The sequence below is a fragment of the Sander vitreus genome, chromosome 23 (assembly GCF_031162955.1).
Source record: "Sander vitreus isolate 19-12246 chromosome 23, sanVit1, whole genome shotgun sequence".
In the NCBI taxonomy this organism is placed as follows: Eukaryota; Metazoa; Chordata; class Actinopteri; order Perciformes; family Percidae; genus Sander; species Sander vitreus.
The window spans coordinates 3293726-3437904 of NC_135877.1; the positions used below are offsets into that span (position 1 = coordinate 3293726).

General features: G+C 41.7%; 4 protein-coding genes and 1 long non-coding RNA gene across 13 annotated transcripts in view; 3 read left to right on the plus strand and 2 right to left on the minus strand.

The window, feature by feature from the left end:
• Positions 1-5550, minus strand: part of ift46 (intraflagellar transport 46 homolog (Chlamydomonas)) — a 7070-nt gene extending 1520 nt beyond the window's left edge. Inside the window, exons 1-5 of one of the 2 annotated variants that reach the window (XR_013503888.1) lie at positions 5053-5550; positions 4098-4405; positions 3778-3871; positions 1989-2120; positions 876-1309 (exon numbers count right to left, since the gene is read on the minus strand). Coding sequence is in view for 1 of the 2 variants with exons in the window: in XM_078281619.1 (XP_078137745.1) it covers positions 956-1309; positions 1989-2120; positions 3778-3871; positions 4098-4405; positions 5053-5181 (1017 nt within the window). In the remaining variant the exon portion in view is untranslated. Of the gene's footprint in view, positions 1310-1988; positions 2121-3777; positions 3872-4097; positions 4406-5052 lie in introns of both variants that reach the window. The other variant, XM_078281619.1, reaches the window with a different exon arrangement.
• Positions 5551-19469: 13919 nt separating this feature from the next.
• On the plus strand, positions 19470-47039 carry podxl (podocalyxin-like). Of its 2 annotated transcripts, none has more exons than XM_078281537.1 (8): positions 19470-19937; positions 36645-37265; positions 37889-38124; positions 38455-38478; positions 39601-39733; positions 39839-39882; positions 42076-42195; positions 42701-47039. In XM_078281537.1, exons 1-8 carry the CDS (start codon positions 19895-19897, stop codon positions 42890-42892), a joined length of 1413 nt encoding a protein of 470 aa, XP_078137663.1. In that variant the 5' UTR covers positions 19470-19894; the 3' UTR covers positions 42893-47039. The 2 variants fall into 2 exon arrangements, with proteins under 2 accessions (XP_078137663.1, XP_078137661.1); XM_078281535.1 differs by having other exon boundaries at positions 19474-19937; positions 42698-47039.
• A 78-nt stretch (positions 47040-47117) lies between these two features.
• mkln1 (muskelin 1, intracellular mediator containing kelch motifs) lies at positions 47118-98919 on the minus strand. Of its 7 annotated transcripts, none has more exons than XM_078281530.1 (19): positions 98814-98919; positions 97189-97258; positions 85342-85484; positions 81626-81714; positions 81387-81496; positions 77842-78034; positions 76081-76197; positions 75780-75845; positions 71884-71996; positions 69576-69788; positions 66803-67024; positions 66229-66358; positions 62465-62612; positions 61768-61882; positions 59787-59926; positions 58691-58793; positions 56325-56379; positions 49311-49559; positions 47118-47350 (listed from the first exon to the last, which is right to left on the minus strand). In XM_078281530.1, exons 1-18 carry the CDS (start codon positions 98891-98893, stop codon positions 49354-49356), a joined length of 2313 nt encoding a protein of 770 aa, XP_078137656.1. In that variant the 5' UTR covers positions 98894-98919; the 3' UTR covers positions 47118-47350; positions 49311-49353. The 7 variants fall into 7 exon arrangements, 6 of the variants coding, with proteins under 6 accessions (XP_078137656.1, XP_078137657.1, XP_078137655.1 ...); XR_013503872.1 differs by lacking the exon at positions 47118-47350 and adding an exon at positions 54242-54545 and having other exon boundaries at positions 49470-49559; XM_078281531.1 differs by having other exon boundaries at positions 47118-49559; positions 76120-76197.
• A 7478-nt stretch (positions 98920-106397) lies between these two features.
• LOC144512017 (uncharacterized) lies at positions 106398-114142 on the plus strand. The gene is made up of 2 exons (XR_013500946.1): positions 106398-106777; positions 108119-114142. It is a non-coding gene; the product is annotated as an uncharacterized LOC144512017 (long non-coding RNA).
• A 27323-nt stretch (positions 114143-141465) lies between these two features.
• The window catches only part of LOC144512248 (uncharacterized), a 45605-nt gene continuing 42891 nt past the window's right edge, over positions 141466-144179 (plus strand). Inside the window, exon 1 of the transcript XR_013500977.1 lies at positions 141466-141667. The gene's annotated coding sequence lies outside the window, so the exon portion shown is untranslated. The remainder of the gene's footprint in view (positions 141668-144179) is intronic.

Consider the following 144179-nt stretch of genomic DNA (forward strand, 5'->3'; position numbering starts at 1 on the left):
AAAATGTGGCCAAAGAATTAAAAGTATACCGTAGGCCAGCATCCAGGCATTGATGGGGCAAAAAACCTTCCCCAGATTACTTCTCACACATTTTTGAGATTGCTAGGTGAAATGTGCTCGTATATTTGCTATGTATTTAAAGATACAGTGGAGTATAATGGTGTCCTGAGCAGAGAATGAAGTCACACTCCCGCTGGGTGTGTAATCCAAGCTTCTCTGTTCTTTGTTTTGGCTAGCCGGTCCGGGCGCGTGTGCACGAATATCAGACGCAGAAGGTTGTGACAAAGCGTTGGTATTTTTAGGAGTTGGGGAACGGTCTGTTGGAGCCGTGTGGAGGCAACCCCAGGACACTTTTTTTCTGAATATCGAGTACAGCCCCTTTACATGGATACTTTGACGACTTAAAACCAGCTCTGTGTGTAGATGAACGGCTTCCCTCCGTTGCACTAGCTATCAGTTCATTGGTCTAACGTGAGTGATAGCTATTGTGCAAAGGAATTAGACGTCATAGCCGTTGTATATGGTTATTATATATATATATATATATAGATAGATATAGATACATTTATTTGAAAGTTTGACAGTATAAAAGGAAAACAGAACACAAACTGAGAATGCTGTCTCACTTATGAGCCCAGAATTTCTGAACCGCTGGGACCAGGGCTCAAAATTAGCACCATTTACCAGCCAAATGCTGCTAAAATATGCAATGGGCTGGAAGACCTGCTTCACTCACCGGCCAATAAAAACAAGGAATCTATTGAGCGGTTGGTAAAATTTGAACATTCACTATCCATTTGGTGGATGAAAAAGTTAATTTTGAACCCTGTCTGTGACACTTTGAGGAATATAAGCAAAGCAGCTGGAATACAGACTTTAAATCAGGATGTCAGCTTTCAGTTCTCCCTGCATCTTCTCAGGTGGGTCCCTCTGATGAAGCTCCTCCAGCCTCTTCCTAAGCTCTGCGTGTGAAGTGCTGCGAGTCTCTGAACTCCAGGTAGAGGCTGAACAGCAGGTGCAGAGACTGGATCCGGCTGCCGTAAACGGGGATGTCCAGCAGGCTGCAGACGGCGTCGGTGTACTCGGCCAGGCTGCAGTTGAGGCGGGCTGGCGGCAGCTGCAGGCGGCCCAGCAGCTCCTCCAGCTCGGCCGGCCACTCCTGCATCAGGCTGTCGATGTCCGGCATCGCGCGGCTGTACTGCACGCTGGCCGGGGGTTTGGAGCGGTGCAGGGCGCTGATGCTCTCCACCCAGCTGTCCACCGCCCGAGGGTTGGACTGGGGACTGGCTACACTCGTCACCTTCTTCAACTGGAAGTGAGAGAGCAGAGAGAGATAATAAATAATACCAAAAAGAGGGGCTTAAAGAGACAGGCGCTCCAACAGAGCGTCTCATACAGAGGGTGAATACAGGAGCAGCAGCCATGGGCAATATGAGAAAGATAAAGTGTTTTTGAACATTACATGATGAAGCATGTAAATGTGTATGTAATATAAGTATGAACCTAAAAATGCTATATAATAGGTCCACTTTGTAGTTAACTGGGCTGAGCCCTCTGTTGTGTTTTGATAAGAATTATTTCAACAGGAGCTTATGCCTTTGAGAGGGGAATACACTGCAGAAACTACTGATTGCCTTGCGGTGGATGTCATTTATTTTGTTGTGTAGATTTGATTTGCAAATAAATGTACAAAACTTCACAAATGCAACTAAAGGACTTTTCTTAGACCTAATGATTGTGGTCGGACTTCTTTAGGAAGTTTGGTCTTTTTAACATTAAGCTTTTTAATGTTATTTATTGATTATCTGCTCTAGCTTTTCCAACGTTTTAGACACAGATACGGTGATAACAACAGTCCAAAATGATGTGAAAAAGAGACACAAAACTACCACAAAGGGACACAAACCGACTACAAAGAGATGCCTTGTGTGTGTGTGTGTGTGTGTGTGTGTGTGTGTGTGTTACAGGTTGATGATGATCATCAGTACCTCGCTGGCTCCGTGCTGCTTGGTCTCCTCTGACAGCCACAGCGACAGCACCGTGGGGTCCGACTGTTTCACGCTGGGCTCGTCCAGACACAGCATACCCAGGTCGTCCGCTTTACCGTCCGGCCTCGGCACCTGAACGCCACACGGGACACAGTCAGGTCACGGGGTCCCAAAGATGAAGGGGGTGTTGTGAAATTGTTTGTTTAAAGCACTTGAATAAGCAATTGGTGTTGATTAGTTTAAAACTAAAGTGTGGTTAAAACTCACTATTTACATTATTTACCGTTCTTGATTTACAGCTGATATGTGAAAAGGTACACAACATTATTCGTTTAACAGTGATTCAGTTTTACTTCTAACCGTCACAGGAAGAGCTTTTATTTTGAAGTAGCCTACACAGAAGTTGTCTGTTGCGTACTTTCGCTAGCTTGTGATGAGATGAACGTGAGACGCTAGATGCAAAACACGTCCGTCATGCTTAAGTTTGTTCACTTTCTTGTGCGTAAAACTGCAGCAAGACACTTGTTTTTGGTCGTCATTCGAAGCCACTACACTATAGTGGGCATTTTCAGGACTACTACCAGTAGAACTTGGTCAGGTGTAATACAATGGGGTTTTTTTTTCACAATGAAAAAGAGACAAACTAAAAAAAAAGAAAGTAACATTTGAAAACTAGAACTGTGACGAATAAAAACTAAAAAGATAATGTAATAATGCAACCTAGGGTCTTTTTGTGAATGTTCCCGAGTCAAACCTTCGTTTAAAAGCATAATTAGGAACGGAAACGCCACTTTTAAGAGTTACCGTATTTCCGTTTTGGGTCAAATGGCCTTTTGAATGGGAGTGCTAGGGACACTACTATGATCGCATCAAAATAGCTGTTTTTAAAACACTAAGAAGACTCGACACAACATGAGACTTTGCTCCAAGTATCACCAGGGGCTCTACACCTTAACGAAAGCATTGACAACATTGGTTGTGCACACAGTTTACTAAAAAGAAAGGTTTTGAGCAACTCACGTTAGCAGTTGTTGTTTACGCTATCCGCCATTTTCCCAGTCCAAAATAGGCGATCTCTGAATGCGAATGAACGGACTCCATAGGAGGAAATGTCATTCCTATATGAGGCTCCTTTTTCAACTACGAGGTCAATATTGTGTTTCACTGACGACAAAACAACAAAATTATCCGTGCCTTTATATGGAACTAAGCTTTAGGAGCTTTCCATCTTTACTCTCCTCCCTGTTACGTTTGCAAAAGGCCATTTGACCGAAAACGAAAATACGGTAAATCTTAAAAGTGGCGCTTCCGTCCTAATTATGCTTTTAAACGAAAGTTTGACTCATGTACATTCACAAAAAGACCCTAGGTTGCATTTTGGCGAGAGTTACGCTTTAACTTTTGTAGGATTCAAATTTGTATTTTTTAGTTTTATTACGAGTTGCCCAATCTCACACACACACACACACACACACACACACTTCAGCTCTTAATTGGTCCAACAGTTTCCTCCAGCAGACAATAATATATCTTGCTCGGAAGCTGATTGATCGGTTCATCCTGCTGCAGTTAATAAAGAAGAATCTTCAGCGACGTTGTGTCTCTCAGTGACATTATCGGATGATTTATGAACAACCCACTGAGACGAACAACAGCCGGGACATGAAAACACGCAGGCGTCACAGAAATGATCAGAAAACATCAAATGAAAACTGCGCTTGCAACAACGAGACTCAAACGGGCTGCTTCTGCAGCTCGAATGAACGAGCTGCACAGTTTGTGTCGGTACCTTCAGGAAGGCATCGATGTCACCGACAGCTGGGATGAATTCTGGGATGAAGGGCTTCAGGCTGTGCTCCAGCTCGATGGGCTGAGGGCTGTAGCTGAGGGGAGACAACAGACAGCAGTCTTTTATTTGGGTGTGTATGGTTTCCCCCAGAAAAGTTGTTTGGCCCGGTGGCAAGTGTCTTTTTTCACACAGATGACCAAAAAGAGACACAACACGATTACAAAGAGACGGAAAATCCCACAAAGTAACAAAATCCCACAGATTTGTTGAAAAAAAACTTGTTTTCCTTCAGCTGTGCGTTTCTATTGCAAAGTGTTTACCGTGTGATGTACTGGAACAGCTCTTTGATCTCGGTGCTGACAGGCAGGTTGGCGTAGTCGGCGGGGTTGTACGCGCCCTCGGGGGCCTCGCCCAGCTCGTCGTCATCGTCTGAGTCATCTTCATCGGAGTCCTCCTCCTCCTCCTCCTCTTCTTCCTCCTCCTCCTCCTCCTCGTCCTCTCCGTTCGGACTGACGCCAGGCAGGCCGCCGGCGGACTCCTTGGGCCTCTGAGGCTTGCGGTCCTCAGAAAACTCGTCACTGTTGGCCGACATCAGGCCACGCCCCTTCCTGCTTCTCCTGGACTCTGGCTGAAAAGACAAGAATCATCTTCATCTGGGGCACGTTCAATCTCAAAACTGTGCACCGGTTTGCTACGGTTTCCGTTGGAACTAGGGCTGCACAATATATCTTTTTAAGATATATTAAAGTATATACTACATCTACACATAGACACACACACACACACACACACACACACACACACACACAGACAAACACAAAGTATATCCTTGTCTACACACACAGAAACACACAGTATATCCTCGGTCTACACATGCACACGGAGACACACACACACACACACACACACACACACACAAAGTATATCCTCCGTCTAAACACAAACACAAAGTATAGCCTCAGTCTACACATGCACACGGAGACACACACACACACACACACACACAGTATATCCTCGTCTACACACACAGAAACACGCAAAGTATATCCTGCGTCTACACACACAGAAACACGCAAAGTATATCCTGCGTCTACACACACACACACACACACACACACACACACACACACACACACACACACACACACACACACACACACACACACACACACACACACACACACACACAACAGGGCGGGCGGTGAGCCTGCCTGAATGCCCTGGAGCCAGGCAGTAGAGCCGTGGACGTTACCGGTGATGGCCGGTGGATGTTACCTGACGCTGGCTGAGGGGAATCGGGCTGTAGACGCTCGCTACCTCATCAGGGTCATTCACCTCCAGGCTTTCGTCGTACGGTTGGTTCTTCAGCAGTCTGGTGTCTTTCCCCCGGCCAGCCCGCTCCATAGGACGCTAACGGATTACCGGGTGAAACCAACTAAGGTTACAGAAATGTGTCTACCCGTTAGATGCACTTAAGAGTGAACCGTTTAACTGCTGCTACAGGTTTTATGACCGACTAGCATTGGCCACCCAGCTAGCATCTAACAACGAATCACACCACCTGATGTTTTAAACCGTCCGAGACAACAAACACACGCTTTAACAGATACAAGCGCCTACAAAGATAAAACTGACTCTCCTTGTTTGTTTTAAATGTCTCTCTAACTGTCTGAGTTCACTCTGAACGCCTTTATCTGCGTCAGTCTGTTAGCGAGCGTAGCTGGCAGATAGCAACCATGGAGCTGGCAACTGGGTGCTGCTGTATCCTGGCAACGGAACACGCAATGCATCGTGGGATTGTAGTTTTCTTAAATAAACTTTATTGAAATCCAATGGCAAATACAAACAAGGCAATAGTGCCATCAAGCGATGAAACTAGACAAAACAGAAACTAGAAAACAGCAAGATATAACAAATAAAGCAAGAAAAAGCTCATCTATAAAAATAAAAATAAAAAAACCTAAATAACAACCACAATAAAATGACACATAACATAACATGAGTCTTTATCCAGATGAGGCAGGTATTACACATTTGAATGGTTTTCACAAAGAATGTCTTTGTTTGTAAATTGAGATTTGTTAACATACCATTTTGCTATAGAAAGAATTGAGGCAAGTGTTAGTGTCTATATCTAATAAACCAAATATAAGCTACATTATTAATATCATCCATTAGGCCTGCACAATAAATTGTTATAAAATCGAGATCTTGATTCACCCGTTCGCAATTCAATTTTTAAATGACTTTAATTTTTTTTTTTTCTCAAGTTCAATTAATTTATTGAAAGCATTTGACAATGACATGTTTTAATTATGTAAAGACATGTTCAAGGAGTTCAGATAGAGCCTGTATCAGGGCCATATTTAGTTCCATGTGTTATATGTCACTATTTCTGGTAGCCTACTGTACTTAAATGGCCAGTATGTACTTTATTTTCTTTATTCATTGAAGCCTCTGTGTTTACAGACTTGTGGTGACGATCAATGTGCTATAGGTGCCAAAAAAAAAGTGTGTTTGGTACTGCCAATTTGTTTTGTTTTTTCATGGTTCATGTGTGCAATAAACATTGCACTTTGTGAGAAAAAAATCGTGGCAGAGAATCAATTCTAAGCTAAAAAATTGTGATTCATATTTTCCCCGAATCGTGCAGGCCTTATCATCCATATAATTAACTGTGAAGATCTACATGTCCCTCCAGACTTTTTCAGTAGGCCCAGAATAAATGAGAGAACGTTTCAGGTTGTAATTCATAGAAACTAAATCATCAACATCAATATTACTTTTGAACTTCTGAATGGAAAACAAATAATATGGGATAAATCTTAGGAATAAACTTTCAACTTATTAGATATGGAAAGCTACTGTATGTAGGGTGTAGACGCCACACGCATTGGAACCGTAACAATGTTGTTTTGGAACATAGTCTTTATTTTGTCTTTATTTCTCTGGGTACCATAAAGCAACACATAATACAACCTAACCCAACCACAATGATGGGTCGAACCTTTTCTCTCTGGATGCACATTCACTCTGTATTATTTTTCTTCTATTTTCATCTTCTAAATCAGAATCAGAATAGGATTCAGGGCCAAGTAAAAACACTTACAAGATAAAGTGCACCATCATTGACTTTGGAGGTGGGATTTCTTCAGCTGGTGCAGTAAGCACAGCCTCTCTGCTGTGCCGTTTCGATGACAGAGCTGATGTTCAGCTTCTACAGGCCCTGTAAAGTTGTATATTTAAAAGATACAACTAAATTGGACCCAGGCAAAGGTATTAATAAAAACTATTACTACTATTATCAGTTTCAGAAACATTTAAAAGTTACATATGACTCCAAAACGTATTTAAAGTGACTACTTTAAATACCATTTTGGAGTCACAGAAAATTGTTACGGGCTGTGAACCATTCACTCCTTGTCATTCGTTGCTTCTGATCTTAGTCAATTTCTGACACTATTGTACTCAGTCATTCTTGATAAGCTAAATACCTCAATGTGCATGTAATGTAAATATAAAATGTCATATTTCCTGTGGGTGGCCCCACCTAAGGGCCCCTGGGCTGGAAATAGTCTCCGTCAGGCCCACGCCCACGTGGCTCATATCCTCCTATAGAACAGCGTGCGATCGCCCCTTGCCTTTTTCCCCGGGAAGCTCCTGTTTCTGCCGTTTCCTGAGCCACCCCCCACTCTGTGAATACACAGCACACTTTGGTGTCCTACATCCCTCGACCGACAGACAAACAGACGCGCACTCTCACAATAAACTGGATGGCATATCGCTCTTTCTGTCTGAGGAGCTACGCCCAACAAAGACACATTCTCACAAACCAGCCTCCTCCCTTTCCTCTTCCTCCTACAGTTTTACCCATTTGTCTGTTCAGCCTCCTTATCCACCCACCCACCCCCTTGGTTGTATTTAAGACACTATAAATAACCGCAAACAATCTTGTAGGTTTAACTGTGGTTGTATTTATAAAGACTACACAATTTGAGAGAAATAAAAGTTTAAAGTCTCAGGACAAGATCCTGAGGGTGGCGCTAGAGGAAAGACGATGGGCTCAGTACATTGAAAAGTTTAGAAGATTACCCCTTTGGAGCCATAGACTGTATAGTCACACATTGGTTTGTGGACCACCGTTTTGAAGCCTTGAGTTTGGCAATTTGGCTGTCGCCATCTTGGCTTTTCTTAAAGACAAGACGATTTTGTGAACGACAGGGTGGAGCTATGGGGACGAGGCAAAGCCAGCGTCCTCTATGATTTCAATGGCACTGCACTAAACCAAACGCCAAAGAGGGAAAGTTGCCGATGTTCAACCGGAGACCAACAGGTTCTCACTCCCATCTCGTAAAATACGGACGCTTGGTCAGGTGCTTTTGTCGTTGTTATTGATGCAAAAAGTCTCCTTTAGCGTCATATAACGTGCTTTAACTAAACATGCTTGGTCGGGGCTATTGGCGTCACTTTTGACGCAGTTATGTTAAGGAAAAGGTTTGGGTGGGCTTACGCTTCCGTGACATGCGGGAATAACGGGACGGTTAAAGAAGAAAGCGACTTTAGGAAACGTGACAAGCGGGACATGATCCCCGGTCTCCTGAGTGAAAGTCCTGTGTTTGACCCATCCACCACCCAAACCAACCTCCCCTACGTGGAATTTTGGGTTTACATACTACTCGCTAAACCCCGTACAGCTGAAGGACGCCATTTTCATCACTTCAGACGCTGACAGCCACTGTCCACACGTCCGTATTTTACGAGTTCGGAGTGAGAACGTATTGCGGAGACTACATGATACTCTTGTAACATCTACACTTGGACAGCAAACACATGTTGACAGCAAAGATGCCTTTAGAATATATATTCATTCTCATCATAGACTCAATGATCAGTGAGGTGGACAGGCGCTTTTCAAACTCTAGCAGCAAGATAATGAGAGGTATAAGCGCTTTAAACCCATCAAACAATGACTTCATTTTCATTTTATTAATATGTTTTTCAATACATTATAGGTACACAATGTTGTATGTATTATACTGTACATTTATATTTGATACATGAAGTATTTTTAGTAACTTTGGAACTTTACAAACTCCAACAACAACTGAATTAGCCACGTGGCTTTAATGTGCCAAATAAATGAAAATAAGATTCATCCTTGGTCCATCCTGTCGTTTTGGAAAGGTGAAATCTGGATTGGTATGATATGGTCCTCTACTGACTAATTCAGTCCTCACCGTGTCAGACAGGGTTGGCCAGTCAGCAGGATCAATAGGTTCTCCCCTGACGGACTCATGGATATCAGAACTTGTTTAGGATAGGGTGTCTGCAGGCTGTAGTGTAGAAGCAGGGCCGGTTGTGTCTGTTGCTCCTCTACCTGAAGGCAAATACGTACAATTGATGTTAATCTTTTAATAAAGATACATGATGGCAATAGAAAGTCGTAGTTTTACAATGAACGGAAGTGTGAGGTCATATTTTGAGTGTATTTACAGAATCTTGAACTATAACAGCTGATTATAGCTGTATTAATATGCATTTATAGCCCACTACTACTTCTACTACTAAAACTAATACTATTACTACCACCAATAATAATTATAATAAATAAACAAACGTACAAGGTTCAGAAAGAGGTGAACCTGGGGGATCAGCTGAGCTTTCTTTAGGAGGTGAGGGTCTCTGCAAACATTTCTGGACATTTTAAAATATAAAATAATATTAGCATAACATAACACCACTCATCACCAACACCATTACATGTACTATGTGTATTCACATGTATCTACTATTTACATGACCGTAAATACAATCCAGGCAATGTATTATATGGAATGCATACGTAGCAGATTCTACATTAAGATAGAACAGAATTTGTCAGCAAAATCTTTCGATAGCCTGACGTCTCCCAAGCATGCCACAGCTTTCCACCTCATAGCACTATGTTTTCTCTTATTACTTTGAATGTTTACCTAGCTGGAAGGCTAGACACATGTTAAATGAGAAGAGAGAAGAAAACACTAGGCTACTCCTTAAAGCAGTTTAGTTAAGGTTTTTATTTCCTTTTTTTAAAACGATTTTGTTGCTTGTGAAATTGTGGATTAAGCTATGTAAACGATAGCCCACAACCATAGTGTTTAGCCAAAGAATCCTATGTGTGACATAGTTAAAATGAACTTAAAGCTACGTGTCAACTTGTGTCAGTCTGTTCAGCTTATTCTGTATGTTTATCACTAGTGATACTGCTTGGAGAAATGGCGACACGTGAGAACGTGCTTCCAAATATTGGTCATCTGTCAAACATTCTTGAATCAGGCTAGCTAGCTCCATTTACCAAGCAAGCTTACTAGCTAGCTTCTATCAGCAATGAAACGTCAACCATTAACAGTCACACAAAACACAATTTTGATTACACTTACAGAACTAATGTCTGAGATGAAAATACATATACTGGGCTTTCTTCTCCTCCTCCTCTTTTCTTCGTTTTCGTCTCTGTGCACCAGTTTGGACCTTTTCATTTTGAGAATTGATAATCTAACTAACGTTAGCTTGACGCAACACGACCATAACGTCGGCATTGTCCGTTAATCAATGTTGTTAAGAGAAAGATATATGCTTAAGGGCACCAATAGAGGGCGCCCCCCCACCAATTTGTCGCCCTAGGCAATCGCCTAGTTCGCCTATAGCAATCGCCAGCCCTGCCAAGACCTCTTGCCCCACCTTTTCCACCCCATGTAAAAGTTTCTAGATCCGCCACTGCACCCCGAACTCCGTCCTATCAACCGCAGTCAATGTGGTGCATACAGCCATGAATACAGGGAATGCATGCAAAATGACAGAAACAGCCAGACTGAAGAGATGTTACACTGCAAGGAAACGGTGAAGGAAAAAACATTCCTCGCCCATAAAGGAGGGAAAACGCAGAGCTTTGACATCAATGCACCTGTTCGACATTATCTATCAGTAACTCATTGTTGCTGATGTTTGCCAGAGAGAAGGTGAGTTTGGAAAGGACCTCCAGAGATTTCCTCTCATAAAAAAAAGACTTAGCCTTGTTCATCAGGGAGCAGCAGACAGTGGGTGTCTGTTGTGGATCTGGCCGACAGTTTGCGGTGTCAGTCAGAGATGTAGCCACATAGTAGCACCTCCAGATAAGTCTGTGCTCTGCGTGTCCTATCCTATCACAGGCAGATAGAGGTATCTGTCTGTCAGCTCGACCCCTGCTGTCACTGATTCTTCCGAGGCTCCTCGGCCCTGATAGCTGCCCCTCATAGCGTCTGGAGAATGTTCCTCTAGGGTGCACACAGACACACACACGCACACACACACACACACACACACACACACACACACACACACACACACACACACACACACACACCATCCTCCATCCCTCCACGTCGCCTCCTTCCCTTTAACCTTTGACCCTTTGCCTCCCCATGCATTCTGAAAGGGGATGGCGATTGTGCAGCAGTGTGAACTGAAGGAAGGAGGGTTAACAACAAAGCTTTTCCACAGTCAAAGCAGAGGAAAGCAAGTGGCTCAGAGCAGAACCTCCTGACACTGAAGCTTTTTCCAAAAAATCTCTTTCAGAAACACACACACACACACACACACACACACACACACACACACACATAGATCCTGTATTACGGCTCCAGATGCAGCTCCACTTGGTACCAGGCTTCTGATAACAAGGGGTGGAGTGCTCTGCATCCTATCATTGCTACATCACTGTCAGGCCTCCTCCCACACTACACATCATGCTGTGCAGAACCAACAGCGAAGACCATTTTCCTGATGAAAGATTTGACATTCTCACTTCAGCCATTACCCAATTAGATGTCACTCATCCCCGCAGCTAAACATCATGCAAATATGCAAATTATTCCTTAAGTACAGAGCTGCAGAGAGAGAAACATGCACATTCTGTGTTCACAACAAGCTGGATGAATGGTGTTTATAGATATTTTGACAGATTGGAACATTTTTGAGTGCAATGGAGTGCATAGCAAGTTATTATAAGTTAGTTGGAAATGTATTCAGTTTATGTAAATAACTGCCTGAAAGTATCCCTTTGATGGGCCGGTCTGTACAAACTCATGATCAGAATTTACAATCAGATTTTTGTGTAATCCAAAGAGCTCTTTTTAATCTTAAATTGACTTGGACTTTGACCAGGCAAAACAAAATATATGATTTTCACAAGAAATGTGTCTACTGTGATAACTAAAAGAGCCATCACCACTTTGGATGGGACACAAATTGATAAAGTTTCTGGGCATTTGGGTGGATGATAAACTGTATTTTAAACCACACATAACTAAAGCCCAAATCAGTATTCTTATATAGAAATAAATCTTGCCTCACCCAAAGTTGTAGGAAATAGATGGTTCAAGCTACGTTTCTATCAGCTTTAGATTACGGGAATATCATTTATATGCATGCAGCTTCCTCTACATTGAAGCCACTTGATGCAGTTCATCACTCTGCCCTTAGATTTATATCTGGTGATGGATTCAGCACCCACCACTATCTCCTTTATCAAAATATAGGCTGGACTTCTTTGGCTGTAAAGGAGCAACACTGCATTTTATTTATCTACCAAGCCTTGCTTTAAAAATTGCCTGTATATTTAACAAGCTTTCCCTAATTATTTGTAGACTACAGTTTCCTCACCCTGTTTATGCTCTGAAAGAAAAAGGAGTGACATGCCCATGCAGCTATTACTCAGCGAGCATTACTAAATCCCAAAATGACAAAGTGAGAGTTCATTATGTGTCACAACTATCTGTCAAATCTGTACGATAAGAAAAGTTTTACCCATGCGCGCAGATGTTAGCCGCAGTAAATCTGCTCTGACTGGCTACAAAAATAATGCACTAAATAATGTCTTATCTTCGTGTGATTGGTACCACGTCTCAAGAGAACGTCTCGGTGATCTGGTCTGGGAGAGAATGCGAGGAGCACTGAGGTGGGCCTGGAGGGGGGGGAGGAGATGTGTAAGAGGCATGCTATGTCAGATGTGGAGGAGTGTGTGTGTGAGGAGGTGGGGAGGTGGTGGTGGGGGGGAGTGAGTGTGTGAAGGAGACTCAGAAGGTGCTGAGAAGGTTACTGGTGGGGAGTTTGGGGGGGGGGTACGAAGAAGAATGCGCGCTCACATTCCTGGCATGCCCGCCTCATTGTCGTGAGCTAATGAGGCGAGGGGGGGGGGGGAGCGATGGCTGCCCCCGGCGCTCAGAGATAGGACAAAACCAGCGGAGCGCCGGCCGGCACGGAGCTGAGCTCACGGCTGAGGAATTCCAAACGCCGGACATGAGAGGGCACGGCTCGGTGCCAGCCGTGTGCTTTCTAACAGCACACGCACATATGCATATCAGTGTGACCGAATCTGGGCTTGTGTGAAAAGTCAGACATCAGACAGTTCAATTCAATTTTACTTACAGTGTCATTGACTGAAATGATCTCAGGACACGTTATAGATAGAGTAGGTGTAGACCACACTCTATCATTTACAAAGACCATTTAGTGGCGAGGAAAAACTTCCTTTTTACAAGCAGAAACCTCGGACATACCCAGGCTCTTGGTGGGCAGCCATCTGCCGCTGTCGGTTGAGACACAGAGACACTGATACAGATATAGATATATAGAGAAATATAAATCAGAATAATTATAGCAGTTGGCATGATGCGCCATGGCAAATTATCGTAACAATACAGATAATGGAACTCTGACTAGAAATACTAATTGTAGCAGTGCAGGGCGTAGCAGGGCGTTGAGCAGGACCAGGATGGAGAGTCCTCCCTATTTTCTTGGTTTATTTTTTGTTTTATTTCTTCATTTAACATCAGTAATGTAGCCAATCTGGAATTTTGTGAGTTTAATGGAAAATTCTAGTGTCAAATGAGGTTTTGGAAGTTTTTCCACCCTGAAAGGAAATACCATTTAGGAAAAACTGAAGACTTGGGTGTGTTGACACAAGGTATTTTTTTAAATTTGTGTACAATAAAGTTGAGTGGAAATGCCAGGAATTTGAAGAAGAGCTCAAATAAATGAAAACCTTATTCTTGGCTGAGGTAGAAGTCATATAAACTCTGCTGACTCACTTGAGCTAAATCATACTGTACTGTATTGCAGTTGCATTTCACAAAGTTAGCAATGAGCCTCATGTTTAGCTTCACAATTTTCCCCATGAATCCCAAATATCCTGATTACTACTCAGATGAATTTGCTCTGGCTAGCTAGTTTCCTCCATTACTTGTTCACAAAGAGATATACAGTTTACTGATGGGACTACAGGACAGTGGATTTTGGGAATGCCACCTGCTGGAGTAAAAGGCATTTAACACCGGCAGGACAATTTTTTTGGAAAACAAGCTGGACACACAATAAAGCATCACTTTTAAGATGAGGAACTTATTAGCAAACACTTGCCTACTTACACATTTAGTAGTCACGGGGCAACATGAGCTTTGATTATGGAGTTGTGTTTGTGTCCACATGCTCTCTTTTAGCTCTGTTTTGGTCTCTACCAACTCCTAAGGGAAATATCTGGCTCTTCAGCTTATAAATGCTCCACTATTGTCTTCTAATGTCTTCAATTCCAAATTAAATAATAAACAGAGATGTGGGCATCAAACCTGGAGACAATGCACTTACATGGTATGTTACTTAACCAGAACCAGAACTCGTGCACAATTTGAATGCAAACAAAACTGCATATTGATTTGTCTAATTTATACAGTATCTCTCAGTGTGGTTACATGATGCATAAAACCATTTTCTCCTGAAAAAAACTGAAACTCCCAGACTGCCCAGACCTTCCACAATCGAGCAGAGGCTGTGGGTTTCATGTTTTCACATGACAAGTGCTGGTCGAGAAACTGATTGGTGTTAAATAATCCATAATCCAGGCCAGGTCATTATATACACAGACAAAATGGTATTTTGTTTTTGGGATAAAAGTGTTGAAATTTAAATTAGTACATTAAGACATTTGCTGAATATTGGCAGAAAAAATATCACCATTGATGTTGGCCTTCAGATACTAAGCATGCATACAACATGCAGTGGCAAAAGCCAACGAGCAGTCTCGGACACAAAGTAGTTGGGATCATCAGTGTATATATATATATATATATATATATGAGTGGCAAAAGTGAACATCAAAGTGGACGAAGAATATCCTTCCTACTTGTGAGTCCCCACTGACAAGCAGACCAATGACAAGAGAAACAAAGTCAGTCACAGTCAGGAAGCTCTGTGACACATCCTTCCCTCCATCCCTCCCTCCCTCCCTTTCTCCCTCCATCTGTCATTTTCTCACTGGTCTTAGATCCAGCTGACCTGATGAGGTGCACCACAGAGGTAATGGAGGGTGAAATCAATGAGGAGCTCTCGAATCAAACCACGCTGCAAGCACCAAAGCTAACATGACATTCCTCTGACCAGCTGCAGGAATTAGGATGGCTGCTGGCAGTCATGCATGCAGGCAGGCACACTCGGTGTGTTCATCAGCGCTAATCTGAGCGTGCAAGTGCAAACACAACTGACAAAACTGCTTCACCTCGCCCCAGCCACAGGAGTACAAAGAGTAATCTCGTATTGCCAGACCTACTGTAACTCCACCGCGCTGCGGAGGAAGGTCTGACCCTTCCACACATACATACTCCTGGATAGGAGAAGAAAAAGCTCTGGGTCATTTGCATTTCTTTAAACCTATCACAATCGCCTTGGACGGCGTTAAGGGCCGGACGCAGCGAAACGCAAAATGTTCTCGGGAAGGAACTGCCATTCGGATTTTATTGTTCTATGGCACAACGTGTTAACGTTAAGGCCCGGACACACCAAGCCGATAATCGGCCGTGGACAGTCTGGCGAGGTCAGTGACTCGAGTCTGTTCGGTGTGTTCTGTGCCGTCGTCCATCCGAGGGGCCGTCGGCCTTCATTTTGGCCAATTTGACATGTGTAATCAGCGGGGCGGGCACTGCCAGCAGTCGGACTCAAATGACCCATCTGAAACAGGGAGCGGAATGAGCGTGACTAGAGTCTCTCAAAATCTGAGGAAAATCTTTTAAACTGACCTTTGTTGATCTGAAATGAAGACAGATTCAGCAACTGCACGGCCTATTTCTCTCTTAAAATGTTTTCAGAAACACGTTTCGGTGAACTATTTTAGTCCAATATGAGATCGTATTCTGAACGAGCCGCCATGACAGTCTGGCTTTGAATTTCCAGAGAAACCAGACCCATGTTACGCGTTTGTCCAATCAGCTGCCGGTTTTCATTTTTGGGCGACAATACAGATTAGCGCCGCCTGCTGTTATGGAGACGTACTACGTCTCGTCTCTTCGGTGTGTTCTGAGGCACTTTTTTGACCAACTCGGGGAGACTGATCAGTCCAACTGCCTTTACTGCCGAGGGTCGGCCGTCTAGTTGGTCTGTAAGCAGCTTTACAGCGCTTTACTTTGTTTAAAATACTTCTATTTAAGTATATACTGGTCTATTGGTGAAGTAGCATTGATCACTTTACATAGTATACATTTTGTCCCCACCAGGGATAACAATAATTCAGAAGAGGCAGGGATATGTAGACCAGAAACGGGGAAATCCTACGCCTCCCCGGAAAATCACACCCTGGATGCATTCAGGGTTCTTCCACGTTTTTTAGGCCAAGGACCCTTTAGCTGAAAATGGGACAGAGCAGGGACCCCTTACTATATATATTGTTTAATATTGATTAATGGTGAAGACCACGATTAAATGTGCAATATTTAGTCAAATGTTTGCTGTAACATTTGGTTTAACATTTTGTATTTCTCTTTTCATTATTATATTTAAAGTTCTGTATAAGATAAATGCTGGAATAACGTTACATATCACAGATTGTTAACTCTCCTGTTGTCCTAGGGTCAAATTTGACCTATTTTCAAAAAGGTTTCTCTATCAGAAATTTGGGTTTCTTTTAAGAAATTATGAAAAATAAATAACGTGGATGGTTCTCAAGAACGCTCTTTATGAGTAAAATAACTGATCAGTTCACTACTTTCAATGAATTTGGGTGTTTTATTCAATTTCATAGCATTTAAGAAAATAATTGATAAAAAGAACATTGAAAAAAGGCGACAAAAATGTTGGAAAAAGCTTCAAAAATGTTGGGAAAAAATGAAGAAAAAAAACGTTAAAAGAAAAACGCAGAACAAAATCTGCAAATATCAGAAAAAGTGACAAAAAAAATTGGTAAAATGCGACAAAAAAGTTTTAATTAAAAAAATTTCACCCATATAGAGAGGTCTACTCCTCGTCCTGAGCCGTAGTACACACTCATAAATGGCACTAGCATGAATGACCCTAATGCGCACACACACACACACACACACACACACACACGCACACACAATTACACAGCCATCCTGAGATCACTTAGTGTGAGTTTTGGAGATCTGCAGTCCGAGCGTGACTCCAGATCTCTTTGAAGCTCGGTCTCTAAAGCTTGTAATTAATGACTCCTAACTGTTCCAGTGGCAGGAAACACCCAGGAAAAACTCCACACCCCTGATGGTATCTCTCTTATTTGTTTCCCAGACTTCCCATCAGCAGCCATTAGAGCTTGCACCACGTGCCCAAAGGCACAATAGCAGTTAAGTAATCACAAAGTCTTTAAAAAAAAAAAAAATAGTTTGTTGTTGTTGCATTTTGCATTCAGAGAAGGATGTGGATTTAATCGAGTAGTGACCCGTCAGTCAAAGGCAGATTTTGGAGCTAAGTGAATGGAGGCATAGTAGAAGAAGTGCCCTCAAAGCAATTCCTGGGACGTTTGTGAATATCCGTCGTCATGGCTACAAGGGACTGAGTCAACTCGTTGGCTCCAGCAGGGGCAACAGTCTGGCCAAACTGCCTGAGTTTAATCCAAAAGGGAAACACAACGCCAGCTGGACCAATGTGCCCGTTTCTGGAGTAAATGAAACTGTCATTGTGGGCTAATGGGAAAGGAATGAATTCATATTCATCATTTAAAAGTCCCAGCACAAGAAAAGACACGGGTCTATTAAGCATTGCTATTTTTTTTTATGTAGTCCCTGGGCAGGTAGGTAGAACAGATAATAGATTTAAGACAACCTGTCAGACTGTCTTACATCTAGTCTCAAGTCCACATCCTCACAAACGATATGCATCCACACTGAAACACCTGAATAGATGGAAAACAGCTCCGATTTCGGTGTCATTCGAACGATGTCTAGTAGGGAGATAAGTTTCACAGCAGTTAAACAAGTCTTCATATTGTGACTGCAGTTAACCAGGTTTGAAGCCCTGCGAGCACCCAGCGGCCACATGTCACACTTTATTTAGCCTGTATGTGTGTGTGTAAAAATGGATAAGTTGACATGAAGACACGCTGACTCTGTGGATCTAAACACTCCTTTCCCGTGATCAAACGACACCAGTGTCGACGTGACTTCACCCCGCATCCTTGGGTCATGGACCATTTTTAGGAATGAATCAGGGAGGGGGGGGTGAGGTTGGGAGACACACATTGTCTAACTGCTTCCTTTGTTATTCAAACTGTCCCAGCAGCGGTGAGTCCAGAGCTCTGGGATTGGAGCGAACTGGCTCTGGTCCTGGTTCCTCATGATAAGGGAGAGCAGCAGCGGTGGATGAAGTATTCAGATCCTTTAACTAAAGACAAAGTACTGATACCACACTGTACAAAAAAAAAAAAATACACTGTTACAAGTAAAAGTCCTGCATTACAAATGTTACTAAAGTAAAAGTATGAAAGTATCAGCAGGAAAAATGTAGTATGAAAAGTAAAAGTGCTCGATGCAGAAAAATCAATCAGTCCAGCTGGACTTGTAGGACGTTGGGTAGTTTGATTTATAACAAATATGGCCTACGGGCCTGCGTTAGTAGGTCTCCCATTGGGCAGGATGCAGCAGTAAAACAGTGTTGAACGATTTATGGAAATGTCAGTGTTTCCATCAATTATAAATGAAATAAGTAGGCTGTAAGTAGGCAGAATCGGCGATTTGGTGAGACAAATGGGAGAGGATCCTTTAATAAGAATCCTCCTCCTTAACATTCTGTCCCCCCTCACTTCTACGCCCCTGCTTTTGACCGACCACAATACAGCATCAAGCCACTGTGGGAGGCAGAGAGAGAGATTTATATTTGCCATATGTGTTAATATTGTGTGTGTGTGTGTGTGTGTGTGTGTGAGAGAGAGAGAGAGGGGTAGAGAGAGGTAGAGAAAGAGAGAGAGAGAGAGGGGTAGAGAGAGGGAGAGAAAGAGAGAGAGAGAGAGGTAGAGAGAGGTAGAGAAAGAGAGAGAGAGAGAGAGGGGTAGAGAGAGGTAGAGAAAGAGAGAGAGAGAGAGAGGTAGAGAGAGGTAGAGAAAGAGAGAGAGAGAGAGAGAGAGAGAGAGAGAGAGAGAGAGAGAGAGAGAGAGAGAGAGAGAGAGAGAGAGAGAGAGAGAGAGAGAGAGAGAGAGAGAGAGAGAGAGAGAGAGAGAGAGGTAGAGAAAGAGAGAGAGAGAGGTAGAGAAAGAGAGAGAGAGAGAGAGAGAGAGAGAGGTAGAGAAAGAGAGAGAGAGAGAGAGAGAGAGAGAGAGAAAGAGAGAGAGAGAGAGAGAGAGAGAGAGAGAGAGAGAGAGAGAGAGAGAGAGAGAGAGAGAGAGAGAGAGAGAGAGAGAGAGAGAGAGAGAGAGAGAGAGAGAGAGAGAGAGAGAGAGGTAGAGAAAGAGCGAGTTAGATAGAGAGAGAGAGCGCGCGCGAGAGAGAGAGCGAGAGAGCATCGACGGTACAGCCAAAGGAGACCGCAGCAGATCCCCCAAATCCATAGAAAGAAGCAGCAGCAGCAGCAGAAGAGGCAAACAAAAGCATTCTTGGCTTTGAGTTTCAAGACAAGAAGAGAGAGAGAGAGAGAGCGAGAGAGAGAGAGAAAAGTTCACAATACGTTGGGGCGAGATCATCCTACTCGAGATACAAATTCAGGGAGAAAGGCGTGACAGGACGGCGTCAGTCAGCGGCCACACTCGGCTCTATCACCCGGCTCCGGTGCACTGAGGGACGGATTGTCGCGCGCGGCGCCGCATGAAGCATACATCCATCGGGTAGACAGGATGAGAGCGACCGGGAGGATGACGGGGCTGCTGCTTTCACTCAGTGAGTACAATTGATTTTAAAGTTCGTAGACACCTGTGGCGGTTCCGTGGGGGGCGGGGGGGGCAAGGACGTAGGTTTAGCTTTAACATTGAGGGGGACGCATTGGAACAGGGGGGTTCTGGGGGGACGTCCAGTCTGAAATATTGAGCATCAAACAATTCATTTCCTGCAGTCTGGTGAACTTGTATGCAACAATTGATGGTGCAAATGTCTTTATTTATGTAAAGGAAATTATTATTCTCCGTTGTGGCCCTAAACCTTTTTCCGTATGTTATACTTGTTTGTTAACGTTACTTATGTATTACAAAAAAACAAAACAAAAAAAAATACAGCAAGGTATAGCTACTTAAACATCACATTATTATATTTTAATTATACTGATGGATGCATTGTATTCTATAGCCTATATTTGAATGTACATCTTATTCTGAAACCCTACTGAAGCTGTTAAATAAATGTAGTGGAAGTAGAAGTATGGAGGAGCGTAAAATTTAAGGGATAGTACTGTGTACTGTGTACTACTTAAGTAGGCTTACAGTACTTGAGTAGCCAGCATGTAGCCTACTTTCCACCACTGCCATTATGTCTGTGAATGGCTCCCCTACTGTGTGATTTCATGATTTTGTTGGACTTAATGGTGCATGAGTATGTGTGAGCATCCTGTTGTAGCTGAGGCAGGTGGATGCCAGTCTCAACTGTTCTTTTGGGGTAGGTGGCTGTCTGCTTGTGACCCGAACAGTTGACCTGAGAGTTTTGTTCTACTCAGACTGTATCCTTCAAAGAGCTCTTAGACTTAGACCCCCCCCCCCCATCTTGACGATATGTGTTGTATGTATAGTCCTAATCACCAGACCCAAACGGAATCGACAGATTTTACAATTTTTAGCCGTGATCCAGAATGAATCACAGACTGTTTCTTAAGCAGACTGGTTTTTTTTTGTGTTTTTTTTCTGTTTAAGGATGGAGATGTGTTACCTTCTGAGTATTATTTTATCTATTTTTGTAATTTGTTTAAAATCAGCGGAAAATTCTGGGGAATCCTGCGCCCGCTGATTCCGTGTGGCCCAGCTGATCAGTATCTAGTAATTATAGCTATGAAATACATGCAGTAAGTAAAGTACAACTACCTCAAAAGGTAGCAAGTTTTTTTGCCTATAGAAAAGTTATGCAAGTATCCTTTACTGTACAATGTAGACTACAATATGTCTATGTCTACGAACACACAGTGCACGCATAGGCCTATAATATAATAATACAATAATATAATAAAAAAGATATAAATATATATATAATATATTATATATATATATATATTATAATATAATAAATATAATATATATAAATAAAAAAACTATATCATAGTTGACTTCCCAATTTTTTTATTACATGTACTGTAGGTATGTCATATACCATAGATAAAACTATTTTGTGTACAGCAGTTGCATCTTAACTTTGAATATCATTTTAAGCATTTGTTTTATAAATGATATATCTTTTTTTGTATGTAAAACTACATATAGGGGTACATATATAACGAGAGGGATGTTAAATGCAGAAAAGTCCGACTACTCAATTAGTGGACACAGTCTGGCTGTAAGAAGCGAGGAGAAGACAGAAAGCGTCAGTGAATGCTGCCTGAGAGCGAGCCAAACTTGAAAGGTGCTGCAGCCAGGGTTGCTGCCAGGGCCGGGCCTTTTTGTCTTCTTTTTGCTTCTGTGTGCCTCTCATTTGTGAACTGAGGAGAGTGAAATCCTCAGCATTGAACAGCTCCCCTAGTTCTTTTTCTTTTCTTTCTATGTGTTGCTGGTAAGAGCTGCACAGATGAATGAATACGTTGTCAACTAGGGCTGAGCGATTTCAAGTCGAAATTTGCGATTTGAAAGAAGGCCAATTAGCCAATGGTGAAGACCGCGATTAATCAAATGTGCAATATTTAGTTGAATGTTTGGAGTAACATTTGGTTTAACATTTTTGATTCCTCTTTTTAGTATCATATTTAATATCATAAAGGGTTTTTACATAAGATAAATGCTGGAATAATGTTACACATGTCAAAGATTGTTAACAGAAACGTCCTATTTTCAGTGGATCTTTCATTTATTTTGTATTGCTTTATTTAACGTGATCGTAGAAGCTGTAGCTATTGCAAATCGTAATCGCAATATCTGGCAGGAAAATCGCAATTCCATTTCCTCCCCAAATCCTTCAGCCCTATTGTCAACTATTACATTAACCACCCACTATTTTAATATTAGATTCATTGGTTAGAGTCTCAAAATTCTCTGATTGCATCTTCTTAAATGTGAATATTGTTCTAGTTTCTTCTCTCCTCTGTGACAGTAAACTGAATATCTTTGAGTTGTGGACAAAACGAGACATTTGAGGACGTCATCTCGGGCTTTGAGATACACTGATCTACTCATAATAATAATAATAATAATAAACTGAATTTGTATAGCGCTTTTCAAGGACTCAAAGTCGCTTGTACACTGTACATTTTAGCCATTTTCTGATATTTTAGAGGCCTAACAACTAATCCATTAATCGAGAAAACAATCAACAGATTAATCGACAGTGAAAATAATGTTGCAGCCCTTGGTTGACCTGCTTGGAAGGACTGTATAAAATCTGTGTAAAGATGGTAATTACAGAGCTGAAACATCTGCCCCTCCACCTCCCACCATCCCAGCAGTAAGGGCTCCCCAATTCCCCCCTCCCACACACACACACACACACACACACATACACACACACTCCTCCAATAGCTGCGGCTGCGGACAGAAGGAGCCTGAATAATGAAGCACACCCCTGACCTCCCTCCCCGGCTGAGAGGCGAGGAAAGTGTTTTTCTTTAATTATGCACCTGCCGCTCTCTCACCATGCACGACAGTAGGTGGACTCAGACGGGAGGCTCTTATTTTTCCAGCGTGTGAAGAAAAACATGTGATACAGGCCCAAAAAACTCAGTCTGAAAGCCGTCAGCTTCTTTCCACAAAATAAAAGGCTGACACATTTTTTTTTGTGTGTGTGTGCGCGTGTGAACGTGCATCTGCGTCTGTGTGTTTAACGGCTATCACAAGTAGGGCCTAACAGCAAAGACACGCACACTGTTGTTTGCATTGTTTTAGTTGTAAAGTAACTTTGAGAATGCAAGTGAGTAGCCTTTTTGTACTCTTTCAGATCTTTCTAAAAAATGAGCACTTGTGGTTGAAATTGTTGTACTTGATAGCTTTCGGAAAGCCAGAACTTCAGAACAGTCTGCTGTTTGCTGTTGTTAGTAAGGGGATTTCATAAGGTGATGTATGATAGAAAAATATGGTCACTATTGAACTGCAATGATGTCAGAATGCAGCGTTGGTCAAGGAAAGTTTCCCAGTCTCCAAAAGAGCCACATTTGCACTTTAACTTCGTTTTTTTCACACAGATGAGAAGATCGATACCACTTTATACGTCTGCAAACTCAATGAGGCGATGTCTGTGAAGTGGACACACTGTATAGCCACTTTCAGGATCATAATGTGATGCACACCTCCCCATAAAGCATTTTCCCATACACTTTATAGTGAAAGAGCAGCTTTAAAAGAGCAGCTTTAAAAAATGTGAATACATTTTCTCTGAGCAGCCTAAACCCCTGAAATGACTCAGGATTACACCTTCTTTGAATGTGGTATCCAGTTGGCCTAGACAGGGCTTTATATCCCGGACTTTTTCTTGGTGGGGTGCAGTAACTTCCTGAAGTCTCAGCTGGTTGTCCCGGTAATGACAAGACTTCAGGAAGTTACTGCACCCTGCCAAGAAAAAAGGTCCTGCACATTACCTCCTGTCAATGTGGAAAAGTGGCAGCACATTTCCCAAAATGTCAATCTATTAGTTTAGCAGAATGTTTGGAAAATTCCAGAACTCAAAAACACATTTCTGTATTAAAGGGGGGAATCGTCACATTTGTTTGGGTTTGTGTGGATATGTTGTTAACCTTTATGTTCCGTGGAGAAAATTGTTCAAAATGGGCATGTTCGGTGTCTTTACAATGGCTATTGCTTCATTGCAGCTTCCTGCAGGCAGAATGAACATGCATTTCTTCTTCTGACTACATATAAACACACCGTTCTAAGTCAACCTCTCTTTGCATTGGCTACTTTGGAACATGCCATTTCACTTTTCTAACCCCCGAGCGTCTACCCACAATGTTCCTGCTAACTGTGGCTACTAGCATCTGAAAGGTTAGAAATAAAGCCAATGCTCGAATCAAAGATTTAAAACGTGCAGTCAAAGGTTCAATAAATCATTTGGACTGGGTTATATGAAGGAGGCAGTATCATCAGTTATCAGTCTTCTCCAGGACTTCCTAACCCCTACGCAGACCATCTTTCTTGTGTGTTTTGCCGGTTCATGACTTGTACGTTTCCTACCAGATAACAGGCGATCGCTGTTCCTGGCTCGTCCGCACACCAGCGGCCGGTGGAGATGCTGCCTGCTTGGCACACTCATCTGGTGTCTGCGCTGGCTTGCTGTCCATGGGAGAGAACAGAGAACAATAGATGGGAGGGGAAAATAAACATTATCAACATCCCAGTTCCCAAGGAGGGCGTGGCGACAGGAGACGGCCTTGAACCACCCTCTCCCACTCAGCCGCATGGCTGGTGATATAGATGCGGGCAGATATAATATTCCAGAGCAAAGCACATACAACATACAACAAAATAGAGTTGTTTGCAGCTACTGACCCCTCATAACCATAATCTTTACACCGTTTGGAAAACATAGTTCTAGCTAAACCCATTTTCATGAATTGGTTCATATGATATCGTACGAAAACAAATTTGTATGATTTTGTATGAAATTACGCCGACCGCCGGCCTGTCCCACGGCAACCGATCACATGACCGGTATTAAGTTTTAGTTTGAGTCTTTTCAGTTAGGTTTAGCCGAGAAAAGGTTACACGATCCAGCTACAGAGCACTGTGAGATCCCGGTCGTTTCAGAAGCCGTTGCAGTTGAGTTAAGCCGACAAAAGATGACCGTTGTACGCCGACAACAGTTTAGGCACCAAAACGACCAATGCCTACCATACACTAGAAGACTTTGAAAAGACTACAGTCTGACACCATCTCACATCTAAAGACAATGATCTCACATCTAACGTTAAAGACTGTCATAATATGTAAAGACTGGGGATCTTGCAGGGTCACACATTGCAAGACTACAACTAGAATTGTTTTGAAAGATTTAACCTAGCTAGCTAGAACGTTTTTTTTCTTCCAACTGTTTTGAAGCGTGTTTGAATGCAACATAGTGATCATTTAGTCAGGCTGGTGCATTCCAGATCCTGGAGCTTTCACAGCTTTTTATCAGCAGATGGAGTTGGCTCAGTCGTTATGGGCATAATGTATCTAGTTGTCGTTCTCAATGATTTGTTTCTTTTTCTTTTGTCACTAAATCATTGTAAATATTAATAATTTAAGGTTTTAAACATTTCATTTAAAAAAAAGATGTTATGGTTACCAGACATATACAGTTAATGCATAGAAAACAGTGTTGAGTTTGGATCTTAAAAAGAGCTACATCTGTAATAGTGTGAATGTCAGGGGGTAACCTGTTGGGTTGTAACAGTCTTGGGGCAGCAACTGCGATATAACATACAATGTTTTTATTATAAATTGAACTACCCAACAATATAACGGCCTACAAGTCCAGCTGAAATAATTAGACCATTAAACACACAACTGTTTGGATCCTCTCCAGTTTCTAAAATGTGAGGATTTTTCTGCATTGAGTACTTTTACTTTGAGTACATTTTCCTGATGATACCTACATACTTTTACTTAACCCTTGTGTTGTCTTCGGGTTAAATTTGACCCGTTTTCAACGTTTTTTACATCAGAAATATGGGTTTCTTTCAACCAAATGCATGCATGGATGTCAAGAACCCATGCAACATTCTTCGCAGGTAAAATGAATGATTACTTACATAGAATTTGGGGTGTTTTATTAAATTGTACAGCATTTCAAAAATGTTTAAATGGTTTTTAAAACAGTATCCTGACTAAAAGTGACAAAAACGTTAGAAACAGCGTCAAAAGCATAGAAAAACGTTGTAAAAAGCACCCAAAAAAGTTTGGAAATGTTTTTTTCTATTTTGACCCGGAACAACACAAAGGTTAAGTAGCATTTTCAATGCGGGACTTTTACTTGTAACAGAGTATTTTTACAGTGTGGTATTAGTACTTTTACTTAAATGAAGGATCTGAATACTTCATCCACCGCATGGTTTTGCAAAATAGTTGGCAATATGTATGATTTGTAGTTGGCTCTTTATGATTTAGAGCAGATATGATGCCACAGAGGAAGAAAACCTTGCAAAGACTAACACCTGCAAAGCAATTCCCCCCGTCATTCGTGATTCTGTTCAAACCCGTTGGAAACGAAATGTGCAACTCACATTCCTGACCTGGCTCGAGGACTCTTGAAGGTCCGAGGCAGACCTTTTTAGGAACCGTGTGTGCGCCGTCCAGATGCAGCGGGTCTTGTTTTTCAAAGGCCAGGCATGGCTGGCATGTGGAAGTTTCCTTCGGGGAGGAACCATTGCTCCCTGTAAAGCCGAGCGTTTCATCACTGTCTGATGCTGCAGATACAGAGCATGCTCGCCTTCACCTTTACCGTAACCTCGCACTCCCTCCCCTCTACCCAGCATGCCACGCTGCACACGCAGGTGTCCATTAATCAGGCCTGTGGCTGGTACCGTCACGGACCTTCACTCGCCTCCTCCTCCTCCTCCTCCTCCTCTCTGTCCCCCCCTAGAACCTCCTCATTCCTCTCCTCCCTTCATCTTTCACTCCTTTACTTTCTCAGCACTCTTTTCATCTGCCTCATCACTTTGTGTGAACTCCCCTCCCTTCTCAGGTTTTAGGAAAACAGAAAACGGCTGCTGCTCCATTAGCGGCGAGCAAAGTGTGCATGTATGTGTGTGTGTGTGTGTGTGTGTGTGTGTGTGTGTGTGTGTGTGTGTGTGTGTGTGTTGGTGTGTAAAAATGAAACATGCCTGCACACTGAACCTCTTTTAATTCTCTTAAAGGATTTGTTCTCCAAAAGTACCACAAAAAAACCCACTTCTTTCACTCACCTTGTATGGTATTTAGCCATATTTAGACAGTTATTGTTTCATTTGAACTCCAAATAAAAGTATAATACGGTCTATTTACATGTGTGATTGTATTTACATGTATCATACAAGCGATTGTATCCCAGCTTATTTTGACCTCACTAAATGATTGAATCATCGGTTACCAGACAGAAAGAAGTGTGTGAAAGCCCCACATCAGCTTGTCCCTACATGATGTTTAAATAAACTGTTATGTAACCATAAATAAAACACGCTTACTGTATTCACTTATGAATAAACATATGGCATACTGTTCATCATTTTACAATCGTTTGTACAGCGTGTATTAGGGCTGTCAAAATGAACGCGATAATAAAGATTTAACGCAAGTTCCTTTTAGCGCCACTTGGGTTTTTTTGACATGCGATTAACCCATGCGTGTTCTGTGATTTGGGCCTCGGGCCGCTCCGTAGTTTGGGGAATCAGGAATGGATGCAGCAGTGACGTTGTGGATGGCTCGCAGAAACAAAGCTCCTCGAGCAGAAATGGATAAAGAAAGGGGTCTTTTGAATGGCAAGTTATTTGCATGTACTGTCGATGTGAACTGAGTCATACCAACGGAGTACGTTGCTGGCCAAGCATACACCCGATGCAGAGAACCCCCCCCCCCGCCAAAGGCAGCAAACGCTGGATAGTTTGCAACAAAGACGCCTGGACAACTCTCTAGCTAAATGAGCGGCTACAGCTCGCAGACCGATTAACATTAGAGGACGAGGGTCTGCTTGAAATAATAAACATTGTAGGCATAGGGCAAGCATATTTGTCCTCTCCCATTGTTGCAGCTGGAAGCAGTCCAAAAAAATGCAAAACACAGAGATTAAAAAGAAAACACTTGAAGATCCAATTTCAATCATGTACTCCTCCACACGTAAAATACGACTAGTACTGCAGTTGCCAAATGCAAAATGACTTGGTGATGCGAATAGGTGCTCGCTCCCAGGCCCCCCCCCCCCCCGCCCCCTCTCTGTCAAAGCCCAAAAACCAGGTGAACAGGTGAAGCTAACAGATATACTGTTATCACTTCCGCCTAAACCCCAGTGACCACGCCCACCACCTACAATATCAGTGCAGAATATAATAATCAGGGAATAATATCAATGAGACCATACACATTTAACATACAGGAGAAACATGCGGCTCCTACACCCACGTTGTTAAAAAAATGTAAAGCTTGAAAAATATCCTTTTTAAAGTACATTTAGAACCGAAAATGTGGGATTCATTTGCGATTGATCGCGAGTTAACTATGGCCAATCAAAGGGATTCATTGCGATTATTGATTGAAAGCCCCAGTGTATAAACTTTAATGTCTCCATAGAGGCTGTTCTCATGAACCATTTGTACGTATAGATATGAAAAGTAATAACATGGGGCTTTCAAGGAGTGGAGCGAGTTGTGTCCTGGAAGAAGTTGAGAGGAAAACACCCAGGAGATGGGTGTTTGTGTCCCGGGAGTACTACTTAAGGGGGCTGGTGTTTTTAATCCAAACCGTGATCTTCCTAACTAGACGTTTTTGTACCTGAATTTAACTGTCACCTTTTCTCCCAGCTTCAGCTCCCATGTTGATAAGAGCAATACAAACTTGAAAAACATCCCTTTTAAAGTACATTAAGAACAGATACAAAATGTGTGATTATTTGCGAGTTAACTATGGACAATCATGAGATTAATGACGATTAAATATTTTAACCGACTGACAGCCCGAATATATGTAAGCCTATGTATTACAATATGGCACATATAGCTGCTAATTACACAGCTATAATGGTTTCAGAGACTCCCCTGATACTATGTTGTATGCACATATTACCTCGGCGGAGGTGTGTGTGTGTGTGTGTGTGTGTGTGTGTGTGTGTGTGTGTGTGTGTGTGTGTGTGTGTGTGTGTGTGTGTAATGGGGTTGAAGCTCTAACATTGAACTTTTACAATCAGCACACCCCTGCAGCTCGTATAAACACACATACCAGGCTGGTCTCCAAGGACAGGGAGTTTGTGTTGTTTGTTGATAATGTGTGTGTGTGTGTGTGTGTGTGTGTGTGTGTGTGTGTGTGTGTGTGTGTGTGTGTGTGTGTGTGAGAGAGAGTGTGTGTGTGTGTGCACCTAAATGGCTTTGCACTGCTGAAAATAGCTAGAAAATGAGTTTGTATGTGGATGACGATGAGGTGTGTGTGTGTGTGTGTGTGTGTGTGTGTGTGTGTGTGTGTGTGTGTGTGTGTGGGGTCAGTCATTTCCATGTGGCTGTTAGATTTACGGTGTCTCCAACCCCTCTTCACTTTCTTTCCTCTCACCCCCCTCGTTCCTTCTCTCCTCCCTTTCACTTGTCTCTCTTTTATTCCCACCGAGTGTTTCTACATTCACAGCTTCTCACCTCCCTTCACTGGAGCGCACAATGTAAAGCAAAGACCCCACCCCCAATCCCACAGAGAGCTGAATAACCTCCCTCAATAGGACAAGGCTTGGGGGGGCAGCTGAATCCCTAAAAGGCCTTGGCTGCAGCAGGGGTCCGCGGTGAGGCAGTAGCCCATTCTTGCATGGCCGCACGTGGGGGCCAGAGGGGCCTTTGTGTCGGCTGTCACCAAGCTAACGGGGCAGCATTGTCCCGCCGGTGCTTTGGAGCGACAGCTACATTTATTTATTTACTCTCTCTCCGTTTGGCGGGGGGGCAGTGCGTGTTCATGCTCAGACTGGAAGGATAACTAGGCTGTGATAGTCCTCACACACACAAACTGTGCCATGAACATAACCGTATGACAACATAATGCAATCCTAATACAATAATTCCCTTAGTAGATACAATAAAGTATGTTTATATATATATACTTTAATGTCACCATACTGGCTGTTCTCATTAACCATTTGTACATATAAGTGAAGTAAAAACACAGGGCTTTCACCCAGGAAACGGGTGTGCGTGTCCCGGGAGTAGTACTTAAGGAGACCGGTTTTCTCTGCTAAAGTTAACTGTAAAGACCGCTAAACTTAACTGCCATGTCGCATGACCAGCCTGCAGTCACTGTAGTTTTGTAGGACATCATACAAATTGTTGTGCATAAGTTTTCGTTCGATATCATGCGAACACTTTCATAAGAATGCCATTGTGTTGCTCATGTTTGGATTCAGGTGTTCCTTGTTATTTTGCCCAACCTCTGTAATTTATGATGTGGCATGTAGTTTTTTGGGGGATTTTTTTGTGTGTGACATTTCATTTGATAGGACAGCTTAGACATGAAAAGGGGAGAGAGAAGGGGAACGACATGTAGCAGAGAACCGCAGGTTGGAATTGAACCTGCGGCCGCTGCGTCGAGGCCTAAGCCTCTGTAAATGGGCCTCACGTGCTACCAGGTGAGCTACCCAGGCGCCGCATATACATTTTTTTCAGTGCAGCTATATGCTACTTTGGTTGAATGACAGCACATGATTCCTCTAATATGAATAGTATTTGCTCAGGCTAGAGCAATAAAAGTGTCCCCCTCTGTCCCTTTTTCTCTCCATCCTGGTCCTCTCCATGTTGCAGTCTGTGTGGGGCCTTGTTCCTGGGGGCATTTATTTACAACATGGCAGTCAGGATTCAACCAGTCTCCACCCCCTGGCCACACTGTCAATGCGTACACATGGTGGTTCTCACACTGAACAAGCAGCAGTGGGGACCCCCCCCCCTGTAGAGAGGGCAGGGAGACAGAGAGCCCCCTCTGACCTCCTCTGGACCTCCACTTAGTCTCAGTGAATACAAGCTAAACACTGTCACGCTCCACAGGCTCACTATAGGACCAGCTTCAAACGTAGATCAGGGTACTGTGTGCAGACGACATGTTACACTTTTAGCAAATGGTCTTTTCCTTGTGAAACCTTTAGGCTCTCTGCGGCTATGGAGGCTGATTTGTGCCATGAAGTAATTAATTTGATCGAACAATCAACTGACAAAAATGTAAGTTACTTCATTATGACTGTACAAGGATTACAACTTGTTTCTCACAGGGTAGTCTACGATATAGTCTCGTATTGCCAGACCTTCCTCCACAGCGCTGCGGAGGAGGGTCTGGCTAGTCCACACAGCATTCCGGGATGGGAGAAAAACATGCTCTGGTTTATTGGCATTCCTTTAAACCAATCACAATCGCCTTGGGCAGCGCTAAGCTCCACGCGGAGCAACGGTGCCTCTACAAAATAGCCTCTGGAAGGAACTTGTTTTGGTGGAACGTGTACGTTCAAAAGTTGTTTTAGACGTGCAACAGAAAACTCAGATTGGACATATGATGTCCTCAAATGTCTTGTTTGTCCACAACTCAAAGATATTCAGTTAACTGTCACAGAGGAGTGAAGAAACAAAATAAATACTCACATTTAAGAAGCTGGAATCAGAGAAATTTCACTTTTTTTATAAGAAAATATATATAACTTAAATCGATTATCAAAAATAGTCAGTGATTAATTTAATTGTTGACAACTAATCGATTAATCTTTGCAACTCTACTTTACTTTGTTTTTAATAATACTTTTTAGGTCAAATGCTACAGACAAACTTTCCTATGGCGCTAAATTGATAGCGTACACCTAAACCCAAGTGAGAACAATAGAAACAACTGGCAGAACTTAAAGAGTAACGTTGTCAGACACTTAGAATATTAATCTGAGCCTGTCAGTGGCAAAACAAGCACTTTTGTGCCCAGAGGGAAGCAGGCTGAACAGGTGATGTCCAGGGTGGAGTCAACACTTATTATAGAATTAGAAGGCGCATGCAGGCCCAAATCAACAGAAGTGTTTCCTGCCACTGAAGTGAGCCAAGAAGTAAGAAAGACGAGCCAGGGAAAGGACAGTAGGTCGGTTCTCACACCCTCTGCTGTCTGACCCTCACACTGTCCACTGGATCAGCTCACACCATGAGACAGACCAACAGCAGAACAACAGTGTCTACACCAGTGGTGGAATGTAACTAAGTACATTTACTCAAGTACTGTACTTAAGTACAAATGTTGAGGTACTTGTACTTTACCTGAGTCTTTTCTTCTCATGCCACTTTCTACTTCTACTCCACTACATTTTAGAGATAAATACTGGACTTTTTACTCCACTACATTCATCTGACAGCTTTAGTTACTAGTTACTTTACGCATTAATATTTTTGCACACAAAACTCATGCAGTTTATTATGAAATAAACTACCCAACAATGGGGAAAGAAATATTCAGATCCTTTACTTAAGTAAGAGTACTAATACAAGTATCTGTTTTTATATTTGTAATTGTTAATAATTGTTAAAATTGGAACTGTCATATAAAGAGAATTAAAAAGTAAGACCGGTGGGGCTGGCCATTCTGGAAACGCCAAGGATTGCGGGGGGATTACGTGTATAGAGCAACGGCTTACACATTGTCCCATACTGGCGTCCTAAAATCTCGTATTTGATCTGTTTTTATATTTTTTATTGTTTTCAACTGCTCTTTAATGTTTTATGTAAAGCACTTTGAATTGCACTTTGAAATGTGCTATAGAAATAAAGCCGCCTTGCCTACAACACTGTAAAAATACTGTTACCGGCAAAAGTCCTGCATCGAAAATGTGTATTAAGTAAAAGTATGTAAGTATCATCAGGATAAAGTACCTAAAGTATTAAAAGTAAAAGTACTCAATGCTGAAAAATCCTCACGTTTTAGAAACTGGAAACGATCCATTTTGACAGTGTTGTGTTAGAACTTTTACTTAAGTAAAGGATCTGAAAACGTCTTCCACCGCTGGTCTACACTCTAAAGTCCAGGTAAGGTAGGAGTGAGCTCCACACATGGCGGATGTCGGATGGAGGCAGTGAGCAGTTCAGAGAGGTTATAACGTTCAGGGTCAGGAGAGGATTTTTCACAAAGCACGGATAGATGGAAAGGAAATAACTCCCTATTCACTAGCGAGGACCACGCCACAACAACATGTCGTTTAAAGATTTAAGATCGATGGCGGTGAGATTGAAAAAGGGGATGTCGTCTGGTTGGTTGGTCCGGGAGGATGTACTGGAGATGCCGTCCCTTACCGGCCTAATTTCAGACGGGGACATCATTTGCTTTATAATGGCAAAAACCATCGAGCAGCTTTCCTAGAATGAGAAATGAGAGAGGTATGCACCGGGTTGAGTAGGAAGGGATGACGGAAGAGGGGATGAAGGAATGAGGTAGGGGGAAGGTTGAGGTATCGATGGTAAAGGGAGGGTGGGAGACAAACAGCACTGAGTGGGTTGGCGAGGAATATAAAGGCTTGTCAGGTGATTAGTAGCGGAGGAAGGTCTGGCAATGCGAGACTAGATGTACACAAACCAGGAACAAGTCTGTGTGTGTGTGTGTGTGTGTGTCTGTGTGTGTGTGTGTGTGTGTGTGTGTGTGTGTGTGTGTGTGTGTGCGCGCGAGTGCGTGTGTGTTTTCCTGTAGGCTGTGCGTTGAGGAATGAGTGGGCGAGGTAAAAACAGCCTGGGTAAATTAGCTGGCGCTGTCGCCCTCTAAGAAACAGATGTGTCATTGACAGCTGGGGTCAGCGGGGGTCACACCAAACAAGACGCCACACCTGGGGGAGGGAGAGTGAGAGAGAGACAGCAGGGTGGGATGAGACCATGGCTAATTGATTGGTTCAAGGCATCTCGCCAAAATAAATGCTGGCAGATACGTGGGGTTGGCAAGAAACGATTCGGTCACTGCAAAGACTTACTGTGTCAATCTTTGGATAAAAACACACTAACTTCCCCTGATATGATGCGATGTCGAAACTCTTTCCAGTTTCATACATGAGGGGGGAAATCCACCCATATCCACATAGTTTAAAGCATAGTTTTATCTCGTGTTTGTTGCATTTCTGGGTCCATTTCTGATACTGACAACAAACGCAAACACTCCAGGATTCAACACATTGCTGCCAACTCCTATTTGTGTTTCCTGACAGAAAATACTGAACACCACAGGTTCAGGGTCTCTAGTGGTCTTCAACAGGGGGTCCGGGACCCCTAGGGGGTCCTCAGAGTCACTGCAGGGGGGCCTCCAAATCATTGTTAATGTTTTGAAAAACTAAAATGTCCTAACATGAATCTAACATATTATTAGCAAATATACTGTAAATCATCCTATTTGTGAAAATCCCCACTGATAATAGGCTTACTGAGGTAAGGTAGTCACTAAGATAGCCATCCACAGATACAGTTCATCCTGAGGATTCACTGTGCCACATGTATGTTTAACATTAAAACATGATTTATAAAATCATGCTGACATTTGTTATTTTAATAGCTTAGTATTCTATGGACTAAAAAGGTATGTATAAAGGCTTTAGGCTGCCCTACATGTTATTGTAGGCCCAGTTTAATATGCAACTTAGTTTTATACAATAGATGTAGTATGGGGGCCCTGCTCTGTCTCTTTTTCAGTTAAGGGGTTTAAAAAAAGCTGAAGACCCCTGCTCTATGGTATTCTGAGGGAAAAGCCCTTATAAAGTATGTTTTATATGCTGTCAAAAAGCCTCAGACGAGTGAGCAGCACATGTACTGTACATCACAACACAACACTCAGCTCAATCAAAGGAGCCCTCTGAGCGGAGGACTTTGACAGACTTCCTCTCTTAGTAACAGTGTTTCTGGCAGCAGGCTGGGGCCTGATAAATGATGTGTTTGTGCTTTACAGAGACAGGACAAGCTTGGCTCTACCAGCCTCCACTTGACCTTATCTGCTTACTACTGACACCGTCCTAATGCTGCATTCACATGCTGGGGGAATTATGGCTGCAGCTCAGGGGAACTTCCTGATTGGTTTGCAGGAAATTGTTTGTTTATGTTGTGCAAAGTGTGAGCGGCAAAGCCTCACATGCTGAACAGTGTATTCAACCTAGAATATGAACATTGCTGTAGGTGCCTTAAGCTTTTTCGTAAGAGTGAGTTATGTCAAATTACATGGAATTATACAAATATGTTTCTTACTTCTTGCTGCCTTAAGTCTTGGTTGTGTAGGTGTCCATGAATTGTTGACTATTTGGAGAAAATGCCACGTTCTCCTACTTTTTTATGCTCGGGAAGGACATCCTGAGGTTTGTTTTTAGTTTTTTAATTTGCTTTAAATCTGCGAAACATTCTGGGGAATTCTGCGGCCGCAGATGTTCTGTACTGTGCATCCATCACAGTTAACATCATGGCATTATGTTACTCCATCGTTGTGTGGTACAGTAATACAGATTTCCAATGAATATAACGAAATAATAGATGGGATGTTCACTGTTAAGCAGCCTACACATGATAGGCGGCAAAACCGCTTTGTGCCGGCCGTTCCAATGATTTCCTACGGGGGGAGAGCGGCTGCGCTAACCCTGGCGTCGCGCACTGCTCGGAAGCCACCAGGCTTAAGCCATTGGGAATAATTTATTTCACATATTTAAGACGTTTTTTTTTAAAACTACTGTTGCAGTGTGGCGGCTCGGTGTGAAACTAGACGTAGTCATATTTTCAAATCTCCAGTCAGCTTTTAGGAACAACAATCTTGAAAAAAATATGTTTAAACCCATCATGGTCCATGGAAATATTACATACTGTAAGTGCACTTTAGAAAGGCTACGTGGAAGTTCATGTGTCACCCCACATGTATGTTGAAAATCCAGTGACTGTGTGTGGATGTACTGTGGTGGGTGGAGGTCAGAAAGCGAGGGTGTTGGGGGGTGGTGGGACGTGTGGGTAAGCCCATTGTTTTCTGGCCGGGGAGTCAGGCGAGGATTGTTCACGGGGCACTCCAAATGGGTCGCAGGCCTGGGTGTGGTGCTTCCAAGTTTATTGTGTGCAGCATCCTGTCCTGGTCACTATAAATAGAGAAACACAAGAAGATGTGGCTGAAGCTTACAGCTGTCCGAGCCGCAGGAAATCCAGGATCAGAGGTCGACAAAGCTCAGACTTCAGAGTGCTCCGGGTGACCATTAAAAAAAGGCCACAATTCTAAATTAAAGCTGCACCAATCAGTCAACAGGTAATGTGAAATATGAAAGGGAATGCTTGTCACCCAATTCTACAGTTCCCCGTAGCTTTTTTAGCATTTCAGCTCATAGTTTACGTTTTAGGACGCGCACCTTTACTGTTCTGGTTCAGTCTCATGGATCATTAGTTTCCAGCAGCAGCTGTTTTCAGCAAAACATAAAATAAATGGGATCATAATTTACAAAATGAACATCAAGCTATATTGAAGAAGATTTAAAACTAGTGATTGAGACCATAAACTCGTTATAAAAATGTTTATAGATAATAAATTAAGTGAGAAGTAGGGTCATTTTCCCATAGACTTCTATAGAAATGGATTTCTTTTTGCAACCAGTGGAGTCGCCCCCTGCTGGAAATGAGATAGAAGGCAGCTTTAAGGAGCTTCTGCATTGGCATCATTTTTCATCTTCATCCATTATTTTTTACAGTCCATTTTTAGCTTGTTGTGCTGCGCCCAAGTGGCCACAAAATCAGTTATTGCAGCTACAGGTGAATATTTGCCACTCATTGGTTGATGTACATGCTACCCATTTAGCAGCGTGCGCTACCTAATAATCATGTTTTTCCTTCCCTAGGCTTCCTATTCCACAGCGCCTGTTCAAACGCTAACCCTACTGTGACAAAGACTGATTCTACTTTCTCGACATTGGCATCAACTACGCCAATTAAGGCAGGCGGAAGTGTTAGTGGCACAACTGGAGCAACGACAACTACTGGTTCTAGTAAGACAACTACCCAGGCACCAACTACCGCAAAATCAACTCCTGCATCAACTCCTGCGGTCGCCACGCCTGCTACATCTAAGCCTACAGACAAGCCAACCTCCACCCAAACACAAGCATCCATTGTCACAAACCCATCAGCACATTCCACTCCCATCTCTGGTGCCACCCCTACAGTGAGTAATGGTGCCACTACTACTGCTATTACCCTCAGCCAACCAAAGACCACACCCATAGCTTCAACAGCTGCAACAACTGCAAAAGCTACAGCAACTGCCAGCAGTTCAGCGGTATCCTCCACCACTGCCGCGCTGCAGACATCTAGCGCCCCCAAAACCTCTGGGACTCCAGCGCTTGTCACACAGACTGGCAGTGTGGGGACAAACAAGAATGTGACCTCGACAGATGCCCATACGACTGGGCCACAGTTCACGACTCACACCGCCATCACCACGAGCCAAGACAGCAATGGAGGTAAGTTCCCCTGTAGTCTCGCTTTGCCAGACCTTCCTCCACAGCACTGCGGAGGAGGGTCTGGCTAGTTCACACAGTATTCCGGGATGGGAGGAAAACGTGCTCTGGTTTAGTGGCATTGGAGGGATTCTTCTTCATTGTTTTCCTGTATGATTTTTCCCAGCATTCTTTGCGCTCTACATATTTTCATTGTGCCGGTGGTTTTATAAGTGGAAGAGACATCAAGTTGCGACAAACAAGGGGGATGGTGGGATAGGCCCAGAGTGCTGTGTGTAGCATTTTTAAACATCACTGTTAAATGAATTGTAATGCCTTCAATATATTTATACTGTTTATTCAGACTGGTGAGACCATTGGGAGGATGATTAGAGGCTACAAGAACAGGTGTGATAAAACAAAATGCTACACATATCACTCGTAGCGTGTTTGGCCGTGTGTTTTTATATTTAGTTGTTTCTAACTCTATGTAAGTTTAGTGCAGTGGTTCCCAACTTTTTTTCCACTTCTGACCCCTTCAAACAAAGCAGTGTCTACTTGTGACCCCTTGTCACTCGTTTCGTTTTTACCCTAACCCCTAACCCAATATACAGTATTTACTGTTGTCATATTGTTTGGGGTTGAAGGAGCCTATAAAACAACTGTGACGGAAACAAGCACCGGGCAGACAGTGCCCTGGACCACAGAGCCAGCTGTTAACGCAGGGACCACCAGCACCCACCCCACCCTGACAACGGCAGGAACTCCCACAGCAGAGACCACCAACGCTGGAGCCACGTCACCGCAAACCACCACCACCACTACAACCACAACCACCATGTCCACCGCCGCTGCCACAGCAGCTCAGCCAAAGACCTTTTCGGTAAGACATACTGTCACAGAGTGGAGCAGATGAATCCGTGCATCATTCGTTCGTTCGTTTTTCAAAATAAAAAAAGTTTTTTTCCATTTGTCATTTGAGCACAAAATAAGAAATTGGAAAAACGCATAATTTTTTGGGGTTTTTAGAAACAAGTATTGAGAAAACAAGTCATCTTTTACTTTTTTTGATTTGATTTTTTAAAAACCGACTGAAGGAACGATACACAGATTTAGATAGAGGTGGTGTGTTTGCTTGCGTTCACTTCACGTTAACATTTTTATAGAAATACTCCTGACTGACGTACTTCTTTTTCTGACTTTTTTTCTGCAGTATTCTCTAAACAACGGACCCGAGGTAAGATTTTTTTGCCACATTTCGAGTCTTGCATCTTTAAATCTGGTACAGACATCAGACTGTTTCTATTCACCCAAACAATACATGTGATAATAAACAGTTTCTGCTCTGACTCTCATCGCGCCTCAGCTATTGTCCTGTCCACTGGAGGCGGGCCTACGCCCTTTCCACTCCTTTCTTCACTGACATTTACTCCACAGAGTTATTTCAGTGTAAAGATGGAGAATCAATGTGCAACATCCTGCAGGATGGTTCGAAGTTTGAAGAATGTCTTTTTTTCCGAGTGTTTTCCGAGGTATTTGACGCTTCTTTCAACGTTTGTCTCTTTTTTTGGACAATGTTTTCAATGCATTAGTTGCGTCTTTTTTTTTTTTCAATACATGCAGACATGTCCCGGGACCTCCCTAGATAGTTGGAGATCAATTTTGTTTATTTATGCCAACAATTTCAATTCTTTTCTAAATGATCATGGTTTATTGACTTTCATAACCTTTCAGCCTATAGGCTGTACTGATTTTTTTGGGATATGAAGCATTTGACGATACAAGAAGTGCAAGAAATGACATCACAATAAGCAATGGAAACAATGTAGGCAAGGGCGGACCATTTTCTATTGCAGAGTTCGAAGAGTTCAAATAGAGATTATAGGCAAAAAAAAAGCAAAAATGTCAAGATGAATGAAAAAACAACGAATGAAAATTAAAAAAATCAACTTCCCAGCACTAGGAGGAGGTTCTGGGTGGATCCAACAGCAGGACAAGAAGATGTGAAGCTTGCTATAAAAATAAATTTAAAAAAAAAGGATTCCAGTCACTGGGTGGAAAAAATGTCTTAGTGAGAACCCTTCCTGCCTTTCACTAGTTTCCTTCGTTCCCACACCTCATTGGTATATACTCTCTCTCTCTCGCTCTATTCCTGCCTACGCAGCTGTGCCGTTCCATAATACACCCAAAATACTCCACACATCCCCAGCACAGGAAGATATGACATCAACTGTCACCTTTAACCTTTCCCTTCCACACTCCATGCCATGGCCTATCAGCTCACAGTCATTCGTGGAAAGCAAACCACGTGGTTGATTCATTTACAGAGATGTTTACGGATGTGTCCTCTTACCTTCAGAAAGAGGAGGAAAAAGATCTGGCGGAGGTGTGCAAGCGGCTGCTGGTGACTCTGCAGGATGGGAACTGCACCCTGAAATGGCAGCACCACAACGACAAAATACAGTTTGACTATGTGGAGATAAATGGCAAAGGTAAAGCTCCTTCCTGCCTTTATAAACACCAACATATGTCAGGTTAAAGGAAAGTTCAACTGAATTTTCGATCCGCTAACAAATACATTTACATTCATCCTACAGTGAAAACCAGCCTTGCAGCCCAGTATTATGAAGAAATCACCAAGGTAAGGGTTAATATATGGATGGTATCAGTGCCGGAAATGGGCCAGTACCCCCCCCCCCCCCGCACTGAGTCCTGGTCAGAGGTGGAAAGAGTACAAAAATATTCTACTTAGGTAAAAGTATGATTACTTTGAGTAAGTTAAATTACCGGCATAAAAATGTACTCAAGTAAAAGTAAAAAGTAGCTCATTTAAAATTAGCTCAGAGTAAAAGTTACTTAGTTACTTTTTTTAAAAGCGGGATATACTTTTTTATATTTATACTTATTTAATATCTTATCTTATACGCAGTCTTCTGCGATTTGATAAGGTCACAAAGCCAAATAAGCAAAAAAGAAACAACAAAAAACTCAATGTTAGACCTTTTTAATTTCCTTTTTTTTTTTTTTTACTTAGAAATGAATGTGATTTAAAATGTAGAAAAGTTCAATACTACAAACGAAACATACGTAAAGTGCTCATATTACGCTTTTTGGCTTTTTCCCTTTCCTTTATTGTGTTATATATCTTTTTTGTGTATGTTATAGGTTTACAAAGTGAAAAAGCCCAAAGTCCCCCCCAAAGGGACTTACCATCTCCAACAGAAAACACTGTTCACAAACTGCTCCAAACAGCTCTGTTGTAGTCCAGCCTTTACTTCAGAGACAAACGTGGTCACTTTGGAACACACGTTATAATGCTCGCCTAGCTGCTAGCATGGCACGCCCTCATACTCTGCTTCTGACTGGCTAGTAGTCCTTACCTAGGTACTGTCAGGGCACGCCCTCATACTCCGCTTCTGACTGGCTAGTAGTCCTTACCTAGGTACTGTCAGGGACACGCCCTCATACTCTGCTTCTGACTGGCTAGTAGTCCTTACCTAGGTACTGAGCATGTGCAACTCCCAACAAAGATAGAACAGAAGTGAGATGTCTCACTCTGTAGCTAAAACAGAGAGCTCAACACACAGGGTGAAAAGAGGAGCTGCAGCAATGTGCAGTACAACAAATATATGGTGTTTTCTGAAAATTAAACCACATAAACCTATTCTGATATAACCTCTAAATACAATTATGAACCTGAAAATGAGCATAATATGAGTACTTTAAGTAAAAGTAAAATTACAGATTTTAAAAATTACTCTAAAAAGTAAAAGTACACAAAAAGAACGACTCAATTACATTAACGTGAGTAATTCTAATTTGTTACTTTCTATCTCTGGTACTGGTACTTCTGATTTTTGTCCCAATGAGTACCCTTACTTCTAATTGATATTAACAGCTGATATTTATATTAAAACAGGCTATACATCATGATTTATTGGGAAAAACCAAGCAATCAAATTTTAAAATTAGACATTCAGCCCCCCCCATATAGACAGAATGGAATGATCCTTTTGTTTCATTCGGTGCCTCTGCTAAATAGCCTCTGGAAGGAGCTTGTTTTGGTGGAACATGTGTACGTTCAAAAGTAGTTTTAGTCGTGCAACAGAAAACTCAGATTGGACAGATAGTCTAGCTAGCTGTCTGGATTTACCCTGCAGAGATCTGAGGAGCAGGTAACCATAGTCCTCACAAATCCACCAGAAGTTAGAACGCCAACACAAAGAAAGAGGAAGGGGATGGACATCTGGCCGAAAAAACATGCATCAGGCGGAATTTCCTGCAGCACGTGCAAGTGGAACGTCAAGGATATAGACTAGAGTCACCCCTACAAGATATACCTATGAATATAAATATATCCAAGAAACATGCAATGATCATGTCATGGAACTGCTGAATTAGAGTACTGGCACCTTTTTTGGTCCAATTCACATGGTAGACGTAAACACTTGGAGGGTTAGTGGTTGAAATTCCTGCAGCAGGTCAACAACAGGCACTACAGCAGCGGTGGAATGTAACTAAGTACATTTACTCAAGTACTGTACTTAAGTACAATTGTTGAGGTACTTGTACTTTACTTGAGTTTATGCTTTCCATGCCACTTTCTACTTCTACTCCGCCACATTTCAGAGAGAAATATTGGACTTTTTACTCCACTACATTCATCTGACAGCTTTAGTTACTTTACAAATGTAACATTGTTGCACACAAAACACATGTAGATTATAAAATACAATGTTTTATTATAAATTAAACTACTACTAAGTAAAGGATCTGAGTACATCTCCCACCACTCCACTACAGTGTGAAAATGATCTTTATTCTCTACTTAAAGAAACCAACAGATAACAAAACCCTGATAGCCATCCTGGCTTCCTGCGGAGCTCTGCTGATCATGATCGTCATCCTGGCTGTTTGTGCCTCGCACCGCCGCAAGCCATACAACGAGAACCAGGTAGGAGGAGAGTTTTACTCGGACACATAGACTGTATAAAACAAGCGGACGTAGCAGCAGTGACGTCACCCATTGGTTTGCGGACTGCCGTTGTAAAGCCTCGAGTTTGGCATTTTGTCTGTCGCCATGTTGTATTTTTAAAAACAGAAATGAACATATATGGTCGAGAGGTTGGAGCTGGGGTAGTCTCGCTTTGCCAGACCCTCCTCCACAACACGGAGGAGGAGGGTCTGGCTAATCCACACAGCATTCTGAGATGGGAGAAAACCGTGCTCTGGTTTATTGGCATTTCTTTAAACCAATCACAATCCTCATGGGCGGCGTTTAGGAGCCACGGTGTCTGCTAAATAGCCTCTGGAAGGAACTTGTTTTGGTGGAACATGTGTACGTTCAAAAGTTGTCTGATCCCCTGCATCCCCCCCCCGAAATGTACGCCTATGTGCAAAGGATCAAATATGAATACACAGTTAATTGGGGACTCTGTCCTTTTTTGTCTCCGCAGCAGCACCTGACGGAGGAGCTGCACACGGTGGAGAACGGTTACCACGACAACCCGACGCTGGAGGTGATGGAGGTACAGCCGGAGATGCAGGAGAAGAAGATGGCGCTGAACAGCGAGTTCAACGACAGCTGGATCGTCCCCATCGACAACCTGCTGAAGGAAGACATAGCCGACGAGGAGGACACGCACCTGTAGAGACGGCCCGGGACAGAGAAGGAGAAGAAGAAGAAGAAGAAGAAGAAGAAGAAGAAAAAGGAAGAGCAAGACAAGAAAGCGACAGGACCTGGCTAGTTCCAGCCACACAAAAACAAACAAAAGAATCCACACTTCTTGCTCCATGTCAGCCCTTACCTTATAGTGCGTTCCATTTGTACTCGGAAGTCTGATTTTCCGAGGTCAAAGTCGGAAACACCCCCCCCCCCATTGAACTCGGATTTCTGAGTTGGGAAGTCGGGACAACCCCCGAGGTCAAAATCCAACATGTTTGCCCCGTGCATCAGCAGCAGTGAAAGCTGCAGTAACATGCAGTTATTAGCACTTCTGTCTTATTTGTGTCTCACTAAATCAGTCGTACACACAGTCGTGTCCATCTTCTATCTGTGGACATGTTGCTGCACTGTCTGTATGCACAACAAAACAAAACAGCGTCATGCGTTGTCAGCTACTGGTATTGCTAACAATGGCTATCCTGGCTAGAGCTAACCCCACAATGAAAAAAATCGTCATTCCAAGCTCTGGCTCCCGAGTTCCCGAGGTAAATGGGACGCACTATTACACTCCTGACCCTGGGATAGTTGTCCCTGTAGCAGAGAAGACTTTTCTCACAAACATATCCATTCTATAGAACCACCAAGCCCCCCCCCACCCCCATGTTAGTGCTGTCTGTCTGTTTGATGATATACTGTATATTTCTACAGTAGTTTTCTATGAAAAAGAAACGAGGATTTTAAAGAAATCAAGTCGTTTGAGGATGAAGTATGAATTAAATTGTACACAGAGGCCTAAACACATCCACTAAATCAATCGCTGTTGTGCCTATTCCAGTAGTTTTTATATAAATAAGTAGGGCTGGGCAATATATCGATATTATATCGATACTGGTATATGAGGCTAGATATCGTCTTAGATTTTGGATATCGTAATATCACAATATGACACAACTGTTGTCTTTTCCTGGTTTTAAAGGATGCATTACAGTAAAGTGACGTCATTTTCTGAACACACCAGACTGCTCTAGCCGTTTTATTTGCCTTTACCCACTTAGTCATCTAACCCATATCCACATTACTGATGACTGTTTATCAGAAATATCGTGTAAATGTTTTGTGAAAGCACCAATAGTCAACACTACAATATCCATATGGATGTATTTGGTCCATATCGTCCAGCTCTATACATACGTGACTTCATACAGAGCGCAATTCCATATTAGTCATTCTGAAAGCTCAGAAGGTGTTCCAAAACCCAAGCGGATTGTGCCTTTACATTTAAAAAACAAAAATGTATGTGTACACAAGCACCTGTAAATAGAGTATTTTTGTGTTATTTTATACAAGCGAGAAGATGATATTGCCAATGGATCACTTTGCTCTTGAGGCCTAAAAGGAAAGAGGTAACAGCAACGTCAGCTGCCTCTGCAGTTCTCGAGTTACTAACTCAGATATACAGACGACCTCAGGATACTTCAAGGCATCCTGGTGATTTCACACTAGCGTGTGTCGGCTATGAGAGAGCGGCACTGGAGAAAAAAATAACAACAAAAAGAATGTCCACAAAGGCACATGGGTTTATAGAAATAAGACAAATGCACACATATTGACTCAAGGTGTACGGAATGCCTGAGGGGACATATTACATATTTTATATATACATATACAGGTATTTTGTGTTGTGTTATCTCCCTGACTTGTTTTCTTGTGATTACAATCAAGAGGAAAATGCTCCGGCTTTCATCTGAAACAAAGACCTCTTTATTTTTGTCCCTTCTGGCCTTCCATACCTGGAGGATCTTGCTCAGTATTGTCGAAAACAGAGTCACATTATCACTAAACTTAACGAATAATTTCATTACAATGAATGGGCCTTTCAGACACAACAGGCTTTAAGCTGCATTTGCTGATGGGTTCAATTCAATTTATAGTGTCAAATTAGTGTGAAGGACACGTTACTGATAGTAGGCCTAGACCAAACTCTATAATTTACAAAGACCCAACCCCCCCCCCCCCAAGAGCAAGCATTTGTTGCGACAGTGGCGAGGAAAAACTTCCTTTTTACAGCACACATCTACAGCATGCTATGTCTAAAGTTCAACCAGGTGGAGCTCTGTGCCCGCGCTTTCCTTGAACGCAGTTCATTTTTAGTTCTGAAAAATTCATGGGCAATAAATGGCCTTCATTATTCAGGGTTTAAGATGGTTTTATAACTAAAGTAAAACCGGAAGTAAACACTTTGTACCTCACCAGGAGATATACTGTACGTTGTATCCTGTTTGTGGCCACATTGAACTCACACTCAGTCAGGTCGGCAAGTGAAGATGTCCTGAATGAAATCTTGGGAAAGGAAAAATGTAATTTTTCATTATTTTGTACTTACCACTTGTGACTTGTGGTCACTGTTCAACAGAAGTTATAACATAACATAATCCTGCTTTTAAGTAAAGGAAAATGATCTCATCAAATGTAGTGAAATGCCCCCCATTCTGTAAACTGTGGTGAATGTTTACAACAGACAGCTTGGTAATAATGTTACCGTTCCACTGCTCTGTAGACTGTACAAAGTCATTATTCTTAATAGGAGTAATTGCAAAACTACCAGATTGTAATAGTTTTTTCCAATCACTATGACAATTTTTTTCAATACTTTTAACAACTTTCCTAAACTCTTAACAAACCAACACACCTACAACACACAATTGACAAAACAGTTAATTTCATGCTCAAAATCACACAGTATGTCAGGTCTGCCCTTATACAATAATAATAGACAATAGTATATTGTATTGATCATAGATTGTGTTTTACACTGCATTTTCTCTTTAAGCCTCTACATTTTTAGTAAATGCATACATTTTGTTTCTTTTGCTGCAGAAATTCAATACAAAAAAATGAATGACCCATCTCAGAGTAGCTTTACAGAATGTACGGTCTATGAGAAAAAGACAGAGACAGAATTGTCCCGGTACTCATCTTCCTCTCAATCGTGCAGCAATTTTTTTTTTTACTTTCTTTGTGTTCATTTTTGTTCCTCAGCCCAAATAGGTCCTCTTTCACTGCATGTACTACAGTAACATATGGTCATGTGATTGAAAGAACCTCAACACCTGAGTGTGTTTCCTAGATGTCAATCAGCTGCGATTGATCTATTTGCATAGCTTCAATCAGCTGTTTCTCAGTAGCTATGGAATAAAATGGAGGGGGTATATTTGTGTTTATTTGTGAACAGCTGTTCACTTTAGCCTATACGTTAGGTTTAGAACATGATGTTATCTGTTCTGACATACAGAGTGAAAGCATTTGTAAATTGATCAGTAAAGATCTGTTGTTTTGGTCTTGGTTGAGCTTGCGTGTACAAGAAATGTGTTAAATGTACAGCCTACACAGATGGATGTCGTGCCGTGTTAAGACTTTAGGAAAGTTGTTACAAGTATTGAAAAAAATTGTCATAGCGATCGGAAAAAAAACTGCAATGTGGTATTATACTTCTACATCCAAAGTTACAGTATTTTTTTTTTTGAAAGCCAATACCCATAAACATTTCTCACAGTCTGTCAAGCAGCAAGATTTTTTTTATACATATAACTACTATTTTGACAGCAAATACAATATCACAAAAAAAATGCTGATGCCGATTTTGCTTTTTAAAAACCACCTCTGAAGCAAACACTGTAAATAGTTGTTTTATTTTGTTCACTGTTGCTGCTGCTGGAGGGGTGGAGTCATGTCACATTTTAAGACGTCCGACTTGATATTAAAACCCTCTCAGCAGATCCTGGGCACATTTCAGATCAGTTTAATAATGGACTTCCTTTTCGACCCATTATAAAAGTTAATATATATGTACGTATATATAAGTGAATCCATCACCTCGGGCACTCCTATCCACCTTTTGTTTGCTTTCTTTTGTTTTTCTTTGTGTGTGTCTACAGTTTCACTTTTTATTCTAGCTGTGATATTTTCACCAAAGTATGTTACCTGTATTTTATGTATTTATGGTTTGTTTGCAGCTGAAAGCAAACAGCAGGGGTCTGACACACTGGAAGCTGTAAATTGCCGATTCGCCTCCGGCGGGTCACGTTGTTCTATCCTGTTCAGGTTTTTGCAAATAAAAGTCTTTTTCCACTTTGGTTCTGTGGTTTCTCCTGTTCTGTTACAGCTACATGCGACCACTAGGGGGGGGGCAGAAACACCACAGCAAAAAGGAGTTAAGAAAACCTGAACAAAATACAATCTTTATTCATTATGTACATTACATACAATGCAATACTACAAGGCTTTCTACACATTCACTGTATTCCACAGTAGTGCTCACTGAGCGGAGAGTACCAGCCTTAAAACTCCTGAGTCCCACCCAGGGGGGTGTGGAGAAGGGCAAGATGGAAAGAAGAAAACAAAAGAGAAAATCCATCCATCAGACGTTGTGTGGAGGATATTTAACCTAAAATAGCAAAAAGAAAAGTAGTATTTGGCATTGTGTTTTTCTTTTTTTTGTGTCTTTTACAAAAAGGTGCTTTCAATTAGTCTCTTTAAAACAGTCCGGCACAAAACGAAAAGTAAGCATGATGAGCCCTAAATGTTCAAAATATCATAAATAATCCCTCCCATAGCATTTTCTAGAACATAGGCATTCTTGTTTTCTCTAGTGCCTCGTCTTTTTTGGAGTTTTTTTTTTTTTTTACGTCACAGATGTGTTTCCATGTAGTCGGTATCAGGGCAGCGGAAGCATGGGAAAAACATGAACAGACACAACACACATGCCATCCTCCTCCAACAAAAACACAAAATCAACCAAATATTAGGAGTACCAATCGAGCAGCATCCCTGTCGAGGAACTCGACCGATGAATAGGGCTGGGTATCGTTCAAAAATGTCCGATTCCGGTACCGACATCAATACCGTGACTTTAATACCGGTTCCTAAACAATACTTTTTTTATGAAATAAAAAGAGATTACAACATTGCGGCACACTTCTCTTTCATTTATTTCTCAGCTCCCTGTGCGTAACAGCCAATCGCAGACATTATCAGATCTTGGTAGAAGCGTGCTGCGTGCTTATTGGCTCACTGACGCTGATGACATTTACTCCTTAGGGGTTGAAATTGGGTAAAGAATGACGAGGCATTTTTTGATCCTCGATACTTTAGAGCAGGAGTGTCAACTCATTTTCACTAAGGGCTACATTGGAAAAGAGAATTACATCAAGGGCCAGACATGTAACATTTATCGACATGCTTGTAAATACATAAAAGGCAAATATCTTTGACTGTATTATTGCATGTCGCTTTTTTTGGGGTCATTTTTTGACTTTTGTCGAACTTCAGTCGACATAAAGCCCTAAAAACAAAAGACGGCAAAAAGTTCCTTATCTGTCATAGTTTTTGGCAAATCAAAGATTACATTTTTTTTTTTATTTTTTTTTTTTTTAAACAATAACCTGTTTCATAGCCTAAATATGACAACTCTGAATTTCTGAGTCTCAAAGTTGGTTGGTTGCTGCCAAATTTCAAAAAAGTCGCCTAACTGGAGTTTGAAAACAGTTTCCCGTCTTTTTTGGTTCAGTGCACAACTAGGCCGGGCCAACATTTATTGTGAACCTAAATTAATAGGAGGGACGAATCAAAATCGGCGAAGGGCCAGGTTCCGTCCGCGGGCCTTGAGTTTGACACGTGTGCTTTAGCGGTAATTCGATCAGTGCCTAAAGAAAGTATTACATTGGGTACGCAGCCCTACTGATGAATTTAGGGAATCCAATGTAGTGGGTCTTAGTAGCAGGCTGCTTCTCGCTGATGCTCATCTGTCTGAAATAGCTTCTCCAGTGTCGGTGAAGCACAGCAGCATCAACGTCATTTACAGTGAGGATAGGTCCACTAGCAGAGCACCTACAATCACAGTAAACAACAGCCTGAAGGGGGGGTTTGGATGTTATGCTACAGTGCACTTAATGGAAAGTTCTCGGTTGTAATATACATACGCACATTATGACATTTAATAAGCAGGACGTAGCGAGTGAGCAAGTGAGGCATCTTGGCTGAATTCGCCAGCTCCGGATTCCACCTGAAGTGCATTCAACGTATGGCGTCAAACGATTCCATTCACGTTTTATTTTGTAGGACATATGAAGCTCGTGTCTGACACTTAAAAGGACCATACCGCAGTTTTTTTGCTCAGCAAATTTCAGCTCTTTTACCACAAACTATGCACCCTTAAAGGAACAGTTGGGATATTAATCAGATGATAATAAATCAGATGAGATTGACACCACTCTCATGCCTGTTTGCTAAATACAAGCTTGGCTTGATCCGACAATGAAAATATCCGCCTACCAGCATCTCTAAAGCTCACTTATTAACACAATTTGTAAAAATGACAGGTTGTGGATCCATATGTGTTTATGTACCTGGCTGTGTGTTGGCCAGGCGCAGTAGCCTCTAGTCCTGTTGTCACCGTGAGGTTGCCAGGTAACCAGCAGAGACTCCAGTGTGTCGATTAGTGAGCTTAAGGGGAGTCAGCGTTAGACTGTGTATAAAGACGTACGGCTTGACAGCTTCCCAAAAGTGAAGCCGAAACATCTGGATCGCCCCATGGTGTCTTGGTGTAGCACATAAGCCCCGCCCACTCCATGTTAGCAGATGGGACATGAGCCAAACTAATCAAAGTAAGCGTCAAATACATTTATTCCCCAAACATGGTTTCTGTCATGTTAGGTAAGCTGGTTCTGATGTTTGTTCACGTGTTCCCATTTCTCTGATCAGTTTGGTTTTTATTAGTTATTTCATGCTATAAAAATGGGCTGAAACGTCATGATTGACAACTTTGAGAGATGCGCAATTGGTTGAGCAGGTGTATGCTCAGACTATGGCTCCAAAATTACAAGATGGCAGCACCCATCTCCAGGATATTTTGGCTTCACTTTTGTACAGCAGGAGGAAGTGGAGACACGTCTTCTATCTTATATGCAGTCTATGGTGTTAGCAGATAGTCTGCGTTACCTTTGGACAGAACCAGGGCTTTAAATTGACACCAGCCAATTTGGCGGGTAAAAATTCACTTTGGCGGCGGGTAACATTGTAAAGTTACTAGCCAATTTGGCCAATGATGAAGAAGCAAATAACTCTGCGTCTGTTTGAATCGGCCGGCTGCAGAACTGATACGATAAGTCAGTGTTGCCAGATCTCGCTCTCTTTTCTGCCAAGAAATTTGGGGCGGTTTTGTGTGCGTTTGGCTTGGAAACGCAATCTTTATCTGGCAACAGTGCCTGTAGTACTAATCCTACACTTCCCATGAACACCGTGTTGCGATGTGTCGTACAACCGTTGGCTACGCGTCTAGCGTGTGTGGTATCGATTACGAGCTACGCTGAAACGGAGAAGGCGAACGGAATGGCGCCAAACAAACCAGAGGAGACTTAAAACGGGGGCTAGTGAAAAATCTGATCGGCTGGTAACTTTTAAAACCTACTAGCCTCGTTGGCTGGTGATCAAAAAAGTTCATTTAAAGCCCTGGACGAAACTCAATACCGTTTCCCCTCGTTTCCAGATTTGATGCTAAGCTAACTGGCCGCTAGCGGTAGCCTCATACTTAGCATACGGACACGAGAGTGGTATTGATCTTCTCAGCCAAATATCAGCAAGCAGATGTCTACTAACTAGTCCTTCAACATTACTGCCAAACATATCCCAAAGCACACTGTAGTTTCCCCCGGCCTTTCACTTCAGCAGCGTGTCAACAACCAAGTTTGACCTGGATAGATTTACTTCCCATGTTACATAGACTAGCTTTACCTTTACAGTGCATGGCTTTTAATGATATGGCCTTTAAAGGAATACTTTACCATTAAGTTTATAAGATTCAACATTCCCAAAAAAAAAAATAATGATTAATTAATGATTGATTAATGATTTTTTGTTCTTCGTTGCCCAGGGAGGCATGCGAGAAAAACAAGAGTCTCTCTTATTCTCCAAGAATTTATATAAAGCAGCTATCTTTAGCTATAGAAGCTATCTATAAAAGTAACACAGGGTGAGTAATTGACATACACATTATTATTTTGAGGGTGAAGTATTCCTTTAACCTGCAAAACACCAGTATGGTCCTTTACATTTCAAAATAAGTGCAAAACAAAAGTAAATCATTGTCTATAAAATGCCACAAAGATACTCAAGTTAACTTGTATCTGTGACTCAAACACTGAATTCCCCTCTGATTATGTGACCCGCAAGCCAAAATAGTGTTAAATATGAAAGATAAGATGTTTAAATTCACCATCCTTTTTTTTTTCTTTTTTTTTTAAAAGAGAGAAATAGGACAGACCCCGTATATTACACGCAAACCATGTACAGATTGCAGTTAACAGTCGTAGCAGATGTGCCAGGGATGACGAGTGACGTAGTGTTCTGTGAGAGAATCATTGGTTGATTCCACCTGACCAATGAACGATGGGATGATGGTGATCACACTTCCACTGAAAAACAATCCGTTAGTGTCTGACTGAGAGTCATGGAAGACGACAAAGAAAACGGAGCGAGCGGGGCTTTTAGTGAGCAGTGATAGTGCGTTCCATTCCAAGCTCAAAATCCAACACGTGTGTAAAGAAGTGTAAGCTGTATTAACATACAGTTATTAGCACTTCTGTCTCATTTGCGTCTCACTAAATCAGTCGCGCACACAGCCCTGTCCATGTTCCATCTGTGGACACGTTGCTACGCTGTCTGTATGCACAACAAAACAGCGTACTTCGTTGTTATCAACTGGTATTGCTAACAATGGCTAACCTGGCTAGAGCTGATGACAACAATGAAAAATCTGACTTGTTAAATGGAACGCATTCAACTCGTATCGGATGTCCTTCCCAGCTGCGGCTCCCGAGTTCCGAGGTAAATGTAACGCACTGCAAGCGCCAGCTAACACGGACCCCCGGCATCCTCAAAGATTTAGTGACAGCAGAGGTCTAAAAGCACGCAGCTGCTTAACACTAGCGGTGTGTGAGCAGGGAGGCGGTCCTGCAGCCAGACCGCCAATCCTCCAGGGCTACTCTTATGTATCAGACCCCGACTTCATGGAGGATTTCAACACTAACTGACATTAGCTCACCTGTCTGCCGGTAAACTCAAACATCGCGCTTAACCCCAGTTCCGACCAAAGATGCAAGACGAGTTGAAACTTGCAAGGCGCCCATCTGCCGTGTTCTGAAACCTGCCATTTCACACCGATGCGTCTTAATGAGACGCTGTATCATATCCATAGCAACGACTCTCTGTACTTAGGCTCTAATGTCCAACTTTTCAGGCTTTTTTCATAGCTGGATATCATTTGTAGCGTCTGAAGATATAAATGAGGATAGTGACGCTACGGTTGCATTTCTAGTACAGTGAAAATGTTTCCTTTCTCTGATTGACTTCTTAGTTCTAACTCCCTCTCTCATACTCGACCACCTACTGCGCTCGTGGGCGCTTGTGGTAAGATAGAAATAAAACTAATAATGGACCATTTTATTTCTTATAGTTTGTGGCTGATTTTACAAGCCGACTTCACTACTGGCTGTTGAAACAGTTGACTCTTAAGATCTAAAACAGACCACTGGAGACCACTGAAACTTTTCCCTGCGACGTACTAAAACGGTTTCAATGTTTGTTAATATTTGACTTGTGGCAAGAATTGTTCCTAAAAAGTGTGAAAGACATTCTGTGTTGGTAGGAAGCTCTGTGGTGAGTGTTCCTTTCTCCATTTAGTAGACAGTTGGAACTACGAATCAGTAGTTTCACATTCCTCCTGTGTGAGTCAATCAAGGATCATGTTGTCACTATCAGACATAATAACCAAGCCTTTGAATAATAATAACCATGCTATAAGTGGGATAATACCTGGCATTTTATGCATTACATGGCTGAAATGGATGAAGCGGAGGCTAGACTGGTTCTGCTTAACCCTGCTGTCGACTTCACAAATCTATTCAGATGGACATTTGGGATATTTTTAGGAGGAAAAAAGAACAGTAGTAATAGATCAACCCAGTAATAGATCAACCCAGTAATAATCCATCACACTGAAGGAACACCTTGTCAACACACTATGACACAAAATGCCTTTTTTCCTACTCTAGTTATCAAACTGGATTTCTGGCACCGGGACTTCATTCACACAGCCACCAGTTGTTTTCAATCCTTCCCAATAAGTATAATGAGTATTGAATGTAGAGCCAGGAAGTTACTCTATGTGGACCCTGACATTTTTACATGGGGAACAAGAAAGAAAACGATCCAGCACACAATCTGTTCAATCCAAAACATTTCCTATATGTGTATTATTTACATATTCTGTACACCATTTAACAACTTAGAATGAAGTCACAGTCCATTAACTACCAAGGAAGAAAGAAACTTAACTTCACTTGTGTCTCCTGTAGTAAATGCAAATTTTTACCAGCCAGTTTTAGAGGGATAACAACCCAAACCAATATAAAAAAAAAGGTATATTTAGATATATATTAAACTTTATCTCATAGAATCATTTCTCTATTGTTACTACAACACTACTATATTGTCTTTGCCTCTGCATGGCCGTCACAATCATAAATAGGGGGCATGTGTCGCAGAAAAGCACGCTAACCAAATCATCAACATGAAACTTTACATAGGAGTTTACACAAGAGGCTCACGGTAAATGTAAGCCAAAGAAGGGAAGAGCTTGTAGCTGTGGAGAGTCAAGTGGTTTCCTGTATCACTGTCACACAGTCCTGTCTTCAAATAAATGAACAACTGGGGAATTTGAACCAAACTTTTCGCAACAATTGGCCTGAACAGACGCCACCTCATCATCTGTTTTTGCTCCAAAACATGTGGATGGACGCCAGCGGTCGCCTGTGTGGGCGTTTTGTGTGGGCACAAAAGGAGAAGAAGAAAAAAAGAAATCAAGTGTTTGATTTGAAATGAGGACAAATCTATGAAAAAAAGACTGAAAACAAACGCGTGCAAAACCTCTTTTTTGGCCTTAACATTTCGGGGGGATCAAGAGAAAATGAAAAACACAAGCGATGTTTGGCAGAGTTTAGAGGGGCTTTGCGTGTTCCAAGAAATGTTCGTCAGCAAGAAAAAACAAACAAAGGGATATGTTGGGGAAAGAGAAAAACACGCGCACACACACACCCCTCAGGTCGTCAAGTTTGGCTCATTTATCCAGATACCACAGTGTTGTGTGTGTGTGTGTGTGTGTGTGTGTGTGTGTGTGTGTGTGTGTGTGTGTGTGTGTGTGTGTGTGTGTGTGTGTGTGTGTGTGTGTGTGTGTGTGTGTGTGTGTGTGTGTGTGTGTGTGTGTGTGTAGGAGCCTCCCCACCAGGTAATGCAGACTGGGACAGCAGAGGGTCAGAGCCAACCAGAAGGCTTCAGGAATAGAAAAATAACTGGTCTCTGCCTTCTCCGTCCCATCAGGTGCATTGGTGGGTGGGTGGGTGGATGGGTGTGAAGTCAGTCCAGGGGGAGCGAGGTGATTGGGTGGGCGGTGGGTGTGGGGCGGGGCTAGAGCGTGATGAGGTCCACCAGGTTGCCCTTGGGCGGAGTCATGCTGTCCGGGAAGAAGTTGACGAGCGTGTCGAAGAGCTGCGTCCGCTGAGCGTACGTCTGGTCTACGTCGGAGAAACCTGAGAGAGAGAAGGACAGACAGGACTCGAGTCACCGCCTCGGGGCAATACGCCTCCACCAACCACCAGGGCTTATCGAGTGTATTTTTAGCGAAACGTGGATGCGTCACACAGAAGATATATACATTCGCCACAGTTTTGAGATCAGTGTCACCAACTCAGTATCCGAACAAATGTCTCCCCTTCTGTTCCCGAGTTGTGGCGTTGGATAACGGCCAGAAAGGCGTTTTTGCTGAACATTATGATGTCACAGTGAAGCTTTTGGGTGTCTTAACTAGTCGTTTTGGTGTCTAAACTTAACTGTCGACACTGCAATCTTTTGTCAGCTTAACTCGACTGCTCAACTCAACCCCAACCGTTGAAATGGCCGTGACCCCGCGGTGCCATGTGCCCGGCCCAAAGCCACCTTTTGTCAGCTAAATGTAACTGTAAGGACCAGAAGTACGGTCAACTTGTCAGAAAGAAGGTTTTTGTTTGACATAGTATAGTTGCTTTTACAAGAATGTCCCTCACCATGGCCACACGTATGATTGGTGTAAATGTGTCAAAGTAGGGAAATCGGTTTGAATGCCGATCCCCGATCAGTTAAAAAATGTCCATATCGGCTCTGATCGATACTTGCGATCGGGATTGGGACATCCCTAATTCTATCCATCTGATTGCTGAAGTTTTGCTCCTGAAGCTTCCTCCATCTCACACAGGTCACTTGCTAAAATCAACAAATACTCTCTGAAGTGCAGTGGTGGAGGAACTACTGAATCTTAAGTAAAAGTACAAATAACCAGAGATATATTTACTTTAGTAAAAGTAGAAGTACAACAATGACAACCCTACTTATGTAAAAGTAAAAAAGTACCTGATTTTAAATGTACTTTAAGTATTAAAAGTAAAAGTACTTGCATAATGATTTATTCTCTTAATGTCTATAATTTAAAAAAAAACAGTATGGGTCGTTGCATTTTAATGAAGTTAGTTTTAGGTTAATGTAACTGTGCTTACCATCTGTGGCCCAGTTTACATTCTGACTTACAATTCTGGTTATCTATCAGGGTGATCTGCATGAAGCTCGACTGTGCATTATTTCCCACGGGACAGTGAATGCTGCACACATTTATTTAGCGAGAACACACAAGCTTGGACAACAAGTACGTGGCTTCACAGCTGAGGAGGACCGGGAGTGTTTTTAAGATAAATATATGGGTTGTATATTAACCCTATAACGGATGCTTCACATATGACCAAGCAGAGTATCGGGAGCAGCAGCAGTACTAATAAGGAGCAGCGGTAGTACCAGGAGCGGTACGCGCCTGGCCAATAAATGCTATTGAAGGGCGGGTCTTGGCGTGGCCATAGTGGGATTCTTAATATCGCGAGCGGCACCGGGAGCTGGACGGCCGCCGCTGAAGGCTTCCCTGCAGACTGCAAACGTGTGACGGTCAGGAAGACGTTTTGGCAGGGGGGAAAAACTGATCAGAAAATGTAACGGAACGTTGTAGAAATGTAGTGGAGTAGAAAGTATAGATACTTGCTGCAAAATGTAACAAAGTAAAAGTCAAAAGTATGCACTATTGATTGTACTTAAGTAAAGTACAGATACGTGAAAAATGTACTTAAGTACAGTAACGACGTATTTGTACTTTGTTACATTCCAACACTGCTGAAGTGAAACACGTTGGGCAGCTTTTGGCTTATTACAGAGACACTGAATACCGAACCTATCTGTCCTATCTGGACCCACGCGTGGGGTTTGTTTGGTATGAACAGGGGTCAGGTTCTTACCCAGAGGGATGAAGTCAGAGCCAGACTTGAAGAGAGCCGAGGGAAGAAGCTGGAACTGAAGCACAACACCAATGTCTGAGTCACTTTTAGCGTTTAGACAGTACTGAACAAACACACAGCCACAGCACACAAAGCTCTTGCTGTAACCCTCTGCATGCAAATGAGGGCAGAACACAGCCATCTGGACAGATGGATGGTCATTTCTAAAGTAATGGGACTTCTGCAGAATTCACAAACCAAGTCCACATTTTTTCCACACATTTTCTGTCTATATTAAACTCTCCTATACTGTCACTTATTTTACATCTAACCCCCATCTTGTTTACACACCTATCCCTCAGATTCTCCTTTTAGGTCTCTAAACTGTTAACCTCTTTATTTTTAGTTTCTCTACCTTCCTTCACATGGTCTTGTATTGTAGACCTTTTTCACCCCCTTTAGCTAAGAATATAAACTACACAAAAAGTAAAGAACTTTGTGTTTGGTAGATTATTTCTCTGTGGTAACAATGCTTTTTGGCAATCAATCTTATACCGTTGGAAAGCCTGTTTAGTTTCCTTTCAAAATGGTGCCCCATTTGTAAGGAACATGCATTTGTGGGACGAGCAGCAGTGCTGAGTATGTGGGTTGCGCCCATGAAAAATTTGCCAAATCTTCTCTGCCAATGCCAAACAGCTTATTCTGCCATTGACTCGTTTGGTGTTTGGTGGATTGGATGATTCTTCAATCAAGTTTGAAGAAACAAGACATATTGGCAATTTAACAATTTATTCATTTCACAAACAGCAGCCTCAGTAGCGTGTGGAAGAACCATACACAGCCACAACAGCCTGACACCTCCTCCTCATGCTGGTCACCAGCCTGGTCACACACTGCTGTGGGATGGCATCCCATTCTTCAACCAGCATTTGTCGCAGAATCTCATCTCTATATCTCTCTGCATTGAGATTGCCTCCAATGATGACAAGCCTCGTTTATCCAGTGAGTGAATCAGCTATGCTGATTGCTGCACCGATAGAGTAACACCTTTTGGTGGAGGCAGTGTGATGGTGTGGGGCGGCATCTCCCTCACTGGAAAAACGAGGCTTGTCATCATTGGAGGCAATCTCAATGCAGAGAGATATAGAGATGAGATTCTGCAACCAGTGGCAATCCCATATCTCCACAGTCTGGGACCGAACTCTATCCTCCAAGATGACAACGCTCGCCCCCAAAGGGCGGGGTTTATCAGAGACTACCTCCAGAATGTGGGAGTGGAGAGGATGGAATGGCCTGCCAGCGTCCTGACCTCAAACCCACTGAACACTTGTGGGATCAGCTTGGGCGTGCTGTTCGTGCCAGAGTGACCAACGCAACCACGTTGGATGACTTGCGAAAAATGCTGGTTGAAGAATGGGATGCCATCCCACAGCAGTGTGTGACCAGGCTGGTGACCAGCATGACGAGGAGGTGCCAGGCTACATGCCAAACATCAATCATCCAATCCACCAAACGAGTCAATGGCAGAATAAGCTGTTTGGCATTGGCAGAGAAGATTTGGCAAAATTTTCATGGGCGCAACCCACATACTCAGCACTGCTGCTCGTCCCACAAATGCATGTTCCTTACAAATGGGGCACCATTTGAAACACAATATTAGTTCAGGGCGAATGTTCCCAGTCGGGAACTCATTTTTCAGATTATTCCGACGCCACATGAATGCAGCCAAATCTCGCAATGTTACCAAAAGTAGAAACATATTTTGTGTATCAGCCCGGTGATTTGGATCCACTCCAAAATGTAATGGGTTCTTCCTTGGCCCACGCTACACCCAGGGTTTCTGCAGGTTTCACCAAGTCAAATGTAAGACTTTTTAATACCTTTTTAAGACAATTATGTACGACATTTTAGACCTTTATCACAACATCAACTAAGCCCTAAATTCAGTTTTTTTCAAGCTAAGCATCGCTAAACTTTCACTTCCCTATAGCTGAAGAATAAAATCTGTTTTATGTCTGTGGTAGAATCAGGAAGAGACTTGGACCAATAACACGAAAGCTGATAGGGTGCAATATAAGTAGCATGTTGGTCTCATTTGTAGTCGTCATACAGCGACATTATATTTGGACTAGCGAAAGAAAAAACTACAACGCCACGGAATAAAAAATAAAAATGAGAATAATGAGGTAGCGCTGCATGGACGTAGGAAAATGAAGACCTCTTTAAAATGATTTAAGACCTAGAACACAACAGCGAATGTAAGACTTTTTAAGGCCTACAATTTAGATTTTTAAATGTTAGACTTTAAGACCCCGCAGAAACCCTGTAAACCCTTCCACCAAGGTCCATGGAAATTGGGCCAGTGAGGTAATAACACAATGAAGTACCTCTTTGGTCTCATCGGGGTCTGTGTGGTCCACTGTGAGTGAAAGGTCGTTCTGCAGGTATTTCAGCGCACTCAGTGGCTCCGACTGGGCCTTCTCCTCAAACCTGACCGAACACACAGATGGGTCAACGTCACATGCACTCAGTGGGGCTGCAGTCACAACAAATGAACACTAGATGGCAACAAAGCAGAGATAATCACACAGCTGAGTAGTCAAGTTTCCCCATCAGGACCCGGGGGAAGATTCCGTGGCCTCTCTTCTTACACGACATACTTTCCCCTTAAGTGTTTAGTAGCAAAAAAAAGGGCCCACTGACGGTAACGCTACTGTTCATATTTTGGCACAATGTTATGTTAGTAATGACAGTAGTAGTGCTCATAGTAAGTGAAAATGTGATCTGGGAGGCACATAGGCCTGTAACTATTACATAATTGTCTAATTGTCAATCTTTTTACATAATCAAAGTTTCTTTGTTTAACCGCAATTAATTGCTAACATTAGCTAAGGTCCTGAGGCGTATGACTGGTAATTGTTGATTTTGCCAAATTGTAATTATATAAGTGATTATTGGTCAGACTATATGTTTTTATAATTATTTCAATTGTTAGTTGTTGGCACTTTGCCCTACACATGTTCATAATAACAAAAATCATAAGGGGGGGGGTATTTGTTTATTTGTGTTTTTACATCATCTGGGTCACGCGACAGTGATATAACGAAGATAAAGATGTATCCTGGGATTCATTCAAAACTTATAATACATTTTAAAATGTGACTGACAGACAATTAGATTGTTAATCGCAATTATTTCTGAGACAATTGATTGTACAGCAACATTTTGAATTGTTTTAGCGCTAGATGCACATGTGTAACATAACGTTATCTGGAATTGTTCATTAGCTGTGTGTGATATCTATAAAGCTGAATGGACTAAAACTGATTTTATCCTGATGCAAAGACCATCTGTGAGAGGAAGGACACTATCCTGGAATGGAATTTTAAGACGTGTGATGCTTTTAAAAAATGGTTGCAAATAAAGCAAACTGTTGCAAAAAAAATAAAAATAAAAAAAAACGGTAACGTTACAGCGACAGACCTGTATTTCCTGATGAGGTATCTGCAGTGGCGGAGCAGGTACTCCTTGGAGGGCCGACACAGTTTGAGGGACCAGAAGTCGTCCAGACGCATCTTGGGAGAACAAGACTTCCCGGGGTTTCCACCAAACAAGTAATGCACCTGGAACCACACAGGAAATACACATTGATTGACACATGATTACATATTCTTATACTCATCTCCATCACTCATACTCTCTTCTACACACACACACACTTAAAAAAACTAACTATTCCACAGTTTTGTTGTACTTAATGCAGACAAAATATACTTTTTCTAATAAACTGTTCTTTCGTGGGTTATTCTGCAAAAAAAACAACATATGTGGCAATATCAAACAACTTTAAAGTCAGCAGAAACTGGCTTCAAACACCACACTTATAGCATGTTTAAGGGCTCATAGCGGCGGTTCTGAATTGGAATTATTCAAATTATATTGTTTTTGGAAGAAATATTGCAGGGATTTTTTTTTCTTATGATCTTAAGGTTACAAACATGAAAATTTGAGTCTCAAATGGGGTTATCATACACGCAACACTTTTGACTGTCGTCGTTTACGAGCTTTGTTAAGAGCGATAAATCCAACAGAGTCTGACTGTAATCTTCAGACATTGCTTTTGCAGGGCTAATGAAGGAAAATGCTCATTTCTAAGTGTTGATGATACAGAGGACAGCTCTGATCGAGACATAAGCCGCTTTCCAACTGGAGGGATTTTTGCAGTTCCTAGAACATAACGTTCCTAGAACCCTTTTTTTTCTCGTGTTCCGACTGGACCAGTTTGGGGATTTTTAAGTTCCTCTGGCTGCAGTTCCTGTAACTCTTTAGGCTCCTACTTCACGGCCACGGTCTTTTCTCTGTTCCCTTTTCAGCATAGGAACCTAGGTCAACGAGGGTCGGGTTTCTGGTACAGACAGACCAACAACGGGACAATTTTAACAATTTTCACCATCTTATTCAGCACTAATTACACTTCTGACAACGTTTTAGGCGAGAAATTAACGGTTTAGATTTTGAATAAAGGCAGTCTTGTGAAAATTGATGCTGAATTGACAATTTGCTTCAAAGTTTTCGGAGTTGAGAAGCTCCATGAAGTGAGGCGACAGCCAGCAGGCGACAGCCAGCAGCGACAGCCAGCAGCCGACAGCCAGCAGGCGACAGCCCAGGCCGCTAGCTCGTCGCTGGGCCAGTCCTGCTCAGAGACCCCGCTGTGAGCTGGAGGTCTCTCAGACCGCTCTCGTAAATAAGAGGCTTTTATTTCACCGTTGACGGTTCGTTTGTTTAAATATCACAACACATGTCCATCAGAAGATTAACGGGAACCTGTGGTTAACTGTCTTTTCGGAGTTAAACTCCGCAAGCACACATACCCACACACAGTCAGACACACACACACACACACACACACACACACACACACACACACACACACACACACCCGCAGCAGGCAGAGGCGGGGGAGAGAGAGATACGTTTCTCCTCAGGAGACTTGTTTAAATTATGACAAATATGCTATATACATTAGATTTAGTTCATACTTTTTTGGTGTATTTGTTTTCTGATTTTAACACTATAAAGACCGTTGCCGTGCTTGCGTCACTCCCTTACCCCTCCTATAGTCCCTATGGCCACTTGGCCAGTGAGAATGCAATTGGAAAAAACGTTTTGGGGGAGAGTAGTTAGTAGATCTGTTTAGAAGTGGACTTTTCCTAGAACTACGTTCCCTTTAACTACTTGGTCAGAAAGCAGCTATTGAGCCAGGTGTGTGAATCAACAGCTCACGAGGAGATGTGTTAACTTGATGCAGTGTGAATACAAATCTGAAAAAGCTGAGATGTAGCTCGCCTGCAAGGAGTGTTCTGGGGCGTTACTATGTGTAGTACTATGAGTGTTTCTCATGAAATCAGTGTGATAGCATACTAACCACGAGTGTGTGTGTGTGTTAGCCTCAGCTGTGTGTTACCTTGTGCATCTCATCGTAGACCAGCTGGTGTGCAAAGCGTGGACACGGCTCCTCCTCCTGCAGAGCCTTGCTGGGGTTTTCTTTCACTGCCTGATCGTTCTTATACACACATGACCTAAGACACAGACACAAAAATAAAGAGGAGGGGGAAGCAAATTTACATTAGTGACGAAAAGACTACACTTCCTGAAGCCCTCAAGGAAAAGCTGTTCATCAAATCCTGTTTGTCACTCACACACACAAACACACACACGCTTAGCACAGACACACATCCACATAATGCTGCAAGTGCCTCATTTCACTGGACATAGAGTACAAGAACAGCTACTGAAATCAATGTACTGGAACAGAGAGGGCTGCAGCCACTGATCCAAACAACACACACACACACACACACACACACACGTCGTTCTCTCGTGGACGGCTGAGGGATTGTGAGAAGAGGTGCTTGTGATGCGGTGTTATTTGTCTAAAAATGTTGAACAGCGAGAGTGTATGTGCGTGCATGCATGCTCTCGGTTATCTGCTGTGGTGAAGATCTTTGGTTACAAATAGAGCTGCTGTGTGTCAAAGTGTTTCCTGCGAGTGTGTGCGCGAGTGTACGCTCTCCTCGTCACTGCGGTGGTGATCACAGAAACCTCTCTGCTGCACAGTGTCTGTGTGTGTGTGTTTGTTTATATTTCATTCTCTCTCCTACCAGTTGTTGCGAGCGATGTCGTAGATCCAGAAGGAGTTGCGGACGTTCTCCTCGCGCTTGTCCTTGTCTTTGCTGAGGCCCGAGAGGACGTGAATCTCATTGAGCTCGGGGTCGATTGTGGCCCTCTGGGTGAAGCCCGTCATCGGTACTGTGGTGGTGAAGAACAACAACAACAAATCAACAGGGGGTTCAACTCCAAAATAAAAAACATTAACTCCTCTGGCAGATGTGATTCAGCTGAGATAAGAATGTGACGATCCAGGTCGGTTATTAGCATAAACGAGAAAATCTGTGTGTGTGTGTGAATACAGGCAATTTGACAAAGATCCATTAATAAGAAAACGTCCTTTTCCCCGAAATGAAAAGTAAAAAAAAATGTAAAGCTATAGATAAACTACTACTACAGCAACGGCGCCATGGCAACCAGGCCCGGCAGAGACAGAAGTATCAGCATGCAGATTCAAACCAGTGCAATGGAGACACACACACACACACACACACACACACACACACACACACACACACGACCTGCTGTGGCTGCAGCAGGACGGTTTAATAGAAACCTAATATTTCATCTAGCCTCATCTTATTTCTAATAAATATCGTACCAACGGTACAGCACAGCGCTGACGTGGTAAAGAGGGATTTCATTTTCCGCAGTCAAACTGAGGTACTTCATATTGCATTTTTTCCAAAGAATTGTTCACACGGAGGAGGAAGCACAACAAGCACAAAAATTAGCTCAGCACTCGACTGACTCGGCATTGTGCTGCATTCACACCGATTCAGGCAGACAGACGGCACCTTTTGGACGGCATGGGAGAAACAAACAGCCCAACGCAGTGGCAGGGCGGTAAAACGAATCTGCTGAAGATCTGCTTCAAAGGGTTTTTTTTGTTGCCGCCCCTCAAAAAGGTTTCAGCCTGCGCTATATTTTCCACAGGAGGTTGGCGCTAAGCTGCATTGTTTTGACTGGACCTGAACGCTCCGCTGTGAAGCAAGCGCTAACGGGATCTCTGTTTGCAGAGTTGAGGCTGAACCGGACTCTCCCAGTTATCATGCTGCTCTAGGGGACCGGCGGCACAGCGAGAAGCTTCGGCTGTCTGACGGCATTGGGAACAGATTGAGACAGTTTCATAAGCGGTTAAAAATGTATCATATGTTAAATAGTAGTCCAGTTCCGTGTTTTGGTCCAGTTGGTTTGGACACATGATGCGAACCGTACGGGAGAACGCATGAAAACCACAGTTGCGGCAACCCATGATCGTGCTTCCCGGGGGACTGGCAGCGCAGCGAAGCTCCTGCTCAGAGGAGGAGCCGCTGCTGTCGGGTACCGGAGCTCCCGGCCTCCTGCCGGGACTCCGACTGCAGGACGACGGCAGCAGCGAAGCGGGATCTGGTTCCGATATCTTGGCATCAGTATAAAACTGAGGCCATTTCATAACCGGTTAAAAACTCCTTGTAGTCAAGCTGGTACAGCTGGTTTTCACACCTGATGCGGACCGCATGAACTGTACTCGAGACCACCTGTTCAAGTGGACATGCTGCTTGACTTGGGCACATTTCGCAGTGTTCACACTCAAACAAACTGGACTTTGGGGTCAAGAGTACTCGCGTCCAGACGCAGGTCCCTGACGTGAAAGCCCCCTTACTGCATTATATTTTTGAATTGTCACTTGCCTTCTGAATTTTGTGTTTTCCTTCACATAAATAAAAACATTTACACCATAAATTGGTGCATAAAATCTTTGGAGAACGCAAGAAATGAAGTGTTTGACGCTCAAAATTTACTGGGGGACGACACGCAAAAAATTGTGTTAGAGGTGCTGTGATGAACGGCTGCTTTAAATTCAGGAAAACTGTGTGTTCTTTCAGTTATTTTGACAACAATTCTGTTGCAATATTTAGAGGTTAACTCAATCACAAATCATTTTTGGCACTATGTTGAATTAAGGTTGGGTCATATGGAATTTTATTATTATTTTTTTCTTCTTCATCAAAATAATTTTCTATCACAAAAGATGTTTGGTTTATAATGCAGTAAAAAGCAAAAGGTGTGCAGCAAAGTACTGGCCGAGTCAGGCCGGCTGTGATTCATCAACAATATCTCTCTTTACAGTACATTTTAACGTAGAGGTAACTGAGACTGGACTTCAAATGTCACTGTGCAGCCACTGTGGGAAACCACACAACATTTCATTAATTACAGTGATATCATGCAAATGAACTCAATCGGTCTAAAACTCCCTGGCAGACAGGCGGCAGGTTGAGCAACAGACGTCTCCCACAGTCTGCAGTGACTGGTCAGCACATGAAGAGGGACATGCCGAGACACCGCTGCGGTGCTGAGCCACGGCACACATCAACATGTGAGACTGATTATGAGACAGAGAGAGGAAGAGAGAACTGTTTGTGCTTTCTGCTTCCTTCCTGCCAAGGCAACATTCTGTTCTTTTCTTGTTCTGCTTCACCGGCGCACACATTTGAATTTGTTTTCAATTTCTCTCTCCCATATTCTCACTGCATCTAGTCTCTCTCTCTCTCTCTCTCTCTCTCTACCTCTCTACCTCTCTACCTCTCTCTCCCCCCCCCCGGAGGTGAGCATCCGGCAGACAAGAGGTCTATTTATGCTGCGTTTGAGGTGGAGCTGAGGTCGCAGTGAGTCTGGCTGCCGGGGCTTTTGAAGTAGATATTCTGTCACATCTCCTCTGAGAGAGGCAGAGAAGCCACACAGAGCCCAGGAGACTGACTACAGCAGCAGATATGCCACCGTGTTTCCGTTTTATACATCCTGCAGCGGCGGCCCACCGCCGCTACATTATTGCTGTCACTGCTTTGATTTTATGAAGTGTCATGAAATCAGAATTACACGACTCTGCAGAGCTGTCCGCTCCACTGAACTCAGACAAACGGCCGCCCGTTCTCTCTCCCCTTTGAGAGCGAGCCCCTGGAACAGTGACAGGGCGTCAATCGCTTGCAAAGTCATGACAACCAAATAAACAACAGCACGAGTGCAGCATTTTCTCCTCAGGCAGAGCGGCAAACAGGGACGAAAGCCTCGATGGCTGCGTTCCTGTAGGGCTGCACAATACATATCGTTTTTCTATCGCCATCGCAATATCAACTGGTGCAATAAACACGTCATCGAAAGGCTTCTTTTTAGTTAGTTGAAAGAAAATAGTAGAAGAAAGAAATTTGTTGTATTTTAGCAGTATACTGAAAAGCAGCAGAAAGCGGCAGAAAGTGCAGAACTGAGTAATCTTTAATATCGGTTTATTTATCGCAAGTAATATCGTATTCGATATTCAAGAATGTTATCTTGATTTGTGTATTGCGTCAGTTGATAAAAAAACGATTAAAAAAAAACAAAAAAAACAAACAACTATATATTGTGCAGCCCTTCCCAACACACACTGGAATGATTTGGTTGCCAACTAGATTGCACATTGCCCGTTGTGCAACACATCATATTAGTCGTCATAATATGAGTCCCTATAATCATAAAATCCTGTTCATTATAAATACTAAATATACTGATAATTATGAATACTACATATCCCTAATCGGTTGAGTCAATCTGCTGAGCTCTTGTTCACTCCTCTCCCTATGGTACTCTCAAACTGAGCTGGTCTCATAATCAACTTCCTTGCATGTCAGAACCTCCCGCTGTGGAAGGAACAACATCAGATTGGCAGACCAACCAGCTTCTTTATACAATACATATATATACACACTTTAGAAATAGAAATGGTGGGTTTGGTTACCCATGCCAGAGTCCTTCTTAGTGCCATCCGATATGATCTCGACGTGGTCTCCGTCCACGTCGTAGCTGAAGAAATCATTGAGGTACGTCTTTGACCTCTGACCTCCGAACACGTACAGACAGCGGTTTCTCTGTTAGAGGGGAGAGTGGCCGCGAGGTACGGGAAACAAAGAGACAGAAATGGAGAAATACAGAAATAACGGTAAGCGTTCAAGCTGACAGTATCTGTAATAATTGATCAGGCAGGATTATCCTCCACAGTAGTCTATGGCTACATTTACATTGCGACGTGTTGGTTTTTAAGTGGACTTTTGAGCCAAAAGCGATCTCCGCAGAAGAACTAATCTGTGTTCAAATGAAATCGCCCAAACCTCATATCTCATCAACATTCTCTGGGCATTAACAGGAGGCAGCATGTATGGACCTTTTTCACAGTAGACATTTGGACTTGTCATAGTAGGAAAAGCACAGCTGAAATTGATAACCTTAACGCTGTGGAGAAAGGTCTGACAATGCGAGACTTTCAACACAGCGAACAAACTCCAAAATGTGCATTAGGGGCGGACTGGACTCACAGTGTGGAAGAGCATGCAGTGGCCGATGCGGGACTGGACGTCCTCTGGGCCGGCGTTACACGAGTCTTCCCGCAGGAGGCTCCACGTCCCCGCCTGGCAGTGGTAGGCGTACAGGCCGCTGAACTGAGGCTCTGACGTCCGACTGTCCTCCACGCTGCCGTTACACGTCAGGATCCGACCGCCAAACGTGTAGATCATGTGCTTCTCGGAGTCCATGCACATCTGCAGGAAGGGCAGGGAGCAGAGGACAAGAGACGGAGGAAACCTTAAGTGGGAGAGGTCAGAAAGAGGGAGCGGGAGGAGTTTCCGATTTCCACTTTCTTTTTCTTTTTTTTGTCATTTGGATGTTTTATTTCTCCGAACAACCGCCAGCATTCCAGTAAAGAAGATTCTTTTCACGTTGTAGTGTGCAGGTACTGATTTCCACTATTTGTGTGGAAGGCCACACTTTCTGCTTCATTTTTTACTTTCAAACAATATTTTAATATCATTGTTACCATCGACTTTATCAAGTTACTAATGAATGCTGGGGCACTTTTTACAAAAAGCCTGTCTGGCCTTTATCAGAGTAGAAAAATCCTGAAGCCCTGCATTCAATGACCCTCACATTCAATACTCCACCGTTTTAGCTAAAAAAAAACAACCTGCTTTTTTGAATAAAGAAGGCGGCCTTTCTACAAATCTTTAAAGTGACTGCGGCTGTGTCCTGTCCTTACAACCTTCGTATGAGATAGGGCTGAACCATTTGGGGAAAAGAATCTAATTGTGATTTTTCTGCCAGATATTGCGATTCCGATTCGATTTGCGATTTTTTTCTTAAAAGTTTAGCTAAAGTCCAATATTCCCTGTGTAACACATAAAACATGTCATGGAGCATTAGAACATGAGACACCATCAAAACTGCTCTATATTCTTATGGAACATGGATATGAGCAGCCAGCAGTAAGTGTTTTTCTTTTAATAAGCGTGGGACATTGATGAGTCAAACACAGAATATTTATCACAAAAGCTAAAGTTATAATAATAAAAAACAATTCCAATGAAAAATATCACTACTTCACTGTAAACTGAAATGTCTGATATGACTCAGTCCAATAGCAGCATCTACATATTGCACCTTCTACCATCATAAATAAAGTCATAAGTAAAAAATCCACTGAAAATAGGACTTTTCTGTTAATCTGTGATATGTAACATGATTCCAGCATTTGAAAAGTAATTATAATAATAAAAAGAGCAATAAAAATGTTAAAGCAAATGTAAAACCAAACATTCAACTAAATGTTGCACGTTTTAAATCTCGATATCGATTTGAAAACGATTAATCGTTCAGCCCTAACACGAGGTCTGAGCTGGGCAATGTATGAACATGTTTTTGGACTGCGCGTTGGGCTCTGAGCGCTGCCAATACGCGAGTAACATGCACTCCATACTGCGCCTGAAGGCATCCTGTGTAGACACAGATGGAGCTCTGCTAATGTGCCGCTCACACTACACTTCCTGTAGACTGGGTGAGAGGTGATGTCAGTTTACTATCATAGAAGTATAATTAATATCACATCCGAGACACAGCACAAGGACTCTTGCTGAAAAACAAAACATACTCAATTAATCATTTATCATAACTGCTGCTGGTAAATTCCAGGGTTTTTCCTGCATAGAAGAGTTTTTGGCGGCGTGTGTGTGTGTGTGTGTGTGTGGTTATAACCAATAATTTTATAACAATTCATACAGGTTTATATTTTCATGTATATTGTTTTAAACATGTCACTGTTTTTTGGGGTATTTTTTTTAAATATTTTATTCATTTTTCTATACATTTGTGTGCATTCGTCTCATTTTTATTTTACTTTTTTATTATTATTCCTTTTCTTGTCTGATGTTTTCAATCAGTGTTCACAACAGATTGCACATCGCGATAGGCTGCGACATAACGCCAAAGACACTCCGAGATTTTGTGTGTTAGATGAAAGAAAATATCAGCAGAAAACTGCACTTTAAAATCTAATTGTCACTCTTTATTTAGTGGCTGCCTTTTACATTCAATTCAATGTTTACTTTGTGTTATAAAAGAATGTTGGAAATGATTAGGTTTTAAATTCAACAAGCAATGTGTTGTACTAACGCAGAATCAAGGTACCCCCAGGTTTCCTCTTTCTACAAGTTAATACCAACTTCATGAACATACCGGCAAAAGTATGCAGGATATAACGGGATATCAGAAAAGGATTTTAGGCTATAAAAATTACTGTTTACCAAGTACTTGAACTTAATACAACATTTTATTGTCCTCAATAAAACCATGCTTTGTGATGAAACAATCAAGGACTTTTTTAATGTTACGAAAGGACAATATAAATGTTAGACCTTTGTGAATGAAATGTAAGACTTTCTAAAGCAATGTAAGACTTTTTAAGGCTTTGAAGACCCCGCGGGTACCCTGAGAATACTCAAAGTAATAGTTGTTTAGTTATCGCAAGTAATATTGTTATCGCTATATTCAGCCACGTTATCGCATATCCAGAGTTTCACCAAGTCAAATTTAAGACTTTTTAAAGACAATAATAAATGAAATTTATGACCATATATAACATCAACTAAGCCCTAAATTCAGTATCGCTAAACTTTCACTTCCCTATGTTGAAGAATAAAATCTGTTTTATGTCTGTGGTACAATCAGGAAGAGACTCACGCCAAGAACACGAAAGCTGATTGGCTGCAATATAAGTAGCATGTTGGTCTCATTTGTACGGACAGAGACGGATGTAGTTACCTGATGGTCAAACACCAGCTTTGGCCCTCCGTCGGCCGATGTGTCCTCGCTGAGCAGCATCCAGGTGTTGGCGTCGATGTCGTAGCGGTAGAAGTCGCTCTTCAGGGACTTGCTGTTCCGGACGCTGGAGTCCAGGTAGCGGCCCAGCGTGTAGATCTGACGCCGCTGGGAGTCGATGCACATCTTGTGGCAGGAGCGAGCACTCGGACCGCTCTGATTGGTTCACAGGAGACAGACAGGCACAGCTGTTTTACACATGCATAGTTTGTGTCTGAACAAATGAACTAGTCTTGATGGGCACTCAATGTGTTTGATGGGGGAGATGGAAAGAATTATTCACAAAGATTGTTCGTCAAACCACCGATCATTTCAGGCCTGATGAAGACTATAAATCATCTTCAATAAACTTCACCTCAAAAAATGAAAGAAAATAAATGAATGAATGAATGAATTCTGTCTTAACTAACCTGAACTAAAGCTAATACAATATCAGGTTAACACTTAAAGAGTAACTACCATTTTTTTTTTTTTTTTCAACCTGGACCCTATGTTCCTATGTTTTTGTGTCTAAGTGACTGATGGTGACAACAGTCTTTGACATTGGTCCAGTATTAAGCGAGATCGCTGCAGTCGGCAGCAGAGAAACAAGCTACAATGTAAGTTAATAGAACAATTCTCTAGCTTGTATTTACTTTCACAGAAGGGCTCGTTTTGCTGCTGACAGGCTTTATTATGGAAAGGATTTCTAAGGAAGTAGGCCTTTCTGTTAAAGAGTAAGATCCTTTTTTTAAAACCTAAAAACATCCGCGGAATTGTGTTCGCTAAACCCACCAGACTCCATCTAAATAAACAGTCATTTTAGCATCGTAAATATACACTTCATTCAAAGTCGACAGAAACTAAATAAAACTATGTTTTGGGTCGTCTTTCAACTTTGATTGAAATAAACACACAGTTTACCGATTTACATGTGAAAATATGTTGGCTCTTTACACGCTAAAAGTACTGCTTTTTTTAAATGGAGTCTGGTGAGCTGTTTCTGGTTAAACAGAAAGGTATTAAAGAGGTTTTAAAGGTCTATCTCTGCAGGGATCCTTTCCATAATGTTGTCAGACACTTAGAATAATAATCTGAGGTAAATACAAGCTGGACAATTGTTCTATTAACTTACATTGTAGCTTGTTTAGCTGCTGCTGACTGCAGTGATCTCACTTAATACTGGACCAATGTCAAAGATTCAGGGACTCCAGGTTGAAAAAAAACAGTAGTTACCCTTTAAGATGCAATTTGGTTTTCTTAACAAAATATAACCATTCTACAAATACAAACATTCTTACAACTTTTCAGTCCTATATAGACACATGATTAATACTTGGTCTCAGGGCCTGAAATTAACACCTGACCACACCAAATGCAGGTGAATTTTGCCATTGGCAGGTAGCCAATGAGGACTGAGTGATTCATTAGTTGTTTTTTGCCACTGTTCTTTCACATTTCCACTAAGTCCGCTACTTCCTTGGAGTTGAGCTCAAAAATGGGGCGACACATTACTGCGGTGAAGAGGCCCGCTGAAACAAGCAACCGACAAAAAGATGAGGATGATTCAAAGAAAAGTAAAAGAAGACATTTCAATATCAAGTGGACAGTTGGCGACTACGGCAAGGTCTGTGACAGGGGCAACTGTCTGTGACGGGGGAAATCAATAAATAAAAAGATAAAAAAGATACACAGTATATTCCGAGAGTCAATAATTATACGGATTTCGTTTCGAAAGCACTTAAATGTGTATTCTTAACAAGTTCAAGAACGGTGCTCGTGTATTTCCTATATTACACCTTTATGGAGGCAAAAAGTATTGGCTCTGGGGAGCTTATTCCCCGGAATCCTTATGTTTTTTCGCCCCGCAGTTTTCCTTGGATTAAGGTGGCACCTAAATCATGGTTGCAGCTGTTGCTGTGGTCCTGCTCCGCGCCGTGCTATGCCCTGCTACACCTTGCAGTGCCCTGCTACATCCTGCTACGCCCTGCTACATCCTGCAGTGCCCTGCTACACCCTGCAGTGCCCTGCTACACCCTGCAGTGCCCCGCTACATCCTGCTACGCCCTGCTACATCCTGCTACGCCCTGCTGCCCTGCTACACCCTGCAGTGCCCTGCTACGCCCTGCAGTGCCCTGCTATGTCCTGCTACGCCCTGCAGACTAAAAGAGACAATTGCATTGTATATCGCAATTATTTCTGAGACAATTACTTGTACAGTAAAATTTGGAATTGTTACAGCTCTACATCTGTGTTTCCTGAGTCCACTCACCTCTTTCTCTGTGTCTCTGGAGATGCAGGCCCACTGGTTTTCCTGAACACTGTAAGCCCAGAAGTCAGCCAGGTCCTGTGTGCCGTCCCAGCCCCCAAACAGGTAAACGGTCTCTGCAGGCGAACAAACAAATGGACAAACATTAAACCTCCTCTTCCGTCATTTGCATTCTGCTTTGGAAAGCAAAGCAGTGCCGGCAGCCGGATTAACTCAGGCGCTCTACCATCCCTGCACTCAGTACAAACTGTCACCTACTCCGGTTACCGTGAATAATCAGATTAAAGTCACGCTTTCAGAAAGTATTTAAAGCTCCTCAAAAGGAGCCGGATTGGCATGGAGTCCGTTTGTGTAGACAAATCTGTCAACGCAGAGAGGCACGATCCACCCTGCAGCATTTTTATGTGTTCGCTGATATCTGAGAGCGAACTCGTAGCGGGGTTAAAAAACACACACATATACACTGCATCCTCACTAAATCTTTTACACGCATATGCACAAGCTGACTGAAAACAGACTTGATTTGGGTTTTAAAAGATGAGTCAGGCACCATTTACCATTTTGACTGTCCAAAGTTTTACAAACTGTAGAGATGATAGGGATCACTAACACTGACAAGTGCGGATTCTTTCCTGTAGGGATGATTTTTATCTTTTTTGCCCCTTAACTTCTACGCATGTGCCAGTGCAGTCAGCTCTAGTCTTTATCGACGTTGCATTTCCGGGATTGACCCGTTGCTGCTGGAGGTTCCAGCTGGATGTCCCTCCTTTTCAGCCAGATGTCCGTCACCTGCTGCTTTCTTTGTGTTGGCATTTTAAACTCTGGCCTATTTCTGAGGACTATGGTTATCTGCTCCTCAGATCTCTGCAGGGTAAATCCAGACAGCTAGCTAGACTATCTGTCCAATCTGAGTTTTCTCTCGCACGACTAAAACTACTTTTGAACGTACACACGTTCCACCAAAACAAGTTCCTTCCTGAGGCTATTTTGCAGCGGCTCCGTGCGGAGCTTAGCGACGCCCAAGAGGATTGTGATTGGTTTAAAGAAATGCCAATAAACCAGAGCACGTTTTTCTCCCATCCTGGAATGCTGTGTGGATTAGCCAGACCCTCCTCCGCAGCGGTGTTTTGGGTCATACATAATACAGCTGCACAGTGCACTGCACACTTGGGCGACTGTAAGCCTACATTAGAATTAGTAAAGCGATCTGTCTGTTTGGAAATTGATCATGCTTTACAGTCGCTACGAACCATCAAAACACACGCCTCGACTTGCCCCAATTCCAGTCACAACTCTGTGAATTGGCTCAGGGAATTCATTTTTTTGGGATATTAAATCCAAATTCTGGCTTGGAATATAACTTTCCCACCCATTGTCATTTTTAAAAATCCTCAAAACCACATTTGGGAACTACTCCTTGACAATGTTGCAGAAGAGGACGTGTTGCAACAAGACATTCGATGTTCTGTAACATACTACCACTTTACAACACATTTGTGTCGTGTCTGTAACTAATGAGCTTGCTGGTCTCTGCTGTGAAAACATGGTTCGGATCGAACACAGGCCACTGCAGCTCAGGCAGATGGGAGTGTAAAGTTGTGATTGTATCAGAGACTTGTGAAGGAGGAAATAAGCTGTGCCACGACTGCTGCATTTCCAAAAACAGAGGATGGGCCAGGAAAAAATGAGATGTGTATTCAATGAGTCACTGATAATGATCAACAATAGGTTTTGGCATGAGGATCAGTAAGAAAAATTAACTCATTGTACTTTTAAATCAGTTTAAGATTAAATTATTTGTATGAATGTGTGCTTTCATGTTTGAAAAAAGAACGTGAGTGAAGGTCATCCTGAAGGATACTGTGACCATATCATGTGTGTGGCTCCTGGGCCTGGGAGGTTAAGGTAAACCTAGGGCTGGGTACCAAATTCAATACTTTTTAGGCACCGAACGACTTGCCTCTAAATTACAGAGTATCGAAAAAATGCTTCGTCATGCAACACCTAAGGAGTAAATCTCATCAGCGTCGCAGCATGCTACTATCAAGATCTAATAATGGTTATGATTGGCTGCCTAACGTTACGAGTCGTAGAGGCAGGCGGGAAAAACTCTACGTTACACAGAGAGACGGGGCTCACGTAGCAGGTGCTAAAAAAAAAAAGAAAATTAAAAAAGGATCTGTGCCATAATGTTGTAATTTCTTAGTTTCATAAAATTGGTATAAAAATGATTCAGGAACCAGTAGCCAAGTCACGTTGTTGGCGTGGAAACATTTTGAAAGATACCCAGCCCTACAGTAGGTAAACCTATAGCTTAACTATTAACTAACCACTGGGTTAAAAAGAAAAGAAAAAAAGACTCCAGGAAGTTGCTTGGGAATGGACAGGAATGTATTAAATAACTGTATATGGTGCAGTAATTCAGCATAAGATCATGATGTGTGATTATTAGCTCAATATAAGGAAATGATTACTAAGTATTACAATGGAACCAAGAGTAAAAGTTACAGGACTGTGACTAAAGCCCTGTTCGCACGGGATTAGCATTACCTGGTGACCTCTAGTCATTTGTAATTGTTTCTAATCTCTTTTCAAACTAGTTATTACAACTTCTTTATGGTTTGTGTTATTGCTCGTCTTAGCTTTATTGTATTATTCTCCTCTTCTATTCGTTGTGTAAGGAAGTCTGGCAAAGCAAGCTTTTCATTGCATGGTGTAAGTTGTCTTTACTGTGAACATGACAATAAACCTCTTGAATCTTGAATAAGTACGGGGGTTGTCTGGGATCTTAATCCCATGCAAATCGGCCAGGTCTGTAATTTGTCAAGTCAAAATTCCACCGAAAATTTCCCACCATATTTTGCTGAACACCGAGGTCCTGTGATAATATTAGTCCCGTGTAGGGCTGGGTACTGAATTTCATACTTTTTTAGGCACCGACCGTATTGCCTCTAAAGTATCGAGTATCAAAATATGCCTCGTCATTCAATATCCAATTTCAATGCCTAAGTAGTAAATATCATCAGAGTGAGTGAGCCAATAAGAATGCAGCATGCTTCTACCAAGATCTAATAATGCTGCTGATTGGCTGTCTAACAATACACATTGTAGAGGCAGGCAGGAAAAAGTCTACGTTACACGTAGTAGGAGCTGAAAAACATATAAAAAGACTTCTGCTGTAATGTGTTATGTTGTAATTCCTTTTTGTTAAAATTGATTTTTTTTTTAGTATCGACAAAGTATCCTTCAGGAACTGGTATCAAAGTCATTGTATTGGTACCGGTATCAACATTTTTTGAACGGTACCCAGCCCTAGTCCCATGCGATTTGGCAGGGTCGTATATCATTTTTTTCAAGGTTTTTGTTTCCTGTGCGCCTTTGTATCCATCTTTGGTGAAGAAAGATGGGGGATCGCGGGGGTCTGCGGAGACCTCCGTCCACGTAATATAGTGACAGAATTGGGACGAGACAGGACTGGTGACAAAGAAATCATTTAGGCTCTCCTGCATCAACTTCTGTTATCAACTACTGCGACCAAAACACAGAAGTCAGTGTGTGCGGCCTGAGACACTTCTCTCAGCTCTGCCACAATTGCAGACACACACACACACACACACACACACACACACACAGCAGGCTTTTGTACACCAGAAACAACTTTGGCAGATACAGGAAAAAAAATGCAAACAAAAGCGGTCAAAACTAAAGTCGTGATGTACGTGCTTCTAAGTAGAGAAGTGCCCTCGGGACAGTTTCCTTTTAGAGGAGGGCTTGAGGTGGAGGGAGGGTTAATTTCATTAAACGTAATGGAGCTTCGTGTTCTGAGTCTGCGGAGGAGGATGTGAGTCATAGCGTCAAGTTAAACAGCCAAGTCATAATACTAGCTGCGTGGGTCTCACCAGTCTGGACGTCAATGACCATTTGATGTCCTCCCCTCATCCCCGGCCTGTTGTCGTCGCCGTCGCCTGCAAAGAGGAGAGGAAGAAGGGGACAAGGGGTGTTGTATGAGCGTGGGAGATGGAGGATGATGCAGAGGAAAGCGAGAGGGGGGGGATAATGTGGAATGGGTGGACCGATGGGAGGAGCAGAGGGAGGGAGGGAGGCATGGCTTTAGCTACAGGGCCACAAAGCTTTCACCGTGTGCTGAAAAGTTTGATCGACACATCGGGAATATTTCCACACTTGAAAAGATGGTCTCACTGTTCACGTCGTCTCGGTTGATTTCTTGGGCGCTTGTACCTTTGTTGCATTTCGGGATGATCTGACTCCACCTGGGCTTGTACTCCTGCTGGCTGATATACTGGTTAAACAAGCCATCTAGCAAGGAGAGAAGAGGATCACATATGGCAACATCACCAATTACCACAAGCAGAAAAAAAGAGAAGGATTTGACTCCGTAGCATTCAAAATTAAATACAGGATTGCAGTCATCTTTACCCTAGGTCAGGGGTCTTCCAACATTTTTTAAGCCAAGGACCCTTTAACTGAAACAGAGACAGAGCAGGGACCCCCCAAAACATATAACGTATAAAACTAAGTTGCATAATAAACTGGGCCTACAATAACGTGTAGGGCAGCCTAATGCCTTTATACATACTTTTTTAGTGCATAGGATACTAAGCTATTAAAATAATAATTGTTGGCATGATTTAATAAATCATGTTTTAATGTTAAACATAAATGTGGCACAGGGAATTCATATTAACTGCATCTGTGGATGGCTACCTTAGTGACTACCTTAACGCGCAAAAATACTTGCTTTTAACTACGCATTTGTTTATGTAAGATGGGCGCCACGCGCATCCTGCCTTCCTTTGGAGCGTAGGTTGTGCAGGTCTTCAGAGATTTACACTGTGTCCGCGCGATGCAATTCAGCACATGAACATGGGGGGGGGGGCAGTATATCCTGCTGAACTAACTGGCTCACCGTGTGTGTTGTGGGGAGGGAGAATGCATATTTTCTAGGCATATGGCTATGTACAGTGTTACCGTTCTCTCTAATGTGACGTTTTAAACACGGACCCTTTAAGTGTTCGGGCTGGTAAGTTGATGTACCCCCAAAGAAATTATCCGCTCAAATATAGACGTTTCTTTCGCCATGCAAAGTCTCCGGGAAAAGTCTTTCTGGGTCAGAGGGGTGCAGTTCCACCGTTGGCCGCTAAGCCCATGGTTGCTTTAAGACATGGCGCTGTTCCTGGGGGCTTGTTCCAGGGATGATCTCGTTTTCATGGAGACAGACCATGGATCTATTAAGAGAACAGACACGGTGTGCACGAAGGGGAGGGGCTGCTTGCGTGCGCGAGAGACACAACTGACAGAGAGACGGAGGGAGAGCAGGGAAAGGAAATGCAGCTGAACGAATATGCTGCGTGTTTTAAATAGCGTCAAAAAAAATAAATAAATAAAACGCAATATGTGGCGGCCGGTGTTGATTCTGTGGCGCACCGCCACAAATTAGTCGATGTGTTGGAAACATTGCGTGCTCTTAACCTAATTAAAAATCATAACTTCCTTGAGTGTCGCCGTGATTGTTTCGATCGTTAACGTTGTGCAAACTCGGAAGTTGTCAACGAAGGTCTTCCGGTGTCGGCCAGGGATGACATGGCCCTGATCTGCCCCCTAGTGGATATACGTTTAATCCTCCAGGTACACGCAAAGTACGCAGGCAAGTATGTGAACAAAGCCGTTCGCTAGTCCCCCGCTTGTCTACGCGTATGCATTATTAAAAACCAAGTATATCGGCGTCTTTACCTATTGGCCAGTATTCATTTTTTCCCCCCACAAATAAGCTGATTTATATTTGCTAATAATATGTTGTATTGATGTTAAGACATTTTCATTTATTATATTTTACTTTAAATTTGAACTTTTAGCGATAATTTGGTGGCCCCTCCATGCAGCAACTTGGAGGACCCCCTGTTGAAGATCTCTGCTCTAGATTCATCAGGCCCAGTACGATACCTCTCACAGCTTTGTCTATGAGCTCCTCGCAGGCATCAAAGTCTCCTTGAAGCACCAGCCGGTCGTGCAGGTGGGTGAGCATCGGGTGCTCCAGTGCTATCCGAGTCTTCTTCTGCAGCGACTCAAAGGCCTCTGTGTAGTTATGCTGTCGGAAGTGCTTGAGGCAAAGGCGGATGGCTTCCTGTTCCCTGTACTGCAAGGGAACAATGGAGAGGAAACAGATATAGGCGGATATATGGAACAGCGATGGACTCGAATCAGTCCACAAATGCAACCCGTACAACAGTCCCGTTTCAAAATTGGGTGACACTAAATAACACCAAAGTCAAGTTTTTAAATGCGTTGACATACTCTTAATCAAGTATACCCTCATTTAAATTATACTTTTATTAAGTTATTTATTGAACTTCATTTAGTAGAACGTCTTATAGTCTTGTGTGTTTTAAAGGATTATTCTGGTTTATTACAAATTTCTTGCGTCACTTTTTTTTTTGCGATGTCACAGTGCTCCTACATCTCAGCTACTCATGTTATTATTACCAATACAATGAAAATGATTAAAAAAATATGTATCCTTTAAGACAGCACTGATACATTTAAGAACTTTGGTTTATTTTGCAAATGAAAAACCACCTTCATATTCAGCAAATACAGTAAGGTACCAAAACAAAGATCTTTTTGGTATTGATGAAAAGGGGTTTTGTTATTACAGTGCCAGTCGAACGTTTGGACTCACTTTCTCATTCAAGTGAATGGGGAAAAAGTGTATCTAAACCTATGACTGGTACTGTACATCAGTTTAAAACATTTAAAACCCAGCCCAACTAAAAACCTCTTCCATTAGAGCCATGAGGCTGTTTGTTAGGTGTGGCGTTGTAATCTGATGCCACTACAAAATACTGACCTAAAACGTGAAGTTTTATGGGCTAAGAAGATATAGGTTTGCATTTATCTTGCCTAAAGTTACCTTATGCTTGGAAAGTGTAGCACAGCACAAACTGGGGTCAAACTGCAATTTGTAATGATGCAGTCAATTCTGGTCTCAATAAATTACATGAAGGAGTTCACACGAAGTTCATCTTGATCGGAAGAATTTAAAAAAAAAAAAAAAAGGGACTGAGGCTGGGAAGATGGGAGAACAAATTATTAAAACTCTTTCCTATGAATGTGCTGAGTCTGTGTGGCATCCATTTACAATCCCCGAGGCTAAGATACAAAATTACAAAAACTTAGCATTTGCAATGTTTTCACACTGGTTTGATGAAAGAAAACTGTAGGTGTGATCGTTTCCTAAGTTGTCCTGCTGAAGGACATTTGGGTTGACAACTCAGGAGGCACTTGGTACAGAAGTTAGGTTTTCCTGCCAGCTGATTAATCCATCCCATTACAGACTCATGGCTGCTGATTCTGGAATCCACTCTTCCCGTCCGAGAACACGTCTCTAAAAAGGTTTTTACACACCGGGGACGCGTTTTTCGTGCGATTAATTTGCACCTCAATATATTCTTCGGACCGTTGTTTTTGTCAGGAGTACTTTCACACAGAACGCAAATATTACACAACCATAAAGCGGCGTAATGTTTTTCTGAAACAGGGTCGAGTTTTTCTGAGCTTTCACGGCGCGAATAAAGTCATCAACCAATCACGTTGTGTTGTTTACCTACGAGGATCATAACACAACAACACGGAGGCTGCTGTCCGAACCATAGACTGTACAGATGGCAAACTTTGCTCAATGGTATTTTAAGTCCCCAACGTCGACTTCAAGGCAGCGCTGCAACCGTTGACTTCAAGGCACCTAACCCAAACCTAACCATTGCCTAATCATAGAGCCTTCCAGGCAGCGCTGCCTGGAAGACAACGTTGGAGGCTTAAAACACCAAACACCGCAAACTTTATTACTCATTTCAACCTTGACAAGGCATCGTATACCGGAGACACTTATTCCGTTCTTACCTTTCACAATAAAAGCCCTAGACATGCAGTATGCTACACTGTTTTCCAGAGAGAATTCAATTCACGGAGTATTTTGCTAAAAGGAAACTTAATTAATTAGCTTTCAGTAGCTTGGTGTTAGCTTTTCCTGCTTCGGCTTCCCAACTGTCATGGGACAGCACAGAGGGAGAGGGGGCTGGAGTCTCTGGAGTTAACCCCCATCCCTCCACTCAGCCGCCGGGGAAACAAGACAGAACACCTCCGGTGGTTTTAAAGAGCTGCAGCATTTATTTAGGTTCAAACTGCAGACTCTAGCTACTGTACATTTACTTGATCTTCACAACTAAACGTTAACTCTCCTCTGCTCCGATCGCGCTCTTGTCCGCTCACACCGCATCACCCGTCACTTTCTCTGTCGCTTCAGCAGCGTCTCCAGAAGGACCGCAAACTGTCCCACCGACATGGTAGAGGAGCTAGCGCGAATATCCAAAACAGTTTTCGCAAATTTGCATCACTGCTTGTACGAATAGTTTTGATGGGGAATATTCGCAGGGAGTTATTTTGCATTTCCATGGCGTTCCATCACACCCCCGGTGCGTAACGGCCTTAAGCGGGATTCATGGTTCTGCAGAGGCTCCACACAGAGCTTTCGCCGTAGCTTACGTAAGTGGCCTGAAGTTTATACTTGTGTGTTGGTGTGTGCGTCAATCTCTTTAAGAGAATAGCAGGGCCGGCATGTGATGTGTGTGGGGAGTGTGTGGTGGAGCGAGTGAGAGAGTGACGGTGATTAGCCTCGTAGCGAGTACCGATTCTAAAGTCATAGTGAGAGAAACAAAGCGTCTCCCCTGTTCTTTCTGACCACGGTGGGAAATCTGGAGCAGGAGAAGTTAACCCTCTCCTTGATTTCATGTTGTTTATGGAGAAGGAGAACCAGGAAATGAGTCAGGGGAAATGTAGTCTATATCCACTAAGTTCCACGGCCGAGATTGCTCCGGTGTTGCCGGAAATTCCGCCAGATGTCCCTCTTTTCGCCCGGATGTACCTCATCTTCCTCTTTCTTTGTGTTGGCGTTCTAAACTCCGGTGGAGGACTATGGTGAACTGCTCCTCAGATCTCTGCAGGGTAAATCCAGACAGCTAGCTAGACTATCTGTCCACTCTGAGTTTTCTGTTGCACGACTAAAACTACTTTTGAACGTACACGTTCCACCAAAACAAGTTCCTTTCCGAGGCTATTTTGCAGAGGCACCGTGGCTCCGTCTGGTGCTTAGCGCCGTCCAAGACGATTGTGATTGGTCTAAAGAAATGCCAATAAACCAGAGCACCTTTTTCTCCCATCCCAGAATGCTGTGTGGACTAGCCAGACCCTCCTCCGCAGCGCTGTGGAGGAAGGTCTGGCAAAGCAAGACGAGGGGAAATGTGACGCCACCAAGCCACGGCCAAGGGGACCAATCACAGTTGTTGCAGTCTGCGTCGCGGCGACGTGTAGGTAAATTTTTTGAGAGGTGCACGTCAGGCTACGGCGTAGAATCTCCACGTACCTACGTACATACCCACGGCGTCAATTTAACACAGAAGCATAAATTGGCCTTTAACCCCCAGGCTACCTACCTTGCTGTACCAGTTAAGGCAGGGCTGCACCACATCAGGATCTTCAATACCGTGCAGCTCAATGTACCAGATGCTGAAATTAAAACTGGGACCCCAAGACATCAGAGGCACTGAGAGACAGCAAGAAAAGACGGAGAAAGAGGAAAAACAGTGTAAAGAGACAGACCTGTTCACAGCGTACCTTTCTTTTCTAAGAGCAACAGAAACCACAGACACTTGTAAACCACAACAGCTCTCACCTATTTTGACAAATCTGCAAGGAAACATCTGCTCATCGATCTTGTGCTTTAAGGTGAACGTTTCTTTGTTGTAGTCATTCTTAAGGCCACTGGAAGGGAGAAAAAAAAAAAAAGAATGGAGAGGATGCAGCTGCTTCACAAATAACATTAGGTTGAGATTAGGGCTGGGCGATGTGAAGAAAATCAAATATCACAATATTTTTGATTACATTGATGCTTTCACAAAACATTAATACAATGAGAGTTTTCATAAATAATCATCAGTAATGTGGATATAATGACTAAGTGGGTGAAGGCAGTAATAGAACTAGTGAGTCTGGTAAGTTCAGAAAATGACATCTACTGTAATATAGCCTTTATAACCAGGGAAAGGCAACACTTGTGTCATATTACAAAAATGTAAGACGATATCTAGCCTCATATATAGATAGATATAATATAGATATATTGCCCAGTCCTAGTTGAGATGCTAACTGCATCGATATGCGATATACATATTGGATAGTCGTCCAAATCTGGCAGCTGGCCGCTGCCGCTGATCCGTCCTCTTCTTTAACAAACAGCCAGTCTGGTACTGTAGTCAAACTGCAGGATTAACGGGATTTTTGTGATCCACCAATTACTGAGTTTCAGTTTCCAAATATAGCATTGAGGAAAAAAATAAATCTAAATGTGTACATGTATGAGTAAATTATGTTTCATAAATGGCAGCATTTTACAATAATCAGGTATCAGATAAATGCAAACGCAGCATTAATACAACTTTTTTTTTTTATTTGCTAATTCAAAAGCATATGGAATTGTTTCTTCTACTTTCCCATAATACAGCTCCTCCAGGAATTAGTGATCTGCTTTGATCATCTTTTTTCGACCCTTTTCCTGATGTTCTGGTCACTTTTTTCGACATTTTTGAAGATTTTGTCACTTTTTCCTATGTTTTTGTTGATTTCTTCTGCACTTAATTTGAATGTAACATTTTTGTCACTGTTTTCAACATTCTTTCATCATTTTTTTTTCAAATGCTATAAGATTGAATAAAACGCCCAAATTCAATTAAAAGTAGTTAACTGATCATTTATTTGACTTGTAAAGAACATTGTATGGAACCATCCACATAACTTTTTTGATAATTTAGTTCAAAGAAACCCACATTTCTGATATAGAAACTTTTTGAAAATGGGTCAAATTTGACACAAGGACAACAGGAGAGTTATATCAGGGTATCCCGATACCGAGTACCGATCTGACACCTGGGATTTAGTGATAATCACAGTCAGTATTATGCACTAGGGATTGCTGTGTCATTAATGTGACATGACTGTATGTACCTGAAAGAGAAACATTGAATTGTATAGCTACATTGATAAGGTATTCCAGTAAAGTTTGGATTGCTTAAAGCACTTCTAGTACTGAACTATTTTTTTGCCACCAAGTAGCGGGGCAGCATGACCAAAAGCTGCATGTCTATAAAGTATTTTCTCATTCCCTTCACCTCCTACAGGCCTTTCCATTGATTTACTAATTTTGACATTTAAAAGTCATCACACGCAAAGATTGTGGAAAATCATTTTTTTTAACTTTACCATTGTTGTCTGTCCCACAACTAGGCCTGTAACAATTATTACATAATTGTCTAATTGGCAATATTTTGACATAATCGCAGTCTTTTTGTTTAACCGCAATTAATTGCTAACATTAGGCGTGTTAAGGCGTGTGACTGGTAACCGTTTTTGTTTAGATATGCTTAATTGTAATTATGCAAGTGCTTATTGGTCAGACTATATTTTTTATTATTATTTCAATTGTTAGTGGTTGGCACTTGACCCTATACACGTTCATAGCAACAAAATAACAAGGGGGGGAAACTGTTTGAATAAATTTTTTTTTTTGATAAATAAGAGGTGTTTACTTCATAGGCAGTGTATCTGTGTTATTACATTATCTGGGTCACGTGACTGTGATATAACCAAAGGATGTATCCTGGCATTCATTTCATTTGTAAAAAAAAAAAAGTAATGAATAAATAATTATTTTTAAAAATTTGACTGAAAGAGAAAATCATATTGTTAATCACAATTATTTCTGAGACAATTAATTGTACAGCAACATTTGGAATTGTTAACAGCTCTACCCACAACTGAACTCCACTCACCTACCAAACAGCGCATAAAAATGATGTTTGTCCCGCTGTAGTGACGTGTATCCAAAATGTCCAACTTTGTAAAACAGAAGCAGGAACCAATACCTTACAGGGGATAGCAGGTCTTTAAGTTCCCGCAGTGGAAAAATGCTTATTAAAAAAATCAATATTGGTAATAACTAGGGGTGTCACGAGAACCGATACTTGCGATACCTTTTGGTTCTAAAAATGACAAAACGCCGACGATGCCCATTTTTTGAAGCACCGTGAGCGCCGATGCCAGTGTTAGCAGCATCGGTGCTGCGCCTCTTCTGGAACTGATGGGGGCAGTATACGCTTCAGAGTGTTCCAGTCGATACTTACATTCAGAAGTAGGAGGTCACGAACAAGTGGCCGTAGTCACGCCCTTCTACTTCATATCTTTCGAAAAAATATGAACGAGAGTCAACGGAGACAGATTCTACCCGACCTAAAAAACGGCATGTTCACTGCAAACTCACGGTCCTCTCTTCCTGATTTACACTCCCTCTTGGCTTCAAATAACTCCCGTTTTCGGCTATGGCCGCTGAACAGGCTACACGTAAACAACCGTGGCCGCTTGCCTGCTCCTCCGGTAACGTTAGCTAGCAGTTAGCAGGGTTATCATGGCGGCGTTAGCCAGGACCAGTCGGGATCACTTTACTGGCTGTGTCTCAATTGTTTTTGCGAGTAACCAACTCGGGATACTCTAGCTATATAATTCAATGTGAGTACACGGATGTTGAAATGACATAAAATGCCCGTCCCTTGTAGCCGTGATAACTTAGCCTGAAGCTAATGCCTAGTTACCTGTTCAGGAGGAAGTTAGCCAACTCGGCGTCCTTTTGGGCTCTCAACTGTCTCCATCTTTCAAATACATCTCCAATATTTACCCGGGGTTTGTAACGTCTCTGTTCACGCAACCGTTAGAAACACTGTTGTTGTTTTTGCACAGTACCTTTTGAAAAGATGCCTGGAAGTCTGGAATATGTCTGGGGACACTAGTGTTTGCACTATGACCATTAATTGCACTTTATTATGTTGTTCTATGCTCTATTGCACATGTTTTGTATATCTTGTTATGACATTTTTCAAATATTTTAATAAAGAAGTTCATGTTTCAAGTTCAAGTACATGGAATCTTAGAAAATCCTTTTTTTTTACCGTGGTATCGAAATCGGCAACGACAACTGTGTTATTTTACTGGTATACTGATTTTTTGGTATTGTGACACCCCTAGTAATAACCATCCAGTGGATTGAGAACCAATGCTATGACACCAAGTCAAACTAAATCAAACCCAGACCTCAATAATCTAACTTCCTTGCAGATCCTTTATTGCCTATGGGACATTATTTCCCCTCAAGTTATCTTCTGAGGCAGAGCTTCCTCCCAGGCTGTCTATCACCCCCCCAACACGCTTCCAACTATCCGAATTTCTCTCACAAGATAACAAACCGTTCTTTCACGCTGAAGCTGCTGAAAAGTCTGTATTTTTAAACTGCAATAATCACACACAACACCAACAGTTGGACTGGCATAGGCAGTGGCATCTCACCTGGACAAAAGCTCTGTCATGTTTTCTTCACTCATCCCACCAAACACTTTAAACTTCTTCAGGTTGCAGACGTGAGTCTTCTCGTACTTCCCGAACGTGATGCTCTGAACAATTGCCGGCCTTTCCAATTTCAAGATTAAAAACTGGAGACAAAGAGAAAGGAAAGGAGAGGGGAGGCTTGAAATAGACTAAGGCAAAAAAGAGCAGAGTTATGATGCCATTAAGTGTGTGGAGGACGGCACTCATGGCAGGCCGGCCACTAGGTAAAGATTCGCTCATTACCTCAATGACTACAGCAGGGTCGAGCTACTGCATCAGGAAAGTGGCATTATGGACAATCTATGAGCCGTGTCCACGTGTCACTGGTGCTCTAACAAGCCAGGACACTTATGGCGATACTAAAAAAAGTACCTGTTAGCTAGTACCAGGTACTTTATTTCATAATGGAAAACCAAAAAAGGCGAGTAGAGTCGAGGCGAGGCGAGCAGGTACCATGTCATGGAAAAACGCCACTAGTGACAGATCGCCAGTGGCCATTAGGCCACAATGAGTGGAGACCAACCACATTGATTTTAAAGGGGTTGGGAGGGGGGAAAAAAAATCAATTAATGTACAGTGGGAAGAACAAGTATTTGATACACTGCCCATTTTGCAGGTTTTCCTACTTACAAAGCATGTAGAGGTCTGTAATTTTTTATCATAGGTACACTTCAACTGTGAGAGACGGAATCTAAAACAAAAATCCAGAAAATCACATTGCATGATATTTAAATAATTAATTTGCATTTTAGTCAGCAAGTATTTGATCACCTACCAACCAGTACGAATTCCAGCTCTCACAGACCTGTTAGTTTTTCTTTAAGAAGCCCTGTTCTCCACTCATTACCTGTATTAACTGCACCTGTTTGAACTTGTTACCTGTATAAAAGACACCTGTCCACACACTCAATCAAACAAACAGACTCCAACCTCTCCACAATGGCCAAGACCAGAGAGCTGTGTAAGGACATCAGGGATAAAATTGTAGACCTGCACAAGGCTGGGATGGGCTACAGGACAATAGGCAAGCAGCTTGGTGAGAAGGCAACAACTGCCTTCTCAACAACTGCAATTATTAAAAAATGGAAGAAGTTCAAGATGACGGTCAATCTCCCTCGGTCTGGGGCTCCATGCAAGATCTCACCTCGTGGGGCATCAATGATCATGAGGAAGGTGAGGGATCAGCCCAGAACCACACGGCTGGACCTGGTCTATGATCTGAAGAGAGCTGGGACCACAGTCTCAAAGAAAACCATTAGTAACACACTATGCCGTCATGGATTAAAATCCTGCAGCGCACGCAAGGTCCCCCTGCTCAAGCCAGCGCATGTCCAGGCCCGTCTGAAGTTTGCCAATGGCCATCTGGATGATCCAGAAAAGGAATGGGAGAAGGTCATGTGGTCTGAGGAGACAAAAAGAGCTTTTTGGTCTAAACTCCACTCGCTGTGTTTGGAGGAAGAAGGATGAGTACAACCCAAAGAACACCATCCCAACCGTGAAGCATGGAGGTGGAAACATCATTCTTTGGAGATGCCTTTCTGTAAGGGGACAGGACGACTGCACCGTATTGAGGGGAGGATGGATGGGGCCATGTATCGCGAGATCTTGGCCAACAACCTCCTTCCCTCAGTAAGAGCATTGAAGATGGGTCGTGGCTGGGTCTTCCAGCATGACAACGAACCGAAACACACAGCCAGGGCAACTAAGGAGTGGTTCCGTAAGAAGCATCTCAAGGTCCTGGAGTGGCCTAGCCAGTCTCCAGACCTGAACCCAATAGAAAATCTTTGGAGGGAGCTGAAAGTCCGTATTGCCCAGCAATAGCCCCGAAACCTGAAGGATCTGAAGAAGGTCTGTATGGAGGAGTGGGCCAAAATCCCTGCTGCAGTGTGTGCAAACCTGGTCAAGAACTACAGGAAACGTATGATCTCTGTAACTGCAAACAAAGGTTTCTGTACCAAATATTAAGTTCTGCTTTTCTGATGTATCAAATACTTATGTCATGCAATAAAATGCAAATGAATTACTTAAAAATCATACAATGTGATATTCTGGATTTTTGTTTTAGATTCCGTCACTCACAGTTGAAGAGTACCTATGATAAAAATTACAGACCTCTACATGCTTTGTAAATGGGAAAACCTGCAACCTGTGTATCAAATACTTGTTCTCCCCACTGTATGTGTAGTGATATTTTTTGTGACCATTTTTCAAATCAATTATTCTTCCCAGTATTGATTTGGGTTTTTTAAATTTTTTTTTTTTTTTTAGATAGTGCAGATAGAGAGGAAAGGGGGACTGAGTGAGGGGATGACACACAGCAAAGGGCCGCAGGTCGGATTCAAACTTAAGGGGCGCACACTCTACCAGATGAGCGAGAGGTGACCCCATTTCTTTGTTTTTGTGGAGGTGGGCGTGGTCTGCAATCAGCTGCAGTGGAGAGGGGTGTGCGGATAGATCTGGGCCCGTATTTATCAAGCCTCTGAGAATTACTCACAAGAACACAGCTAAGAATTGACTTAAGAGTGAAAAATTCTTGGCTCAAAGCTGCACTTAAAGGTTAGTTATCAAGCATCTCAGTCGTAATTTGTAGTGTGTAGGACTATATCTTACGTGTCACTCTTAGAGATGATTCACGACACAAATGGAATTTTGGATGACGACGTAGGCATGAACCAATCACTGAATAGATTTCCTTATTTCAGAATATTCTCAGATAAATTCACATTGAATGGTGTAATTCCTACAGACTGTACTGTTGCTTGGAAATTGTCTGTCTTGGCGGTGATTTGTGCTGAGCAAGAGTCTTGGGCGGTGCTAAGCAACGTAAGGAGCAGCAGCCTCAGGAAGGAACTTGTTTTGGTGGAAAACGTGTACGTTCAAGTAGTTTTAGTCGTGCGAGAGAAAACTCAGATTGGACAGATAGTCTAGCTAGCTGTCTGGATTTACCCTGCAGAGATCTGAGGAGCAGTTAACCATAGTCCTCAAAAACACAAAGGAAGCCCAAGGCAACAGATATCCAGCGGAATTTCCATCGGCAACGGAGCAATCCCGGAAATGGAACGTCGTGGATATAGACTATGATGAGGGTAACCCACGGTGGCAGCGAGACCTGCTACAATTTTTTTTTTTTTTACCAATGATTGACCTAAATATATTCTGTTTATATGGTACCGCCGACGGTGACTACATACGTTTCCAGCAAAACAGACCAGAGTCAGAAAATGCAGAACATCCATGTTATGTTTTTCGTTACAAATGAAATAAATGTCAGACTGACTTGTGATGTGCATTCTTCTCGTTTGTAGAAATGTCTCATATTGTCTCTAGTGTGTTATTCAACCTTTGTTAAAGAAGGAAAAGAAAAACACAATACTCAATACTATCGAAATGCAAAAAATGAAAAACGCAATACAAATGGAATCGGCACCCATGTATCGTGAAAGAATCGAATCGGGCGAAGTGCGGCGTGGGACCATTTTGATTTAAAAAACGACTTAGTTCACTGCAAACACTGCGACGCCGTGTATAAGTACAACACGGCCACGACTCAAATGATGTACCACAAAGTGCATCCGACCCTGGTTAATGTCGGTGGCGGTGCATCCTGCTCTCAGCCTCAACCTAGCATCATCTCGGCGTTAGCACGGAGGAGCTGCGATGCACAACGAGCAGAGAAAATTACCCAAGGAATCTGCAAGTTCATTGAGATGGATATTGGAACCAGCATGTCACATTCTGTCACGACGTACCATCACCAGACTGGTAGAAACTCACTACGAAGAACGGAATAAGGTTCCCCGGCCCGGGCTGGCTAAGCTAGCGCAGAGGTACCTGTGCATCCCAGCGGGTGTTTTCGGCGGCTGGACTGATGGTCACCAGGTAGCGGTCGCGTCTGACCCCAGATCATGTCAACATGCTTATTTTTCTCAACTAAAACCAGTAGACTGGTGCAGAAGTTGTATGCGAGTTATTACAGGTTATTGTTTATTAGGCTTTGTCCGTGCCTTGATAGTCTTGAGTTACAGTTTGACAAAACCTGTCAGATCTAAGTATTATGTTTTTGGTTAAGTTATTATTTAACATGATTCTTTTTATTTATTATTTTGGAACAGACAAGGGTCTCCATTTAAGAACACACTGGCTTTCGACTCTCCTGCCTAGGAATGGGTATGGTTTAAAAATGTTCGAAACCGGTACCATTACCGTGACTATGATGCTGCTCCTAAACAATATTTTTTTCGATACCAATTTCATAAAACAAAAAGAAATTACAAAATGTGGCCGGGTTGGGTCAGTGGTAGAGCAGGCGCACATACAGTATACTGAGAGGTTTATGCTTCGACGCAGAGGTCCAGTGTTCGAATCCGACCTGTGACAATTTCCTGCACGTCTTCCCCATCTCTCTCTCCCCTCTCACACCTAGCTGTCCTGTCAAAAATAAAGGCGGAAAATGCCCAAAAAATAATCTTAAAAACAAAAAGAAATTACAAAATTACGGCACCAATTCATTTATTTTCCAGCTCCTACCACGTGAGCCCCGTCTCTGTTTAACGTAGAGTTTTTCCTGCATTAGACAGCCAATCAGCAGCATTGTTAGATCTCGGTAGAAGCACGCTGCGTGCTTATTGGCTCACTGACTCTGATGAGATTTACTCCTTTGGTATTGAAATTGGGTATTGACTGACGAGGCATTTTTCGATACTAAGGAGGCAATTTGGTCGTTGCCTTAAAAAGTATCGTATTCGGTACCCTGCCCTACTCCTGCGAGGCATTGATCCGGCCCAGTTGGTCATGGGTCAACACGCGTTAGTAAAGCTAGATCCTCCCGTCAAGCTCCTGCGATGACTCATGCGTTCAACTAAACATTTACAGATTCTTGCCTGTAATTTGGCACACACGTTGGTTTAATGGCTTGACGGAAGGGGAATAAACTATTCCAGCCATTTGATGTTTGTGTTGTTTGGCTTTGGTATGAATAACACGAGCGAGCAGTGGGAGTTCCCCTATGAACAATAAGATACATGTGTGGTTATCACAAATTCATGTATTTACTTTGTGTGAACATGTTTTTCTTCCAGAGACAAAAGTACAACTAGTTCTGACAAAAGTACAACTAGTTCCTACATCAGCCTCTATCCACTTAGGACTTCAAAGTGAACTTCACCCAACTCCCTCCTGGGAGTAAAGTTCAATGTCTTGTTCAATGGGGCAGTGAGTTTTCTGAAGCCAAATCGAAATATGCAGCCATACCAGCTACAATATGTTGTTTGTTTAACTATGCGAGTACAAATCAGTGTTGGTATAGAATAGGTTAAACTTTTCACGATGTGTATATATTGAAATTATTGAAATATTTCTTTTAAGTACTATGGTGTTTTAACTGTACTCTAGTTGTATTAAGCGACAGAAAATGACAAGGCCACATATCAGCATGACAACATCTCTGTATCTCTTTTTTTTGTTAATCTTTGGGTCTATGAAATGTCAAAAAACTGTGAAAAATGCAACAGCAACAAACAACCAAAGTGATGTCTTTAAACTGCTTATTTTGGCCAACTATCTGTCCAAAGCACAAAGATGTGATAAAAGACAAGAAACTGCAGCTTATTCACACAACTGAGAAAGCTGGGTCTGAGGAATGTTTGGAAATTCTGCTTAAAAAAAATATGACTCCAAGGAATCATAAGTGGATGATTAATTTTCTGGAGCCTGTGTGTCTTTAGCCTAAATCTAGGCTAAACACATTTTTATTCACTGGCCACTTGACACTCAACAGTCTGTTATCATGTCTATAATTCGGGAGTTGTAAATTGCTGCTTTTTTGTGTGTTCAGTTTCTATTATTTTTACATTTCAATGTTCTTTTATACAGCACCTTAGTGCTTCATTGTATAGCACTTTGGTCAGCTTAAGCTGTGTTTAAATGTTTAGAATTCTGCCTATACAATCATACTGTACATTTGTTTTTTGCTTATTTCTGTGGCTCTAAGCCTTAATTTACTAGGCAAAGACTGAGAATTTAGAGATTTGCGTGCTCAAAAAGGACTGGTGAGTGGTTAACCATGATTTTGAAATGCCTCATTTTCTCTTGCCATACGACACAAGATTTAACCTCAAACTCTGCCTTTCTGAGTCAATGAGTTCAAAAGACACAATGAGAAACAACTTTTTCCATTGTTTGAAGGATGCATACACTCAAAACACATAGCAGAGAAAGCCTAGGCAATTTCATAAATCATATCTAAGCCATGTTAATGAGCAACTAATTCATTACATTTTAAAAACATGGTACAAAATCCTTTATTCCACACAAAAAATGCTTTAGTGGACATTGCCTTTCCCCCAGCACACCGACAGTAAATACATTGACTACTACAGCAAATTGGCACGTGTTAATGATGTGAATCAATAATATAACTAGGCCTGCACGATATGACCTAAAAATCAAAACCACGATTAATTGCACAGTCTACCTCGAAAACGATAAATGAACGATAATTAATCACGTTGTTCTGAATCATCTTTTCTGAAGCCAAAATGTTTCCACGACGACGGACACGGGGGTTTTTTGGGCACAGGTTGCTCAGTTGACTCGGAGTTTGAGTTATCCTCCATTATGCTTTCCGTGCGGCTGACTGGTCTGGGCCGAGTCACGTGACTACACACGCGGCAGAATGTTTTTAAGGAGGAAGTAGGCCTATCAACAGGAATAAATTAATGAAATTATTGCTGTGGGAAAAACACGTCAAACAGCTTCAGAATGTCGATGTCGGTACATTTTCCGATTAATTGCCCAGCCCTAAATATAACTACATAATGTCATCACTCAAAACTGCTGCTCCTATTACATCAAGGTCAGTGCCACATTGCACCTACCACGCTGTTCTTATCTCACTTAAAACAACTAGAGCTGCAAAGATTAATCAATTCATTAGTAACTATTAAAATAATTGTCAACTATTTTGATAATCGATTAATCTGTTTGAGAAAATTCTCCGATTCCAGCTTCTTATAAGTGAATATGTTGTAGTTTCTTCTCTCCTCTGTGACAGCAAACTGGAAACAAGACATCTGAGTATGTTCTCTCTGGCTTTGGGAAACACTGATCCACATTTTATAGACCAAACAACTAATCAACGGATTAATCGACAATAGGGATAGGCCGATTATCGGGACGTTTTTTGGCAGTTTGCAGTTAATTGCCTGATAACCGATAAAAAGTTAATTAATTTAAAAGGTCCGCTACTTTGGCTCGGCCCACAGCTCTCAACCTTCTGTTTCTCTCCCCACTGAGTCTGAATTAATGTCCCGCCCACAAAACTATCTGACTGTTACTGTGAATTATGTTGAATGTTTCTCATTTATTAAATAATTGCTTAAAGCATTTCAACAAAGTTTTGTGTTGGAGTTTGTAACATTCCAAAATCTTAATTTGGACTTAAAGATTTTAATTTTCACTGTAAATGCATATCGGTTCCAAATATTGGTTATCGGTTTCATTAACTTATAGTAATCTGTATCAGAATCGGCCCTGAAAAAAAACCGTATCGGTCGATCCCTAATCAACGATGAAAATAATCGTTAGTTGCAGCCCTAAAAACAACTTTTACTTTGTCTGCTGCATTGGCTCTGATCATGGTTGCATTACAATTTCCATTTGCAGTCCACAACAACTCGGACACAATTGCTCAAATGTCTGAGGTCAACTGGCACCAACTTTGTTTCAGTTGATCAAATAAGAACAGGTCAGCAACCAGAGGCCTGTACTACGAAGCAAGAGTTGGCGTTAACGAGGTAACTTGAGGTTCAACCCAGGGTTTTGTGTACCACGACGGTGGATCACTTGTTACCAGGCTAAATCACCGTGGTAACTCATGCTGAACACCTAACCTGGTCGGGAGCAGGTTATGTTGGAGATTAGAGATCAACCGGTGTTAAAGCACCGCCTACTGACCAATCAATACTCGATTGATAACGGCGTCACCGTTCTTAGAAGATCAGGTGGAGCTCGGTGCGCAGAGAGAGAGAGAGAGAGAGAGAGAGAGAGAGACAGAGAGAGAGACAGAGAGAGAGGTGCGCTCATAAAAGTTAGAACATTTAGAGACCGACAACCCCGTTAACATTCCCTGATGGGTATCTTTATGAAAGATTTAGATTTTTAAGCGAGGGTATTACATATAGGCTATTTGTCGGCTTCTTCAGCCATGTGTTGCCAATACGCACATTGGTTAGAATTATGTTTTGATATTTTTTTTTATTTTCTCTCACGATCGCTTACCACTGCCAGGGTCTGAACTGAAATAATAGGCTAAAGCAACGACAGTTCATGGAAAGCAAAAGTGTAATTATGGTCAGATCTTGTGTATGTATACTATTATAGTGGGTGTACTGTAGCCTACTGTATATTGGCCAGAATCTGCCTTTGGGGGAGGAAGGGGGCATATCATAGGTGTCCTCCCCCAGGAAAGTTTTAAGCATCGACTTCATTTCCTGCATTCCGATACACTTTAATGCACCAATTTACGGTAAAAATACCTTTATTCAGCCTATAGATGTTAAGAAAAAAGCACGGATGACAATTCAAAATTCATCAAAAATATAAAGTAGCCTATGTTGTTACGTGTCATATGGAATTTTTAAGTGGGTAGCCTATATAGAAATCCTGGAGCTTACCATCACCTAGACTACACCACTGGAAGTGATATTGATAGGATAAGCGTTGTGATTTACGTAAAACAGCGTCAGCTTTTTTTGCCAGCTTTCCTTCCTGCATTTTGCCTGTAAAAACGTGTTTGTGTTCTTCATATCTATGGAGAATTATAGTTTGCTCTTCTTGTTTAAAATATGCGGCTCTGGTAGATGTTTGCGATTGGTCGTGCTGTGCAAACACCGCCTCTTTTATGTGAACGCGTGCGCTGCTGGATTGGGAAACCCTGGGTTGACTGAACTAGTTGTTAACCACCATCGTGACACAGGTTATGCGGGACCGCGGTTGTTAGGGTTAGTGAAGCCGGATAACTGAAAGAAATCCAGGACATGTTGGTCTTGATTCGTAGTACAGACCTCTGGTAGGCTAAAGGCTGATTTATGCTTCTGCGTCGAATCGATGGCGTACCCCCGCAAACCCCTCTCCGAGCCCTCTGCCGTAGCTCGACCTGCACCTCCAAAAAATTTTTAACTTTGCACCGAGGCGACGCAGACCGTAAGGACTGTGACTGGTCAACTGTAGGGTTGGGTACCGAAACCCGGTTCCACTATGGATCCGGTTCCTACGCAACCGGTAGGAATCGGACCGGATTAGAACGCAAATTTCGGTTCCTCATTTCGGTTCTGACTGAAATATTTTCCCTCTGTCGCTCCGGACAGCGGCAGACTTTTCTTTCTCCCTTTTCTGCCGAGTGGCACACGTGCCCGCTCGCAGTGTGAAGCGCGTGTCCACGCTATTCTCGGACATGCGCTCTACTATCACTGCTGATAGACGGCTTTTTGTACACGCTCTGAAACGGACGTAAAAATATCACACTTTCTCTGTAGTCTACCGTTAGCTAGCTATCATAAACGTAGGCTACTTTTAAAATGCCATATTTTCTCTCTGGGCTAACCAAAATGGCCGTAAAGACATATTAACCATTCACTGCACGTGATCACTAGTAAACATATTACACTTGCTCTGCTAGTCTATCGTTCAGGACAAGACCCTGTAGCCTGGTGGTGGGGGAGGGGGACAGCCTCCCCAAATTGTCTGCCCTTTCAAACTCATACCTGTGTGTCCAGGCCTCTTGGACACCATCTGAGAGGTTTCTCCTGTGCAGGACACGCCATAAGTCAGGAGGTGTCGTATCTCGCCAGAGAAGGCAAATATGGTCATTTTTCTGCTAAAGTTTGAAGCTGGTTCAGTTAGCATACCAACTCAACATTTATTTTGTTGTTACTTGTTAATAGTGTAACTGTTATTTGTTGAATTATTGTAGATATGAGTTAGGTGACTTAGGTTTACTTGTTATATATTTAAGTACTTTAAAACGTTAATATATTGTTTAATTTAAATCATTTTCAATAAAAAAATTAAAAAAAACTCAATGAAAGAGCCTTTCTTTGATGTCATTCTTCAGTTTTTCAAGAATCGGTTTAGGAATCAGAATCGTTTTAAAAGTACCGGTTCGGAATCGTAAAAATTCAAACGGTATCCAACCCCACTGGTCCTGTGTATCCTAACACACTCGTCCTGTGTGTTGATAGTCGGTGTCTCAAGCAGCCTACTGTGGGGAGTAGCGACATGCTAGTTCACTGACATCCGCTTTTTATCCGTTTGTAAAGTGTCTATATGTCAGTAACGTTTTGAAATTAGCACTTCGCCAGCAAGCAGTACTTTGTGGGCAGTTGTGCTAAAGTAAGCAACCCCGCAGAACTCTGAAAGGGTCACGACGCCGTAGGAGCGACGGCATAGCTACGGCGTGGAGTTAACGCAGAAGAATTAAACAGCCTTAAAGAGCTTGTAAAGAAATGAGAAAGACGTGGGAACTGGCAGTGACTAAGGAGTCTTTCACACCTACCTCGTTTGGTCCGGACTTTCGGACTTTTCAGTTTGATCCGAACCAAAATTACAGGAGTGAAACCTCCCCCGTACCACGGTCCGGACCAAACAGCCGAAATGTGGTCTCGGTCTAGATCAAACTGAACCATGGTCCGATTTGTTTTCTAGTGTGAAAGCATTTTTTGGATGGTCGGACTTCGGGACCAAATACAGGAAGTTCGGGCAGAAGAGAGAAGCGTAGCTCCTTTAAGGAATAGCTCAGTGCTTAAGTGTGTATACGAGAGAGAGTGACAGTGGAAGCGCTCTAAGCAGACAGCTGTGTGCAATCAGCAGAGAATAAATCAGCAGATTACTTGTTAAGTGGTAGTAAATGAACAGTGTAGGTTTCACTTGGTCTCTGAATAAATGCTCCAGCGTCTCAAACCCCAAGCAAAGTTCCCGTGTCTCGCTTCTGAACAACGCAACAAAACAAAAAGAGCCGCGCTAGCACGGGGAGAGCAGGACTTGGAAAAACTGACACCAGAGAGATGATACGAGAGGACGGAGAAGCCCATCTACAAACCAATCAATTACAAGTATCGGGAGACACGGCTCACATACTGTGATGCAACAGGACGTCGTTATGTCATGTATAGTTCTTCAGTTCGCTTGCATAACTGCAGTGTGAAACCCAGCATTTTCCCTGCCATTATAAGGTTTAGGCGCAGCACCCAAGCCACTTTGGGCACCACCTATACCTAAAGAATGTAAAATCATTGGGAGCATTAAAATGCACTAAATGATTGTAGTTGGTCCCCAGTGGACTTCTTCAGCAAGTTTGTCTTTAAGCTTTTTCAGTGTTTCTTTCCATTATTATCAGCTTTACCTTTTCCAATGTTTGAGACACAGATATTGCAACAATAATGGTCCAAAGTGATGTGTTTTTTTGTTTTATTGAAAAACATTTTCTTGAGGGAGGACCACTAAACCCTCTGCCAAATATGTGCACCTAAGTCTTCCACAAATCTAGGGGAAAACACTTGAAACCAAAACTAACCCGGATCAAATGTATACCGTGTAACAAAAGCATGAACCTTGGTCGGGACCTTGGTTTGGACTTCCAGGAGTGAAAAGGCCCATAAAAAGAATGGTGACAGTATACCATACAACTACAGACAGCATAAACAAAGACAAACCACAAGCCTCCCTGAACTTCGCAATTTCTTCTTAGCGCACACTGTCAATCCTCATGTCATGAGTCATCTGGGAACAGCCAAGTGGACATGGTAGACCTACCTGTGGTGGGTAGTTGCTCTCAGAAGACCACCTGGAAGACTGATCATTAGGCTTGTCCACCAAGATATTCCTAAGAAACCCCAAACAAAGAAAGGTAGAGTTTATTAATGCCTGTGGGACATCATCACGACGATTTTTAAAAATCGATCTTTACCCCAGAATCGATTTGATTTATTTTGTTACCAATGATTGACCTAAATATTTTCTGTTTATACGGTACAGCTGACAGCGACTACATCACATCTGTTTCTAGCAACAACAAAAAAAGAGTGAAAGCAGAAAATGCAGAAAATCCATGTTATGTTCTTCTTTACAAAATAAATGTCAGACTGACTGACTGACATGTGGTGTGCATTCTTCTTAGAAAACAATGAGTTTTTGGAATTTTATGATATATTGTCTCTAGAAGTGTGTTATTCAACTTTTGTTTGTTAAAGAAGGAAAGGAAAATCGCAATTCTCAGTACTATCGAATCGCAATGAATGAAAATCGCAATACAAATCGAAGCGGGGCAAAAGTATATCGTCCCAGCCTTACATCACATCAGCAAAATACTGGAGACACTGCAGACAACACTCCATCAAAGTTATGATAACGTTACAGGAATCGTAATTTACTACAGGGCAGAATAAAGGTGTGAATGTTTGTGTCATATAACAATTATACGTATGCAGGCCCGCTAGACTGTGTTCACAGGTGCAATGAGTCCATGTAATTGTTATTACAGTAACGTTAGCTAGCAGACCGTTGTTGTTGTTGTTGTTGTTGTTAGCTAGCTAACGTTAACGTCAGCTAGCTACAGCTAACCCGTAACGTTATCTGTATGTAGTGCTGAACCAGCAACAGGCGAATGCTCTGAACATATGCGTGACATTTAGAGTGTTTATTTGTGAATGCCATCCACGAAGTGCAACCGTTCGTTTCATAACACCGGTTTCAAGTAGCCGGTAAACAAGCTGATTCGCTATTGTTGCTAAAACAGAGCTTTTTGGTTAGATAACAGCAGCTAACGCTTGTTACCTACTTTAGCTCTGGAGTCCAGTTAGCTAGCGTGGACGTTCAATTTTGACATACTAGTGTGCCGACCTGCACTTTGCTGAATCAAATGCTAAAATGCGGTAGTGTTTTGACAACTCATTAGTCTGGGGTTGTGAAGTATTTGATAACCAGTGGAAATACGAAGAAATGAAGGCTGCTGATCCAAAACAAGCTCTTCTCAAGAGATGAAAACATAACTTGACGTAAACAAAGCACCTAAAACGGAGGGGCGGTGCACAAAAGACACACTCCTATCTATTGAATTATCTAATGTCACTGGTGAGTGACATTACACGTTCAGAAGAAAAATCTTAATGTCGCCTTATCAAACATACATTCCTTCATAAGTAACTCTTTAACGTTACCACAAACGCTTCATCAGCAACATCATCCTCGGGCGACAACGTATCAACACCAAACGCCCCTGCCGCCGCTAACAAAGCTAACGCTTGTTGGCTCGGATCGCAGACGAGCTAGGCCAGTCGGGCCAACTGGAAGAAACATTGGTGCATTGAGGCGCTTAAAGACCACTTGTGAACACAACACCTAATGCATACGTCGGGCCAACTAACGTGTGCATTACTCACTCGGGTAAATATGTAGAGGAGTAAGAGCTCCATTTAAAAACGCTGAAAGTGAGGACTCTGCTCTCAGGAACGACAGCCATCTTGTTGCAGAAATATAAGCAGCGGGAGGCTAGGCTAGCAAGAAGCGAGCAGTGACAGCATTTAAAGAGACAGTACACTCTGTTTTGTTTTGTTTTGTTTTTACAAAAATGAATAAGTATGCCATGTAATACAGTACCCAAGCCAGAATTTCCATGTAATCCATAATATAACATCTGGTGTTCACATTATCATATTTCTTCATAAATTGTAGTTTCACACACATTATAATAACTAGAAGTAAGCACCCTTTGGGCACCAGTTTTACCTGACCCTAACCTGACTCCTGAGACTTTTGCCAATGGACCTTTTTCACAGCAGACATTTTTTGACTTGTCATGGTAGGAAAAGCACAGCTGAAATTGTTAACCTTAACGATGGCTCAGTTCCATCAAGTGTCCCAGTAAGCTATTTCATGCTACGTTTACAATTGGCCATGTCCAACCATAAAATAACCATGTACGTGTAAACGGGGTATCAGTGAGTCAGCATGCACGATACCAGGACCTCTCCTAAGAGGAATGTAGCCATCATTAATGGTTTTGAATACACCTGTGCTTTTCCTACTATGACACGTCAACATGTCTGCCGTGAAAAAGGTCTATAGACATATATTCTTTTGCCCCTGCTGTACCCAGCCCCCAGTGGTGAAATGTAATTAAGTATATTTACTCAAGTACTGTACTTAAGTACAAATTTGAGGTACTTGTACTTCACTTAAGTCTTTTCTTTTCATGCCACTTTCTACTTCTACTCCGCTACGTTTCAGAGAGAAATATTGTACTTTGTACTCCACTCTATTCTATCTGACAGCTTTGGTTACTAGTTAATAACAGCACATTACCAACAAATTAAGATTTTTGCACACAAAGCACATGTCGTTTTATTATAAATTGAACTACCCAACAATATAAAGGTCAACAAATACAGCTGAAATGATTAGCCGATTAAACACAGAACTGATCATTTCCCGTTTCTAAAATGAGAGGATTTTTCTTCATTGAGTACTTTTACTTATTATATTTTCAGTACATTTTCCTCATGATACATTCTTTTACTTAGTTATGTTTTCCATGCTTACTTGTAACAGAGTATTTTTTTACAGTGTGGCATAAGGCATTAGTGCTGTAGTAGTACTTTTACTTAGGTAAAGGATCTGAATACTCCTTTGTCCACTGCCCAGCCCTCTCCATTGCTTTCACCCCTAACCTCTCCTGATCCTTGACCCTCTTGCCCCACCCCTTAAAAATATCCGTTACAAAGGACAGAACTCAACATGACTAAAGGTGCATGACACATATCTGAAAAAAGCATACACAACCCTCGCATTATAGTGCAGTAATAATAGAATGCCCTTTATTGGGATTGCATATTATACAACTACATTTGCTGTGTTTCCTGACATTCCACACATGCTCACCCAATCACACACCACATATTGTACATGCACCTGACATGCTGAAAAACTAATAATAATACAAAAGAAAGATACAATAATGATGAAGTAGTATTAAGAAGAATTGGCATTTTTTTTCTCCATTGTGCTTAATGCTATTTACACCTTATGAATATATTATTGATTATAGCGTTATTGCATATATCCTCATTTGCAGTATTGAAATGAATCCAGTTTAAGTCTGGTGAAGTGTTGTGATGCTGTTAATGAACTGAAAAGTCTGAAAGTCGGACCAAACGAGGTAGGTTTGAAAGCACCCTAAGTCACTGTCAGTAAATGGTTTTATTAGGTAAAGCATGAATATTACAGCAGGTTCTTGTTTTTCATGCGATGGCCCAATATCCACTTTTGTTATCAACACACCAGCCAATTTTGGTGCTTGTATCACAAAATAAACAATTGTTACAATTTATTGAGCTATGCTGTCCCACTACTATAGATCATTGACTTGTTTAACATTGCAGTGGTTCCTTTCTGAAACAAAGACAACTGCGGCGGCCTGTCCTTTAAAAGCACCTCCCTGGGTGAGCTCAGCGTTTTAATGTGGACTCACTAATAGCTCCCAGGGAGGATGAATCATCTGATGAGTAATGTCACTGTAGATTTTGTTCCAGTTAACTGGACCTCTTTTATTCTAAACTTATTGTAATGCCAAACCCGTCTCGTCCTCCTCCCTCCGTCCTCTGCTCGGAGGGATGCTCAACATTTGCAGTGTATGAATGTAAATGTGATTTTTTTTTTTATGTTACATTAAATTCCCTCACATTTGATTTGGTATCAGTTATCCTTACGTCCAATACAAACTGTACATTTCATTGTTTACTTTTATATAAGAGCAAAAGTAACAAAGTATCAAGCTTTCAAAATTCATGTTTAGACTCTTTTCTTTTTTTCTTTTTTTTTAACCACTCTGCCTCATTATAATCTCCGGTGTTTTCATTTGCTTATTTATTTAAAGGTCCTATGACATGCTGCTTTTTGGATGCTTTTATATAGGCCTTAGTGGTCCCCTAATACTGTATCTGAAGTCTCTTTTATATAGACCTTAGTGGTCCCCTAATACTGTATCTGAAGTCTCTTTTATATAGGCCTTAGTGGTCCCCTAATACTGTATCTGAAGTCTCTTTATACAGGCCTTAGTGGTCTCCTAATACTGTATCTGAAGTCTCTTTTATATAGGCCTTAGGGGTCCCCTAATATTGTATCTGAAGTCTCTTTTATATAGACCTTAGTGGTCCCCTAATACTGTATCTGAAGTCTCTTTTATATAGACCTTAGTGGTCCCCTAATACTGTATCTGAAGTCTCTTTTATATAGGCCTTAGTGGTCCCCTAATACTGTATCTGAAGTCTCTTTTATATAGGCCTTAGTGGTCCCCTAATACTGTATCTGAAGTCTCTTTTATATAGACCTTAGTGGTCCCCTAATACTGTATCTGAAGTCTCTTTTATATAGACCTTAGTGGTCCCCTAATACTGTATCTGAAGTCTCTTTTATATAGACCTTAGTGGTCCCCTAATACTGTATCTGAAGTCTCTTTCCCGAAATTCAGCTTTGGTGCAGATTTACAGCCACTAGAGCCAGTCCCACAATGAGCTTTCCTTAGGATGTGCCATTTCTATGTCTGTAGCTTTAAATGCTATTGATGAGGAGAGAGGGGGGGCAAGGGGGAAGGTGGGGGTGTGGCCTTGACCAACTGCCATGCTTCGCTCGTTTTCAAGCCATGATGTCTCTTTCTCATGGGTGGGCCAAATTCTCTGGGCGGGCAAAGCAGAGAAAGGGGAGGTAACCTTTCCCCTTATGACGTCATAAAGGGAAGATTCCAGATCGGCCCATCTGATCTTTCATTTTCTCAAAGGCAGAGCAGGATACCCAGGGCTCGGTTTACACCTATCACCATTTCTAGCCACTGGGGGACCATAGGCAGGCTGGGGGAACTCATATTAATGTTAAAAAACCTCATAAAGTGACATTTTCATGCCATGGGACCTTTAAACTTGTTAACGACTTCTTATGTATAATGACGGTCTGGCAAGAGGCAAAATGCATTGTGCTGGGGAACTGACAGCAAGGGAAGATAATAAATAAGTAATATAAAATGAAAGGAAATGGTTAACAATTGTTAGCCAGATAAGTAGGGACGTTAGCTGTCACACCCCCTGATACATTTAGTGCTCAACAATTAATAATCTATTGGATATGAATCAGTCAACAAAGACTAATCAGTTACTATGATGACAATTTGTCATTATCATAATCACATTATCCGGCGTGCCGGGGATGTAAAGAGTCTGTGTGTGTGTGTGTGTGTGTGTGTGTGTGTGTGTGTGTGTGTGTGTAAAACATATAGAAAATATGAACATTTTACACACATTTGTTTAGGTTGTTTTGGCTGATATTGAGGTAACTGTCACGTGCAATTTCATAATCTTTAGGGCCCTAATCTGCCATAACCATACCTGTAGTAGTGTGAGAACCCTTGATATGTCCCACCGAGAGGTAGGGAAACTATGGTTCTTGCGAGGACATTGCTACTCCACACAACACAGGGGAGGGACAAACATAAAAGTTTGTAGTGCAGCCTTTTCACACCATTCTCTTGGTGCTCTGTGGGCTCTTTATACTCTCTCCATTGAAAATTACCTCTAAGCAAAGTTTTTTTTCTTCTTTTTGCCGATGAGGTTTTGTCACAGCTCTTCGACGGGGATAGTGACATAGAGGAGGATGTGTCTGAGAGTAAGGAATGTTGAGGAGGATCATCCTCCTCTGATGAGAATGAGACTATTGGGGTTGACCCTCCTGTTGTCTACCAACCACCAGCAGATTCTGTTCTCACATAGCCTCCAGTGGACACATTACCCTTCCAAAAATGGAAAGTTATCATAGTCCCTCTCCTTACTTGAACTTTATTGGAACAGTTGGAAAGACTTGGATGGGACCCATTTGCAAGCCTACATTAGGCTGCACATTTTGGCAGGAGTGTCCAAGTCAAAAGGTCAAGCAACAGCAAGGGCAATATAACAAACTTGCAGCGATACACAACGGGACAAGCGGGTCCAGCAATTACTCTCTCATTACAATCCAGGCCCCCACAGTACTGTGGATGAATGCCTGGCGTCATTTCTTCGGTGCTGTCCCTTCAGACAATACATACCAAAAAACCAGGACGTGTACGTTATGAAAATATGGCAGCACAGCATGCACAGTCCAGCTATGCCTGGAGTATGCAGGGGTAAACTGGGAAAGCACCTGAAGAGAGAATTAGGGCATGAGGGTGTTACTAGATATGGCAGGAGTGAATGGTCATGTGACGAATTTCCCATTGGACGCCCTGGGCGGGGAACTGCTGAGAAGGAAGCTTACCATGTTGAGGAGAGTAAATAAAAACAATCTAAAACTTCTGTAAGAAGATATTGATTCACCTAAAAAAACAGCTTTCTTTAAACGTTTGGGTCAATCTGTGATTTTGTGGTAATTTGCATATTTTTTCATAGTCAAGTAAAGGGTATTCTGGATCTAACGTCACATGTTTTATCTAAAGGGGTATGTAGGTAGTCAACAAAGAGACATAAAGTACCTGACACATAACATTGGGTGATGATAGACATATATATGTATATATGTATCTATATATATTTTCTGGATGTTTAAATTGCTGGGGTCAAAGATAAGGGGTGTTAGTAGCCTACATTTGAGGATAAATATGTATAAATACTATCTGTCGACTGTCTGGCTGTCTGTCTCTGATATGAGATCAGCTGTTTCCCGACAACGTTAGTCACTCTATGATGATGTCACGTACAGCATGGCCTCATTTAAAAAGAAAGAAACAGCCAACAAAGAAGCATCATCAGCCTCATCCTCATCCCTATCATCTACACCAGTACCATCACTAATATCATCATCATCATCATCATCATTAGGAATGTACTCATGCATCGCGAATCGGTTAAAAAAAAACCCCCGATATAAATGTGTGTAAAGATTACAACCGGTTGAGAAATGGGTGACTTGAGGCGTCACTACGTGTTCTCAGTTCATCTATTTGAAGAGATTTTGTTTCTATTTATTTAGTTATTTTGATGTGGGATTTGTTTTCAAATCCAAACATTCATTTTCATTTTAGTTTTTCAAGATAAAATACTTTTATAATTTCAGTTGCACTTTTGATAAGAGGACACACGTGTTTGTACAGACCTAAATAACAGAATATTTTTTAAGTCATATGTCTGCAGCTCATTCTGTTAACCCTCATGTTGTCCTCGGGTCAAATCTGACCCGTTTCCAAAGTTTCTATATCATAAATTTGGGTTTCTTTTTAACCAAATTGCCCCAAAATAACACATATGGTTCCATAAGACACTCTTCACAAAGGAAATTACGGGATCAGATCTCTATTTTCATAGAATTTTGGGTGTTGTATTCAATTTTATAGCATTATCCTGACTAAACTTTGACAGATCTGTGATTATCCATTACCTTCAGTCAAAATCATTTCATCATTTATGCTTTTTTCTTACACAAACAAATGCATATAAATGAGGTTTATTGACCATGAATTCCAAAGATAAAGCAGTGTAAAACTAGTGCAAATAAATAGGTCCAGTGGTGAATATACTGGTGTTAATGGGGAAAAAAATGCCAACAACGTTGAAAAAAGCGAGCATAACGTGGCGAAAAAGCTACAAAAATGTAAAAGCAGTGTCTAAAAAAAGGGGTTAAAAAAATTGCGAGTGTATCGTATCGTGAAGTTAAAATCCTGAAACGTATCGTACGGTGGGTTGAGTGTATCGTCACATCCCTAATCGCCATCATGATCACGACCACCTTCATAAACCCTCCCCATTTGATCATCATCACAAATAGACGGTTATCTTCATCATCATCAACATCATCATCACAACAAGTATCTTCATCTTTATCATAACAGTTATCTTCGTCATTTGTAGGGCTGGGCATCGCTAACAATTTCCCAAACCGATTGGATTCGATGTCAATTAGGTTTAGGGAAAATTCAGTCACAATACCAATTTAGCTGGGAAATAAAAGACTTCAGTTCTTAGAGAACTCGTGCTGTAGATTGTACAAGCAAGAAACAACCCTCAATATATTTTATAATGCACCAGGTTAATGTTTACACCAAAAAATGTACCTAAAAACGTGGGGTCCATGGTGAAAAAGCATGTATTAAAAAAAATCGATTCAGGGGTTTTCTTAAAGCTATTAGTGCGTCGTTTCTGTCTCCCCCATGAGGAATTCTAAGTAATGACAACAACACTGTCGGTGCGTCCACATGATACAAGCCTTCTGTGACCGTGCGCAGCACCCCCTTCTCCACACAGTTACTAGTAGCCAAGGAGGACACGGAGGATTAAAAAAACAGACGACACAATAGACCTTTTTCACGGCAGACATGTTGACGTGTCATAGTAGGAAAAGCACAGTTGTATTCAAAACCATTACTGATGGCTACATTCCTCTTAGGAGAGGCCCTGGTATTGAGCATGCTGACTCACTGAAATAGCTACTGGGACACTTGATGGAACTGAGCCATCGTTAAGGTTATCATTTTCTGCTGTGCTTTTCCTACTATGACAAGTCAAAAATGTCTGCTGTGAAAAAAGGTCAATCTTCTGAACATAGCCATGCTGAGAAGTACAGAGAGACTTATGTGGAGCTGATAGTCTTAATACGTTTTGTATCAACTCATTTGGCAATGGCTGGAATGTAACGGACGTTCGTTAATATCAAAAAGTCACGCACTAAAGCTTTAATGATATCAGCTCACTCAAACAAAGATTGTTTTTTAATTGGAGAATCCATTGTTTGACGCTGCCCTAGTTATCTCCTCCACTATTGCCATCATCATTATTACACCCGCTAATAGCCAGTCATCATGATCATGCTTATTAAAAAAAAGAAAACAAACACCGGTTAAACCAGTAGGGGCGCAGAACGTTATTTCCCCGGAACGCGCGCTGCTCGTCGTGTGCGCGCACGAAGCGCCATATCACGTGGGAGGTCCCTTTAACTTTCCACTGCCAGAGCAGCGCTGCGGCCTGATGAGCGTGTCACGCGGACGTGATCTAACGAAAAGGCAGGAACACAGAGAGGCACACAGTGCTGTTCTGCACATCCTGGCGGATGGAGAAGGGGTGCGGGGCGGGGCGGGGGGCGAAATGTAGGCTGCGCAGTCATCCGCCGACAGCCAGCAGCCCCTGCAGGAAACAGGGAAAGCCGGGGTCGAGCCGAGCCCAGCCGAGCCCATCCGATTATGGCCGGGGCGGGCCGAGGCGGACTCACTGCGCCTCATCGGACGGGACCTCTCTATTCGCAGTTGCACCTGCCAAGCTGTGAGACGCACTTTTAACAGCGGAGGGACATGTCGCCTGTCGCAGAAGAGGAGCGCCTCTGTTTTTTTTTCCTCAGCGTAAGTGAAGTTATTTCTAATAGCTATGCTGATGTGGGCTCGGCTCTGTGTTGCTGCCTGCCTGCCGCAGGTGCGTTTGCGCGCTTATGTTGTGCCTGGTTTTAGTCTGCTTTTATTCTAGTGTGGGGACCCGCATCTCTCAGCGTTTGGGGAGGTGGGGTGGGGGGGTTAGTGCGTTTGTTGGAGAAAGCGCAATATCCCTGCAGAGGGGAGATTCTCATCTCATCATGTGCCATATATAGGCTACATGTGCGTTTTCTCGCGCTCTGCGTTTTCGCCATGCATCGTGTCCGCATTCCAGGTGGTGTTGCGCACATCGAAATTGAAGTTGAAGTAAACAAGTGGGAAGAAGCAAAGGCCGCCCGTGTTTTTGGTGTCGAAAACGGCGCTCCAGGCTAGACTGGGAAAACCTCCCGCCTCTCTTTTATGTCCAAGCCCTACCCTGAAGTTCTGCGTCCACGAATACCAAGAACAAATCAAGTTGTTTGTGATGATTTTTGTATGATGACATTTAGGCATAAACAGCAAGTTCACAACATTAAGGGGAGACAGTACAGGCAAAACCCTTTTTATTTTTTTCAATGTTTTGAGCTCTTGGGCTATTTTGCTTCTATATGGTCTAGCATGTCTTCTTTCAGACTATTGGGGGAACATCCAAAATACACATTTAAAAATTCAAATGTATTAGTCACATTCACAAGCATAGACTGTACAATGTGCAGTGAAATTCCTTGTTTCTTTCATGTTTATTTGACCCCCACTTTATTTGCGCCTGTACTTTTCTCCGAAATTCACCAGTTAGCATTAGATAATGCCCTGTTTGCATATTTAAACATACCAATTCAGAAAACTTGTGTGATATAAAATATATTTGTCTTAATGTAAGTTATCAGTCATGCCCCCCCCCCCATTAACCTTGGGTGTCTCCCCTTAATCACAATGTGTTAGTCTAAGAGACTGAGGCTGTTACATTACATTATTGTCTCTAAAACTATAGCTTAATAATGACGTAGCCTATGATCAGGGGCGTAGCACAACATTCTGGACCCTGTAGAAAGGCATTTTCTATGGGCCCCTCCCCGCATCCACAGCTATTCATTCTAGCATCTTTTTGGGCCCCCTCCTCACATGAGGGCCCTGGGTACTCAGTCCCCTCCCCAGTCCGACACCCCATGCCTATGATTCAAATGTTGGATCAGCTCCCTAACTGAATGGGCAGTGATGCCGCAAAGTACGTGTATAAAGTATGGCTGCGTGTTAAATGTGCTGGTGGCAGTTTTCTGGCTGTGTACATCATTCATGAGTGTGTAGCTTTTAAAGCGTCCCCTATTTGTTTTCCAGAGCCATCCAATTTCCCTGCAGTAGTTTGGAAACGTGTCTGTGAGGTGCGTTCAATATATCAGACTCGCCAGGATAGGAACAACAAGAAAACCACCTGCCCGCTGCTTCTACTGCGCAAACACACACACACACACACACACACACACACACACACACACACACACACACACACACACACCACCAGTCAACATTTTGCTGATTCATAACAGGGCAGTCACATCTGTGTATTTGACAGAGTTCAAACTGACTCTAATTTTGGCCGCAGTTTCAGTACCAAGCAGGGAGGGGAAATAATTAATTGTGTTAATGCAAGTGGCTCTTCCGGAGACGCTTTCCACCAACAGAGGCTGACTTTTAGATTAGGCCAACTGGAGGAAGCACCAGTCGATGTAAAAGGCTGGCACATATAGAAATCTGGCTGATCAGCAGGAAAGTACTGGAGAGGAAAGACATTAAACTCAGCTTTAAAGAAGAGTTTATTTATGACATACATTTACAGCATTGGTGATTTTACACCCTTTTTAGGGGGGCTCAAGCCCCCCCTAAATTTCATCTCAGCCCCCCCTAAAAATTATAATAATAAAAAACATTTAATTTAATTTTTTTAAATCAATTTTAATGCTTCAAGTGAAAGTTTTCAAACTTGTCTGTTAGTGACAGAGGACAATTCCAGGTTCAAAGGTGTTGAAACAGGTTTAATATCCTGTGTGTCTGTTGCCCAATGCTATGCACCTGTAACCCAGTCAAGGAAAGGGTTAACAGAAACGTAGTGTTGACCAATCGGAGGAGGTTGTGCCAGACTCCAGCCTTTGGCTGAGTCTCTATCTGATCTGTCAGAGGGAGAGCAGGAGACGGTTGTGAAGTTTAACGTTGGTAGTCCCCAGAGAAGAAGTTGGTCATTTCATGGCGCAGATTAGAACCCAAATTGAAACGTAAGCAACTAAAATGGCTGAATGTTAGAACATTGTGTCAAATTGGTCGTTATTACTGCGACTTCTAAAGTGTCAGATTTAGGCTGAATCCCATTTCTCTATTACCCCTACCCCTTAGCCCTTGGCCCTAGCCTTTGGCCCTAGAAAAACGAGGGGTAAGGGGTAGGGGTGAAAACATACCCCTATGAAATGAGACTCCACTTGGTTACATCATCATACATACTTAGGTCTGTTTGCAATACATATTTGTATACACACTGCATGGTGTGTTGTATATCTGTTTCAGTTATCACTGTTTTAAATGTCATTGATGTTCAGAAACACTTTCTTTGGTAACAAAAAGCTGTCTTTATTGCCCAATAAAGTAAACACTACAGGCAAAAACATTATATAAAAATATGTTATATTACAGAACCATTATCAACTATTAGAACCATAACTTACATGTCACACACATATAAAGAAGGCACTCAAATGTATAAAACTCAAAAAAGACACACAAGACCAGAAACAAACAAACTACAGCTATTCTGAAATTCCAGACCCCAGTCTGATGCCTGTTGGCCAGTAACCTTTCCCCTCATACCCCGTTTCTTTCATTAGTGTCCTGTATCATAACCAACAACAATGTACAGGTGCATGAACAGGAATGAATTACACGGTTACAATAATACAGTACCAATACAATAATGAATGGCTACAACACGAACGCAGAAACTTCTGCTCGTTTTCAGAAAGTGGATCAGTTGCTGTCCCTGTGTGATACAGGACGGTAGTGTTATACACTGATATCAAACGAAATTCGCTGCTAATGGAGTTAACACTGTAGACATGCATGGAGTCCATTCAATGCAGAGAAATGAGGGACTGTTGTGCAAATAAGCAATGTAGCTAACGTTAACTTTAGCGTTAGCATAGCAAGCTAGCGATTTTTAAAAACGTTTCAATTACAAATATGGTTGCAAATATATATGTACAGGACTTTGTAGAGCACAAAACAAGACCGTCGTAATTTTTAAATAAATTCTTTAAGCTGAAAATACTTACGTTTATGGATCTCTCTGGTCGACCTGGCAGCCATGTTTCCTGTTGCGCAATGAATCAGGATAGCCCTTGCTGTTCCAAGTAAGCTCGCGTTCTTACTTGGCGTCAAGGGGTATATAGCCCTTCCCCCTAGCCCTACCCCTCGACCAAAATGAGTATTGGGTCAGCAATTACTCTCACGGGAGCGCGCAAACCAAGGGCTAAGGGGTAGGGTAAATAGAGAAATGAGACGCAGCCTTAGTTCCATCGTAGTGTTAATAGTGTCAAAAGAATTTTTAGCTGACGTTGTTGTTCTGTAGCTAGCTCAGAGATTATTGATTAATGAAATTACTGATTTAGCAGTGGGGGGGTTAACACTAACAAGGCACTGTAACAGTGTCACATTCTCATTAAGGGCTGAGCCCCCCTAAAGGTCTGATCCTAGATCGCCCCTGATTTACGGCCTAGTGAAAGTAGCATGATGATACCTGTGAACTCTTTTGCTTGTCTGTGTTTGCCTCATTGACACATTTCACCTTCAACGTCCAACTTTACAAATCAGTGGTGGTTTTGCTTTGGGCGCACTGTTGAGTCATCTTCGGTCCCTAATACGCCATCTAGTTTGTATAAGAATCAAACTAGTCTTACATTGCCAGACCTATCACCTCAGCGTTGTGGATTAAGGTCTGGCAACACCACACATACATTCTGGGATAGGAGAAAAAAAACAACACTCTGGGTTGTTTGCATTTCTTTAAACCAATCATCATCGTCTCGGGCGGCGCTAAGCTCCGGACGCAGCACTGGTGGCTCTGCTAAATAGTCTCAGAAAAAGGAACTCGTTTTTGGAACATCTGCACACTGCAAAAGAAAACGCCACATACAATATTCAATGAAGTTAACTGTTACATTAATACAGTTACATGAGTTATTTAATTTAGCTGGATACATGGCTAAACGTCATTTACTCTTACCAGTGTATCGCCGCTGTGTGTAACGTTACTTCGTCCACAGCAATCCCACCAATCGGTCCCAAAACGTCCCAGTTAGAGAGGAAATGCCGTAAACATATTCTTTGTAAATCTTTACAATCATTCACCGAAAGAACGAAGCACGCCTGCCTTGTTGCAAGATCCAAATTTTCTTCAAAATTTGCCATTTTCAGCGTGTAGCTCGCTAGCTCGAAGGTTGTTGTTGTTTCCCGAAGCAAATGGTGTTTGAGAACAGCAACTCAGGCTTTATCCTGGAAATGTACATCCATTTATCCAGACTAGAATCAAACTGACTTTCCTCATCCTTCCTCTGCTAATCTTTAGGCAGGAGGATACAGATTCAGTAGTAACATTTGAACCTACCAACCATACAAAAACATTAGCCATTCCATATTGAACCGCTAAAACAATTCGGTTTGCCAATTAATTAATACGTCAATTGACAAAAAAATTAACTGACAACAATATTGATAATCGATTACTTCTCATTTATCAACCAAAAATTTCAAACTTTGTCTCGTTTTAGCTTCTTAAATGTGAAGGATTCGTTGCTATCCTCACTTTTATAGCTAATAGCTAACATGTTAGCAAGCAGTTTCCTGTCTCTGGCTGCCCATCTATTAAAATATTTAATAGCGATTAATTGCATTATTGTCAATAGTTAACCCCTGATTAATCGCAAATTAATCACAAATTTTTTACCGGTTCTAAATGTACTTCAAAAGGGATTTTTATCAGGTTTTTAATGCTCTAATCAATTCACGTTGACAGTACATGCTAATAACTTTAGTCTTGTGGAAGGGCTTTGAAACTCAACTGGCCATTCTAAAGACCCTTTTCTTTATCCAGAAACTCTGCTCAAGGAGCTTTGTTTCTGCTAGCCATCCACAACAAAGATCAACTTTACTGCTGCATCGCTTCCTGATTTCCCAAACTGCGGAGTGGCCCGAGGCCGAAATTAGGGCCGGACAATTAATTGCAATTTTATCGAAATCATAATATGGACTAGTATTAGTCCATATTGTAGTATTATGGTGCTGCAGAGACGTCCCGGCCTACAAATCATATCCTACAGACAAAGAAAAAAATCTTTGTTTGGTACGGATCCTCGCAAAAATCACATCATCATTTTAATTCTTTTTAATATTAATATATTTCAATGAAAATGACAATAATGATACAACAATGATCATTCCCTCCAATATTGTGAATCATATCGCAATCGCAATATCAGTCAAAATAAACGCAATTAGATATGTTCCTCATATCGTGCAGCCCTAGCCAAAATCACAGAACGCGCATTTAAAAAAAAAAAGAAGAAAAAAAAGAAAGGCGTTAAAAGGTATTCGCGTTAACTCGTTATTATCGCGTTAATATTGACAGCCCTACTATTTACATATCAGCAGCAGACGCAGGGTAACATTTGAAGTCATATTTCTGAAGACCTGATGACTCTTTAGCTACTAAATGCTCCACTATCTTTACCAGCTAGTCTCTTACCGTCTAGTTTGCTGCTGAGCAGATAGAGTACAGTGGGTTTATGAGAACTTTTTATTAGAACCTCTGCTGGAAAGGAGGTCGATGTGAGCAGTCAATCAAAATAGTGAATTTGCGGGACGAAAAAAAAACCGAGTTGAAAGAAACTAAAATACTCCTTACTTGCTGAGGGGAACTGCTGAGTTGGGTTATAATTTTCTGTGGGTTTGTCGCATTTCACATTACATGTTATTGAATCCATGGGTAATATAAAACAAAATGATTAGGGCAGCTTTTAATTTATTGTAAAATGAATCCAAATAATTTGTTTCTGACAGAAAGAGAATGCACACAGTTATTTCTGTATTATTTTTTTCAGTAGTTCTGGCATTTTTATCTTTGCTATCTTATTTTATCTTATTTATTATTTCTAGTATATTTATTGTATTTTCTGTATGGGTATCTATCTATCTATCTATCTATTGAGGGAAACGTATGCTTTACATTTCTGTATGGTCAAATATGTGTTATGAGCTGTACAATCCAGGACAAACACCATGTAACAGCCAAAAAGTGACTCTGTAATGCATTATGAACTAATAACAACCTGTGTTTCTCAGTATGAATTATATCAAGAATGAGATGGAGTTCAGGGAACTGTTAACACTGTCGGTACATTTCATATTGTTATTGATGCTTCAGCAGACACTTGCAGGTTTGCATCACCTATGAATTCACACTTCCGCCCCTGCTGCATCCTTGTGTTTTTTTTTTTTTTTTAGTCAAATCAACCAAATGTGTTTTTCTCTGAATCGCAGAACTAAACCAAATCGACCGCTGTGCCTTGACAAGTACTAGCGGGCTAGAAAACGAGTTTTGCTGTCCTCCAGCCCTTGCATGATAATGACATTTGCAATAATCCTGCAAGCATTAACCATTAACCAGCATTAATCCTGCTGTGTTTGGCCTTATTAGCCAAGAACAAATCCATCAGCCTTTTGAAGCGATCTTTCAGAGCTCTGAGCTGTTATTTCCGCCCTTGAGAGCATTACTTGGCAAACCTATAGGCACAGAATTCCACCAATGAGCCTGGAGCTCAGATTAGTGACATGCTTGAAATGGCTGGAGGGTGTCAGAGGAGTCCGCCGGTGATAACATTGCGTGTGTGTGTGTGTGTTGTGTGTTCCTGTGGCTGCATGCATGTGCTTACTGAAGACAGACTTTCCCATCTGCGTCACAGGCTGTGCATGATGTCCGTCAGATGTTTACGCTCGCCTTGTCTCACCAAATAGATCTGTTTCACTCGGCTATAAATGAGCATGTGTTGCTTTCGTTGTTTCCTCAGCTACGACGTCGGGTAAATGGCCACATTTTCGCTTCTTCTTTTCCAATGTACTGTATGCAGCTGGACCTTCCTCCCTAAATCTCTGGCTCTGGCTCTCACTCCGTTCTCGCCACCAGCACCGCTACAGAAAAAATAAATCTTTGCTATTTGTAGCCCCAGCATCAGAGGCTAATCTGAGAAATGAGCCCATTTCTTTTTTCTTCCTCTGTTGTGCGTTTGCTGAATAATTGAAGTAAATTGTGCAGGTTTTTTGTTCTTTCTTCTGTGTGTGAATTATGTGCCTCAATGTGAGCTCAAACAGCCAGCTGTGAAAGTCGTATTTCCGCTGGGTTTATGTGGTCATAATTAGCAGCTCCCTTGTGACTGTGACTGTGTGTGTGTGTGTGTGTGTGTGTGTGTGTGTGTGTGTGTTCTTGTTTAACTATATTTGTGGGGTCCAAAAACCGGGAATACAGTATACTTGTGGGGTCCGGACAGCCTTGTGGGGCCAAAATGCTGGACCCCACAAGTTTAAAGGTCTGTTTGAGGGTTAAAACTCGGTTTTAGGATTAGGGTTAGAATTAGGTTCTGGTTAGGGTGAGGGTAAGGGTTAAGATTAGGCATTTAGTTGTTATGGTTAAGATTAGGGGAAGGGGCTAGGGAATGCATTATGTCAATGACGGGTCACCACAAAGATAGTGAAACGCACTGTGTGTGTGTGTGTGTTTTTGAGCTTGTATATGTGAGAGCACGCCTGTGAGCAGAGGTGTGCTTGTGTTTACATGACAGCTGACCAGGAAGGGAAGTGACGCAGGAGGCAGCGGAGAGGCTGCAGACATTACACCGTTGCAGAGGGGGGAGAGAGACAGACAGAGAGAGAGAGAGAGAGAGAGGAAAACCACAGACAGATAAAAGAGTGAGACAGGAACAAAGAAACTAATGCGTGATCACTTTCTTAGTTACTGCTGTCGACTGCAGGATCGCCACCCTGCCTCCGCCGCTGGGTCTGCCATAAACAAACAAAAAAAATGAGTCAGTGCCCGCGTAGGTTGGGCAAGTGCGCATTTCATTATGAAATGTGTTTACCCTGGGCTCACTATAAAAGTAGTGACACAGGCTTTTTGTTTGCCTGTTCCAGCTCTGAGCCAACCTCCCTGGTTCTATCCACGGTCATCCTCTCCCTGGGCCAGCTGCCCTCTCCGACTGGAGCAGTCTCCAAACTTTGTTGGCTGTGAGAGGACTTTCATAACAGCTTCAGTAATGGAACCCTGCTCAAATATTTTCTCAGCAAACACTGGGCTTCCTAAGGGATGGGAAATGGACATGGGAAGATGGTCTGATAAAGCAGCTCATAAAAAGACCCAATGAGCCATCTGACAGAATGTGTTATTCAGGGAAGTGGTGAAAGAAATCAGTTTACTCAAAGATTAGGTCGAGAGTGTACTCACCTTCACCGGCTGACATTAATATTGTTGAAACCGGACTCCTCTATGGCTACTTACCTAAAAGAGCCAAACAACATAAATGACTATTTGGCTACCCTTAACATTGAGGCATGGTGTTGCTAGAGCAAAGGCTACAGGGTTATCAAAAGGTTTATCCTCTTTGGAGCAAGAATGTGCTGCGTAAATTCCTCTGGAACTCTGAGATATATTCAGGGCTTTATATTAACACCCGCCAAATGCCGGCAAAAATTAACTTAGGTGGGTAACATTGTGAAGTTACTAGCAAATTTGGCCTGTGATGAAAGCAGCAAACAACACGGCGTCTATTTGAATCGGCCGGCCGTAGAAATGTTGGCAGATTGATCTGTGTTCTGCCAAAAAAATGTGGGCGGTTTTGTGTGTGTGTGTGTTTGGCTTGGAAACATACCTCTGACAACACTGCTCGTAGTACTAATCCTACATTTCCCATGAACACCATATCGTGATGTGTCGTACGACCGTTGGTTACATGTCTAGCGTGCGGTATCGAAGAACTTAAGTATTTAGGTTATTCAGATTTGTTGAAATTAGTTCATTACGTTCATCCTCTGGGGAGCATGTATAGTGAAATTCACAAAAAATGACAGTCACTTTTTGTTTTGCTTAACTTACCTGCAACGGCCTCTGAGACAACCAGGACCTCACGTTGCTCTCTACCTGGCTCACAGTCACCTTTTGTCGGCTAAACTTAACCCTCATGTTGTCCTCGGGTCAAATTTGACCCATTTTCAAAGTTTCCGCATCTGAAATTTGGGTTTCTTTGAACCAAATTGGCCCAAAAATAACACGGATGGTTACATACAACGCTCATCCCAGGTCAAATTTAGGGTCAGTTCAATACTTGAATACTTGAATTTTGGGTGTTTTATTCAATTTTTTGAGCATTTGAAAACACTATGAAATCTCTCGCTTTGTAAACCGTATCCTGACTAAACTGTGACAGTCTGTGATTATCCACTAAATCGTAACTATTTGTCAAAATAGTTCATCATTTCAGATTTTTTCAACTCAAAAATGAGGTATAATTTCATATATATGAGGTTTATTGATTATGAATTCCAAAAATAGTGTAAAACTAGCGGTAATAAGTTTATGTTAGTGGTGAATCCGGTGGTAGTGAAAAAAAATCGTTAAAAAAAAGGTAATCTTGAAAAGAAATCGCCAGAATTTTTTTACCCGGAAGTACAACAAGTTGCATGGTCCTATTTAACTATATCAGAAACATGTTTTTTTTTGACTACCTCATTTTAATTACCTTAAATGAACATGGATGATTCGCAAGTACAACAAAAGATCAGGTCTCTACTTTCATTGAATTTTGGGTGTTTTATTCAATTTTTCAGCATTTAATAAAAAGAAATTTAAATGTTTCGAAACAGTATCCCAACTGTACATTGACATATACCCTTCTGTGATTATGCTTCCTTTAATATTAGTCTAAACAATCCATAATTTCTGCTTTTTTAACTCAAGGATTAGGTGTAATGTCCTATTAATAAGGTTTATTGACCATGAATTTCAGAAATAAGTGTGTACAGTGGTGTTTATACATGGTAGTGAAAAGAAGCATTAAATGTAAAAAAAACAACAACAAAAAAGCGCCAAAAGTGTTGAAAAAAGAGACAAAAACGTCAGAAAAAGTGTTATTTTTCACACCCTAACCCTAACCTGTTTTGACCCAGGAGGACGACCAGTGCATAGTCGTAATGGAAGACAACAGTCTTGGGTAAACAGTTTTTCCCGTGCTTTTTCAACATAAAATGCACGTAAAATGCACGTCTATATATATATATATATATATATATATATATATATACACACACACACACAATACTTTAGAGCGCCACTTACTGAGCGCCGTGGCTGCAACACAACAAGCGCCTGGAAGTACGGCGGACGCTACGGAAACCAAAACTTGCACGTTAATTTTAGAACCTATGATCCAGATTCCAAACCAAATTTTTCCAATGATTACAATAATAAAAAAAATAAAAAAAATCCATTGGAAATGTAATTTTTTTTATACGATTCCATGTTGGATCCGCTTCTCAATGCCCAATCCTATTCATAAGAATGCGTTGAATGACTGGAGTTCATCCTCTTTTTTATGAACCACTACATGACTGTATTTTCCTTCCTACGCGCTTCTGAAGTCTTGCTGCATAGGAGGCATTGCGATAAAACTGTGAATGGAGCTGGTCTGGACAGAGGTGAGCGGCAGATTGCATTGTTAAGCAGCCTGCAGGATGGAGGGGGGAGTTGGCAGGGAGAGTGTGGCCTGGCACGGAGCTGCATGGTACACAAGCGGCCTGGGGAGGATGTGAAACGAAACCTCAGCAGGGCACGGGCAATGGAGGAGAAACATTCCCACGTCTTTATAAGAGAGGAGACGAGGGAGAAGAGACACAGGGTGTCAATATAATGACTAAATATAACTAAAATAAGTTGGCATTGCAGTATTTGTAATTAACTCACTTTGTATGTTTGTTATTTTCCTCCATTTCCTGTCATTTGGCAGAGCTCCGGCTTCAACAAAGATGTAACTAGGGCTGGGTTAATAAAATCCATTCTCCAATTAAAATCGATCTCTGTTCCAGTTATCTGATATCTATTTCAAAAAATCCCGAAATCGATCTTTTAATAAAGGCCTTTTCACTTTGGATCTACATCAGTGGTGGAATGTAACTACAGTAAGTACATTTACTCAAGTACGGTAATCTGTATCGGTATTGGCCCTGAAAAACCAGTATTGGTCGACCCCTACTAGTGGGTATTAAAAAGTAAGAGGAAAGATAGTGAGGTTATACCTGGCTTTTTGACAGCTGGATAAAGGTAGTTGGAGAGGAGTTAGTTGAAAAAGGAGGTAGATCTAGGGGAGGTGCAGACTGCTACAGCTCCACTAAGTAGCCTAGACCAAAGGCACAGGGGAGTGTCACATGAACCAACGCTGCTATGTTAGCCTTTCTCCAGTGTCTTGTTCATAGTGTCTTGTGTAACGGTGTCGTTGTCCTAACCGTGACCTTGATCTTTCCCCTATCTTCACAAAGTTAGTTGCCTAAACTAATGCCTACCATACACTAGAAGACTTTGAACAGACTTTGAAAAGACTAAAGTCTGACACCATCTCAAATCTAAAGACAATCATCTCACATCTAACGTTAAAGACTGTCATAATATGTAACTATTATATAAAATATGACTGGGGATCTTGCAGGGTGACTCATTGCAAGACTACAACTAGCAACTAACAATTTGTTTTAAAAGATTTAACCCAGCTAGCTAGCTACCACTAGTATTAGCTGGTAACTTTAAGGGAAAGTTAGCTGATTTCCTGTTCTGCCGTACATGCAGATGAATGTCTCCAGTACCCGGAGGTCTGTGTTTATCTGCCGGTAAAACTCCCGTTGAATGACTCGCTTCAGAAGGGTAGAAACAAAGGCAACTTTCCCTCTTTAGCGTTTAGCTTAGAGTGACAACAACACTGGCTCTAGTTGTTTGCTGCTTCCTGTTTGGTGCTGGAGGGAGCTCACCCATTGGTTGTTGACAATATTCACGTGATTTAACTTCACTGCCAAGACTTAAAACTTACGACAATATCAAACACTTTTGATTTTGTCAGAACGTCAAGACGGGAAAAAGACTGAGCGGGACTGAGTTTTATGACCACCTTACACCAAACGATTGAGACCACGGGAAGGCCCCAATTCTAGCAAGACTCTCAGGATTTCATTCAGAAATTGGAAATTTGTCTGCGATAGTGGCATCAAAGTCGTTTGGTGGAAGGTCGACATTAAACTTTAACCATGAGTAGTTTTTTGGAATGGCCCCATAGGTCGTTCTGGTATAGGCACTGACAAACAACCTATGTTGTTCCTTTTAACTGCGTTACAAATCTATCTATTCTCGTTTCATTATCCCTCATGGCCTCTTAGATTTTCTGCTGCCGGCTTTTTAAATATTATTAGTATATTATCACACAAATAAAAAATAAAAAAAATCGGCAGATCAGCCTTTTTTAACTATGCACCAAAACTGTGGAAGTTGTTACCCAAGGCTATAAGAGATGCAAGCTCCGTGGACATTTTTTTTAAATGACCACATTTTTTTTAACAGATTGTCACTCGTTTGCTTTATTATCATAGTTTACATGTTTTGTTCTCCCTTGTGTTGTTTTGAATTTTACATACTCTACTGTTCTTGGCATATATTTGCAGCCTCTGTTGTTTGTTGGTCATTTGATTCTTTGGTAACTGATTTTATTGTCTTGATGTGATATTCTCTGTTTCCTACGTAACGTGGTACTGAGTGCTATTTATTTTTTAGATTTTTATTGAATCACTTCCTCTTTGCAGAGAGTTAGAGGTGGCTGTGACCTGTGAGCTGTAGTGACCTGTGAGCTGTAGTAACCTGATGTCAGGACCATTTAACCTGAGTCATGGTGAAACTGAGTCAAGATGGTGTGGGGGGGGTAGCAACTCAAGAAAAACAATGACTAAAGAAATAGAGAAAAAGTGAAATTGGCATATACACACATAAATACAAGTTCTTAGTCAAATGGAAAGCAAAAGTTGTGATGTGCTAATCTCTATCTTCCTGATCTTGCCACACGATTGGATCTCTGGATTGGCCTTCAGTCCTCCTGGCAGCCTCTGATGGGAAGAGAGAAAGAGACAGAGAGAGGGCTTCGAGAGCGGGTGTCATGTATCCCATGCTGCTTGACGTCTGCCCATGACACCTAAAACCACACTGCTTTGAAAAGGGGAAGTGCTCATTTCCATCGGCACGGAAGCCGCACTGACCTTTTTCCATAACCACTCTAACCAGTGCTGAAAGTTAGGAAAGTCTGGGAATTCCCACATGCTAAATTCCTTATCTGAGGTCACCAGGGCAACAGAAAGTTCATCCTGGTCCATAGTGTCACGGCACCACATGGTAAAAAATAAATAAATAAATCTGGCTATGTGGAAATCACAATTGTCAGATTGACAGCACACTAACCCAATGGATTGGGGGGGGTCCACTGCCTATATAGTCCTCTACATAGAACTCCCCGATATGGTACAGCTACATTTACATTGCTACGTTTTGTTTTTTAAGTGGAGTTTTGAGCCAAAAGCGATCTCCTTGCACAGCAGTGTTTTTAGCTCCAGTAGAAGAACTAATCTCTGTTTAAAGTAACACGCCCAAACCTCATATCTCATCAACATTCTCGTATACTGGACATAAACAGGAGGCAGCATGTATACTCCGCCCGTCACCGGTAGTTGCCATGGTAACATTAGTAGCTTAGTCTCGGAGAACGAGACGTCATGACCCAAAGTGTTGCCAAAGGTCTCCGTTTGCGGCCGTTGAGACTACAACCCCACAGATTCCAAACCAAAACGGGTCAGAAGGGTTATAAATGTCTCCGGTTTAGGGGCTCTGAAACGCCAGAGCAGGGGGAATGCAAAGTGTAAACGTGGCACCAGTTTCCCCAGCGACTGGAACATAGACTGTAAAAATAGTGGACTTAGCATCGGTGTCACCCATTGGTTTGTGGACTACCGTTTTGAAGCCACAAGTTTGGCGGTACAGGCGACGCCATCTTGGTTTTTTGCAACTGGGTGTGACGATTTTTGGACGAGAGGGTGGAGCTAGGGAGGATGACACAGCCAAGCCAGTATTGTTTATGGCTGCAATGGCGTTGCGCTAAGCTAAACTCTAAAGGGGGAAAGTTTCCAATTCTTAACCCTTCTGAAGCTAGTCATCCAGCGGAGATTTACCGGCGGGTAAACACAGACTTCCGGCTACTGCCACCATTCATCTACATGTACGGCAGTTCAGAAAATCGGCAAACTTTCCCTTAACTTATCAGCTAACGCGAGTGCTAGCTAGCTAGCTTGGTTGGCAGAACACTGAACAAGATATTTGTAGGCCACCAAATGTTCCAGTTAACTTAAACTAAAAACACAGTGAGAGGGTCAGAGTTCAAAATGAAAACACCCAAAAACAAGTTTAGATCTATGCTAATGTCCACAGTGTCATGGTTAGCATTGCTAAGCCTCTGTCCTGATTGACAGGTCGGCGTGTAGCCACACCCTAAAGCATCCCCTGTTTTATTGTCTATTTTAAAATAAATGGGACCATGATTTACAAAATGAACATCATGCTTTATTGAAAAAGACTTGAAACTGGCGATTGAGTCCATAAACTCGTTATTGAAATGTTTCCTGAGGTAATAAATCAAGTGAGAAGTAAGCTCATTTTCTCATAGACTTCTATAGAAAAAGACCTCTTTTTGCAACCATTGGAGTCGCCCCCTGCTGGAAATTAGATAGAACGCAGGTTTAAGGCACTACTGCACTTTTCAGGCCGGAATCTTTGTCCATTCGTCATTATTTTTTTACAATCTATGGACTGGAACCCAATAGACCACCGGTACCAGTTCCCTCTGCAGGAGGAAGTGCCATGATTACGTGGCATGAGATCTCGGGTTCCTGCGACTTCACAAAAAACAGCACACAGAAGGCTTTGATTTCACAGAGAGCCTCTCAAGGCCTGCTGGTGTTGCTGTGACATTGTGGTGTTTTGGCTTTTCTACACACAAACATGCACAGACACACACACACCTCTACACATTCATGAGCAATGCAACAGCTCCCCTCTTCCTCACTGGCTTTTACGTCAGAGTGACTGGCCTAGATTGTCGAAAATGGACCTGGAACACTTGCCGTTTATAGCCTTTCCCTCTGCCTCTCCCTGATGTAACAGAGCACGACTTTCCCTGAAAAAAAGTTCTGCTGCACTTTCCTAGATGCAGAACAATAGAAAGGGCTGCTGCTTTTACAGGCTATTCCAGTTCTTTTTCCATCATGCTGGGTATTATTGTAGAGATGTAATAATCAGGGTTTCCCCCAGTGTATTCCAAGCCTGGTGGCCCACCGGGGCCTAAGGTGCCCCCCAGCGGAAAATGTAAAAATCATTTCAAGAATGTAGTCGTCTGTGGTCCATTCTGGAATAACAAAGCATTTTTTGCAAAGAATCACTTCCAGTTTTTCTCCACAGACTGCCTCTGTAACGCACACTCACACATACACACCAACTCAAGCAGCGCTTTTGTGCCAAAGAAGCAGACACACAGGAACAGAGAGAAACTTTGTTCACAGCAGATCACACTCACTTGTTCACAATAAACACACACACACACACACACACACACACACACACACACACACACACACACACACACACACTCTCTCACTGAATTGTGCCGCGCATACACACAAGCATGCTTACTAAATGAGAATTTTCTCTTTAGAAATAAAATATCGGCCAATAACACCGGCCAACTTTAGCTTAGAGCAGATAAATGTGTATCTGTGTGTATGTCAGCCAATTGGTAAGAAGAAACTGCAGTACACAAATGCCAAATATAAGTTTGAGAAAATTTTAGGAGCAATTATGATTACATCGTTTGTTCACCTGGGTGTTTTTCAACTGCCCTGCTCAGCAAATATCTTGGATCTTTAAAGGCTTAGCTTGACATTTTGGTATTTTGGCATTAGTATCCGCCTCAAAAAGAAAATAAATTGATTGTACAGAAATGCCAAAGATACATTTGATGTAATTTGAAAACAGTGTCCCAAGTACATAGTTTGTCCATCAGAGAGCACTGACAATTTCAATTGTTTAACTGTAAAGTATAAAGCTTAGAATGTAATTATGTAGGTAAGCGTTATTTAAACGGCCCCTTGGATGTGGCGTGCAACAATCTGTAACGACAACCCTGACATATCATCATCATCATCATCAGAGCAAACACTGGCTTATTACATAACCAGCGTACACTGAACTACATTAGCATTCACTGTGACTCGTGTTTGATGAAAAATCATTCTCCTTTTAGTTCTGTTTTGGTCTCCACCAACTAGTGAGATTACTGATTATTTACGGAACGGCAGAGTTTGGTGGCTGTTTATAATCAAAGAAGACATGGAAATCTCACTTTTGACCTTTTTTAATGTCAAAAATATAGATTAGTGCAGCTTTAAAGAATCCTATCAAAACAGAGTTTGTTTTCGTTACAAAATATCTGATCCAGTATTAGTCAGCCTCTATATCTCTTGTTTCCATGTGAGAGAATGAAATTACAGCCCTTGTTGTCGCTATCATGCCCCTCTAGCCTCGCCTGAACCTTAACCAAGTCACGAGGTGTGTGTGTGTGTGTGTGTGTGTGTGTGTTTGTGTGGGCAGACTCACTTTGTTACCATATTCTCACGATTTATCTTATTGATTTGATACTTCTCTTAGCCTTCCTCTCTCTCTGTCTGTCTGGTCTCTGTACCCCCCGCCCCACCAACCTGCTCCTTCCCCATTCCCACGGCAACACGTGGCTATTGGTTACATAAGCTCGCAGCGTGTGAATGCATGTGTATGCTTGTGTTATTGTGGCAGCCCCTGGGCTTGGGAAATCAAACATGCAGCTTACAGATCTTACTCGCTTTCAGGTTCATGCGTGTGTATCATTGATAGTGTTAACACTGATTGCACCCACCCAGGGCATAAATAAGTGTGTGTGTGTGTGTGTGTGTGTGTGTGTGTGTGTGTGTGTGTGTGTGTGTGTGTGTGTGTGTGTGTGTGTGTGCTCTCTCAATTTACCTTGCTGCAGTCTGTTTGATTTCCACTAGATGGGAACAATGTGCAAGTAACCAAAAAAGAAATGTGCTCATTACAACTTATTTGTTAGATGAGATGGATGATGGGTAGGGTATGGCCCGCTCTTTTATTCCTCTTTAACTTCTCCCACACAGGATGAGTGTGTATGTGCAGCCTCTGTGTGTGTGTGTGTGCGCTATTTCATTCCATTTTGTCATTGTTGTTGTTGCAGGTATGAATGGGGATTAGTGTATCATTAAATAGTGGGGTGCATGTGTCAGATCACACACACACACACACACACACACACACACACACACACACACACACACACACACACACACACACACACACAGCCATGCCCTCAGATCCCCTCTAATGGCATTAGGCAGGCTTTGGCAGGGGAGACCGAGCTGCTGTTGATTTCAATTAGAGCCATGTCAAGCAGGGATCCCACACAGAGCGCTCGCCCTAATTGAGCTCATTTCATATTCATGAGGGGAGAAATGCCAACAATACATACAGTCAACTCTGCTGCTTTCACTTCACTTATACGATATGTGATTCTAATGGATGTTAGGGCTGTGTTTGCATATGCGAGTAAATAAAGAGTATAAATAAATGTGTGTTTGTATGTGCGTGCTCATACCTAGGAAAAGGGAAGCAGGAGATGAGAGATAAGATGTTTTTTTGCTTGTGCTGGTGAAGTGTTTCCTCTGAAAAGGCTGAGAGTGTATTTGTATAAATGGGTGTGCGTGTGTGTGTCTGCAGTGAGCCAGCTCCCTTCATCAGAGCCCTCAGGCGCTGGGCAGACAGCACTGGACTGTGCAGCGGGGCAGTAAAAGCAGTTATTTGAAGCTGTCTTATCTTTACGAGTCGCACCGCTCCCGTTGTGTCGGGAGGTTCTGCTTACGCCACCAAACCAGCCTCGATAAATACAGAGCACTTACTGCATATCATGCCCTCAGAGCTACCAAACAACCACCGTCAGTGTCATGGTTAGCCTTGCTAAGCCTCTGTCCTGATTGACAGGTCGGCGTGTAGCCACACCCCTAAAGCATCCCCAGCTTTATCTTCTATTTTAAAATCGATGGGACCATAATTTAGAAATTAAACTGCGCTTTATTGAAGAAGACTTGAAACTAGCGATTGAGGCCATAAACTCGTTATTGAAATGTTTCCTGAGGTAATAAATCAAGTGAGAAGTAGGCTCATTTTCCCATAGACTTCTATAGAAACGGACTTCTTTTTGGAGCCAGTGGACACGCCCCCTGCTGGAAATCCGATAGAATGCAGGTTTAAGGCACCTTAATTGTATTCAGTGAACTTTGCATTGGCTTTACTTTTCAGGCCCTGGAAGTTGGCACTTGGTGTAGGGCAAGAAATAACATAGATGACAATAGGAGCTGTTATATTCACTGCAGTGGATGCTGTATATTGTATTAGTGCCAAAAGACACACTTCGGAGTGGACATTGTATTACAAAGTTGGTGAATAAGTAAAATAGAATGCCCATTTTCCTGTGTAGCTGACACAAGTGAGTCACTTAACTAGCTTTATGATTCTTCTTTACTTGTTGTCTTACTTATAAACATGACCGTGATCTTTCCCCCATCTTCACAAAGTTATGCCCATCATACACTAGAACAGGGATCTTCAACAGGGGGTCCTCAGAGTCAATGCAGGGGGGTGTCTCCAAATTATTGTTAATTTTTGAATTTCTTTTCAAAAATTAAAATGTCTTAACGCCAGTGTCGCATTAGCCACTGCTAATTCTTGCTCTTGGGGGAATTACTGGAACTGTTGGGTCTTTGTAAATTACAGAGTGTGGTCTAGACCTACTCTATCTGTAAAGTGTCTCGAGATAACTCCTGTTATGATTTGATACTATAAATAAAACTGAATTGAATTAACTTGAATCCAATACGGGTGGGAATCACCAGAGGCCTCACAATACAATATCATCATGATACTTATGTTACGATATGATATGTTACAATATTCTGCTATATATATATATATATATATATATATATATATATATATATATATATATATATATATATATATATATATATATATATGTATGTATGTGTGTGTGTATATATATATATGTATGTGTGTGTGTATGTATATATATATATGTGTATATGTGTGTGTATGTATATATATACACACACACATATATATATATATATGTGTGTGTGTATATATATGTGTATATATATGTATGTGTGTATATATATATGTATATATGTATGTATATATATGTATATATATATGTGTGTATTTTTTCTTTTTACCTTTTTCCCAACTAAAATGTTTCCCAATTTCAAATGATGTCCCCAAAAGGAAACTTTGTCAACATCTGTTTTATTTAAAAATACATACATTTCTGTTTGTTCATCTCACTTTAATTTTATTGCTGCAAAATGGGATTGTCATGCAGACACACTGACCAACACATATATAATAATAGATCGATACTTGGCGTCTGTGTATCGATACAGTATTGCCACAGAAAATATCGCGAAACGATGATGTATCGATTGTTTCTCACATATAATGTTAAATTATATTAATTAATGTTATGTAATGTTAAAGACTGTCATACTATTTAAAGACTGCAACTAGATTAGTTTTAAAAGATTTAAAGGAACATGCCTTATTGGGACTTTAGCTTAAGCCACCGTATCCCCCAGAGTTAAATAAGTCCATACATACCCTTCTCATCTCTGTGTGTGTCGTAACTCTGTCTGACGCCCCCAGCGCTAGCTAAGCCTAGCACAGATCCTGGAGGTAACCGGCTCCATCTAGCCTACTGCTCCCAATAAGTGACAAAATAACGCCAACATGTTCCTGTTTACATGTTGTGATTTGTATAGTCACAGGGTGTACAAATAACAAGGTCACTATGCTTTTACTATCTAGTAATTGTTGACTCTATTACTCCAACTCTGAGTGAACTCCAGGCGAACTCTCTGCTCCTCACCACGGGGCTTCAGGCGCTGCGAGCAAATCACTCCGCCCAAGTAGCAGTGCTTCGCCTTTCTGAGAATATAGTTCCCAGTATGTATACGGTTAGAAGATGGCTGTGTCTCATGTGACCTTGTTATTTGTACACGCTGTGACTATACAAATCACAACATGTAAATAGGAACACGTTGGCGTTATTTTGTCACTTATTGGGAGCAGTAGGCTAGTTGGAACCGGTTACCTTCAGGATCTGTGCTAAGCTAGGCTAGCGGTGGGGGCGTCAGACAGAGTTACGACACGCACGGAGATGAGAAGGTTATGTATGGACTTATCTAACTCTGGGGGATACGGGGAATAAGCTAAAGTCCCAATAAGTCGGCGTGTTCCTTTAACCAAGCTAGCTAGCTACCGCTAGTGTTAGCTGGTAACTTTAAGGGAAAGTTAGCTGATTTCCTGTTCTGCCGTACATGCAGATGAATGTCTCCAGTACCCGGAGGTCTGTGTTTATCTGCCGGTAAAACTCCCGTTGGATGACTCGCTTCAGAAGGGTAGAAAATTGCGTTTAGTTAGCGCAGCGCTACAGTAACCATAAACACCACTGGCTCTAGCTGTTTGCTGCTTCCTGTTTGGTGCTGGAGGGAGCGCACCCATTGGTTGTTGACAATATTCACGTGATTTAACTTCACTACCAAGACTTAAAACTTCTGATAATATCAAACACGTTTGATTTTGTCAAGACGGGAAAAAGACTGGGATTGAGTTTTATGACCACCTTAACCATTGAGACCACGGGAGCGCCCCAATTCTAGCAAGACTCTCAGGATTTCATTCATAAATTGGAAAATAGTCTGCGACAATGGAATCACTTGAAAAGTAGCATGGGGTAAGGTCGGTATTAGTTGCCCAAACTTAAACTTTAACCATGTGTAGTTTTTGGAATTGCCCAATAGGTTGTTCTGGTACAGGCACTGACAAACAACTTATTTTGCTATGGGAAATGTTCTGTATCATTCAACAACAGCATGGCTTCTCCGAATTGAGCTCAGGACCAATTACAGATACTGACTTTTGGAGGCAACATGCAACAATGGTTAATGTGTAAAACTTTTTTTTTTTTTTTTTTTTAAACTGGTGTGACATCTGCTATTTATTTTGTATCACTTCCTCTTTGCAGACAGTTAGGGGTGGCTTTGACCTGTGTGTGAGCTGTTTTGCTGTCACAACCATTTAACCTGAGCCATGGTGACACTGGGTCATCATGGCGAGAGGGGGGGTAGAAACTCAAGAAAAACAATGACTGAAAAACAGAGAAAATATGTAATTGGCATATCCACACATACCTAGAAGTTCTTAGTCAAAGGCTAATTTCTATCTTCCTGATCTCGTCACACGATTGGATCTCTGGATTGGCCTTCAGTCCTCCTGGCAGCCTCTGATTGGTGTGGATCCACAGGTTTTTCCTGGTAACTCAGTCCCCTCAGAGAGTCAAAAGCACTGCCTCTTATGGCATGTTTCCATAGCAACCGGGGGTTCAGGCGCCGGTGAAACGCATAGGAGCCATTTCCTAATAAACTAGGTTTTATTGTCTCTCTGTCAGAGAGAGAGAGAGAGAGAGAGAGAGAGAGAGAGAGAGAGACTCACTCTCTGTGGGTTCCAGCAACACCTTTCACATTACACATGTAATGCGAAAAGCAATTGAATTGCTGTTGAACTTAAAGTGTACCTTGAAGCAACATTTAATCTTAGTCCAAAGCTTATGAATATCTGAAATTATTTAACCATATACTATATCCTGGAGAAGACTCTTCATTTCTATCTGTGGGTGTCAGGTGATTGACAGGAAGTAGAGCGTAGCGTAATGCGGCACTGATATGAAAACACTCAACCGAGGCACGACGAAAGAATGAGAAAATAGAAACTTGACTGATGTACCATCTTGCTCCGTTGATTTTCAAGTCTATTGGTAATTGTTTTTGTCCGTATGATCTGTGAAGTCTCAGATTGTATGTCAATTTCTCATTTGGGAGAATTTCTGTACAGGTCCAGGGCATCGTGTGGGCACTGCCAGGTGCTCTTGAGCAAGGCGCTGTACCCCCCAACCGCTCAGGGCGCTGGTACAGCACTGGCAGCCCACTCACTCTGACATTTCTCCATTTGTGCATGAATAGGTCCTGAGCATGTGTGTGTGTGTGTGTGTGTGTATTTCAGGCCTGTGTGTAGTGATTTCTAACAGAGTGTAAATTGTAATTTCCCCACAGGGGATCAATAAACAGTATAAATTATTATTAAATTAATATTAATAAATATTTTGGTCAAACATTTTGAAACTAATTTGTATTTATAAACGAACTGCTTTTAATGTTGTGTGACCCAAGAGTACACAAGTGAGTACACAAGTGAGATGCTTTTTTTGTACTCGGTGTTAAGGACTTCGGATATTATTTTTTCATAAAGTTTCAAAAAGTCAGAATCTGCACATGGGGACAAGTTTTGTCCACTTAGTTCTTCATGTCATGACCAATAAGTGAGTCAATAAAAGCTGTGACCAAATACATTTTCACAGGTCACACAAGAACTGCATGCTTTTATGCACATCTTCAAATCCCTAAAACACAAGATGTGCATAAAAGTACGCAGTTCATGTGTGTGTGTGTGTGTATATATGTATATGTGTGTGTGTGTGTGTGTGTGTATGTATATATATATATATATATATATATATAGTATATATATATATATATATATATATGTATATATGTATGTATGTGTATATATATATATATATGATATATATATAGAGTATATATATATATATATATATATATATATATATATATATATATATATATATGTATGTATGTGTGTATATATATATGTATGTAGGTGTATATGTATGTGTATATATATATGTATGTGTGTATATATATATATATATACATACATACATACATACATACATACATTGTGGAATGAGCCTGCGACTGAGTCATAAAGCTGAGTGAAATATCTGGAGCATCAAGGCAACCGTTTCTGTACATTAGTCCAAGCGGAAGGCTTTGTGTGTTGACGTGCGTGGGAGTTCTTTTCACTGTTTGTCCTAACCTGCTTAGAGTCCCTGAGTTATTTCATGCAAACACAATGTGAAAAGTGCAATACTGTCTTTCTCTTCGTTAACAGGACCTGCCATATATAGTCTGTCTACCTCCATCTTGCTCTGTTTTCCCTTTCTGGAAGTCTTCATAGTTTTTCTTTCAGTTTCACAATTAGCATGCAGTGACCATTTTAGATAAGAGGCTAATTAATTTGACAGGAACACACATTGATTTTTTTTTTTTTTCCTCAAACAATTTTCTGCTTATGAATAATCAGTTGCTATATGAACAGCAACTGTGTGTGTGCGTGTGCGTGTGCGTGTGCGTGTGCGCAGCCGTGGCCGATCTGGGCGAGGTCCACTTTAGGATTCCAAGTAAATTTCTGGAGAAACACCCACATATTTAATTAAAAGGAAACTTTAGGGATTTTGAGGAAGCCCTCAGCACATTAACGGTTTGTGAGGATTATTCAGGGCCTGTCAGAGATCTGGGATTTTTTTTTCCTGTAACTATGTCAGGAAATGTACTGGCAGCCGATGTTGAAATGTAACCATGCACAACATTTTCAGTGTTGGAAATATCTCATCACATTTGAACTTGTTGCTGTAAATGCAAGGACATACTTTCCAAATTGTTCTTGGAAGAAATACAAAGCAACGCCTTGCTTTTAGAATGCACAACGCTGGAAACGACACAAAAGGTTTTAAAAATGGAACTTGCGTGTCTCGAGATAACTCTTGTTATGATTTGATACTATAAATAAAATTGAATTGATTCAAGTTGGCAATTTTATGGAGTACATTTTTTGGCTGAAGCGGCATACTTCAGGAGAGTACACGTTTATCAAACTCTGAATAAGAGTTTGATAGTTGCACCCTAGGCAGATGTGGCGCTGTTTGAAGTGTGCGGCTGATTAGCTGAGTCGAGTAATCTGTCTCCATTTATGCGCTTTTATTTTGAAATTCCATTTGAATGAATGTAGTTGGAACTCTGTGGTCTTGTGGAACAATCACACTGAAGTTCTTCATCTTTCATTGGACCATTCTCTGGTTTCTCTGTAAGCAGTGGTGGAATGTAACTACTATGTAAGTACATTTACTCAAGTACTGTACTTAAGTACAAATTTGTGACTTGTACTTTACTTGAGTCTTTTCTTTCCATGCCACTTTCTACTTCTACTCCGTTACATCTCAGAGAGAGATATTGGACTTTTTACTCCACTACATTCATCTGTTATAGCTTTAGTTACTTTAGAAATTGAAGATTGTTGCACACAAAACTGAACTAAAATCTGCTGTTTTATTATAAATTGAACTACCCAACAATATAATAAGTCCAGCTGAGATGATTAGACCATTAAACACCGAGTTGTTTGACAGAACTGTTTGGATCATTTCCAGTTTCTAAAATGTGAGGATTTTTCTGCATTGAGTACTTTTACTTGTAATACTTGAAGTACATTTTCCTGATGATACTTACATACTGTTACTTAACCCTTGTAATGTGTTAGAAAGCTGCACACATCTTCTGTGTTAGCAGGTCAAATTTGACCCGTGATTTAACGTGATATTTAATATTTAATACTATTGATAATACTGTGCAATTCCATTATTGTGCAATATCATTACTCTCATTGTCCAATATCTATTACTCATTGAATATGATCACCACTATTGGGCAATATTCAAATAATGCACAATAACCCACACTGCATATCACACTGTATATAACATCTTTATTTATATATATATATATATATATATATAGCGTCTCAGAACTGTGCACCCTACCCCCCTTTTTTTGCATTTTATTTCATGTTATATTTATTTTATGTGTATAGTGACAATAAAAGGCAGTCTATTCTATTCTAACTCAGCCCATAATACTCAAAAAACAATTATTATCATCCAATAAAGTTTTTAACCTCATAGCTAACTTATTATGTATTTATTTTGCATTTAAACACTGGTTTAAATCTTTGTTTGTTTTTGGCCCGATGGACCTTTTTTATCTTAAAATATACCACTCTTTATATTTGCAAACTAATACATTACTTTTCTTTTGTAGAGATTTTTTTTAAAGAATTTACTAAAATTGTGACATCTTTTTTGTTAGAATATCTAGTTTCTGGGGATATTGTGAAGCCTTGTTCCAATAAAGGAAACTATTTTTTTTAATGAAAGGAAATAGCACTTTTTACATATTAGAACGTGAAAATGGGTCAAATTTGAAAACACAATATAAGGGTTAAGTAGGTATCTACATAAGACTGACATGACACTGTCATGAACGTGTCATAAACATTATAAACAAGTCATAAACGTTTATGACATAACGCTTCTTTTAGTAGGTGTCAATCGTTTTTTGTCATGACTGTCATGACAGTGTCATGTCACTCTTATGTAAATACCTTCAAGAAAAGTGTCACTGATTTTTGTACTTGTGTCCTCAGAACAACTGGTCTTTGTTTAGATACTGCATGTTTTGATATGAAAGTGTCTCTCATCGCAGTTAGAAACCCGCTGTCAGAACATTTCTAACGGTTGGCCGAGCTGGCGTTCACCTCATCCCGCCGGTAATTACTGGTTCAACCACACTGGCGGAGCCGACATCTGGCTCACTGCTGCACAGAAACCAAAGAATGACACGTAAATAATGAGCCTTCGTTATCAACTCGGTTTCTTTCTCTCTCTTGATGTGTCATCAATGGGCCTTTTTTTTTATCATTAATGTGTCCTCTTTCACCAAACAACTCTAGGACGGTGCGGTTTTATTTTACTCAGCGAGATATGAGATTGTTGATTTTGGTCATGTCAGTGGATTCAGAATGGATCGACAAGTTTCAGTTTACATCAGTGTTGAAACAACACACACCCACACACAAACCCAGAACTTATGCTGTAAATTGTAGCAAGAAGCAACCCTCAGATACATTTTATAATGCACCAGATTAAAAAAGGGGGTCAGTTCACCACATCCATGGTGAAAAGGCATGTATTAAAAGATCGATTTCAGGGTTTTATTAATCGATATCAGACCGCTCAAAGGTGGATTTTAACCCTTGTGTTGTCTTGTGTGTGTTGTTTTTTTTATATCAGAAATATGGGTTTCTTTGAACCAAAATGCCCAAATATAACATGGATGCATGGATGAACGTTGTATGGAACCCATACAATGTTCTTTGCAGGTAAGATTAATGATTACTTTCATTGAATTTTGGGCTTTTTATTCATTTTTTTTTTTATATCATTTGAAAAACATGTCTCCTGACTAAACTTTGACATAAACCAGTCTGTGATCCACTCAACATCCTCTGATCTTAACAATTAGTCAAAATAATTCATAAGTTCTGCCTTTTTAACTCAAAAATGAGGTATAATGTCATATAAATTAGGTTTATAGGCCTATGTCACACTTCCTGCTTCCGGAATGCGGAGTAGGGAATCAGAACTTCCGGTCAACAGTTCCTTTCTCCATAAGTTATGTTATTCTACTTTTATTAGGCTATCTTTTCTTTTTTCTCTCCCTTCTTCCTAACTTTTTGCTTTTTTTCCCCACCAAACTAAACTAAATTAAACAGTGACTGTTAAGTATCTAGGCCTAATGATAGTTTATTTGCAAAGGTAAATACAATTATGTTGGACATTATGGTTTCCTTTATTGAAATTGGGCAGCCAGCATCTGAATGGCCAACTAGTTTATGTTCTTGGACAACTATGTGTGTGTGTGTGTGTGTGTGTGGCTCCCCCTCTCGTCCCTGCTTCACCCCTATCCCTGTCCCTACACTACTAAAACAGCTACTCTATTATTGGTAAAGGTTTACATGTAATACATCTTAATATTAGGAGTCTGCCAAACAAAATAGATCTTATAAGAGCATGGCTTGCCTACAACAAACCAGTGATGTTATCACTCTGTCTTGGCTGAATACTAATATTTCTGATGAATAAATTAAATTTGACAGATATACATTGTATAGAGTTGACAGGGGTGCACGTGGTGGTGGTGGTGGTGGTGTAGCCACCTATGTTTCTTCATATTTATCCTCGGAGCTTATCACTCCATGTGAAAATCCTGTGTATTTTGAATGTGTTTTTGTAAAAATCTGTTTCCATGCAAACAAACATCTGATTATAGGTAACATTTACAGACCACCAGGCTCCCCCTCAGAATCAAAGTGTATTGGCAATACTATTAGCTCTTTAAATTGTCCAAAAGAAATTATCATCTTAGGGGACTTTAATCGTAATTGGTTAGACCGTTCCTCAACGAAAGACATTTTTTGGAGACCCTCAATTTAACACAGCTAATTAAAGAACCTACTTGAGTTGATAATAGATCAAAAATCTTTATTAGATTGGATCCTGGTCACTCACCCCGATAGGATTATTGACTCAGGAGTACTCTCTGATTGCTTTATATGTAATTCCCAGTCTCCTAACTACCTTAACACCACAAATAATGCTCAACTCTTCTGTGCCTCTTCTTTCTCTTTTTTTAACTATTTGTCCCTTTGATGTTCAGAGAGTTATTTCAGAACTGAAGTCTGGTAGCGATAGAGACCTAGATGGTTTGGAAACTAAGTTTTTAAAGATTGCTTCTAACATACTGGCATATCCATTATCAGACCTATTTAACTTATCATTAACCTCTGGCGAGGTCCCACTAAGATGGAAATGTGCCAGAGTAACTCTAATCCATAAAGGAGGTGATCCATCCGATCTTAACAATTACAGACCCATTTCTATTATTAGCAATGTGGCAACATTTTTTGAAAAGCTAATATTTAATCAGTTATATAACTATATTAATCAGTCCTCCATTTTGTCTCAACATCAATCTGGTTTCAGACCAAAATTTTCTACCACAACTGCCCTACTAAAGCTTACCAATGATGTGTTATCATCCTTGGATAACAATATGTCCACCGGAGCAATTTTTATAGATTTAACTAAAGCATTTGACCTTGTTAATCACTATATTCTTTTGGATAAACTTCATGCCATTGGTCTCTCTAAACAAGCTCTTCTCTGGTTCAACTCCTATTTACATTTTTGACATCAGTGTGTCCTTATCCACGGTAGTTTATCTCGCTTTTCTATTATGGAAAAAGGTGTCCCTCAAGGATCATCGTTGGGGGCCTCTCTTATTCTCAATCTTCGTCAATGATCTCCCCCAAGTTTGTTCCGATTGTTCTATACATTTATATGCTGATGACACAGTGATATATACTTCTGATACTATGGTATCTAAGATACAGAACAATCTTCAATATGATTTTCGATACTATTCAAAAATGGCTCCAATAGTAATGATCTTCTGTTGAATAAGAAAAAATCATACTGCATGCTTTTCCCAACAAGATCTGCTGCCTTGAATCAGACTAACCTGTTAATTAACTTCTTAGATGGCACCTCTCTTGGGAGAGTAGATGAATATAAATACCTTGGCCTTTGGCTTGACTCTCAACTCTCCTTCAAAGTACACATAAACACTATTGTAAGGAAGTTAAATCGCAATCTAAGGATGTTGTATCGCTCTAACAATTGTTTTACACAGCTGATAAGGTTAAGAATTGTGAAACATCTATTATTTCCAATTATAGACTACGCTGATGCAGTATATCAGAACACTACTGAGACCAATCTTAAGCCTCTGACTGTTGTTTTTAATAGTATCTGTAGATTTGTGTTGAGATGCCCCTACAGAACACATCATTGTGTCCTGTATTCCTCTTGTCACCTAACGCTAGGAGACAGTTTCACTGGTTTCAGATTATTTTCAAATGCATATATCTTAACTATCCACCCTATTTGAAACAATATCTAACACTTTACCAAACAATTTATAGTTTAAGACACACTGACTTCTTATCCTTTAATGTGCCTCGCATTTTCAAAGAAAGTGGCAGGCGTTCATTTAAATTTAAAGCTCCCTTCGATTGGAATAGCTTGCCTAGGTCACTAAGATTAATCACATATTTGAGATCCTTCAAGACATCTTTGTTTATTTATTTGCAAACAAGCAATTGTTGTAAATGCTTTCCATAAAGCTTGATTGCCTTCTGGTGTAATTGTTAATTGTTTTTTTGGTTATCTGATTTTTCTGATTTTTTTCTTTTCAGTTTTTCAGTATTTCTCTCTTTTGTTCTTAATTATTTTTCATATATTTTGTAATGATCATTCTGGTGATTTCTGGGCAGGGGTGTGGGGTGGGGGAAGTTAGTATGTGAGTGAATGTGTATGTTGTACTGTAATGTCTTGTCCTTTGTACTGTCCAGTCCTACCGAGGACCCTCTCGAAAATGAGATGACACATCTCAAGAGGTATTCCTCGTAAAATAAATAAATAAAAAAAGGATTTAGATTATCAGCCATAATGTCTAAACCATCCCATAATGTCTAAACCATCCGAGGTAGACTGACCCCGAGCTACGTGGTTGTGAAACGAAGGTTTCCGCTCATGTAGAAGCTAGAAGTCACCATAGAGTTACCATAGAAACGTTTACCGTAGCCGCGGCTAGAGCGAGCTTCTGCCATTGATGTCTCTGATAGTTTCTGTACACGGTCTTAGACCTTTTGCATTTTTTGCTGTTTTCTAAATGTTTTTTTACTTTGAGAGTGTTCATTTACAATCCCAACCACATCGCCGTAGGTGACTTCAGGCAGGTTGCGGAGAGACTTGGTCCAGCAGTATCTATCGGGCATTGTAAAAAGCTAACCGGAAGAGCCGTATCCCCACTCACAGACGTTCACCCGGTCTTCAATCGTTGCGTGACATAGGCCTATTGACCATGAATTTAAAACAAAATGTTGAAAAAAGTGACACAAAGTGTCAAAAGCATGAAAAAAATTGCTGATTAAAAACCCCACCAAAAATTCTATTTCACTTTTGACCTGGATGGACAACAAGTTCATGGTCGAAGGGAAGACAACACAAGGGAGACTGGAGAATGTCTTATTTTAACCCAGCCCTCTGTTGCTGTCAACAGACACTCCAGTCTGCAGTGTTGTTCATACACTGTCACTGTTACATTAGGCTTCATGATCGAAGAACGTTTTTGTGTCACATCTCCACTTCTGTCCATACTCTCTCTCTGTCTGTCTGTCTGTCTGTCTGTCTGTCTGTCTCGCTCTCTCTCTCTCTGTCTCTCTCTCTCTCTGTCTCTCTCTCCCTCCCCCCGGGGAGTACAGTACATTTAAACATCATTAAATTAACACCCTACCAAACCGCCAAACAAATCACCTCAACGCGTTCGCTGATGAAAAAAAAGCTCCAACCTGCTGCGAGTAATAATGGACTGTCAAATATGATAATAACAACGGATAAAACAACGAATTAAAGCCCCCCCCGCCACAAATACCTGTGTACTACCCCGTATAGTCTAGTAAGGAGAGGGAACAGGAATCAGGGAGAGAAGGGCCTTGGGATTTATTAAAAAAGGGTTTTTTGACTAACAAGGGCACACAGGAAGCTGATCAGGAGAAAGGAAGACAAAAAATGGAGTCCAGTTGAAGATGTGCATCAAGAACACAGAACTGAGAAACCTCAGACCATTTCCTTTCAGCTTAGCTCCTTTTTTTTCTACTACATCTCACATCCTGCCGGTGTGATCTGACGAACTAGACCTTCCACGAGTCATAAAGTGATCAAGATATGACCCCTGCGTTGACGTGGACAGTTAGGTCGGTTATGATGTTGTTTTAAGCTCGAGGTGTTGTTCGGTTACGGCGCTGAGCACACCCATAGCGACAGCTGACGCAGCAGTCTGCTGCTGTGTTTTCGCTCGAAATGTCCGGCCGGCACGGACTTTGACAACACCCTAGAATAAAATGTAAGTAGGGTGAAATGCGTTAAAAGGAACCCCCTACTCCTCATGGCGGAGGTTTTGCACCATATTATTATTTTTATTTTTTTTATTAAGTGGCATTTTATGAACTTTAAGGGGCATTCTCACACTTGTAGTCCCTGTAATTTGAAAAACCTACTGTGCGTGTTTGCTTTTTAGAGTGTGTTTAGGTTCATTACATGCAAATGCTAAGTTCAGAGTCTGTACTTTAAAGGACCATATTAGTGGTTTTGCATATTTTGCCCATAAACTATGAATTGTACTACTTCACTTTACTGCTGACCTTTTTTATTTCCAACCTGCCAGGCTGCATCCATTGCCATTCTTTTGAGCATACTGCTCAAGATGGTCAGATAAGAACCCCCATGACAGAAAATAAAATCCTATATTCTATGATTTAAGCTCAGCGGCTGATAGAATGGTTTTAAAATTGGGTTTTAATTGCCCTTGGCTTGAGATGCTACTATTAGGGGATAGTCCCACACTTGCAATGTCACGTGCCCCGAGTGTGGCATAACAACACAATGAAGGCAGATCGCCCAAAACTGATGCCAAGTGGGGCCAATTGTCAGTTGCCCCTGCCCCAATTTCATCGGCTATTTGCCAAGTACTGTTGTCTTCATTTGCTTGCAGTTGGCAGCAGTTAGTATTTCTTTTAAAGATGACAGCAACTGAACAGCTGATGTGTTGTAATAAAACATTTTCAACTCTCAAATATCAGTATCGGCATCAGTCTAAAAAAAAAAGGTTTAAGCGAGAACCGTCGTTAACACCCCTCCTGCTGCGTTCAAGAAGCTATAAAATTCTAACAGCAAACTTGACCACCAAGTTCAACCCTTTATGCTGTCCACAGTTCTTCCCTTTAAACTGTCCACAGTTCTTCCCTTTATGCTGTCCCCATTGGTTGATTGTTTGTCTTGGTTTAATTTTATTGACACAGCTCACTGATGCTATTTTTATTTGTTAGCCAGCTCTCTAACCTTTGGTGTCAGAGAGAACATTGCCAGACATTGTTACTTTCACAAAAATAGTGGGGGTGAGTTGTTCACTGTGATGGATCAGATATTTGCAGCAAGTTTCTCTATGGCTGGATTATGCTCGCAGAGAAACTGGCGCATGGGAAATGATTGGCAGTACTAAAAGTAGCTAAAGGGGTGTGCATGAGACTGACATGACACTGTCATAACCATGACATGACACCTGGGATGAACATGAAGGAGTCTTTATGAAGGTTTATGACTGTTGTCATTAAGTGTCATTCTGTAAATTATGACACTTTTAATGCAAAGTTAGCATTGTTTGATTATGTTATTGTGTTATAACAACTTAACATTAACCTAGACAACTTAACCTGTATTAAATATGTCATAGCAGGCCTAATTATCAAACTTACAGAAACTATTTAGCTTTATGTGTTAACATTACAATAAAATGTCATAAGTGGTTAGGTTTTACATTGGGATATAATTGGGACCCCCTCGAAAACGAGATGATACATCTCAAGGGGTTTATCCCAATATACACATTTTAATATATAATTGTGTTATGAATATTTCCCTTGATCTCAAGTAAAGTGGAACAATTTGGACTTGACATAAAGATGTCGTAAAGTTTGATTACACTGTCAAATGTTTAATGAATGAATAATTCCCTTGACCTCAAGTAAACCATTTGGACTTTGTGATGACTGTGTTGAGTTACATTCTGTAGTGAATTTGGTGGTTAGTGTTTTATAGATAGAGTTAGAGTTAGATATTTATAGAGTGCTATGTGTTTCTTTGTTTGACTTCTGTGTTTGCCTATTAGCTTAGCATCTGCTTAAGTTATTTGCTAACCTTACCCTACCTTCTGTATATATTTTCTGTTTATTATTTTAGCCTTGATTCACCCTGAAGGTCAGCTTCCGATAGATAATTATTAAGATAAGATTGTTTGTTTGTGTTTGGTTCTGTTCAGGGCTTGACATTTACTTTTTTGCTCACCAGTCACTGCGGCTAGTGGTTTTCCAAAGCTACTAGCCACTCAGCATTTTCACTAGCCGCTATTTTGTGGAAAATTACTTTTTATTCGGTTTTATTTAAATAAAGTTGACTATGGTGTGCTACAAATAACTTGAAGAACCAGATTCACAGCACTTTTAAATGAGCACTGAAAACACCAAAATCAAGACTACATAAAATATAACAATGCAGTCATCAAATATTCAGCTCTGATAAATATAGCTCTGTGTGTAAAGCTCCTTTTTGTATTAAAACTTGCAACCGAATAAAATACAGACAAAAAGAGTAGCTTCTTATTGCATAGGCTAGGTGGTGCAGGGGTGTAGAAGATTAGTTGAAAGTAGTTGGAAGTGATTTGGAGCGCCCTCGCGTGTCACTAAGCAGCCGGCACGCGCCCTCGATGATGGGAAGCGGGTCGCACAGACCAAATGTCCTGCTAAATTGTCCTGCTGCACGCTCTCTCTGTACTTCTTCTACAAACCTGTACCTTATACAGTACATGACCTGTACAGACGCATCTGTTGCCTCGGCTTGCTGGTCTGATGTGCTGTACGGGCCACCGTATTCCGGCCGTGGACTGCTGCTGCACACTGGGTCACAGCTGTGTTTCTGTGTCGGGCGGCTGCATAGTGGCACAGTACTCCAGCCGCCAGTGTTACAATATAAAGGCATGCCACCCGCCAAAGCGGCTAGTGAGAGTGACTGTATTACCCGCCACTGCCGAAATCTACCCGCTTGTGGCAGGTTGGCAGGTACTAATGTCAAGGCCTGGTTGTGTTGGTGAAATAACATTGTTTCATGTCAAAGTTATAAATTACTTTATTATTTCAATTTCCACTCTCCCGTTTCCTTTTTTCTTTTAATGCTGCGCTCCGACACTCCTAGACCTTGGCGTAACATCATCGTAAAATGGGCAAGTTGTAGAGCGTTGGTGCGCTGTCGGCAAAACTACCACCGTGTCCTGCATTGACGACATATTTTCCTGTTAACGTCCTTGTCAGGGACGCATCAGGAAGCATTTGCGTTAACACTACAAGAGATATGTGGTCAAATAGTGTAAACATTGTATCTGTGTCAGGTTGTGTTCATGAGTACATGGCGCTGTTAGTCTCGTGGTGGAGTCTGGCCAGGGACCTTTTGTTTCATACCGTTCCCTATTTCTCTCTCCCCTCATTTCCTGTCATCTCTCCACTGTCTGTGTCAGCTTCCTGTTAGTGGGGGGCAGCAATACAAACACACCACGTGGTTCATGTCCATCTTCCTTGCCATTGGACATCCTTTGCCTGCTTGGGCCACTTGAGACCCAAATGTAGTGTCAGTTGTCACAGCAGTGCCTGTGGTTTCACCTCTGAGCTGCTCTGTAGCCTGCCTGTTTTGCTGCCCGCTGTAATGATACCAGATTGCACCATGCTCCTGCAGGAACAACAAGTTGGGTAATATGATTAACAGCTCGCTGAGGCTCCGCCCTGCCTGCTTCTTATTGGTTCTCCTGGGCCCAAAAGCCAGCGTGAGCCAGATCAGATCGGACGCTACAGTAGGACTGCTTGCATTTCTAGTAGCGTGGTTTTGGTGGATGCTCTCAGTTGTAATTCGGAGAAGAAACTATGACTGCGTTTGGGACTTTCCTCCACCTCAAGTTCAAATAGTGTTGATGAGGTTGACTGAGCTTTCTTTGCAATCACAAACTTGATTTCATTATTTAATTCAGGCTTTCTTTTTTAGTCATTGGTGGAGTTTGAAGTGATGCCAATCAGCCCGAACAGTGCAGGTAATTACATTTTCTCCATCTACCCGTTTATCTTTAAATGTGTGTGTGTGCGTGTGTGCGTGTGCGTGCGTGTGTGTGTGTGTGTGTGTGTGTACGTACACACCAAATTGTTACTATTGAAAGACGGAGGACGGCCAATTACTTAATGTCCTATGGTCCTGTGGTTGGGTCCAGGATTTTTGGACCGGGATACATGATAACCTATGTCTAACTGCAGGGACCCAGGTTCCATTCAGCCCAAAATGATTTGTTCTGGGAGATGGGTCAATCCTAGGTGCATAAGAAGCTGGGTCCAGACTAGTTTAATAATAGCCAGACAGATTATTTTAAGAGGATGGAAGAATGAAGGGGTGCCGTCAATCCAGGAGTGGGCTTGTGAGATGGCTAGGGTGGCGGCCTTTTGAAATAATGCCATATACACGGTTTGCCAGATCAGATGTCTACACTAGGAAATAGGGAAAGTACCTGAGCTTTCTGGAGGGCTCCTAAGAAGCTTTGTGCTGGGGAGAGACGTGTGTGTGATGGGTTGGTTTGTTTTCTACTTTGTTACTATTTAGTTGAATTGGTCTTGAATATTGTAGTTACTTTGTCATCTTTTCTTGATTTTCGTCTGGATGGGTGATGTTGACGAAGGGGGGTGGTTGCTCATGTTGCGAGTTGTATGTATGGTATGTGAAAAAAAAAAAAAAATTGTTACTCACAATCAGATCCAATATCTCCCTCTGCCTCATCGCTATGATTCGTCCAGTCACCCATAAACACATGTATGTAAGCACATCGCCGGCTCATTTAGAACCCTTTGAGGTCTGTGAGTCATGTTCCACTTTTCATTCATGATCACACAGCAAGGCAAAACCATAGCGCTACTCTAATGTCAAAAGCAGCGAGGAGAGGAGATTTAACAGGAGAAGATTGGGAAACACATGGCAACAGCGCTGATGGAGTTTGTATTCCCACTGCATGCTGGGTAAAAACACAGCCGTGAGTACTGGTGATGAGGTTGTTTTGTCTGCCTGCTGGCTGTTTTTTTCAGGCGGTTATTTAAAGATCAAAGTGTCTTCTCTGCTGCCGGAGAGTGTTTTTCTGCCCCGTGTCCAGCTGGTGTGACTGGGAGAGATTCCAGGTCAAAGTGCACACGTTCGGAGGAAGCATCCTCATAGATTGCTAAAGCAGCAGTTTTCAGTAGTACTCTTTTCATGTCTATAAATGATCTCAAGAGCCCCATCGTTCACTGTACACCGTTCGGAGGTACAGTGTTTTGCATTTTAATTGGCGTAATTACCCACCGAGGAAGTTTATTCCACTTATTAGCAACATTGTCCTGCAGAGGAGCTCATGCAGTTCATAGTATAATGCTGTTACATTATTTTAATAAGCTGCAGGATGAAAGACGTCGCCATTATAAAGGGGATTTTTGTGGGTCATTGTGGTTACAGAAGCTCTGCTTCATGCACTTTGTCTGCAGTGTTTGAGAGTGACAAGTTGAAAGTGTTGTTGTTACTATCATTTCTTAAATATGGAGGAGGATTAGTGCCACATGTGAAAAATGTATATAGAATAAAGTCATAATTCTGAGTTTAAAGTCATAATTCTGAGAATTAAGTCAGAAACCCAGTTTAAAGTCAGAGTTTCTCAGAATTCTGACTTTAAACTTTAACTTTAAACTCAGAACTCAAATACATTTTTCACATTGGCTCTAATCCTCTTCCGTACGTATGCTCTTGTACCCGGTAAGCGCATAAATTCAGTACTGGCTGAAAGTGAAAGAGCGTAGCTTTTGCAAATATTTCAACTTCATCTTTTTTTTTTTTTTTTAAGAAAGACGGGATTTGGTGGCAGTTTAGCAGAGGTGCAGTGGGGCTGTAGCGCCCCCCCATATTGCAGCTCAATTACAAAACAGTGATGTCAGTTCCTTTCCTTGTTAAATAAAGCAAAAAAAAACATTCATATTTGAGGATCGAAACATATTAACCATCAACGAAACGATCAAAATGATCTCATTCCAAATTATGACAAAGTTGACAGGCGTGACTCTTGATTAAACTATGGACTATTGGAGTTGTACTCGACTACAATGGATCAGCTAAATCCAAAAAAAAATTGATTTTTGAGTTTTAAAAGTTTTAAAAGCCAACACAAAGAACGCGGAAGGTAGTGGACATTCGGCCGAAAATGAGGGACATCCGACGGAACCTCCTGCGGCACCGGAGCAATCCCAGACATTAAACACTGTCGATATGGACTAGGGTCTGCAGGATCTGGTGAGGGCAAAACTCTGTTTTTCTTTTTGAACTGCTCCTCCCTAGTAGATAGCACCCAACAATGGGAGTAACATTGCATAGCATTCTCATGAACAAGTCCGCATGATATCGAATAAAAAATGTATGCACACCAAAACGTAAGTTATCTTACGAAACTAGGATACCGGCGGCTGGTCACGTGACGCCGGAGGGCTACGAGCTCCAAGACGCCGAGCGGCAGTTGCTAGTTGTTTAAGCCGCTACAGAACTCC

Coding starts and splice junctions, on each gene's coding strand:
- podxl (XM_078281535.1), top strand. CDS start 19,895: ATGAGAGCGACCGGGAGGATGACGGGGCTGCTGCTTTCACTCA. Junction 39,883..42,075: donor ATTATGAAGAAATCACCAAG/GTAAGGGTTAAT, acceptor CTCTACTTAAAG/AAACCAACAGATAACAAAAC. Junction 42,196..42,697: donor AGCCATACAACGAGAACCAG/GTAGGAGGAGAG, acceptor TTGTCTCCGCAG/CAGCACCTGACGGAGGAGCT.
- mkln1 (XM_078281530.1), bottom strand. CDS start 98,893: ATGGCTGTCGTTCCTGAGAGCAGAGTCCTCACTTTCAGCGTTTTTAAA. Junction 76,198..77,841: donor CATAGACAAAGCTGTGAGAG/GTATCGTACTGG, acceptor TCTCCTTGCTAG/ATGGCTTGTTTAACCAGTAT. Junction 49,560..56,324: donor CTCTGACTTCATCCCTCTGG/GTAAGAACCTGA, acceptor TACTTTGATTAG/TTTGGCTCATGTCCCATCTG.